Genomic DNA, 144,179 nt, shown 5'->3' with positions numbered 1-144,179 from the left:
ATTTAAAAACTAACATCATGGCCATTTGGTCCCACGATTTCATGGAAACTTGAAGGGGAAAGAGTGGAAGCAGTGACAGATTTTATTTTCTTGGGCTCCAAAATCGCTGCAGACAGTGACTGCAGCCATGAATTTAAAAGACGCTTGTTCCCTTGCTCTTGCTGCCCTCTAAATGATGCAGTGCCCTTGGGCTCAGCTCCCAGCTCTCTTTACTTCTCTACATTTAATGTAGTCCCTTGCTTTTTTAGGGAGGGAGAGGGTTATTTGTTTTTGTTTGATCTTAAATAAGCCTCACAGCTTGAGGCACAACCTCAACCTGGGCCACAGTGGAGAAAGCACTGAATACTAACCACTAAGCCACCAGGGAACTTCCATGGTCCCTTGTTTATAAATATCAACTGTAGCAGATAACTTCCAAATGTCTCTGGACATTTATTAATATAAGTGCATATATATTTTTTTTTCTTGGACTCCGGATACATATATACATCTTGGCTGCCCTCATGGCTCAGATGGTAAAGAATCTGCCTATAATACAGGAAACCTGGGTTCGATGCCTGTGTCAGGAAGATTCCCTGGAGAATTGCCTGGAGAACTCCATGGAGGGCTACAGTCCATGGGGTCACAGAGTCAGACACAAATGAGCCACCAACACTTTCACCTGCATATATATAAATACACACACACATTTAATCTCCACCACCCTACTCAACATCTCCACTCAGATATACAAAAAAAATAGACAAACTTACCATGTTTAAGAATTCTACCCAAACCTGCCCCTGTTAAAGGCACCACTATACACCCTCTTTCAAAAGCCCCAAATATAGGACTCAATCTTAATTTTTTTTTCCTTTCTATTGCATTCCCATATCCAATTCTTCAGCAAGTCTTTTTCATTCCACCTCCAAAGTATAACTTGACAGATTACTTCCCCCACTTCTGCTACTACTGACCTAATCCAAATGACAAACATCCTTAGCTGGAATATGGCAGTACCCTCCTAACTTGTCTCCCTGAAGCCTGTCTTGGGGTTTGTTCTCCATGAAGCAACTAGAACTTCTTTTAAGTAAATTAGATATCATTCTTTTGCTTACATCCCTTCACGAACTTTATATCACATTCAGAGCAAAACCCTCCAATATTAGTTTGTCCACCCCAACCTCCCCAGCAGTATCAACCAGGCTCTCCTATGTTCACTTGATTTCAGCCATACCTTCTGCAGTTTCTCAAATAAGTCAAGTTCATTCCAGTCTCAAAGCAGTTCTACTTCCTATTCCCTCCCCCTGGAACCTTTTACCTTCTGTTTCCCAAAACTCAGTCCATTACATTATTTAGACTTCTGTTAACCATATAGGGTTGGTTTTCACTGATTGTCCTACATAAATAAACCACATAGCCTTGTGTCCTTTACCCTGTCACTATTTATCCCATAACCCTAATTTGTTTACCTTATAACACTTAATGTTTTCAGATTCTTTGATTATTTGATTTTTGTCTATCTTCCCAGTACAGTGTAAGTTCATGAGGCAGTGACCTTTTCTTGTTCAACATCATATCTTCACCTCAGATGTGCATCTAAGAGTACCTGACACTTAGTAGGTATTCAATAAATACCTGCTGAATGAATGAATGACGAAGGAAGGAAAATAGTCTAGCAGGAGCAACAGACACTAAGCAAACGTCCAACTGATTATACGGTAAAAATTGTAATAAGTACAAATTAATTTGGCGAAGAGTGGAGTGGAGTAGAGAAGAGGAAAGAGCAACAAATACCTGTTAATGGTTTTGCTGTGATTTTGAAGAACACACATATATCTCTCCAGCACCTCCCATAGCACCTGACATAAAATTAAACGCAGTTAAAATAATTTTGATTTTGGAATCTTGGATTTTTTTAATAAATAAGGATGGGTACTATAAAAACATACTTTCCATTGCTGTTAGAAATCACATTATGTTATTTTAACTCAAAGAATATTGAAAATTGAAACCACCTCATTTTGGTATCCATTGTTTTCTCTGTAAAATCTGGGCATGACCCACACAGTTAACAGGAACAATTTCTATTAACAATGCACACATTTATTCTGATCACCTCAACTTCAAGGAATATTAATTATTGACTAAAAGTAAAAAATAGAGACTTTGCAGAGTGAAGTGGTACACGCCAGACTTAAGCCCTTTCTAGTTCAGACGACAATACCTTTTTGGGATTGAACAACAATTATTTGCCCCTGGATAAAGTAGGAAGTCAAGAAACACCTGAAGTAACAGGCAAATTTGGCCTGAAATATGGAATGAAGCAGGGCAAAGGCTAATAGAGTTTTGCCAAGAGAATGCACTGGTCATAGCAAACACCCTCTTCCGACAACACAAAAGAAGACTCTACATATGGACATCACCAGATGGTCAACACCAAAATCAGATTGATTATATTCTTTGCAGCCAAAGATGGAGAAGCTCTATACAGTCAGCAAAAACAAGACTGGGAGCTGACTGTGGCTCAGATCATGAGCTCCTTATTGCCAAATTCAGACTGAAATTGAAGAAAGTAGGGAAAACCACTAGACCATTCAGGTATGACCTAAATCAAATCCCTTATGATTATACAGTAAAAGTGAGAAATAGATTTAAGGGACTAGATCTGATAGAAAGAGTGCCTGATGAACTATGGACTGAGGTTCGTGACATTATACAGGAGACAGGGATCAAGACCATTCCCATGGAAAAGAAATGCAAAAAAGCAAAATGGCTGTCTGGGGAGGCCTTAAAATAGCTGTGAAAAGAAGAGAAGCAAAAAGCAAAGGAGAAAAGGAAAGATATAAGCATCTGAATGCAGAGTTCCAAAGAATAGCAGGGAGAGATAAGAAAGCCTTCCTCAGTTATCAATGCAAAGAAATAGAGGATAACAACAGAATGGGAAAGACTAGAGATCTCTTCAAGAAAATTCGAGATACCAAGGGAACATTTCATGCAAAGATGGGCTCGATAAAGGACAGAAATGATATGGACCTAACAAAAGCAGACGATATTAAGAAGAGGTGGTAAGAATACACAGAAGAACTATACAAAAAAGATCTTCACGACCCAGATAATCACGATGGTGTGACCACTCACCTAGAGCCAGACATCCTGGAATGTGAAGTCAAGTGGGCCTTAGAAAGCATCGCTACGAACAAAGCTAGTGGAGGTGATGGAATTCCAGTTGAGCTATTTCAAATCCTGGAAGATGATGCTGTGAAAGTGCTGAACTCAATATGCCAGCAAATTTGGAAAACTCGGCAGTGGCCACAGGACTGCAAAAGGTCAGTTTTCATTCCAATCCCAAAGAAAGGCAATGCCGAAGAATGCTCAAACTACCACACAGTTGCACTCATCTCACATGCTAGTAAAGTAATGCTCAAAATTCTCCAAGCCAGGCTTCAGCAATACATGAACCAGGAACTTTTGGATGTTCAAGCTGGGTTTAGAAAAGGCAGAAGAACCAGAGATCAAATTGCCAACATCCGCTGGATCATCAAAAAAGCAAGAGAGTTCCAGAAAAACATCTATTTCTGCTTTATTGACTATGCCAAAGCCTTTGACTGTGTGGATCACAATAAACTGTGGAAAACTCTTCAAGAGATGGGAATACCAGACCACCTGACCTGCCTCTTGAGACACCTATATGCAGGTCAGGAAGCAACAGTTAGAACTAGACATGGAACAACAGACTGGTTCCAAATAGGAAAAACAGTATGTCAAGGCTGTATATTGTCACCCTGCTTATTTAACTTATATGCAGAGTACATCATGAGAAACGCTAGGCTGGAAGAAGCACAAGCTGGAATCAAGATTGCCAGGAGAAATACCAAGAACCTCAGATATGCAGATGACACCATCCTTATGGCAGAAAGTGAAGAGGAACTCAAAAGCCTCTTGATGAAAGTGAAAGAGGAGAGTGAAATAGCTGGCTTAAAGCTCAACATTCAGAAAACGAAGATATGGCATCCGGTCCCATCACTTCATGGGAAATAGATGGGGAAACAGTGGAAACAGTGTCAGACTTTATTTTTTGGGGCTCCAAAATCACTGCAGATGGTGACTGCAGCCATGAAATTAAAAGACGCTTACTCCTTGGAAGGAAAGTTATGACCAATCTAGATAGCATATTCAAAAGCAGAGACATTACCTTGCCAACAGAGGTCTGTCTAGTCAAGGCTATGGTTTTTCCAGTGGTCATGTATGGATGTGAGAGTTGGACTGTGAAGAAGGCTGAGCACCGAAGAATTGATGCTTTTGAATTGTGGTATTGGAGAAGACTCTTGAGAGTCTCTTAGACTGCAAGGAGATCCAACCAGTCCATTCTGAAGGAGATCAGCCCTGGGATTTCTTTGGAAGGAATGATGCTAAAGCTGAAACTCCAGTACTTTGGCCACCTCATGCAAAGAGTTGACTCATTGGAAAAGACTCTGATGCTGGGAGGGATTGGGGGCAGGAGGAGAAGGGGATGACAGAGGATGAGATGGCTGGATGGCATCACTGACTCGATGGACGTGAGTCTGAGTGAACTCCAGGAGTTGGTGATGGACAGGGAGGCCTGGCGTGCTGCGATTCATGGGTTTGCAAAGAGTCGGACACGACTGAGCGACTGAACTGAACTGAACTGTGGTGGTCTACTCCTTTTCAGCAGTATTCTGTGCTCAAATTTAATGTAGACCATAGTTCCTGAGACTGGTAGAGCCATACCTCCAAGCATATGAAATAATTAAAAATTCTCCAAAGAGGGAGCAATATTATAAAACTTTGGGCTTCAGTGTCTGGGATATCCGGGACAAGATCCCACTTCTACCTCTTACTAGCTGAATGGTCTTGGGTGGATTTAACTACTAAGCATTCAAATTCTATGTTTGTAAAATACGGAAATACTGCTTAAGCAGTGATTGGTACACAGATACTAAGTGTTCAGTGAGGTTGGCACTACTCTTATACTTAAAGATGAGGAAAAGGAGGCTTAAAACATTTAAGTAACTTTTCTCATGGGCATATAGAAACTAAGTATAGAACTGAAATTTCAATTAAAAACCTGTAGTTGAGAGAACCATAATTCAAAAGGATACATGCACCTCAATGTTCATTGCTGGAGGAGGAAATACCAACCCACTCCAGTATTCTTGCCTGAAAAATCCCATGGACAAGAGGAGCCTGGCAGGCTAGAGTCCATGGAGTCACAAAGAGTTACACACAACTGAGCATGCACACACCCAATATTCATTGTAGCATTATTTACAGTAGCAAAGACATGAAAGCGACCTAAATGTTGTGGTACAAACATACAATGGAATATTACTCAGCCATAAAAAGAATGAAATAACGCCATTTGCAGTGATATGGATGGACCTAGACATTATCATTATCAAGCTTCCCTGGTGGCTCAGAGGGTAAAGTGTCTGCCTGTAATACAGGAGACCCACGTTCAATCCCTGGGTTGGGAAGATCTCCTGGAGAAGGAAATGGCGACCCACTCCAGTATTCCTGCCTGGAGAATCCCAGGGATGGAGGAGCCTGGTAGGCTAGAGTCCATGGGGTTGCAAAGAGTCCGATATGACTGAGCGACTTCACTTCACCTCAGACATTATCGTACTAAGTGAAGTCAGAGAAAGACAAATATCATATCACTCACATGTGGACATGTGTTAGTCACTCAGTCGTGTCCAACTCTTTGTGACCCCATGGACTCTAGCTGACCAGGCTCTTCTGTCCATGGGATTCTCCAGGCAAGAATACTGGAGTGGGTTGCCATTTCCTTCTCCCTTCATATGTGGAATCTAATTTTAAAAATAAAGTTACAAATGAACTTATTTACAAAGCAGAAACAGAATTACAGATATGGAGAACAAATTTGTGGTTACCAAAAGAGAAACGTAGGGCACGGTGGAGGGAATAAATCAGGAACTTGGGATGAACACACACTACTATGTATGATAACCAACAAGGACCTATTATACTGCACAGGAAACTCTACTCAATATTCTGTAATAACTGGTAGGAGAAAAGAATCTACAAAAGAATTAATATCTCTATTAATATATGTGCAACTGAATCACTTTGCTGTACACCTGAAACACAACATTGTAAATCAATTATACTCCAATTAAATTAAAGCATTTAAAATATGCTTAATGAAGAATAGTCTCTAGAAATATTTGGTTGTTACACAGATAACATAGTCAGACACAACCACATTGGATTTCAGTCTCATTTATTTAAAATATTTAGAGCTGAGAATAATTTTTAACATGGAAAAAATATGAATCAACCAAATTGTATCTCTTAATATACCAATATTCACATTTAATTTTAAATTCATTTTCAATATTACTGTAAACAGAGTTTCAGGTCAGATTTTCATGGTGAAATCAGGACTAGTTCAACATAATGAAATAAAGTTCTATAATTAGAGAATTACATAGAAGCTAGGAATTTTTCAGAATACAACAGAGCTGAAGCCTTCATTTGTCTGTACAATAAAACTTACATACTTGTAACAGTTCTGTCTTCTACCTTATCTTCATTTAAATGTAGTTCCCAATATTGCACTTATTTTCTCCTTTAAGTTCAGTTGAGAAGGTGTTCAGTTCTAGGTTAAAAAAGAAATAGTGCCATGATTAAAAAGCCTTTGACGTTAGAAACTAGGAGGTTTCCAAAAGAGTAAAACTTTACTGTAACAAACAATATTACCATAAGATCTGAGTGTTAACATGTGCATGCTTCAATACTGCATTATCACATTCAAAGTGACTTCACAGTATCCATGCAAACGTCACACTAACACTCTCATGTTTCAGCACGAGTCTCCGCTACTTACTCAGCTCTCAAGAAGTTCAACCCTTTGAGGTGAACTTCTGGCCTAAGAGCTATTCTGGTGCAGCAGGCCTGTTTTTAGAACCAAGGGGGCTCCTCTAGACACCCAGGGCTCTTTTCTACTCTATCATCTACTTTATAAGAGAACAGACATTTCATGAGACCTTCTGTAAACAAACAAAAAAAACTAAACCAGTCATTTTGAAACAAATGATATAAAAATATAGTTTTGATATTTGTTTTTTTAGTTTCAAAAGCTCACAGAAGTATATAAGAAAGTATCCCACCTCATTTCCTATTCCCACTAACTGCAGCTGGCAATTGGGAGTACATCTTCTCTTTATTTTTCTCTGTAAGTATTAAGCTATATGACATATACAACATACATACTTTAAGTTAAAAAAAAAAATTGTGAGGAGGTAGCCAAGATTGTGGAGTAGGAAGACCCTGAACTCACCTCTTGCCAAGGACCCACAAGAATTGCAACTACCCTCTTCCAACAATACAAGAGAAGACTCTACACATGGACATCACCAGATGGTCAACTCCAAAATCAGATTGATTATATTCTTTGCAGCCAAAGATGGAGAAGCTCTATACAGTCAGCAAAAACAAGACCAGGAGCTGACTGTGGCTCAGATCATGAACTCCTTATTGCCAAATTCAGACTGAAATGGAAGAAAGTAGGGAAAACCACTAGACCATTCAGGTATGACCCTTATGATTATACAGTGGAAGTGAGAAATAGATTTAAGGGACTAGATCTGATAGAGTGCCTGATGAACTATGGACTGAGGTTTGTGACATTGTACAGGAGACAGGGATCAAGACCATCCCCATGAAAAAGAAATGCAAAAAAGCAAAATGGCTGTCTGGGGAGGCCTTACAAATAGCTGTGAAAAAGAAGAGAAGTGAAAAGCAAAGGAGAAAAGGAAAGATATAAGCATCTGAATGCAGAGTTCCAAAGAATAGCAAGAAGAGATAAGAAAGCCTTCTTCAGCAATCAATGCAAAGAAATAGAGGATAACAACAGAATGGGAAAGACTAGAGATCTCTTCAAAAACATCAGAGATACCAAAGGAACATTTCATGCAAAGATGGGCTTGATAAAGGACAGAAATAGTACGGACCTAACAGAAGCAGAAGATATTAAGAAGAGGTGGCAAGAATACACAGAAGAACTGTACAAAAAAGATCTTCACGACCCAGATAATCACGATGGTGTGATCACTGACCTAGAGCCAGACATCCTGGAATGTGAAGTCAAGTGGGCCTTAGAAAGCATCACTACGAACAAAGCTAGTGGAGGTGATGGAATTCCAGTTGAGCTATTCCAAATCCTGAAAGATGATGCTGTGAAAGTGCTGCACTCAATATGCCAGCACATTTGGAAAACTCAGCAGTGGCCACAGGACTGGAAAAGGGCAGTTTTCATTCCAATCCCAAAGAAAGGCAATGCCGAAGAATGCTCAAACTACCATACAATTGCACTCATCTCACACACTAGTAAAGTAATGCTCAAAATTCTCCAAGCCAGGCTTCAGCAATACGTGAACCGTGAACTTCCTGATGTTCAAGCTGGTTTTAGAAAAGGCAGAGGAACCAGAGATCAAATTGCCAACATCTTCTGGATCATGGAAAAAGCAAGAGAGTTCCAGAAAAACATCTATTTCTGCTTTATTGACTATGCCAAAGCCTTTGACTGTGTGGATCACAATAAACTGTGGAAAATTCTTCAAGAGATGGGAATAACAGACCACTTGATCTGCCTCTTGAGAAATTTGTATGCAGGTCAGGAAGCAACAGTTAGAACTGGACATGGAATAACAGACTGGTTCCAAATAGGAAAAGGAGTATGTCAAGGCTGTATATTGTCACCCTGTTTATTTAACTTCTATGCAGAGTACATCATGAGAAACGCTGGACTGGAAGAAACACAAGCTGGAATCAAGATTGCCAGGAGAAATAGCAATAACCTCAGATATGCAGATGACACCACCCTTATGGCAGAAAGTGAAGAGGAACTAAAAAGCTTCTTGATGAAAGTGAAAGTGGAGAGTGAAAAAGTTGGCTTAAAGCTCAACGTTCAGAAAACGAAGATCATGGCATCTGGTAACATTCATGGTAAATAGATGGGGAAACAGTGTCAGACTTTATTTTTTGGGGCTCCAAAATCACTGCAGTTGGTGACTGTAGCCATGAAATTAAAAGATGCTTACTCCTTGGAAGGAAAGTTATGACCAACCTAGATAGTATATGCAAAAGCTGAGACATTACTTTGCCAACAAAGGTTCGTCTAGTCAAGGCTACGGGTTTTCCTGTGGTCATGTATGGATGTGAGAGTTGGACTGTGAAGAAGGCTGAGCACCGAAGAATTGATGCTTTTGAATTGTGGTGTTGGAAAAGACTCTTGAGAGTCCCTTGGACTGCAAGGAGTTCCAACCAGTCCATTCAGAAGATCAGCCCTGGGATTTCTTTGGAAGGAATGATGCTAAAGCTGGAACTCCAGTACTTTGGCCACGCCATGCGAAGAGTTGACTCATTGGAAAAGACTCTGATGCTGGGAGGGATTGGGGGCAAGAGGAGAAGGGGACGACAGAGGATGAGATGGCTGGATGGCATCACTGACTCGATGGACGTGAGTCTGAGTGAACTCCGGGAGTTGGTGATGGACAGGGAGGCCTGGCGTGCTGCGATTCATGGGGTCGCAAAGAGTCGGACATGACTGAGCGACTGATCTGATCTGACACAGCAACTATCTATTTGAATGACCTGAATACTAGTAGAAAAGATTTTTTTTTTTTTTTTTTTTTACAACTGAAGACATCAAGAAGGACCCAGAATGAGACAGGTAGGAGGAATGGAGATGCAATATAGTCAGGACCCACACACCTGGGTGGGCAACTCACCAGAAATACCATAATCATAGAAGGCCTCTCCCAGAAGCACGAGGGCCCTAGCCCCGCTTTGGGCTCCGTAGCCCAAAGGCTGCACACCTCCTGCTCCAGGAAAATGAGCCTCCAGAACATCTGGCTTTAGAAAACAGCAGGGCTTATGTTTGGGAGGAGGTCGAGAGCTATAGGAAACAGACCCTGCTCTTCAGAGGGTGCACAGGGACTTCCCTTGTGGTCCAGTGGCTCCCAACGCAGGGGGCCAGGTTCAATCCCTGGTCAGAGAACTAGACCCCACATGCCTCAGCAGGAGTTTGCATGCCACAGCTAAAGATCCCACAGGCTGTAACGAAGATTAAAGTTCCCATGTGCCTCAACTAAGACCCAGTTCAGCTAAATAAATAAGTAATTTTTTTAAAGTGTGTACTAACTGTGGAAGGATCTTCACTGTGGACACTTTGCTCCAACCTGTATATCTATATACATGCACATGTCTAAAATAATGTTCCTTGAATATTAATACTTGTTACTTCTGAGTGGTAAGATCTGGAATCATTTTCTGCTTTTTTATGTTTGTTTGTTTGTTTGTAATGAGCATGTACAATTAAAAAACAAACAACAAGGTGATTAATTACTCCTTAAAAAAAAAAAAAAAAACAGAATTATGCACAAAAATCTCACAAACCCCAGCACAGAACAGTAGTTTGAAAAGAGCCTGGGTCAGACCCACTGGGGCTCTGGGAAAGGCAGGAGGCAACTGGAACACACCCTGGGAAAAGAGACATTGGTGCCAGTCATTTTGGGGAGCTCATTCTTCCACAATAACACGGGTGTGGCAAGTGCCATTTTGTAATCTTCCAGGCAGACCATTAGCACCAGGCACCTGGCCCCACCCTCAGCAGCAGAAGCTGCCCAGTAACTCTGAGCCAAACAGACAGCCTCAAGAATCGACTACCCCAGGCTCCAGAAAGCCCATATTCATTGCAGGAAGCACAACCTTGCAGCCAGTCAGGTTGGGGGTCAGCCCTACCTACCAGAGAACCCACAGGAGTCAAGCCCACCACAACAGGAGGGTGTGCCCAGCTCACATGGGGGCACCCCTAGGGTGTCCCTGGTGGCTCAGATGGTAAAGAATCCACCTGCAATACAGGAGACTCAAGTTCAATCCTTGGGAAGTTCCCCTGGAGAAGGAAATAGCAACCCACTCCAGTATTCTTGCCTGGAGAATTCCATGGGCAGAGGAGCTTGCTGGGCTACAGTCTGTGGAGTCACAAAGAGCCAGACACAACCGAGTGACTTACACTTTAACTAAGGCATACAGTTCTAATGACCAGAGGAACACACTGCTGAGCCCCATGGAGCTACCGGTGAAAGAATTATACTGGAATACTTTCTGATAACTCAAAATGGATTAAAGACTTAAATGTTAAGGCCTGAAAGTGAGAAAGGAGGGAAGGGGGCAGTGCACAACCATTAGCCATTAAGGAAACAACAGAAACTGGTTAAAACCTACTGAACCTGACACAGCAAGAAATTTAACTTCCAGTAGACCTTGAACCTCCTAATATACTCGATGTAATACATGTTGTTGTTGGTGTTTAGTCGCTGAGTCATGTCCAACTCTTTTGTGACCCCCATGTACTGTAGCCCTCCAGGTCCCTCTGTCCATGGGATTTCCCAGGCCAGAATACTGGAGTGAGTTGCCATTTCCTCCTCCAGGGGATCCTCCAGACCTAGGGACTGAACCCAGGTCTTCTCCACTGCAGGTTGATTCTTTACTGCTGAGCCACCAGCAGGTTCACGGATGTGGGAGTGAGGAATAAATGCAGTTTATCGTATAACAAAGTTTTACAGTTTAATGCAGCCAACAGGCGCCTAACCTCACCTTCTACCATTTCCTTTTCTGCCTGACTCCCCTTGCACTCCAGCATGCTGCTCTCTCTTCCTTCCTCAACAGTTCAGCCTGCAGCCTTTAGGCATGCTCCTTCCTCAGTTGCCTTCATACCTGGGTGCTTGGACAGCAGGGAAGGGGCTATTTATTTCTCCATTCCCTATCTTATTTAGAAGATTTTGAGGAGGCTTATTAAAATTCTCTTATTGCAAAACTAAAAAAAAAAAAAAAAAAAACAGAAGGGAGCTAGAGATAGGAAAATATGTTTAGATCCCCTATATCGATAATGTGAACATAGTTCACTAGCAATATCTATTTCACAGAGACATAACCAGCATTTCAATTTTTCAACACCCCCTGTAAACTGAGTAACAGGGGGTGGTATTCCTAAGACCCAATCATTCTTGAGTAAGAGATGACAATGATGTTGTTAGACTTACCAGATGAGCCCCCCAAAGCACAACAAATAGTAGCCAACTAATTGTACACTATCTTTAGCAGCTTGAAAACGAACAGAATGATCTCTGTTCGTTTCCAAGGCAAACCATTCAATAACACAGTAATCCAAGTCTATGCCCCAACCAGGAATGCTGAAGAAGCTGAAGTTGAACGGTTCTAATGAAGACCTACAAGACCTTTTAGAACTAACACCCAAAACAGACGTTCTTTTCATTATAGGGGACTGGAATGCAAAAGTAGGAAGTCAAGAAACACCTGGAGTAGCAGGCAAATTTGGCCCTGGAATACGGAATGAAGCAAGGCAAAGGCTAATAGAGTTTTGCCAAGAGAATGCACTGGTCATAGCAAACACCCTCTTCCAACAACACAAGAGAAGACTCTACATATGGATATCACCACATGGTCAACACCGAAATTAGACCGATTATATTCTTTGCAGCCAAAGATGGAGAAGCTCTATACAGTCAGCAAAAACAAGACCGGGAGCTGACTGTGGCTCAGATCATGAGCTCCTTATTGCCAAATTCAGGCTTAAATTGAAGTAGGGTAAACCACTAGACCATTCAGGTATGACCTAAGTCAAATCCCTTATGATTATACAGTGGAAGTGAGAAATAGATTTAAGGGCCTAGATGTGACAGATAGAGTGCCTGATGAACTATGGACTGAGGTTTGTGACATTGTACAGGAGACAGGGATCAAGACCATCCCCATGAAAAAGAAATGCAAAAAAGCAAAATGGCTGTCTGGGGAGGCCTTACAAATAGCTGTGAAAAGAGGAGAAGCGAAAAGCAAAGGAGAAATGGAAAGATGTAAGCATCTGAATGCAGAGTTCCAAAGAATAGCAAGAAGAGATAAGAAAGCCTTCCTCAGCGATCAATGCAAAGAAATAGAGGAAAACAACAGAATGGGAAAGACTAGGGATCTCTTCAAGAAAATTAGAGATACCAAGGGAACATTTCATGCAAAGATGGGCTCGATAAAGGACAGAAATAGTACGGACCTAACAGAAGCAGAAGATATTAAGAAGAGGTGGCAAGAATACACAGAACTGTACAAAAAAGATCTTCACGACCCAGATAATCAGAATGGTGTGATCACTGACCTAGAGCCAGACATCCTGGAATGTGAAGTCAAGTGGGCCTTAGAAAGCATCACTATGAACAAAGCTAGTGGAGGTGATGGAATTCCAGTTGAGCAACTTCAAATCCTAAAAGATGATGCTGTGAAAGTGCTGCACTCAATATGCCAGCAAATTTGGAAAACTCAGCAGTGGCCACAGGACTGGAAAAGGTCAGTTTTCATTGAATCCCAAAGAAAGGCAATGCCAAAGAATGCTCCAACTACCGCACAATTGCACTCATCTCACATGCTAGTAAAGTAATGCTCAAAATTCTCCAAGGCAGGCTTCAGCAATACATGAACCGGGAACTTCCAGATGTTCAAGCTGGGTTTAGAAAAGGCAGAGGAACCAGAGATCAAATTGCCAACATCCGCTGGATCACTGAAAAAGCAAGAGAGTTCCAGAAAAACATCTATTTCTGCTTTATTGACTATGCCAAAGCCTTTGACTGTGTGGATCACAATAAACTGTGGAAAATTCTTCAAGAGATGGGAATTGCCGGGAGCCAGCACAGGAGTCCCCACCCATGACAAGGTCAGGCGGGAGAACTCTGATGGGCAAGGCAAGTCAGAGCTCGAAGGGGGCTCCCCCGGACCTGCCTGAGTGTCTACCCCAAAACCAAAATCTGTTTTACTATTTTACGACTTTCACCAACTCTTCTGACATTAATGGGGGGCTATCCCCGACCACCTTTCTCTGTAAGAAAATCAACTTAAAACTCTAGTTAATAAATCTCCTGGGCATAATAGGAGTGTTTCAATTCAACCCCCTCTGATGACTTTCTAGCTTGCCTGACAGGTTTGTTCAGATTCACAGCCTCCCAACCATGAGAGGCACGGGAAGCTTAAGATATTCTAACAATTCAGAGCTTCTCAGACAGTTAAAATTGTTAAAAATAGAACTAGTAGAGGATTTCTTTGTTGAGCTAATGCTTGCTGCCAAATTTCCATGTCCCTTACCTACTGTGTCCCTGGGAGTGTATTGATTAATATAGTTGGTGTATAGAAATGTAAGTAGTAGCTTTAATGTTTGTAACCTTGGACCCTTGAGTTAATTCTTTTCTTGCTATAGCCCACTACACTTTTGCCCTATAGGAATGCAACTTTATCTAATACTTTTGGAGGGTGGCGCCTGACTTTAGAATAATCCCCTTTAGAGAAAAATAGGTTTTCTGAAGAAAGGGTCATAAAACATTAGCAGGCCTCCTGGCCAGAAGATGATGTAAATCACCTAAAATTTTGCATATGATAAGTTTGCAGAAAGAAAGCCTGGCTTCAATAAGGATCAAGGACTGCTGACCTTGCATGACTCTACCCCTTCCCCCATTATCCTCTATGCACAACTTAAGGTATAAAAACTACTTTGGAAAATAAAGTGTGGGCCTTGCTCATCAGGCTTGGTCTCCCCATGTCATTCTTTCTCTTTCCTTTTCCTTTTCAGGCTGATCCCTTGGAGCGCAGGGGCTCTCTGCGTTCACTTTCCTGCCTGGGATTCTAAGACCCACTCGAGAAGGTGCCTAAGGTGGGGCACCTTCCACAATTCAAAAGAGCGTCTGCAGCCCACATGAACAGAGCAAGTCCCGTGCTGGGGCTTTATTGGCTTTCTGCATAAACCAAGGAATATCAGCCTCTTTTCTCTCCTCTTTTTTCTTAACCGCAAAATTCTTTCCTTATCTCTTTATCTATCCTTTTAATTGCCGACGCCATCCTCCCGAGGGAATCCCTGGATCCAACTGGGGCAGGACCCCAGCAGGGAATACTAGACCACCTGACCTGCCTCTTGAGAAATCTATATGCAGGGCAGGAAGCAACAGTTAGAACTGGACATGGAACAACAGATTGGTTCCAAATAGGAAAAGCAGTACATCAAGGCTGTATGTTGTCACCCTGCTTATTTAACTTATATGCAGAGTACATCATGAGAAATGCTGGGCTGGAAGAAGCACAAGCTGGAATCAAGATTGCCAGGAGAAATATCAAGAACCTCAGATGTGCATATGACACCACCCTTATGGAAGAAAGTGAAGAGGAACTCAAAAGCCTCTTGATGAAAATGAAAGAGGAGAGTGAAAAAGTTGGCTTAAAGCTCAACGTTCAGAAAACGAAGATCATGGCATCTGGTAACATTCATGGTAAATAGATGGGGAAACAGTAGAAACAGTGTCAGACTTTATTTTTTGGGGCTCCAAAATCACTGCAGATGGTGACTGCAGCCATGAAATTAAAAGACGCTTACTCCTTGGAAGGAAAGTTATGACCAACCTAGATAGCATATTCAAAAGCAGAGACATTACTTTGCCAACAAAGATTTGTCTACTCAAGGCTATGGTTTTTTCCAGTGGTCATGTATGGACGTGAGAGTTGGACTGTGAAGAAAGCTGAGCGCTGAAGAATTGATGCTTTTGAACTGTGGTGTTGGAGAAGACTCTTGAGAGTCCCTTGGACTGCAAGGAGACCCAACCAGTCCATTCTAAAGGAGGTCAGCCCTGGGTGTTCTTTGGAAGGAATGATGCTAAAGCTGAAACTCCAGTACTTTGGCCACCCCATGCGAAGAGTTGACTCATTGGAAAAGACTCTGATGCTGGGAGGGATTGGGGGCAGGAGGAAAAGGGGACGATAGAGGATGAGACGGCTGGATGGCATCACTGACTCGATGGACTTGAGTTTGAGTGGACTCTGAGAGATGGTGATGGACAGGGAGGCCTGGTGTGCTGCGATTCATGGGACACGACTGAGTGACTGAACTGAACTTTAACAGCTTGCTTCTCCTCCGGCAGACAGTTAAAAAAAATTATTTGGGCCAGGTGAGACAAAAAAGTGTAGCTTCTTTCCAATTCTTGGTTTAATAAAGGAAAATCCTGTGAGTTATAACTTAAGAGAAAAGTAGAACCAACAGATGAGCTATATAGCTAAAAATATGTGACTGATTTTACTTTCCAACTGGAAGTTATTGCTCCCTGCCATTAACTTTTACATTTTTCCTCCTATAATAATGATCCATTCATTCATTTAATGACTACTAATTTAGAGGCTATTATACGTTTACCAGAACTATGCTGTTGTTTCGTTGTGTTCATGTCCAATCCTTTGAGATTCCATGGACTGCAGTACACCAGGCTTTCTTGTCCTCCACTAACTCCCTGAATTTGCCCAAGTTCATGTCCATTAAGTCGGTGATGCTATCTCACCATCTCATCCTCTGCCTCCCTCTTCTCCTTTTGCCTTCGATCTTTCCCAGCATTGGGGTCTTTTCCAGTGAATAGACAAACCTTTACGGTGCTTAAAGTATTGTTGGTATCAAATGGATCTTTGTGCTTTTGCAGACTTTAGAGAAGGCCCTTATCGCTTGAGTGTAGTGAAGAAGAGAGGCTGCAACCAGGTATGCTTCCTTAGGACACATGCACACACGCAGAAATAGTAGGAGTTCTATTGTTGATATTATAATTACTTCAAGGAACACACACTTATTTTCTGACAGTTTTATAGGTTAGAATCACAACCTGGGACTTACTGGACTAAAATCAAACTGTTCATTTTGGAGGCTCTAGGGAAGAGTTTGATTCCTTGCCTTTTTCAGGTTCCAGAGGCTACAGGAATTCTTTGGCTCATGGAATCCTTCCTCTTCCTACATCTTCAAAGCCAGCATCCCTGCATCTCTCTGACTGTTCTTCCACAGTCACATCTCTCTTTCTGACCAAAGCTGAGAAGTTCAGTTCAGTTCAGTCACTTAGTTGTGTCTGACTCTTTGCAACCCTAAGAACCGCAGCATGCCAGGCCTCCCTGTCCATCACCAACCCCGAGTTTACTCAAACTCATGTGCATTGAGTTGGTGATGCCATCCAACCATCTCAGCCTCTGTCATCCCCTTCTCATCCCACCTTCAATCTTTCCCAGGATCAGGGTCTTTTCCAATGAGTCAGTTCTTCCATCAGGTGGCCAAAGTATTGGAGTCTCAGCCCTGCATCAGTCCTTCCAATGATTATTCAGGACTGATTACCTTTAGGATGGACTGGTTGGATATCCTTATAGTCCAAGGGACTCTCAAGAGTCTTCCCCACAGTTCAAAAGCATCAATTCTTTGGTCCTCAGCTTTCTTTACAGTCCAACTCTCACATCCATACATGACTACTGGAAAAACCATAGCTTTTGACTAGATGAACCTTAGTTGGCAAAGTAATGTCTCTGCTTCTTAATATGCTATCTAGGTTGGTCATGGCTTTTCTTCCAAGGATCAAGCATCTTTTAATTTCATGGCTGCAGTCACCATCTGCAGTGATTTCGGAGCCCCAAAAAATAAAGTCTGCCACTGTTTCCACCGTTTCCCCATCTATTTGCCAAGAAGTGATGAGACCAGATACCATGACCTTCATTTTCGGAATGTTGAGCTTTAAGCCAACTTTTCCACTCTCCTCTTTCACTTTCATCAGGAGGCTCTTTAATCCTTCTTCGCTTTCTCCAAAGGGTGGTGTCATCTGCCTATCTGAGGTTATTGATATTTCCCCAGCAATCTTGATTCCAGCTTGTGCTTCTTCCAGCCCAGCATTTCTCATGATGTACTCTGCATAGAAGTTAAATAAGCAGGGTGACAATATATAGCCTTGACATACTCCTTTCCCAATTTGGAACCAGTCTGTTGTTCCATGTCCAGTTCTAACTGTTGCTTCTTGACTTGCATACACATTTCTCAAGAGGCAGGTCAGGTGGTCTGGTATTCCCATCTCTTAAAGAATTTTCCAGTTTGTTGTCGTCCACACAGTCAAAGGCTTTCGCATAGCCAATAAAGCAGATGTTTTTCTGGAACTCTCTTGCTTTTTTGATGTTCCAACGGATGTTGGCAATTTGATCTCTGGTTCCTCTGCCTTTTCTAAAACCAGCTTGAACATCTGGAAGTTCATCGTTCACATATTGCTGAAGCCTGGCTTGTAGAATTTTGAGCATTACTTTACTAGCATGTGAGATGAGTGCAACTGTGTGGCAGTTTGAGCATTCTTTGGCATTGCCTTTCTTTGGGATTGGAATGAAAACTGACCTCTTCCAGTCCTGTGGCCACTGCTGAGTTTTCCAAATTTGCTGGCATATCAGTGTAGCACTTTCACAGCATCATCTTCCAGGATTTGAAATAGCTCAACTGGAATTCTATCACCTCCACTAGCTTTGTTCGCAGTGATGCTTCCTAAGGACCACTTGACTTCGCATTCCAGGATATCTGGCTCTAGGTGAGTGATCACACCATAGTGATTACCTGGGTCATGAAGATCTTTTTTGTATAGTTCTTCTGTGTATTCTTGCCACCTCTTCTTAATATCTTCTGCTACTGTTAGGCCCATACCATTTCTATCCTTTATTGAGCCCACCTTTGCTTGAAATGTTCCCTTGGTATCTCTAATTTTCTTGAAGAGATCTCTAGTCTTTCCCATTCTGTTGTTTTCCTCTATTTCTTTGCAATGATCACTGAGGAAGGCTTTCTTATCTCTCCTTGCTATTCTTTGGATGTTTGCTTTCAAATGGGTATATCTTTCCTTTTCTCCTTTGCCTTTTGCTTCTCTTCTTTTCATAGCTTTTTGTCTTTTCCTCAGACAACCATTTTGCCTTTCTGCATTTCTTTTTCTTGGGGATGGTCTTGATCACTGACTCCTGTTTAACCCTAACCCTTATGTCACGAACCTCCATCTGTAGTTCTTCAGGCACTCTGTCTAGTAGATTCAATCCCATGCATCTATTTGTCATTTTCACTGTATAGCTGTAAGGGATTTGATTTAGGTAATACCTGAATGGTCTAGTGGTTTTCCATACTTTCTTCAATTTAAGTCTGAATTTGGCTGTAAAGAGTTCATCATCTGAGCCACAGTCAGCTCCTGGTCTTGTTTTTGCTGACTGTCTAGAGCTTCTCCATCTTTGGCTGCAAAGAAAATAATCAATCTGATTTTGGTATTGACCATCTGGTGATGTCCCTGTTTAGAGTGTTCTCTTGTGTTGTTGGAAGACAGTGTTTGCTATGACTAGTGCGTTCACTTGGCAAAATTCTGTTAAGAGTTTGCCCTGCTTCATTCTGTACTCCAAGACCAAATCTGCCTATTACTCCAGTTATTTCTTGACTTCCTACTTTTGCATTCCTGTCCCCAATAATGGACATCTTTTTTGGGTGTTAGTTCTAGAAAGTCTTGTAGGTTTTCACTGAACTGTCAAACTTCAGCTTCTTCAGCATTACTGGTCGGGGCATAGACTTGGATTACTGTGATACTGAATGGTTTGCCTTGGAAATGAACAGAGATCATTCTGTCGTTTTTCAGATTGCATCCAAGTACTGCATTTCAAACTCTTTTGTTGACTATGATGGCTACTCCATTTCTTCTAAGGGATTCTTGCCCACAGTAGTAGATATAATGGTCATCTGAGTTGAATTCACCCATTCCAGTCCATTTTAGTTCATTGATTCCTAAAATGTCAATGTTCACTCTTGCCATCTCCTGTTTGATCACCTCCAATTTGCCTTGACTCATGGACCTAAGATTCTAGGTTCCTATGCAATGTTGCTCTTTACACCATCAGACTTTACTTCCATCACCAGTCACATCCACAACTGGGTGGTGTTTTTGCTTTGGCTCTGTCTCTTCATTCTTTCTGGAGTTATTTCTCCACTTACCTCCAGTAACATATTGGGCAGCTACCATCCTGCAGAGTTCATCTTTCAGTGTTCTATCTTTTGGCCGTCTCATACTGTTCATGGGGTCCTCAAGACAAGAATACTGAAGTCGTCCCTTCTCCAGTGGACCACTTTGAAAGGTTCTGTAATTGTAAGGAACTGTGTGATTATATTAGGCCTTCTAATCTTCCTCCTCTCAAAATCCTTAATCCTTAAACTCATCACACAATCTGTGTTTCTGATAATTTCCTTTGCTGTGCTGAAGCATTTTTGTTTGATGTAGTCCCATTTGTTTATTTTTGCTTTGGTTTTCTTTGCCTGAGGTGACATATCCCCCCCCAAATACTAGTAAGAGCAATGTGAAAGAGTACACATGTCTATGTTTTCTTCTAGAAGTCTTATGGTTCTGTTGTAGGAAAACTGGGCACAAGAGGATGTTCACGTCCCAGGTCTCAGAGGAGTTCTGGGGTGGGCCACCAAAAGAGGATCTGTGGCTTCGTGCAGAAAAGATATCAAGAATGGGTCATAGTAAAATGAAAGCAAGTTTATTTAGTTCATTTCCAAATGTGTTTTCCAACACCAATGAGCAATTAACTCAGTCTTGACACTACTGGAAATAGCATCAGATACCACAAGCTTAGTCCCACAAGACTGTCCCCACTTCAGGCACCAAATGCAAATCCGGGTTGTAAGCGTACTTCTGACTGACTGGTTATAAAACTGAAGTTCCTGCTGAAACACGAGGATGATGGTAAGTTCAGGCTGAGCACAATGCTGGAGCACCACTCTGTTATCTTACCACCAGAAAATCAGAGGAAAGTTACACACACCCTGCAGCCACCAACTCCAATTTTGCCTGTAAGACTTCTCTCCAGAAAACATTAGGGAGTTCAGGTTTTTTGAGCAAAAGCACCCATCTTCCTTGTATGCCCCTTGAAATAAGCCTTTCTCTACTCCATATGTGTTTTCTCATTATTTAGGTATCCTTTAGTTTCTCTCAGCAATTTCAGAATACAGGTCTTGAACATACTTTGCTACATGTATCCTTCAATATTTCATGTTTACTGGTGCTACTGACATGGTTTTTGTTTCTTAACTTCAATTTACAATTATTGTTGCTATGATGAGCATTTTTAAGGTTCTTGGTAAACACTGTCCTTTACAAAGGTCATACCAGTTTGTATATCTAACAAAATATAAGAATGCTTGTCTGACCACACTTTTCTAAGTAGTTATCTCATTTAAACTTTTTTTCTCTCAGATACGATTTTCTCTTCTTGGGAAGATTTATCGTTGGATCTCAGCCACAGAAAGTTTGATCATATGCCTTGGTTTATAGCACATCATCATCACTGTTCTTTTAATTTAGTATCTTTTTACCTCATTTCCTGCTCCTGTTCTCTCTTTTTGCTCTATGGGCAACCTTCTTCTTGTCCTTAGGAAATCATCCTGTATTTGACATGTTTTTGAGTATTTTCTTTAAAACATTTTTGTGTCCATGTATCTTAAATGTATACAAATGGTATTATAGATTTCATTATTACTTTTACTAAACACTGCATTTTTTAAAATATGTGCATATGTGGTCGGTATATGTGGTCCTTTGCTTCTGTGTAAGGCACAGTACTATACATGTGTTTCCACTATATTTTACCTATTCCCCCACCTCCCCAAAGGGATTAAGAATCCTAGGTTCTGACTTTCCTGGTAGTGCAGTGGCTAAGACTCTGCTGCCAATGCAGCAGGGCCGGGTTCAATCCGTGGTCAGGGAAGTAGATCCCAAATGCCACACCAAGAGTTCACATGCCGCAACTATAGATCCCGTATGTTGCAACTAAGACTCTGCACAGCCAATAAATAAATTAAAAAAAAAAAAAAAAAAAGAATCCCAGATTCACTCTAAACTACTGCCAAAAAACAAACAAACAAACAAAAAAATGAGATCAATATCCTTGTTTTTGTTTCTTTGGAGACCTGTTTAAGACTTCTTGAGGACACATACCCAGAAACAATTTATTAATAATATTTATATTCATTTAACTAAATTCTGCCAGACTGCTCTCCAGAATGGTTCTACCACTTTATACTCTCAGCACCAGTGTATGTATCCCCTCATCTCCATTAATACCTGACATTACTCATCCTTCTGCTTATTAGTCTACTAAGTAGAGAGAGATTATACTGCTGCTTTCACATGAACCCCTCTGATTACTAATGAGTTTGAGCATATCTTTCTGTTTTGTGAGCATGATTATAACCTTCGTGCATTTTTCTATTGGTAACTTGTTTTTTTTTAATGATCTAAGTATTTATCGTACTGTAGGTACTAGTTCCTTGTTGGATTTAGACTTGAAAATATATTCTCCAATACTGCCATCTATTATAAATTAATGAATCTTTTTTCTCAGGACTTTTTTCCAGTGATCTGTTGTTGAATAATGAAGCACTCAAAACCTCACAAGCTGAAAACAAATCATTTTATTTTGCTCAATATTTGGGGGATCAAAAACTGGGAGAGGCACCACTGGGTGGTTCCCCTGATTTACATAGCCAAGGCAGCTGGGGCTAGAGAATCCATTTCCAAAATGGCTTCTTCACTTACACTTCACTTCTTCTGGTTCCTTGGTGCTCCTTGACCTCTCTACTTGCTGTCTCATCTTCCAGGGCCTCTTTTCATGATCTTGGGCTTCTTACAACATAGAGATTTCAGGGAATTGCATTTTTTATTTAGTGGCTGGCTTCCAAGAGGCAGGAAGCAGAAGCTGTCAGGCAAGTTAACAGCAACATCTGGAAATGTACATCATCACCGCTACCATGGGTTTCCCTGGTGCCTCAGACAGTAAAGAACCCACCTGCAATGAGGGAGACCTGGGTTTGATCCCCAGGTTGGGAAGTTCCATTGGAGAAGGGCATGGCAACCCACTCCAGTATTCTTGCCTGGAGAATCCCCATGGACAGAGGATCCTGGTGGGCTATAGTCCAAGGGGTCACACAGAGTCGGACACGACTGAGCGTCTAAGCACAGCACCTCTACCATAGTCTCTTGGTCTAAGAACTCAAAAGCCTTGCCCAAATTTAAGGAAGTGGAGAGATGCCACCTTCTGATGACACTCTAATAATATGCTGCAGAACACATGAGCTGGGAGATACTGTTGTGGCCGACTTTGGAAAAGAGAGTCTGCCACATTACTAACTGATTTTTTCCTTTTGTGAATTATCAAACCATGGCTTAGTCCTTCCATCTTTTCCAATTGATTTATAAAAACTTTTTATATTACATATCTCAAAATGTTTCATTTACAAAAATTATGTTTTTTACAAGTTTTTCTCTTCAGATAGAATATAAGACAGTTTCATTTACTTCACTGTTAAGTTTCCTTCTAAAAATCTTTTATTAGGATGAAAAAATTACTTAACACTATGTATCTCAAACAACTAATGATATATATTACAGGATCTTATCAAAGAATAAGCCATTTCATAGACATCTTTCAATTAACCCCATAATATTAAAAATTCAAATTATATGATACAATTATAATGAGTGGCACAAAAAGTTTAAAATTACTGATGTCTACATTTTTACTTTCTAATACACTGGGCCTTTTATTTCTCACCATGAACTGCACATACTTTACACCTTTGGTTAATACTAAAATAAAAAGGAAAAAGTTGGCCACTCTTTTAAAACAACTTCAATGACAATAGGGTCCTCACTCCCTCAAAAAGACTTCTTTAAAAACAATTTAAAACCCAGAAACATAAATTTATTAGAGACTTTAAAAGAACAAACTACAAGAGCAGTTTACAAATAATTTTTTTTTTTTGGTTAGTAAACACACACAGAACTGTTTTTTTCTATCATGTGAATTTAAGGACTTCTAATATTTTCCTAATAAAACTTTTCAAAAATATGTATTTCATGAGAGTGTCGGGCAAGAAGTAATACTGTCTTCAAGTGAAACCTGTCTGAAAATGACAAGTCATTCATCTCTTCATTAACTAAAGACTGCTAATAACAGAAAAGCAAACTAAGCTATATACCCTGGATTTTTTTAGATGACAAATTCTGGCACTTTGTGCTAAGGTTTAAGGTAATTATCAACTCATTTTTCCCTACTACATAGAAATATAATATTCCCTAGCACACAGAAATATAATATGCATAGCATTTTAACTATAAAACTATAACATGACAAGAATCCTTTATTAAGAAAATGTCCTTATCACAAATATTTCAGATTAAAAAAATGGTTTTAAAAGTTGAAGCACATTAACTTGGAAAAACAAATTCCAAACTAAACACAAATGTCATTTAAGCTCTAGAACCACAAGGGCACACTAAGAAAGTTAAACAAAAATAAGGAAGGGAGAGGACACAGCAAAATGATCTCTTAAGGGTCTTCTGAACCTTTAAGATACAGCTAGAATCCTTTGAGTGTCAGGATATATGCTAATGATTTTGCTTTCTTTCAGATGGAAATGAATTAATGTCTTTTACTTTAGACATAGTATTTTGAAATAACTGTTGGTTTGCTGTGTCTTGCCCATAAAAATCATATGACTAATACTCCAGCTTCAAAAAATGAGGCCCAGCAAGCAAAAATAACGTGTCATCCAACAAATGTATGTAGAAAAAAAATCAGAAAATAAAATTGACAAGCATGGAAAAAATTCAAATACTTTTCCTCATGCTCCCAGAAAGGCGGAGGTGAGGGGTGGCAGTACACTCTGTGCACTGGAGTACTGTGCTGTGCTGTCACTCAGTCATGTCTGACTCTTTGTGACCCCATGGACTGTAGCCCACCAGGCTCCTCTGTCCATGGGACATTTCAGGCAAGAATATTGGAGTGGGTTGCCATTTCTTCCTCCAGGGGATCTTCTCCACCCAGGGCTCAAACTTGCATCCCCTGAATCTCCTACACTAGCAGGCAGATTCTGTACCACTGAGCCACCTGGGACGCCCATGGTTAGGAGTATTGCAATCTAAAAACAAATGTATGAAACTGGAGAAGACAAAATACATGCGCAAGTGCACAAAGAACAATCAATAATTCCTCCTCCTCAAACAATGTAAACAAAAAACAAGGGCCAAATTCTGAACGCATCATTTGTTGTCTTGTACATGCAGTTTTACCACTCACCAATGTTCACAGATACAGAAACACATTAATAAGAGATGCTTACTTTCAGCAAAGTGAACAATTAAATAAAGCCTAAAATAGATATTCTACTCCTCCCCACAAAAGTGTTTCCAAATTCTGGCTACCATCTAAAATGAAAACAATTTTTTGTTATCTCCCAAATTCTATATTGCTGCATAGGTCAGAGATATTGTAGTTTCAGCTCCAGGACACCATGATAAAACAAATATCTCAATAAAGCAAGTGATGCAAATTTTGGGGTTTCTCAGGGCATATATAAGTAATATTTACACTATGGTGTAGTCTGTTAAGTGTGCAATAGCATTATGCCTTAAAAAAACAATGTACAGACCTATAACTGCTGCTGCGTCACTTCAGTCGTGTCCGACTCTGTGCGACCCCATAGACGGCATCCCACCAGGCTCCCCCGTCCCTGGGATTCTCCAGGCAAGAACACTGGAGTGGGTTGCCATTTCCTTCTCCAATGCATGAAAGTGAAAAGTGAAAGTGAAGTCGCTCAGTCGTGTCCAACTCTTCGTGACCCCACGGACTGCAGCATACCAGGTTCTTCCATCCATGGGATTTTCCAGACAAGAGTACTGGAGTGGGGTGCCATTGCTAACTAAAAAATGCTTAATTGGGACTTCCCTGGTGGGCCAGTGGTTAAGACTTCATGCTTCCACTGTAGCGGGTGCCGGTTCAATCCCTGGCCTGGGAATTAAGATGCTGCATGCCACAAGGTGTGGCCAAAAAAGAAAAAAAAATTTTTTTCAATTGCTAAAAAATGCTACCCCTCATGTGAAACTTCAGCAAGTCACAGCAGTAACATCAAAGATCACTGATCACTGATCATAACAAATATAATAATGAAAAAGTTTGAAATAGTGTGAGAATTACAAATATGAGACACAAAGACACAAAGTAAGCAAATGGTATTGGAAAAATGGTACTGATGCCACAAACCTTCATTTTGCAAAAACCAACAAATACCGTGCAAAAGCTGCAAAGTGCAACAAAGTAAAGCACAATAAAACAAAGTATGCCTGCACCTGAAACTAAGTTTGTGTCTCTTTTTTGAATGAACACCAGAAACAAAGGCTTTCACTTATAACGCCTAAGTCAAGAAAGTTACCCTTTGGCTTATGTCTCAAAGTTACCCTTTGGCTTATGTCTCATTAAAAGTTTCATCAAACCCATGCAAACCTAAATTTCAAAAAGACAGCTTTTGACACATCTACGTAATACAAAACCTTAGGGATTATCTTCCCCACTAGGCAGTGGATTTTGATACATTTTTTCCTGAAACTACTGTTGACTTTATGTATTACAAACACATTTTACACCAGCAGCAGAACTAGAGTAGTAGAGATGGAAATCAGGGTACAAAATAAAGAACTCAGAGGCCAAATGTTAGAATTCTTGGGTATAAACTCTCCCCATTTAGTGAAGAAATGTGTCTACTAGTTAAATGTCCCAAGAACGAGGGTTCTTTGCAAATGCATTAAGTTTATCTCTAAACTTACACACATCCATCCACTCTCAGAGCACCTTCTTATGAACTGTTTGTTCTGCTTAACTCAAGTCAGAGGTAACTTGGCAGTTTAAAACTTATGTATCTTTTTTCAAAGAAAATTGTGCTTGGTTTTGACTACTTCTGAATGATTCTACAAATCTATAACTTCCAGCTATCCAGTTTTCCTAAGATACAAAACTCACTCACTCATTATTCTATTAAATCACCAAAACATAACCAATATGGACAATACAGATCATTTAAAAATAAGTGTCTCAATCTTTTTGCAAATGGAAAGTTAGCGAATATTCTGAGACACACTGGGGTAAGGTCAGAGGAAAGGATAGGGCTTTATGGATTACAAAACACACATTACATCAGCAGCAGAACTGAAGTTACCTGATTAGCAAGCCAACAATATCAGTCTCCCAATTTAAACCTGAAATCATGCTTCAAAAGAAACACACATACAAACCCATCTAGCTTTGCTCCTCCTTTTTCTACCATTAGTATCTCTCAACCAGTCAAGCACTAAGCAAACTCAGACAAGAGCAAAATTATGAAAATCCACTTCATCACAAAACATCAAAGGGCTTTTCAATTATATAGGAAGTGGTTAATGCAATGACACAGAAACAGGTTTCAGATGCTTTCACTTATACCAAGAAAAAAATGGAACATACTTTTTTGACTTTCTCTATAAATAATTTCTGTAATGTGGCCTGCTCTTCCAATCTAAAAACTGATACCTGACTTCCAAAGCATCTACTGTACATTATTGGAAATACCCTACTTCACCAAACTTGAAAGAACTTCCTAGACACCAGAAATAGTGAGGTTCAAGTTTGCACAGTAGGTAAGGTAGATGAAGACCTGCTTAGCAATCTGGTGTTACCCCGGATAGGTGCGGTTAAACGGCAGTGCATAGTGTCTCCTTTTGCCCGGTACTGAGAAGTCAAACTGTCCCAACATGCAGAGGAATCTTATGAGCCAAGAGTAATATTAACAAAAGGAAAAGTATATTGGATTCCCACAAAACTTTCCAAACAACTTCAGGGCACCAGAGAAGCCACAGGGGCTTGCTTCCTAGAACTAAAGGAACTTGTGATACTGACATTTGCTTTATATCCATTTTTGCACACAATTCCTTACTACAAACAACTGCAAACACTCCTCTGAAGGTTTCAAAGATTTATCAACACATTCAAGCTAACAGAAAAGCATTTCACAAGCAGGAACGGCCGGCCACTGCCTCGCAGCGTTAGCAAACAAGGGCAAAGTTCACCAAAAGCAAGAGAAAGTGAATCACACACTCACCAACGACAGACTCACAACTCATGCAACTTCTTACACCTAAAACAAAAGAGACAACACCTAAGCTACTGCTGTCCACCCTTTCCAAAATTCCAGCTCGTGCATAAATCCCACCAGACCCACGAAAACGAGCCCAATCTAACCCCAAACAGGGTCGTAAGCATCAACGAGTACAAGGACAGAGTGGAACGCTGTAAGAGAGTGGGGAGGGGCGCAGGGCACAAACCACAACAAAATAAAGTAGACTCTAAAAACTCTCAGGCACTAGCCACAGCGAAATTTCAAAGTCAGAAGGCCAAACGGCCAGGGTCCTACAGATTGAGACCCCCCCCTCACAGAGCCGGTAGCCGCCAGAGGCCCCCCCTGGCCAATCTAACGACAGCAGGCCACCAAATTAACCGTCAGACCGCTCTCCCACCTCCCAAACACACAACTAACAGGCCTTTGGCAACCTGGGGGCTGCTGGGGGCCCTCTAACGATACAGAGAGCCCCCCAAGCCGTCCGGAACAGCAGAAACTCCAAACTCTTGCCTCAGCGGCGGCCATCACAGCGAAAAAGCGAACTTTTACGACAACTCCCACAATGCCTGCGGCCTACAACTCCCAGAGTGCACCGGGCGGCGCCATGGTTAACCCTGTCGTGGCGCCGGGACTGACGAATCCTGCTCTTCTGCCCATCCCAACTGCTAGTTGTTGCACTTACTTTTACCCTCACAATCTGAAACTAACTTTGGAAGTTTTGTCAAGCTGCTACAGTTATACTATCTCAGCGCCTTCTTTTATCACACAAACAACGCCAACTGCCCAGAAAATTATCCCTGACAGAGAACTTTTTGTTATCTCCAGAGCTCTCCTCACAGTGCCAAATGTTTTGTCAATCAAGGGGACACTTAACTTCAATTAATCTTCCCCTTCGCTCTAACTTTCTGGCATTTTTCTAAATTAAAATAGCCTAGAGGTTTTGGTACTCAACTTTATTAGTTTAAAACCTGCTTCCTAAGTTCTGGGAAGCAACAAGAAAGACTAGCCTATAACTGACCATGATATTCTACATCTCTCTATTTTATAAAGACGAATTTCCTCAAATATTTGACTAAGAAAATTCATGCGAATCTAAATAAGTCCTAATAAGGCAAATTAGTTATGGGCAATATATCTTTTACATTTCAAGGTAATTTTTTTAAGGGAAAACCTTATATGCCAACATACTTTGCTTTCCCTTTTCTATATGGATAATCAGATACAGCATAAACCGTTGCTTTATTTCTTTCTGAATTTAAAATATCAGCAAACAACAGGGAAAGAAACATTTTAATATAATTTGAAAAATGAACGAAGATTTCATTCTTTCAGAAAACTACAGCAAATCTTTTACTCACGAAAAAACTCCTTTAAAGTCTTTCCATTTTAATTAAAAATGAGGTTTAAAATACATTTCTTTTAAGTATATTGCCCATAATTTCAGAAAAAAATGACAATCACATCTAGAGATCACTGTATTATCAATATTAGTTAAATGCCTAAGCTGTAGTTAACACAAAGGAGCTTACTCAGACCTCTAACTGACTGACAGACAAAATAATTGCTTGGAATTTGATGCGTGCAGCAAAACAACACCTAGAATTCCCCTAAAGTATCTGCCATTTTTCTCGTACTCAAATATAAAATAAAATGTACACAATATCTGATTTTTTCATTGAAACATTTTGCCATTTGAAAGGGCATTCAAAATCTATCATGAATTTCGAATCCCAAAACTCAGAAATCCTAATACATAAACAAAAACACAAAGCCTTGCTGTTAAGATAGGTCCTCAGCAAAACTATTCTACCATATTCTATTTTAAACGTGTCTCTTCATGTTACATTTAGCTTATTAGTAAAGGTTTTGGTCTAGTAAACTGCAATGAGAAAATACTTCTCCATTTATTTTTTTCACTCATGTTACACTATGTCATTTCATTAACAACTGAGATAAATGCTACATACCAAGACATAAAAAATTATACATACATAGATATTTTGAAGTTTAGTTCATTATACTATTTTACCTTCTGTATTTTTCTAATTTTCACTTAACACTTTAGTTAGAATTTAGCTAGAAGAAGTTGCATTTTTTTCTCCTATTTTTAATAGCTGCCAGACCATAAGAATTTAATGCATATTTTATATATTACTCTCCTGATGTTAAAATATATAATTCATAAGAAAGACTCAAAATCAAGTCAGAAATGAAACTTATCTCTTCTTATATGTATTACATGCTTACAACTCTCTTCTCAGTTCTATGAGGTCATATTTTCCATTAGGAGATTAGTCATTTTTTCTTTTCTTTTATCCTTTAAAATATGAGATTTGAAAATTGGTACATTAGAAAGATGTATTTAAAGATTACAATAGAAGTAATTTTGGTTTTTTTCAGGTTACCATAATTCTTCTTTTAAAAATAACTTAGCAGTTTAGTATATCCTAATTAAGTAATTTAAGTAAGTCTTAACCTATAGACTTAATATTAACATGAGTTTCTTCCTAAGGAGGAAACAAATATATTCTAGAAATAAATTCTTCAAATTCATACCAAAAATTTACTATTTTTCTCCCGAAGTTTTTAGGTTCTGTTTTTTCACATGAATTTTTACGTGTATTTCTTAAAATTCTAAATCTCTATACTGTGATTTTTAAAATATTCACATGTAACTATATTAACCTATTTAAAATTAGGGGAAATCTTGTTTATTCTTGAGAATATATGTTAATAGACGTCAAACATTGCAATCTATTTCTTTTTCCAAATGTGGTATTGGTGACAAAGCTAGAATGTACAGATTGCAGATCTTACAACAAATTCTATATATAATTTCAGTAACTACTTCTTTAATTCTTTTAACCCGTAAAATACTTCGAAGCATCTCTAAATGTTTAGACGTTTTAATTGCATTTTTAGTTTATCTACCTTAAAACATCTGATTTTCATATATGTAATTTATACTGTTCATACAAGTAAACTGCACTAATAGAATTTCTCCCCAAAATAGAATGAGCTGCTAATATTCTATTATGCTCAAAAAGTTAGTCTGTCTTTTCTTCTCTGACACTATCAGTATTACACAAGCAAAAACTGAAAAGAGGTCACACACAAATGATGAGTTCTTGCCTGATTTAAAGTAATTGTTTATATTTATGTTATGACCCTACAAAGCAGTATTTTGAGTCTTTCCCAGAATTTAACCTTCTCTCTCAAACCTTAATTACCTTTAATTCATTGGCCTGCTTTTAAAACAGCGACCAGTCTTTCAAATTTATCAAAATAGTCTACTTTTTATTTCCATATACGTTTACATTTATGTTTAGGAATATTCTACCTGTCTGAAAAATCTCTAGTTTCTGATTGTTCTAAATAGAATTTTAACTTTATGTCTAAATACTTAGGAAAGCTGGAATGATGGCAATTCTATTATCATGTTAGTCTGTGAGAAAGTGCAAAAAAAGGGTCTCCTTTTTTTCCGGGAAATTGATCTTTCTAAATCAAAGTTTTCCAACTACTTTGTTTTATTTAATTTTAAAAAGCTTGCTTTCTCTCCTCTTCATAATGTTTGGCATCAGTTAGGATAAGCAAAGCTTACGTATGTGTTACTTCTTTTCTCTAATTGAAATGCTATCTCTCCAACAGATGGATAAACAATGGAAAAACGTTTCCTTACCTAAAGATGATATGTTTCACACTTGAAAAGAATCTTCATGGTTCATGAGGAGATAAAACTTTTTAGGTTTTCCTATGGAAATGAAAAAGATACAGGTTAATGAATATGATCACTTTCTACTCTGTAAAAAATCATAATAGGATGATGGCTATTTGAATCTTTTTAGTCATAATTTTAGACAGCAAGGCCTAAATATAATTTGATTAAATAGATGCTGTCAATTAAAAAGTCATCCTGTTTTACTGTTTAAGTTTTATCACAGAACCATCACAGGGTAGTAGTTTCCTATCCTTACTTGTTCTGTTATTCTGCCACTGATATATCTTGTTCTTATGCATATGGCTCAGTAGTTTTAATACCCTTTCAATATATTGAGGCCATTAACTATCTTTATGTATTTTAAGATTTTTCTAATACATAATAATGCCTCCTTTATATGTATTTTCTATAGTCTAAATATCAAATCAATATGTGAAAGAAAAAAATCCAAACTCTAAACTTTCTAACTTTCAAAAGGCTTTTTCTAACTACAAATCAATTTCCGCAAAAAGAGATATGTGAAACACTACATACTCTACGGTAAAAATACTAATACTTTAAGACAGAGTAAGATCTAGGCTGAATTTTTAAAAACAATTATCCTGCTCCTCCCTCTTCCTCTTTGTGCTGATAATTTTTTCTCCACTTTAATTCAGGATTACATTCATTAACTCACATCATGCCTTTTCTCCAAAGAAAAATTACCTTCTTCTTGGAAAATTTTCAGATTCCTTACATTTCCCTTTAATTTCACAGAAGGATCTACTATTAATACTTCAAATTAAGTATTAATTATGCTGTTTCTCCCTTGAAATTCTTTTCCTAGACCTGTTTTCTAAGTCTTCCTTCTGTAAGATTCTACCATACTCTAACTTAGCTCTTTTTTTTTCAAACACCAACACAATTTGTCTAATATTTATTTCCCCAACATTTGAGGGCATATTCTAATTTTCTCTGTTGCATTTTGATGCACGTTTCACAGTCTGGCTGATGGTACCTCTTCATACGCTAAATACAAATAAGTGCACTTCCCATTAGAGACATGTGGGCTTTCATTAGACAGGCAGAAATTTCTTGTTCTTCACCAGGATGTCCCACGTGGGATTCACATATGGATGAATCAAGTTGGAGAGCTCAGGTGAGTTAGATCCACAAGAAAGAATGCCAGCCACAGATATCACTATTCACATCACCGAAAGAATCTTGCTCAAACTACCTCGATACTGTACAGGTTTAAAAATTCACGTGCACAAGCACTAAAAAATTCCTTTCCTTAGGTGACCCTAGGCTATTTTTGATTTCTTAAGCCATTATTTTCAAAGGATGTGAACTTTGTGGTATAATTTGCATACACAAAGCAAAGGTTTCTTTTGAGGGTAGGATAGTTGGCCACCCATAGACTCAACCAGTTTCTAGGACGGAAGCCACATTGACCTCCAAGGTTTCCACCCAGACTAGACACTTGAGTTCTGCCTCTCAGTTTGCCTGTCATATGCTCCTGAGGGATTGAAAATAAGCATACAACTACACCGTGCCTCAGTTTCTTCATCTCCAGCTTCATTCTCTGACTCAGTATACCAAACCGATGCTGATGTGGGAGTAGCCAGTGAAGGCAGAATCAACAGGCCAAAAGCAGAGGGACTTAAACTAACCCGGCGTCTGTTCCTCAACTCCACCCATTTTTCTGAAGCATCCCAGCAATGGAGGTGGGCTGTGGCATTGGGTGAGCTTGAGGGAATGAAATGGACAGCCTCCAAAATCTCCAAACCCTACACCAGTGCAGGCAGTGATATGGCCAGAAATAACAGCAAAGGTTTTCTTTCTTTAATAATAATAACAATAAAAGCCGGACTAAAAGCCTCTTACTAAAATATTGACATGATCGGTAAATGCTTTTTATAAAAAAGAAAACACAAGTGGGTTCAGAGCCATAAAAATCTTTGCTCCAGCCTCAGTGCTGTTGGGCTTCCCTGGTGGCTCAGATGGTAAAGAATGATTCCTGGGTCTGGAAGATCCCCTGGAGGAGGGCATGGCAACCCACTCCAGTCTTCTTGCTTGGAGAATCCCATGGACAGAAGAGCCTGGTGGGCCACAGTCAAGGGGTTGCAAGGAGTCAGACATGACTGAGCGACTGAAACACAGTGCTGTTGGCTTTTTCTCCATGTAAACAGACAAACTAGTCCTCACTCACTAACCCTATGCTTTTGTAACTGGGAATGAGCACAGTGAGGAGCCTTTAAACCCCTCAGAGAAACTCCCTCCACCCAACACTGGCTCAGTGCCTTGCAAAGGAAACGCAGCAAAGCATTGTTAGTGTTTAGGAGGATTTCTGTCCCCTCCCCTGTTCAGAACTCCACGCCAAATTAATCTGACTCATTCAATCCTGTTGAGATTCTTCATTATTTAAAAGAAAGCACTAAGCTTAAACTTAGTTAAAAGTGATTAAAAAAAAAAAAAAAAAGCCAAGATATATTCATCCTAAACAGTAACAGATTAACTGCTTACCAGTTTCAACACCAGCTGCAGGTGGGGTTGATTCTTCATCTGCTGGAAGCATCGACACTGCCAGACTCTCCCCAAAACCTCCTTTTCATTTTAGAAGCCAAGTTCCTAAAAATAATTTTAAAAAAAAAGAATTTTCTTTATCATGGACTTTTATACATTAATCACAAATCCAATGGAACACCGTTTAGCATAAAATTAGAGTTCTCTCTCTTCCTCCTTCTCTCCCTCTTTTTTAAAATTAATTTGGGAAAATTCACTGTCTTCTCTACTCTGTTACCTGTGTATCACTTTAAAACTCAAGAAACTTCCTCTGTCTTTTCCTTCATCCTTACTTGAAATCTCTCTTAAACATACCACAAATTTCCCTGGCATCGCTGTAATGTAATCCCGGCCAAATTTCTCCAAACTCTGTTCTCATAGAAATGTAAAATGAGGGGGTTGTACAGGACAATCTCCAAGGTCCCATTTAGCTCTAACATTTCTATATGTGTCTGTGATGATCCAGAGAAACTGGACTCACTCCACATGAGCACCCAAACTGGGGCCTCATTTCTATGTTACTGCTGTCACTGTGTTTCTGTAGACTTTTTGCTCAATTACAATATAACACACATTTTTTCATGCCTTTCTAGGCTAACAGTCCCCTCTTCAATTTGCTTCTTCAAACTATTTATTTTCTTTCTCTAAGAAACCTTCTATATCACTGATGTTCTTAACTCCATCCTTCCCATCAAGACCATCACTGCCACCAGCTGCCTTTTTCTGACCTAACTGAGGATCTCTTAATAACTCTGTAACACATTCTTCTAAGTAAAACAAGTGTTTACTTACCCTACTGTTGACAGCGTCATCCTCCTCATACCCTCCTCATCTATACCATTTATGAGTTTCCTAGATGACAGATGACTAAACACTGCTCACTTAACCTATCAATCTTCTAATGCAGACCTATTATCATCCCCATATTACACATGAGGAAATTGAGGCAAACAAAGGTGAAGTCATTAAGCCAAGATGTATTCCTAATGAGTGAAGGATCCAAGTTTGAAAACCATGCGTTATGGGGACAGAGCTTGTACCCTTAACCACCAAGATGCACTGCCTCTCTGCTTAAATGATTTCCATGGGCCGTCTCACCTCTAAAATCCTCTCATTACCCAGCACTTGATTACCTCAGAATATGTAATCTCTTAATTGATGAATTAAGCATAATCAGAATATCTCTTTTAAGATTGTGAGAATTAAAGAAATTTAATGTAAAGCACTCTAAACAGTGCCCGGCACAGAGTAAACAGTTTGAGAAGACGTCAGCAGTTATTAATGGGCGAGCTCTCAATTTGCTAACAAACACACTAAGTTCAGAAGTCAGAGGAAAAGTCTAGGACTGGAAACCAGGGGTAACACACCCGCTTTTTCTCCTTCTTCTTTTTTTAAATACTATTTACTAATGCAAGACTAACTTAAAAGACACAAATTTTAAGACTTTAAAATATCCCATGTCTCGTGTTTCTTAGTCCAGGACTTTATCTATTGAACCATATTGCTCTTGCTAAGGAGCGAATTCCAGGGAATCAAGTCTAGATTTGCCTGTCTTCATCTCCTGATGCTCAGCTGAGCTTTGTTAACCTGCAAGTCGGCAGTGATTGTTTTGGGAAGAGCAAGATTACCAGACCCTTCACATCTATTAAAACTGGCCTCTGTGTTGAATACAGGTTTAAAGTGTTTTCAAATGGTGATACTGATTTGATGAAATGTATTTCTCACAGAACCCTATACTTGAAAATGAGCCCATTTTATATGTATTAACTGAAAAAAAAAGATAAAAGGTGTTCAAAAGGAAAGATCTCCCTACCTGTATAAACAAAACTGGGGCCATTTACATCTTTAAATCAATGTGACATATTAAATATGGTAATAGTAGTTTCTGTCATGCATTTGTGTACAGCAAAGAATCAAAGAGCTTGACATCAACACAGGTGAAGCTGAGCTGCGCACTCTAGAATTTTATGTAGAAACAGTCCCTGCACTACTGGAGGTATATTTTCTGTTTGTGTCCTCATGGCAATAAATAAACACACACATTTTGTGAGAAACAAATGCTATACTGATATACCATAAAAGTACTACATTACTTGGTTACAACATAGCTATTGTGGTCATTACTATTCAAAAGGTAAAAGAAACATTTTAAAGAATTACATAAAGCTGGCAATTCTAAAGACAATTAAAATAAAATATCTTGGTATAATTTGTAATTTCATAATTTATATCATCAACATCAGATTTGCAGTTAGCTTATACGGTGATATTGACTACCTTGATTTCCTCTCAAGTTCTTTTCTGAGAATCCAAGTTTTATTTCTGTGACCTTCTTCAAGCAACATTCCACCTTGCCCCAAGGTCAGAAACCTAACTTTTCATCAGTTAGCTCAAGTAAATAAAATGAAACACATCTTCATTTTTTAGTGTCTATTGTGCTTTTCTTGTAGTTTCAATTATAGGATTTTAAATGCATTTAAAAAACATTAAATAATATTTTTGTACAGGATTTTCTTTTTATGCCAATTTATGTCTTACTAATCATATTCTTACGGAGAAGGCAATGGCATCCCACTCCAGTACTCTTGCCTGGAAAATCCCATGGATGGAGGAGCCAGTCCATGGGGTCACCCGCTAAGAGTCAGACACGACTGAGCGATTTCACTTCCACTTTTCACTTTCCTGCATTGGAAAAGGAAATGGCAACCCACTCCAGTGTTCTTGCCTGGAGAATCCCAGGGATGGGGGAGCCTGGTGGGCTGCCGTCTATGGGGTCGCACAGAGTCGGACACGACGGAAGCGACTTAGCAGCAATCATATTCTTAAGAATTAAAACATCACCAAGAACTTTAAATTTTCCCTTAGACCAGAGAAATTCTAAGTGTATGATTCCCTCTTATATGTGCACAAAAATATTATCTCAATGAAATTTTATTTTATCAAATGTGTGGTATTTTTGGCATCAAAATAGTGAATCCCTAAAGGTTTTTTTTTGGGGGGGGTCTAATTATTTATTATGGAAAATTTCAAAGAAAAATAGAAATAGTATAATAAATATGCATGCATACATCATTTCTATTTAAATAGCTATTAACATTTAATCATTATTTGCTTCATCTCCCTTTTTTCTTTACTGAGGTACTCTAAAGGAAATTACAGACATCATGGCATTTAACTCCCAAATACTTCACCGTGTCCATCTAAAAAGTAAGGATATTTTCCCACATAATCAGAATGCCATTATCACTCCCACCAAAATAACAATAACTCCCTATTACCCAGGCCATATTCTCATTTCTCTACTTGGAATATAATTTTCTTGATAATATCTTTTAAGTCTTTATTCTGTCATCAGTGAAAGTGTATACGTTCTTAATTAAAAGCCCTCTCTAAAGAAGCTAATTCCAACCAGTTGTGCTGGGAAAGCAATGCCCACCCTGACTGCTCCACACCCGTTATCTGACTGACCATCACGCACCATCTAATCTCCCTTTGTCTGATGGCGATATCACGTTACATCAAACACTGATGAGAACTGGATAAAAGATTCTGTGAAATTTCAAATAGATATCTCCCCTCACTAATCAGTGGACACTGGTGAGCAAAGAGAGTGGGACAAGGGACCATAAACCCTGAATATAGTGACATAGCTTAAAATAGGGTTATTTTGCCTGATCATTCACTATAGGTCTGTATAGCCCCATCCACACAAGATGCTAAGGTGGTAATTTTCTATACAGTCAAATTCATTGAAATTCAGAGGAAAAAATTCACTTTTCCTTCAATTATTTGGTTAATTTGGTAAAAGTAAAATTATAATAATCCATGAGAGGGATGGAACAACTGGATTATCTGGATTTCTTGGAGTGAGGAATAAATAGGCTTTTCGAAGGATTCAGGGAGGAGGCTGGAAATTAACCTGACATAAATTTTGAGTTGTGCTTTGTCATAAAGACTAGGGCAAAAGACCTCTCTTTTACTTTTGAAGGACATAGAAGAATAAAGAAAATAAGTAACCTACCTAAGTTTATCTTTTCTCTACCATCAGCAAACTATTTGTTTTTCTAGAAATGATCACATCTTTTATCCATATCTATATATCTTTGTTTCTCAAGAACTCACACAAACAAAGGAAGATGGTCAGTGAGGGTTTTGCAAGTTCCGACACTTCAAGGCTATTCTTCCATGCTATTCTCGGCGAGAGCGTTTCTTGTAACAGCTAAATTGCATCTTTTCTCAACCTTTACTTTTTGCATCTTCCCCTTCTCCCTGAAGCCTCAAAGCCACCTTAAAAATGTTGTTCTCTTATTCTTTTTAAATTAGTTTTTTTTTTTCTTTTGGTTTACCTATGACCGAACTAGTTAAGGAAATACAAATTTTAGTGTGTTCTCAGAGGTAAAACTAGGTGAAAAGATAAAAATACCTTCCCCTTCCCTGTAACCAAAGGGTACCATATTATACTTTCTCTTTTTTCTTTTATAATAAGGGAACTACAGCAAAAATATGAAGTAGAAAAGATTTACTGACAGTATCAGAATTGAGTAAGGCATGCTCAGCAACACTCAGCCACGTGCCTTCCCCCCAAGAACCTCATTCGAAAAGACACGCCAAAAATAAAGTAGATAACCAACAAGGAAAAAAAAAAACACACCAATATGCCCATGTGTACATTTACAAAAATATATGTGTGGAAATGTTTACATTTGATATGATAATTTAGGTGGAGGAAATCAAAGTGAACTACTACCAAGAAGGGACCAACAGACAGTATGGGAAACCAGAATCCAAAGACAATCTTTTATTTTTTCCTTTAGTCATAAAAATCTTTCCAGAAAAATAAACCACTTAATAGTTGGCTACCTCCCCTTACCACTCTTCTGAATTTAAAGGCAAGAAACATGGAAACTGTGCAAGAAGTTAAAAAAAAATGCTGTAAAGGACCTAAGGAGATCTAAAAACGCAGACATCCATGCCTGACCTGTGACATTGTCTGCAGAGCCGGTCAGTGTACATGCAGATGGACAGACAGGCTGTGCATCTACCCTTACCCCTGTGGTCGGCACATTCGACACCTTCCTACCCTCATTCAATGGGATGTTACAAGAAACAACCTTAAAACACACATCAAAAAACATTAATGGCCTCACAAAAAAGGTAGTTTTTTCTCCTGAACAGAGTAACTAAGTGAAGTTTACAGTATAAGTGGTCTTATATTATGCCATCCTCTACAGCATGTCCAAGAAACAGGATGTTAGCATCGTTTACTCATCTAATAAGTGTTACTAATTCTCACTGCATCCCCGGTAATAAAACATTGGTCTTTGAAGTTGAAAGGGTCCTTAAAGATCATCTAATTCAATTTTTTCTCTCTACAGAGAAAGACGAGAGAGGTAAAATGACTTACCGAGGTCATACAGCTTTCTGAACTGCTTATCTTCTTCAGCAGGATGCAAAAAGCTCAAAATAAGGAACTGCCAGGGACATAATAGAGAACAGCTAGCAAAACTAAAAGATGAAGAAGAATTGTACCTTCGGACAACCTTTCAGAAGAAGGAAAAGCTCTGGTCGTTTTCTTCATCCCTTCTTTCTCACTTCCCAGCCCCTCACACACACACACCCAGCCAGCCCCAGCGCCATGCTGTGCAGTGACCAACCACTGCCTCCCGATCGCTCTCCAGCCCCCGGGATGGTGAGAGGGAGAGATGAGAGGGGAGCACAGGACGCTGGCTGTAGACAGAGAGGCTACCCAAGACGCAGTCCAAACCATGCCTCAGGAAAATGGCAGGATCCCTGCAGATTGAGCTCTCCATCACACATTGATAAGGTAGGTCATTTCTCTGAGAACCCATAGCTCATTGCAGGGTACCATAGAGCAGAGCAGCTCAGGGTTTAACAGAGAACAATTCTTACGATGAAAGAAAGGAATGGGGAAGAAGAGAGGGAAAAAAACTCATTTTTTTGTTTTTCATTCAGTCTCCTGATATGGAACCTTATTGTTTCGCAGTATTAATAGTCTCCTTTTACTGAATGGGTCGAAAGGAGCTCGGTTGGTACCTATTAGGACTAACCAGTCTCTGGACAAAGTAGAAACTGCCTTTAGGAATTTTGAGGGAAAATGTTTGGAAGATCTTCTTTTAAAAAAAAAATAGTGATGCTGTATCTGTTAACATGTAATTTTTAATTAACTTAGAAATTTTTTGTAGTATTAAAAATCTATATTCTGGTCTCTTAAAGTAGTTGTCAATAACAATGAAAGCTTAACAAGTAAGTTGTGTTTATTTCTAAAATATATTTTAGAACGTCCTCTTGATACAAGAGGACTTGGAGCTCTCTTATTAAATAGTTATAAAGAGACACTTGAGTTCCCTTACTTCCCACCCAATCTGTTCAAAAAAACTTTATTATTATTATTATTATTTTTTTACCCCTGGCCTAACCACCCACCATCTACTTGCTGCCCGCACCAAAACTCAAAACTCCTTTGTAGTCTCAGTCATGTGTCCAAGCAATCAACTTTAGAAAGGCAAAGGTACATTTTTTTTTTTAAGAAAAGAAAGCTATTAGATGATTAATATTTCATTTACAGGGCATTAAGTCCAATGCTGGGGAAACTTCAGTAGAGGTGATATATTAATTAAGGCAGTAAAACCTCAACCATCTTAAACCTTCATGCCTTTTACCCCTTCAGTTAGCTATCCAGTTAGGTTCTTACAAGGAGATGAAATTCACAGAAACACAGAAGTTGAGGCAGCCAAATAGCCAACCTTCCCCCACAGTCCACTCTGCTGCAAGATTCTTCAATACGCGACATTTAGACAAAAATGCTTCTGGCTGTCACAGATACCTTTGTGCTCAGGGGCTTCCCGTGATTTTTAATACCCTTCAGGACAGTATCCCCTAAAAAAAATGGAAGCATGAGAAGCAAATAGAAATGTAGTACATTAAGCTGAGAGCTGAAAAAAATTAAAAGCACTCTGGAAACCCCCACTTTGGGAGTAATTCGGACCCTTGCTATCTTGTCAATAGACACTTGCCCTAAGGTTCATTCATCACCCCCAAAGACAAGTTGTCAAAGTAACTAGAGGACTTAAACTCAACCAGCTCACTTTGCACATCTTATAAATAGACTGGGATCGGAGAGGACAGCACCCACAGTGACATGACCAGCAGGTTGAAAAATCCAGAACTTCCTCCTCCTCTCCGGTTCTCTTTTCTATGCCCTGGATTTCACCTTTCCAAAACGTTTAACTATCCATTACCTCAATTAATCCTGTAAGGAACCTCTGTGGCTGATAGAGTTATCCCCATTTTCCAGACAAAGAAATTACTGTAAAAGTTTACACCAAGAGTCACTGCCAGACTCAGAATTCAAGTCAGATCTCCCGGACACACTGGAGAAGGAAATGGCAACCCACTCCTGTATTCCTGCCTGGAGAATCCCATGGACAGAGAAGCCCATCACTGGGCTACAGCCCATGGGGTCTCAAAGAGTCGGACGCGACTGATGGACTAACACTCCTGGACACAGAATCAGATGCTCTCCTAACTGACAACTGAAAGCAATAGTTTCTGCTTGTTGTCTACATTTGAACTTCACATATTATGATTTTTCTTTGGTATTCCAATTTTTTTTTAAAAAAAGCTAACAATTAAAAACATCCTGTTTGAATTGGAGAGCAGACAAATACAAATATTCCCTCAAAAAAAAAAAAAAAAAAAAGAATTTCAACACTCCAACATCCCTACTTGGAGAAGGAAATGGCAACCCACTCCAGTATTGTTGCCTGGATAATCCCATGGACAGAGGAGCCTGGTGGGTTACAGTCCATGGGGTCGCAAAGAGTTGGACATGACTGAGTGACTAACACACAACATCCCTACTAAACAGTTATGGAGAATGTATTGATTTGTAAGTTTCCTCTGGGTCTCACAGCAGGTTTTGCCATGGCTGGGAAGCCCAACCCTATGGGCTTTCCTATTTTATAGTGATCCTTTAATACAGAAAAGAACATGCAGTCACAAGAAATTCACCAAGTAAACTGGTATAAAGCCTTTCAAGCCTGTGGGCGAGAGAGTATGTCCTTCCATGCTGAAAAAATGAAAGTGTTAGCCGCTCAGTCGTGTCCAACTCTTTGCGACCCCACAGATTGTAGCCCCTCTACCCCCCAACCCTGGCTCCTCTGTCTATGGGATTCTCCAAGCAAGAATACTGGAATGGGCTGCCATTTCCTTTTGCAGAGGATCTTCCTAACCCAGGGATCAAACCCAGGTCTCCTGCATTGCAGACAGATTCTTTTACAGATTCTTTTCTCAGAAGATGTAGAGAAAAGTGATAAGGAAGAGAGAAGAGGAAGAGAGAGGAGGAAACTGCACCAGGCACGCTCCACAAACTCCAAGAATGGGATTCCCAAAGGGTTTGGATCATCTGCCGGTCAACTCTTCTGAGGACAATATAATTTTATATCGGTTAGGGTGACCTAATAGATTTAAAAACGTAGAGAGAAAACTGTACAAATACGAAGGACAAATAAAAATATAATAGTAGCTTTTTCAAGGTACATTTAGAGATAATGAACTAGACTTACTCCTGTTACAAATAAACAAAAAAGACCACATAAGATCACAATTTGAATACCAAGATGTTACAGGACCCCATTAGAATCACTTGACACTGCTCATTCGCAAAACTATAATATTATAAAAATTACTATATTTTGTTGAGAAATCTAGGTCATTTGTTCGATGCAAAGAGATTGCAAATAGGCTTTGTCAGAATTGGCAGTTATTAGATCTTTCCAGGTTTGTAGATAGAGAGGAATAAAGACATTTCTTCCTTTCCCCTCCCTCCCATCCTCCACCCATTATCCATGTTTCTCCAGAAAAATAGTCCTGGGTAAATCAACTTCCAATTCTATCAACATTTAAAAAAAAAAAACAGTAGGGCTGGGATCATGTTTGGCCCAGTAACTACTTTATAACATTTGCAACAGTAAACCCAGACATCAGGTGAAATATTATGAGATTAATGGTATGGATTATCAGTAAAGATAAGTGACATTCTTAGATGCTCATTTAGATAGCTCGTAATACTTTTGATTAAGCCAGTTAAACGATGTTGCAAAAGTCAACAATACTTGTTTGAAAATTACTTAGATGAATCTTGGAGCTTTTTAGAAGAGCTTTGGGATAGTCTACAGACGGCATAACGTGGTATCACAGTTTAGTTACAACCATGAATACAATAAAATATACAAAACCAAAAGAATATACATGTATGCATCCATGTATTTATTCATTTGTTATTTCTTTGGTTATGGTTATAATACAGGTTTTTTTTAAAAAAGGAGGGGGGATTAGCAAGTTAACATTGCTCTGGAGACTAGTTCTAACCTAGCCAAATGTGTATTAGGACACGATGTTTTTAAGTCGAAGTCTGAAAAACTGCAAGACGGTGAAGTGGTCTTCTTGTCCATTTTTATTAACATTTATATTTGCACAATGTATTCTTTTTGTGTAGCCAATTTCTTTTTTATCTGTGAGTTATGAGCCAGTGCTCATCTGAATGCCTAACACATCTTGAGAATTAAAAATGCTTCTAAAATTCTAGTCAATCGTGATAATGAAGAGTGATCAAGACCAGAGGGTTTGCTTGTTGCTGGTTTTATTAACATGTGGATAGCAAAAGAAATGTAGTCAATAGTTTGCTAAGCTTGAACCAGTAATGTCACTGAGAATGCTCAAATCTATTTTATTCGGGGTAAGTTTCGAACAGAAAGTTCTTCAGTAAAATGGGATATCACTATAAAAACAAAACATGAGAACCTAATAAAAAAAGAAAATTAAAATGTTTTATTTAAAAAAGGAAAGAAAATTGTATTGAATGGGATCTAATTTCTCTAGTTATTAAAAAAAATCATTGCTTTGTAATATTTATGTGGTATGTTGCAGACATTTTAAACCATAATTTTATATTTCTTCTTTTTTAAAAGTAGATTTATAATATTGTTTTGATTTAAGTGTGCAGCAAAGTGCTTCTGTTATATATACGTATATTATTTTTTCAGATTATTTCCATTATAGGTTATTATAAAGTATTAAATATTGTTCACTGTGTTATACAGTAAATCTTTGATGTGGTATTTCTTCTTATGTGGTATTTGTAAAAAAAGTCATAAAGACAAAAACTTCTGGACTAACATTGAGAGTTTTAAAATATTATTATTACCTATATTGTAACTGGCAAAAAGAAAAATTTGCCACTGTTTTTTTTTGGCCACTGTTTTTCAATTCTTTCTAATAATACTTTGAAAATACAGATAAGATTTTTTTAACATTAGGCAAAATTAAAGCTTCTTAAAGATTTATTGACAGAAAACAAAATTCTGTAAAGCAATTATCCTTCAATTAAAAAATAAATTGATTAAAAAAAACTTCTTAAAGATTTATTTATCATGATCAAGAGTCTAAAGGTTAGAATTATGTCAGAATTGTTTGATCAAAATCTAGAGAGGAAAGTCATTTAGAATATCTGAAATTATGTTTCAGAAAGAGATGCAATTTACTTATTAAGCTTTCATTGATATTGGCAATTACTCTGAGACCAGAATACAGATTTTTTTAATACTATGAAATTTTTAAGCTAATTAAAAATTATATGCTAACACATATAGCATTACTATTTTTAAAACGTTTTTGGTATTTCATAAAGGCATAATAGTAAATAATAAAATAGTAAAATGACATTTTAGGGTTATTTTTTAATTGCCATTTTAGTTTTCTCTATGGTCCTTATTCTATATCATTATAAATACTTTGTTAAATCATGTTATTTTAACTCAAAAACATACCTAAATTATTTTTTCTTAAATACAGTTCATTGTAATTGAGTCAATTTTGTTTTCAAATTAAGGACTAATACTTAAACAGAAATTCAGGAGATAATAGGGATTATCCCTAAAATTTTTCTTAATGTTGGTATAACTTCATACAATTACTATAAAACCAGTTATTGTGTTTTTATAATGTCAGTATTTCTGTATGAAAACCAAAAATCTGCACAGGACTCTGTTGCCTGCATGAAGCCTCACAACCGGATGTTTGTAAGCGTCAGGTAGCTGAGAACCGAGTTGTTTAACCTTTGTGCATCTTCTAAAACCAAGCTATCCCTCCGTAACTTTCAAAATCGTGAGATTAATTCATTAAGAAAGTAAAGCAAAGTAAATGCAACTGGTTAGCCATAGATTTGAAGGTTCTAAAACTGTATTAAAATTTCCCTCCTTATGGATTCTTTCTGTGGCAGTTCCTACATTCTGTGTAATACCCATTTTACTATTATCTTCACCCCATAGAACATGTAATATTTATTTTTATAGCAATGCAAATACTTAGTTTAGTAAGATAAGATTATGAACCATGTTTTGAGTTACCCTTTGCATCAAAATTGTAATCTGCTGTATCTGTTTCATTTAAGCCTAAGAACTGGAAAAATAGAAAGTTGAAAAATAATGGTATTATTTTCCTTTGAAAATGTTACTTATTTTACTTTCAGATAAAATGAAAATAACCTTTTCTTCTGAAATTATTGTTTTAGCAAATTAAAAAAAATAAAATGCAAGAAATCTTCAATATGCCATATGGTTTCTGTTTCTTGCTACTAGTTCATTTATCTGTAAAAACAGAAATGCATTATTTTTACTTGCATTTTAAAAAACCAATAAATAAATATGTGATGAATTCTAGAATTTATACTTTATATTTAGAATTTATAAATAAACTGAAGTAAGTTGAAGGTTTATATTCCAACTAAAGTTTACAAAAATCTGAGCAATAAAATATCAACTTACTTAAATTAAATATTTGGCACTCAGAATAAAACTTTGTTATTCTGCTTTATAAATCTAAAAAGAGCTTGACTAAAACAATTAAAAATTTTATATATCTTGTTAAAACTGCTTTTGGTATTTAGTAAGTGTTTTAAATAGAATTTCTATTCAGAATGTATACTTTCCCTTTGTTTTATAAATAGATACAATGCAGAGTTTTTTTAATTTCAGTTTTTCAAAACTTGAAATTAAAAAATCTTAAGCAGTTAATACTTTCTTGGCAACTCCTTGCTTTTCATAGAAATAAAACTTTAATGAAGTTATCTCATCTTCCTTTCAAATATTAGTATTTCAAATATCAAGAATTTAAAATTTTAAAAAGCAGAGGAAGAGTTTTCAATATTTACAATAATGTTATTCCTAAACTAAAAGGTTTATGAATTAAAAATAATTTGTATTAACATTTAGAAATTACCAATGATTTCTTATGGAAGAAAATACAAAATCATATTGCTTTTTAACAGTATTATATGTTAACTATCAGTCCAAACTTGTTAATTTTGGTCTTTTAAAATATTTTTTGAATTATTAAAGACAGATTTCAGGACTATGTTGACAGTGAATTTCTATAGTTATCAATTATGATTTCATAAAAATGTTCCAACTTAGCAATAATTATAGCAATGTACTTTACAAGGATAACATCTTCTTTCTATAATTTGGTTCTTTCCTTTAAAATAAGGTTCACGTAAACATATGATAAAATGTCTTACATGCTTTCAACATATTTCTAAGCTATGATTCCCAACAAAACATATTTTAGTCCTATCTTCTTTTTTTCTAAATTATAAAACAATTGCCAAAATGATTCTTAATAAACAAAATTTAATATTTCAGATTATTTTAGAATTATCTATTTTTACTTTAATTCTGAAAATACATGAAATTAAAAAAAAATATGTACATCATTTTAACAGTTGCTATTAGTTTAACATTTAGGGATTAAGGCCAGCATTTGCCACAGGCTTTATAAAAGCTTTATAAAAAAAAGTTTAAAATATTTAATCATGCCATCTTGAAAAAAAAACTTCAAATATGACAAAACTGTAATGGAAGATCCTAAAAATTAAATTTGAGGAAGTTTTAATTTTTGGTTTTGCTTTCTTTTTATATGTTATCAGTCTAGCTTCATAAACTTTAGGCTTTTTGTGAATAGATAACAGCCATTTCATGTATGATTTGGAATCATTGTTTTGATAATGTTTTTGTTTGTAGAACTGTCTTTTAAATTTTGTGTGTGCCTGAACCTTCCTTAAAGCAGTATCGGAATTAATGTGATTCTGTTGAATGTATTCCATTAGTCTATATTTGAAAAAAGTAGGATAAATAATAAGCTTCCTTTTAACACTTATTTAACTATTCCTGGTTTAAAGATTATGCTTCTAATTTTCTAATAGGGTGTATGAAAGGCCTTTGCAGTAGTAATTTCTGGCATGAATGGGTTTCAAATTTCAAATAATTTAAATATCTGATATATTTCATGGACTATTAATCTACTCAATTTTTACTTTGAAATTTACAGCCCAGTTCAGTTTTATGTGAACATTTTATTTAAATTTTTAAAGTATACTTATAATGTGTTTAAAAAAATTTTTTTTTAATATTATCTACCTTTATCTGACTGGATCAATGCAATTGCTTTTGAACTTCTGAACCTTTACAATTTCATAGCTTGGCTGTTACTTTAGCATCTATCAATAAAAAATATTAATGTGTACTAAACACTGGTTATAATTCCTTCCTTTATTTAAAGTGTAATTCACAAGAATATACAAATACCATGTAAACATAACTATAGGGTATCAAATCCAGCTGAAGATAGCTTAATGAATGTCTTTTGTCTTCTGGTTAAATCTTGTCATCTCATCTGAAAAAGAAAGGTACTTAGAAGGTTAGACTTAAGAAAACTTTTTAGTAGGGAGAGGGGGGTCATTACAAATACAAGATTTTCTATCCCTCATTAAAATAGCTTCCAATTTTCTTGAAAGAGGATTCTCCGAGAGCTCCCTTTCTTTTCCTATAAATTATACACATTTTATTGAGTTTGAACGCACAGGAAAAAAAATGCTCATGAAATTTCTTACTGACTCAAATCTTAAGGCGCTTTTCAAATTCTCAGACTGAAGTACAATTATCTGGTGAATTGATCAGTGAGGACAAATAATTCAGATAGTTTAGGCTCCTCAAAATTTTTTTTCAGTGAGGGGATTTTTTTCCTTTGAATTATCTGAATAATTGCTTCAACTCTCCAGTTCAATTTGCAAGTCTAGACAGGAAACTAGATTGAATAAGGCTTGGAAGGATCGTGAATTTTTGAGACTGCATTTTGAGTTGTAATTCTTACTATCTTCCATGTGTAACCCCCCTGAATGCTTGCATTTGAGGCCTTCCAGAAAGCTTGTGAAGTTTTAAGTGTTCATCCTATATATATGGTTTTAAAACTTACCAGGGTCTCTTCTGCTTTTTCTCTTCTAAAAATTCGACTCAGATCTTCTTCATGAGGCACGTATAATGAAGGAAAATATAAATTATCTCTCCTCCCCCACCCAGTTTTCATGAACAAATGAAAGTGTTTTTACTCTTTTATATAAAAGGAAAAAGTCTGTATTTGTGGTTTTTTACAACATATTGCTGAAGGACTCTTGTTTTTTTGAGAAAGGAAACAATGTAGCAATGGTTTAATTTGTTAGACACAGATTTGTTCGATTATATGTTGCTGAAACCCTGTATTAGAAAACATTATGGATCATTTAATAAGATAAAAAATAAGCGACTTTAAAAAAATCATGTTTGAAGAATGTGCAAAAAAAATCTGAATCTTTAATCATCATTTTTTCAGATGGCTAATAGACTGGAAAAGAGTTTAAAATGTGAGTGAATGAAGATGGTCAATAGATACAACCTTTCAGTTATAAGATAAATAATTACTGGAGATGTAAGGAACAACATAATGACTACAGTTAACACTGCTGTATAATATATTTGAAAGTTGCTAAAGGAATAAATCCTAAAATTTCTCATCACAAGGAAAAAAAATTTTATAACTATAGTCATTGAACTTACTGTTAATAATTTTTCAGTGTATGTAGGTCAAGTTATTATGCTGTGCACCTTAAATTTATAGAGTGCTGTATGTCAGTTATATCTCAATAAAACTGAAAAAGAAAACTAGTAAAAAGAAATAAAAATTTTAAAAATATGATGGATTCAGAAGTTCTAATGAATGTCAGCTTACAACTCAAACAATTGCTATTGCTATGTTGATAAAACAAGACCTTGCATGGAATTCTTTATTTTCAGCCATTTAATATAAATTATACTCTCACTTCAGAATAAAACTTGGAAGGTAAAGATGTAGCCACAAGATCCAAAAACCATACAAGGCCTTGAATTTTGTTAATCAGTTGATCTTAAAACATGACTCTAGCAATATTATTTTCCTTACTGTTATTGTTGAAACCCACAAAGTACCTTTTTGACATCACAAATAGCATCTATTCACTATTAAACAAACTGAGCTAACCTAAAGGAAAAAAAAAATACTCAAAACAGAAAAGGATTTAATCACATACCCTGTAGAACTGTTTGATTTCCTCTTGATGTTAAAATTCATGAGACTGCCTTTTCCAAAATGGTCCTTTATTAAACCATTTTGGTTTGGGTGTACCTAGATAAATTTTTATAAGCCTTTCTCCTCCAAAAAATTTTTCTCAAGGGGATTCATGTCTTCATTTCTCATATGATGGTTCCTTATTCATGCCCTCTTTTCTTTTCAAAGTGCATGAACTAGTAAAATTCAGGTGAAAGGACACTAGGCTAGTAAGTCTGCAATAGCACCTTTTCAAAACATTGCAGATTCCATCAGTGAGTTGCAAATCTTCATTTATAAAATCTGGTCACCTCCTTCATCACATATCCTCTTCTATTTATCCTACAATGGATTTTCAGTATTCTCACTGATAGGATGAAAGTGAAGTTCCAACTTCAGATAATAAAAGTTTAGTTGGTGGCCAAGGGCTCTGAGAAGTTAACAGAGTTCACTAGGGATTAAAACAGTAAGAGTGTAAAATTCCCTGTCCCTCGAACACTGTACAGGGCATTCAGTTACTTCATCCTGTTTCTTCCTTCCTAGGATAACCCATCTCTGGTTTACCTTCTCCAAGGACAGAGCACGTACAACTTTACAAAACCACTCCAAATTGTTTAGGGTGCATACCCTTTCCTATTTTTGGACAAAAGGAGTACGATTGCAGCACCAGCTACATCACTGGTGCTGTGACTCAACTAAACCTTTGATTTTCAGAAGAGAAACCTTTATAACCCAGCAGATCAGCTAGGATAACCCATAAGGATGGAAAGCATTCAGTGTGGATTTTCTGGTATAGCTCCAATTTCATAAGTTGCTATTCTTTTCAATAAAAATGAATTATTAGACATGCACTAAATATGATGTAAATTTATAGCTCTGAAAGGTATTTTCTATCTATGGACTCATAATTTAGAAAAAAAAGACATCAGGTAAAATATCCCCAATTAAAAAGGTAGGGAATTACTGTTACCATCAAGCTTAAGAAGTTGGAAAAAATTCTATGTAAGGGATATAAAGATGAATTCTAAATTTTCAGTCCTTGGCTCCCCAAAGGGTGCAGTATCCGGTAACAGGGGTTTTCATTTTCATTTTGTGACATATGTGTGACCACAGTTCCTTTACTCTTGATCTACCTATTATTCTACATTCATATCTGTCTGCATAACCCTGAAATAACCAATCACTTTAATCAATCCCATCAGTACTATGGGAACTAGGAAAAGGCAAGCCAGTTGTTGGACTCTAAGAAGTGGTTCACACAAGAGACTCCATCTAGTTGGGCCATGTCGTAATGATGATCACTGTCCTACCGATGGCTGAAGGGTTCTTGACGAGTTCCTGACCCAGAGAAGGAACGGACAAGGGTCTGAGCCTTTTCTTACATCTCATACAACACCTGTCAACAGAGTTCTAACCACAGAAGACAGGCTGATGCAGCAAAAGCCGAGTTCTTTGTAGATCTGAGGAACCTACAGATCCCATGGAGGGGAAAGTATATTTTGGCTTTGGAGTCCAAACACTTGGCTTTTATATATTTCTGAGAAAGAGCATATGGAACGTGAATAAATCTTTTCAATATCCTTGGGGGTTTGTGTTGTTGTTTGGGTTGTTTTTAACTACAAGATGTCTACAAAACATCTTGATCACTGTGTTTCTAAATTTACTGCTTGTTGAGGTCCTTTTAAATTTCTATTTGAAAGTAAAAGAACTTGGGATTGTGGTGGTGATTTAAGGAACATTATGTCTTCGTCTCATAGACTCTGATCCTCTTTTGTCCTATAAGCAACAAATAATACTTTTTAGAATACTGGTAACCTATGTTATTATTCCTGGGTGTCTGAGCTGAATTTCTGTGCAAATGTGTTCATAACTTAAATAAAATAGCAAACCAGTGCAGCTTGACTCGGAGTTAGCAATGGATCAAAGTTGCTTCTCGTTGTCTTTCAGCTTGCCCAGCTTTCAAAAACAGATAAAATCTAAAGTGGAATGGTCTGTTGGCAGAAACCAACAATACTGTAAAGCAATTATCCTTCAATTAAAAAACAAATTTCAAATAAAAAACAAAACAAAAAATTAAGTGGAATGGTCATTCATTATACCTGATTTATGTAACATATCGTATTTCATATTTTGATGGGGTACTGTCAGGAAATTCTAAGCTGGTTTACAAGGAACAAGTAAGCTCTGGTTTATAGGCATTTGAAAGTATTTTTCCACAACCATGTCATATAACTGTTTCTTAGTTTTCCCTTTTCTTAAATGACCTCATTTTAACAATTTTAATACCTCCCATGTGTATATGAATTTGGTGCTTTTACAAACATTATCTCTTTTGATCCTCATACCGTCAATAACAGTGTTGTTATTAGACCTATTTCAGGGTGACTAAAAGCTCAGACTCTGAAATGAGACTGAGGAGAATTTGAATGTTGGTCTTCTTAGTTTTCTAGCTGTGTAACACTGAACAAGCTTCATAGACGTTCTGAGCCTCAGTTTACTTATCTGTAAAATGGGGGTGAAAATAATGCTTACGCCACAGGATTGTTGTGAGGTTTAAAGGACTAAAAGTGCTTAGTATATAGTAAGTGCTCGATAAATATTGGTATTTAACCAAAAGGTAAGTGAAGCTGAGAGTCACTGGGAGGTGTGCCCTTGATTGCAGCCAAGAACCCGGGTTTGGGACTTCAAAGCCTACGGTGGACCCTCTCACTTTGTTTGCAAATGCAGTTGTTTGGAGTGTGACTCAGCATTGTTTCCAATCGTCCTTTGCCTACACGCTGATCAAACACGAAAGCACTTTTTCCTCTAAACCAGTGGATTTCAAAACCTTCCATAGATGCCTTCATGAAAGACAATGGACAACCAGGTCTTGTCCTGGCACAGAAAAATGCAGCCAGGTTAAGTGCAGACAAATCACTGAGAAAAAAATATTCTACAAAGATGGGCTTCAGTAGTAGTGCATTGCCTTAGCAGGAAGCTGTTACAAGCAGTCAGCTGGCAAGAGGGATTGAAGACAATCTCAAGGTCTTTACATCAATGTATTTTAGTCTTTTTATTTTATCTATTTTCAAAATTTTATTTTTTATTTTTTTGCCACGCACGGCATGTGGGATCTCAGTACCTTCACCGGGGATGGGACCAGCGCCCCCTGCAGTGGAAGAGTGAGGTCTTAACCACTGGGCAGCCAGGAAAGTCCCTATTTTTTGAAACATTCTTAGAACACATGACTCAGGTATTCTGTTGGGTTAAAAGGAAAAGTGCATTGGCTTGAATGTCTGGTAAGTGCCCAGAACTTCCAAACATAATAATAGTCCCTTTAAGTCATCATATGTGTATATAGGAGTGGAGAAAGCTTATAAATGAAACTCATTTAAGTGCTATAATTCTTTGAGGCTCTGTTCCTTGAGTTCTGAGTAGGGTTGTTCTCAAGAACAAAGTCCCTTATTACAAATACACACTTGGGCTCCCTCAGTGCTTTCTGAGTCATTTCAGTTAATTTATTTACCCTTTGGCTGTCTTCGGTACACGTTTGAGCCCTACTGGTATTCATAGGGAGTATGTCATAATCACAGGCAATAAAAACGTGTTCCTCTATTTTTAACCTTGAAGCCAATACCATTCCAACTCAGACGTTAATGTTCTAGGCTCTCAAGTCCTAAATTATAAAGTTTCTGGTTGAGTTCTAGTCCCAGAATCCTCAGAAACTGATGGTGAGGTTTCATAATTTCAAGTTAGGTATTTTCTTACATGGAATTTTAAAAGTGGTTTGCTGGAAGAGGGATACTCTGTTTTGTTTCCAGGAGAACTTAAAGAGGGAGAAGATGGAGTATAAATGTAGAAACAGACCCAAAATTTTAATTCTTTTGACTTGGCTATTAATTACTATGGGTGACTTTCAAAATAATAGCTCTCAAATATTTAACCAAAAATGTATAGTGTGAGGTGGTTCAAATTCTTTACTTGGTGAAATGACACTTGGAAGATATCTTTAATAGACATAGTGTAAGACAGTATTTGTTGATTTTATAGGAGGTATCAGTTGTCAAGCACCATCTGAAATTCTTCATGAAATAAACAAAAATACAGCATCAGGGTTTGAGATTCATCTTCAACCAGCAAAAGTGAAATAAAAAATTCTAACCCAAGATCTCTGAAGATGATATATATTTCTCTTGTGGAAAAAAAAATGAATATAAATAAATAAAATCAAAGCTATCTTGATGTTATTAGTCTTAGAGGAAAATCCCCTGGAACTTAGGCATCTCTTTAGATTCTTTCTTCAGCAGGAGACTCCTTCCAAAAAGAAAAGAAAAATAACAATTATATAGAATAATTGCAGAATTCTAGTTGACAAGAGAAAAAGGACAGTAGTTTTCTGGTTTTCAAATGGGCCCAGGTAGATCTGTCCAAATTCAGGTCTTCCTAGTAAATAAGAGGTTATGTTTCCCAATACAAACTCCCTCTGTTTTGTTTCATAAACTATAATGTCTAATGCTGTTTCCTTAGACATTTCAAAATATGATCTCCCTGGTACCTGGCTCAATCCACGTTAAAAGATACTTAGGGAGATGATTCACTAATGAGGAACCTTGCAGACAGCAGAGAGAATAGACAGTGGTACCTCCTATCTGCGAGGACATGAGATTTTATGTCTGGAAAGATGTCTGTGGAATAGGCCCATGTAGGTCCACACTAACTGCAAGGTGTGGTTCCTGGCACTACTTCCAACCCGATTCATTGCTGTCTTCCTGCGGGGTGCTGGGTGACTCAGGGCCTTGGTTTTGGCACACACAGACTTTCTCCTCTAAATTTCAAAGGCAGTTGAGTTTGACAGACACTGAACAGAGTGGTTCAGTGACTCAGGGAACAACTGTTTGGTGGCCAAAGAGAAATGATCTTGCCGTAATAATAGCCTGCAATCTGCTATCCATTTCCTTCTTGAAATCTCAAAGATCACAGGAAGAACTCATCCCAGGGAGATAGCAACTGGCAGGTAGAGAAGTGGAAACAAAAATCCTAGCGTAATTCAGCTGCTAGTCTCGATCAGGATCCCGGCGTACCCTTCCTTGTCAGAAGCAGAAACAGTCAGTCTCCCGATATGAATTACGGATGATTTAGGGACATGATTTTTTTTTTCCCAACAACTTCCTATGACATCAAGAAAAATGGGTCATCACAACTGTCAGCTGGTCTCTCGAGCAGTCCAGATTAAGAAGATAGGCACCGAAAATCTCCTTGAGTCACTCATCAACTTTTGTCTGCACTTGAAGGTCACTTAAATACCAAAACAAATATTGGTTACTGAAACTGATGAAATAGAAGAAGTTAAGAAGTGAAAAATCTGGACCAACAGAATGCTGGGCTCTTCAATTGTCAAGCACCTCTCACCAGCACCAAATCCCAGTGAAGTTTTTAAACCTCACCAAAACGTAACGTGGAATTTTTTTTAAGTATAAAAGTGAGAGTTGCTCAGTTGTATCCAACTCTTTGCAAGCCCATGGACTATACAGTCCATGGAGTTTTCCAGGCCAGAATACTGGAGTGGGTAGTCTTTCCCTTCCCCAGGGGATCTTCCCAACCCAGGGATCGAACCCAGGTCTCCCGCATTGCAGGCAGATTCTTTTCCAGCTGAGCCGAAAGGGAAACCCTTTTAAAATATGGGGACAGAAAAATTAGGAAAGGGAAAGAAAGAGTAATAAGATCTTTCTCTGTTCTGAAGGCATGCACAGGTTAAAAAGGTAGAGTTTTGGATGTAGACCACCTGAGATCAAGCCCTAATTCCTATCTATTAACTTTGTAACCTTGAGCAAATAGATAGGGAAAAAATGGAAACAGTGACAGACTTTATTTTCTTGGGATCCAAAATCACTGAGGATGGTGATTGCAGCCATGAAATTAAAGACACTTGCTCCTTGGAAGAAAAGCTATGACAAACCTAGTCAGAGTATTAAAAAGCAGAAACTTCACCATGCTGATAAAGGGCCACATAGTCAAAGGTATGGTTTTTCCAGTAGTCATATACGGATGAGAGTTGGACCATAAAGAAGACTGAATGCCAAGGAATTGATGCTTTTGAACTATGGTGCTGGATAAGACTCCTGAGAATCTCTTGGACAGCATGGAGATCAAACCAGTCAATTCTAAAGGAAATTACTCTGAATATTTATCGGAAGGACTGATGCTGAAGCTGAAGCTCCAACACTTTGCCCACCTGATGCGAAGAGTTGACTCACTGGAAAAGACCCTGATGCTGGGAAAGATTGAGGGCAGAAGAAGGGAGTGACAGAGGATGAAATGGTTGGATGGCGTCATCGACTCAATGGGCATGAGTTTGAGCAAGCTCCGGGAAATGGTGAAAGACAGGGAAGCCTGGTGTGTTGCAGTTCATGGGGTTGCAAAGAGTTGGACATGACTGAGCGACTGAACAACAACAAACCCTGGGAAAGTTATGCCATGTCTCTGCTTCTCAGTTTTCCAGTCTGTAAAATGAGGCTAATACAAGCACCTACCACAAAGGGTTGTCGTGCAGATTAATTAAGTTAAAATATGAGAAGCACTTAGAACAAGGCAGTCAAAATTTTAGCTAATATGACAAGAGTTAAATTTGGTTTACGTTTTAAATCACTTTCATGCTAAGTATTGTTTTTCGACTGCACGGCCTCTAGGATCTTACCTCCCCAAGCAGGGATTGAACCCATGTCCCCTGCAGTGAAAGCTCAGGACTGTAACCACTGGACCACGAGGGAAATCCCAATGTTGAGTATCATTTTTTAAATATAAAGGTGTGGACCCTCCCAGTGTGTCCTCCCTACTTTTATATTTACTTGATCTCTCTTTACCCCTTCTAATACTCATCTTCTCTCACTCTTCCTTTCTCACACATGAATATACAAAATCACACAACCACACTTACAGGAAAAACATTATACCAGAGTTTGTAAACACCATCTTGAATTTCACACATCACTTTGGCCATGCTCTCTGTCTGTAAAATATATGTAGTTTCACATGCCTTTTCAGAGATATCCCATTTCTCAAAAGTACTAGAGCCATCTACAATAATCACTAATTATTAGACAAATGTAAATCAAAACTATAATGAAGTGCCACTTCACACAGGTCAGAATGGCCATTCCCCCAAAGTCTGGAAATAATAAATGCTAGAGTGGGTGTGGAGAAAAGAGACTCTCCTACTCTGTTGGTGGAATGTAAATTGGTGCAGCTACTATGGAGAACAGTATGGAGGTTCCTTAAAAAAAAAAAACTAAAAAAAAAAACAACTAAAAATAGAGCTACCATACAATCCAGCAATCCTACTCCTGGGCATATATCTGGAACAGACAAAAATTCTAATTTGACAAGACTACATGCACACCAGTAGTCATAACAGCACTATTGACAGTTGCCAAGACATGGAAGCAACCTGAGTATCCATCAACAGATGAATGGATAAAGAACATGTAGTATATTTATTCAATGCAATACTACTCAGTCATAAAAAAAGAATGGAATATTGCCATTTGCAGCAATATGAATGGACCTAGAGATTATCATACTGAGTGAAGTAAGTCAGAGAGAGAATAACAAATAGTATATGATATCACTTATGTATGGAATCTAAAAAATAATACAAATGAGTTTACTTACAAAACAGAAATAGACTCCAAACATAGAAGACAAACTTATAATTACCAAAGGGCAAAGGTGGGGGAGGGATAAGTTAAGAGTATGGGATTAACAGATACACACCACTATATATAAAATATATAAACAGCAAGGATTTACTATTTAGCAGGGAACTATATTTAATATTTTGTAATAACCTATAATATAAAGGAATCTGGAAAAAAAGTAACCAAATCACTGCTACATACCTGAAACCAACAAAATATTGTAAATCCATTATACCTCCACTAAACAAACAAATGAACAAAATTAGAGTCATGTAAGATGGAGGGGTATGAACAATTGAATGTGAACCACTCCATGGTACTAGAGACTTTCATTTTCAGTCATTATGGGTGAATTTGTACTAAACTAGTTCTGCTATAAAAAAAATATAAAACTGAAATAGAAGTGTTCACACTCTAGACAACAATCAGAGGACAAGTGTGATCACTGAGAAAAGGAAAACACATGATGTCAGTTGCATAATCACCTTCAGCTTCCTTCCGAGAAAGAACCTTCTGGATGTGGTGCAGGAAGGGTTAACTTAATCAAAGCACAATGATCTCACTGATCTGATGGGATAACTGAAGTTCAGGTTTGCTTAGGTGGCTGAAATTTGTGTGTTGCATACCAGAGAGAAAGGGGCTGTATATAGAGCAGTAACTCTGATAACTCTGCATAAAAGTCTCCTTGAATCTTTTACTGGAGACTAAATTATGTATGCATAGAAAAGACTCTGCAAGCCATGGCAGAGAATAATGATTAAGAAACTGTGAGCCCCAATGCAAAGATTCCAGATATTGCACAGGGCTTGGAGACCTTGGAGGTCTGACAAATCAGAATAGGATGACTTCGCTATACATACTGGGCATTCCTTTGAGATCTTAGAAGGGCAAAGAGGTAGGAGTAGGTCTATTCTAGCTACAGAATAAGAGTTACTCTATACCCAACATTAAAGCAAATCTCAAAAGGATCAAGCTAATCTGTGACTAAATTAGCTACCTGACAGAACAAAAGTCAACACTCTTCAAAAAAAGAAAAGCAAACCACTTGCAACATTGTAAAATCCACAATTTCCAATATACTATGAAAAAAAAATCACTAGCTAAGTAAAGAAACAGAAAACTGTGATCTAGAACTAAGGTGAAAAAATAGTCAAAAGAAACAGACCCAGAGATAACACAGATAATGGAATTAGTAGACAAGAATTTTAAAACATAGTAAGAACCTTAGGTGAAAACTAGACATAACAGGTGAACAGAAGAAATCTCCATATAGAAATACAAACTATAAAAAGGACCAAATGGAAATTCTATGTGTAAAAATTATTATATCTGAAATTAAAATTTTACCAAATGACCTAAACAGCAGATTGGATGTTGCCGAAGAAGAGATCAAAGAACTTGAAGCACAGAAAGTGAAAAGATTGAAAAAAATGAACAGATCCTAGGGATATGAGGGACAATATAAAATGGTCTAGTACAGGTGTAACTGGAGTCCTAGAAGGAAAGAAAATTGAGATTGAGTCATAGAAATTATCTGAAGACCCAATGACCAACTTCTCCCCCTTATTTGATGAAAAACATTAACCCATAGATCCTAGAAATGTAATTAATCTCAAGAAGAAAAAACAAGATCAAATCTATACCTAGACATATTATAGTTATATTGCTGAGACAAAAATAAATAGAAAAAAAGTTAAATAGCCAGGCAATCATATACAGAAAAATAAAATTTTTAAGTACTGACTTCTCATCAGAAACAATGAAAGCCGGAAGACAATGGAAGAATATGTTTAAAATGCTGAAAGAAAAATTTGCCAATTAGGAATCCTATCTCCTTTAAAATGTGAAGGCAAAAATAAAGCCTTTTTTTAAGATAAAAATTGAGATAAGTCACTGCTGATAGACATGCACTATAAAAAATATTAAAGGAAGTTCTTTGTGCTGAAGAATTGCATAGACAAAGGAGTGAAGAGCATCATTATATATGTGGGTAAATATAATTATTTTTATTTTCCTAACTGTATAATTGCCTAAAAAGTAATTGTGTAAAAGTACAGTTTATAATATATGTAGAAGTAAAATATATGAAAATACCACATTGCAAGATTCTTATATACAAAGTGGCAGCATATTAATTCATGGAAGGTTATGATAAGTTAAGAATGTAAATAATACTTCCTAGATCAACCAGAAAAAAAACAAATATAGTGAAAGGCTAATAGAGGAGATAAAACAGTGCTACATAATACTAAATTATTACAAAAGAAGGAGGAAAAAAAGGAACAAAGACAGGTGGGACAAATAGAAAATAAGATTGTAGACTTATGTGCCATGTGCTCAGCTGTGTCCGACTCTTTTTGACCCCATGGACTGTAGCCTGCCAGGCTCCTTAGTCTATGGAATTTTCCAAGCAAGAATGCTGGAGTGGGTTGCCATTTCCTCCTCCCAACCCAGGGATCAAACCCAAGTCTCCTGTGTCTCCTACATTGCTGGCAGACCCTTTACCCGCTGAGCCATAAATCCAACTATATTAACAATTGTGTTAAATGTAAATTTATTAAGTACTCTAATTAAAGGCACTTATCAAATTGCATAAGAAAACAAGATCTAATTTTATGCTAAAGAGATGTACTTTAAACATAAACAGATGAATTAAAAATTTAAAATGGCAAAAGATACAATGCATAAACACTAATCATAAGAAAGCAAAGCAGAACTAAGGGGAGAAATAAACAAATTCACAATTATTGCTGGATGTTAACTCTTCTGTCTCAGTAACTGATAAAACAAGCAGACAAAAATATTAGTGAGAATATAAGATTTGGAACAGTACTATCAACAACTTAATTTAATTAACACATTGAAAATTATACCCAACAATTGCAGAATACACTTTTTTTTTCAAGTACACAGGAAATGCTCACCAAGATAAAACATATATAGGGTCATAAAGGACTTCCCTGGTGGTTCAGACAGTGAAGAATTCTGCAATGTGGAGGACCTGGGTTTGATCCCTGGGTTGGAAAGATCCCCTGCAGAAGGGCATGGCAACCCACTCCAGTATTCTTGCCTGGAGAATCCCATGGACAGAGAAGCCTGGCTGGCTATAGTCCATGGGGTCGCAAGAGTTGGACACGACTGAGCAATTAAGCCCAGAGCAATGGCAGGGTCATAAAACCATTTTCAGTGACTTTCAAAGGATTGAAGCTATATGGCATGTTATTTGATCACAAAAGAATTGAATTATAAATCATTAACAGAAAGAGATGTAGGGCTTCCCTGGAGACTCAGCAGTAGGGAATCTATCTGCCAATGCAGGAGACATGGATTTGATCCCTGGGCCAGGAAGATCCCACACGTTGCAGAGCATCTAAGCCCTCGGCCACAACAACAGAACCTGTGCACCACAACTTCTGAAGCCACAGCTATCGAGCCTGTGCACCACAACTTCTGAAGCCTGAGCGCCCTAGAGTCCATGCTCCGTAACAAAAGAAAGCACTGCAGTGAGAAGAGGTCTCACTGCAACTAGAGTAGCCCCCACTTGCCGCAATTAGAAAAAAGCCCTCACAGCAAAGAACACCCAAGAGAACCAAAAGTAAATAAATACATAAAAATTTTTAAAAAGAGATGTAAACTATCCCCAAGTTGAATTTGAAATAAATAATACTTTTAAAAATCACATCAGAAAAATTGTAGGATGCAGCCAACATAGTACTCAGGGTATTACATACTTCAATTAGAAGAGGACAGATTTTACATAAACAATGCAAGAATCTAGAAAAAGAGGAAACAAAGCCAAAATATGTAGTAATAAAAAATAATAATAAAGAACATAAATCAATAAAATAGAAAAACAATCTCAATATCAAACACTGATTCTTTGAGAAAGATCAATAACGGTAACATATTTCTAGGTAGATTGATAAAGAAAAAGAGAGAAAATACAAATTAACAATATAAAGAATAGAAAGGGGTGTCACCACCAACCTTTCAAACTTTAAAAGGATAATAAAAGGTTATTATGAACACCTTTATGTCAATAAATTTGAGAATTTAGTTGAAACAGAATTTGTGTCCTACATACTGATATAAGAAGAAATAGAAAACCCAAATAATCCTATATCTTTACCTATGGGGAAGGAATTAAGAATCTTCTGTAAAGGAAATTCCAGTCTGTGATAGTTTCACTGGTAAATATCATCCAAATATGAGTAAGAAATATAATATCAATTTTGTATAAATTTTTTGAGAAAATATATCCAAATTTACTTTATGAGGCATTATAATGCCCCTATAATAATAGCCAAGGACATTATACAAAAAGAAAGTTATAATTAATATCTCTCGAGACCATAGGCAAAGTATTTAACAGAATATTAGCAAATCAGTGACTTCCCTGGTGGTCCGGTGGCTAAGACTCCACACTCCCACGTGGGGGCCTGGGTTCAATCCTTGATCGGGGAACTGGATCCCATACGCACAACTAAAGATTCCACATGCTGCAACTAAGACCCGTACAGCCAAATAAATTAATTAATTAAAAAAAAGAATATTAGCAAACCAAATCCGATAATACATAAAAATGGTAATGTATCATGATCAGGGAGAGTTTACTCCAGGAGTGCAATATTGGTTTAATATTAAAGTTCAATGTAATTTATCACATCTACAAAATAAAGAACAGGGACACAATCATGTTCACATATGTAGAAGAAGGACTTCAAATGACCATTCAGGAAAAAGAAAATTTAAAAAAACATCAATTTTAGTGAACCAGGAGTGAAGAGAACTTCTTTAACCCGATACAAGGCAACTATGAATAACCTACAACTAACCTCCCCCAGAGCATTAAGTCTGGAACAAGGCAAGACTGCCTGCTTTCACCGTTTCTCAACATTGTACTGAATGTCCTAGTCAGGGCAACAAAGAAAAATGAAAAAGAGACAAAATAGCGTTTAGGGGGAAAAAAAAAAGAAGAAGCAAAACTGTTTTTATTCGTGGGTGACATCTGTACTAGAAACAAGGATCAGGCCCAGTCATATTTTTGACAGTGTCACCAGTCAGCAAACCACATAACCATCTAGACAACTCACAGGAAATCCCCCTAATATTCTGGGCCCGACCTTTTAGGCTTTCTGTCAAAACAAAGGCAGCGAACGCTGCTATGGAGGAGTGGCTTTCTGCCAAGGAAAGAACTCTGGGAGAGAAGTGGCCTGTTGATGGATTTGCCAGTGAGAAACTGTGACTTTGACCAGTCACTACACCTCATCTTTGCCTCTATATCTTCATCTGTAAAATGGGAAAGGTAATCATTTCCAACTCTAAGATTCCAATTTTCGTCCTGAATAGGCAAAATGTGTTCATTAAGCTTCCAGCCCCAGAGGAAATGAAGGTACAGGGGTGTGTTACATTCCAGGTTCCTGGGAGCACCGAGAGCCTAAACCCCACGATGCATCCACTTCTCAGCATCTCCCATTGTTCTCTCTCACCTGCAGTAGCTTTTTTATTTTCTCTTTTGGCTGTGTGGCTTGTGGTTTCTTAGTTCCCTGACCAGGGATTGAACCCTAGGCCCTTCACAGTGAGAGCTCAGAGTCCTAAGCAATGAACTGTCAGGGAATTCCCCTGCAATAGCCTTTTAATTGGGCTTCCTGGATAGCTCAGCTGGTAAACAATCTACCTGCAATGCAGGAGACTCCAGTTCGATTCCTGGGTTGGGAAGATCCCCTGGAGACAGGATCGGCTACCCACTCCGGTATTCTTGCCTGGAGAATCCCCATGGACAGAGGAGCCTGGTGGGCTACAGTCCATGGGGTCACAAAGAGTAGGACATGTCTGAGCAACTAAGCACAGCACAGCCTTTTAACTGGTCTTCTGTTTACTTTTTGCCTTTCTTCAATCCATTTACCAGTAGCCAAATCATTCTTTTTAAACATTTTATTTTTTATTGGCGTATAGCTGATTAACAGTGTTGTAATAGTTTTAGGTGGACAGCAAAGGGACTCAGCCACACATATACAGGTACCCATTCTCCTTCAGACTCCCCTCCCATCCAAGCTACCACATAACATTGGGCAGAGTTTCCTGTGCTATACAATTGGTCCTTGCTGATTATTCATTTTAAATATAACAGTATGTACATGTAGATCCCAAACTCCCTAACTGTACTTCCCCTCATCCTTCCACCCGGCAACCATAAGTTCATTCTTTAAGCCTGTGAATATGTTACCAAAGAGATATTTTTAAGAATAAGTCAGAGCATGTCATTCTTCTGCTTCAGTCCCTCCAATGGCTCTCTCACTGATCTTGGAATTAAACCCCAATTCCTGAACTGGGGCTCATGAGGCCTAAGGGCTTCCCAGGTGGTACAGTGGGAAAGAATCCACCTGCCAATGCAGGAGATGCAAGAGAGGTGGGTTTGATCCCTGGGTCAGAAAGATCCCCTAGAGTAGGAAATGGCAACCCATTCCAATATTCTTGTCTGGAAAATTCCATGGACAGAGAAGCCTCTGTTCAGTTCAGTCGCTCAGTCATGTCCGACTCTTAGCGACCCCATGAATCGCAGCACACCAGGCCTCCCTGTCCATCACCAACTCCCAGGGTTCACTCAAACTCACATCCATCGAGTCGGTGATGCCGTCCAGCTGTCTCATCCTCTGTCGTCCCCTTCTCCTCCTGCCCTCAATCTTTCCCAGCATCAGGGTCTTTTCAAATGAGTCAGCTCTTCGCATCAGGTGGCCAAAGTATTGGAGTTTCAGCTTCAGGATCAGTCCTTCCAATGAACACCCAGGACTGATCTCCTTTAGGATGGACTGATTGGATCTCCTTGCAGTCCAAGAAACTCTCAAGAGAAGCCTAGCAGGCTACAATCCACGGGGTTGAAAAGAGTCAGACACGGCTGAGCGGCTGAGCACACACACAATACGACCTAACCAATGTGGCTCCTGACTACTTTTGGGACCTCACATTTCAGCCCTTGTCTCATCTTGTTCACCACACTCCAGCTACACTGGGCTTACTCTCCTGCAAGTATGCCAATGAGGTCTCCACCTTACAGCCTTGGCCTTTCCTGGGACCCTCTCCTCTAAGATCTGGACGTGCTCATCTATTCTCTTCATCCAGGTCTCAGCAAGGCCTCTTTCTACCACCCTATCTAAAGCAGATATATCTTCTGCCTTACTTTTAAAAAACTCTCTTTCACTTTAGTCATTTTTATTTTCTTCACTCCTTAGTGCAATGGGTAATTTTACTACTTATATGTTATCTGCTTCCTTTGCCTGACTTTCTCACCCTCGTTCACAGCTGTCCCTTTGTCTGGAGTGGTGTCTGGCATGGATTAGATGCTCAACATACCTTTTAGAATGAATGAATGAGCTCTACTCTGTCATATTGTATATCTTGCTTGAGTTGACACTAGATCAGCTTACCCCTCCATCAGCCTGGACCAAACCCAGACTTGTCCACAGATCCCAATCTACCTCTTCAGGCAAGTAAATGCAAACACATTATGCACGATATATTTATTAAGCCTCACATAACTAATTGTTCTGTGGACACAAAGAGTAAGACAAGATTTCTATGCAGCAGGACTTACAATCTAATAATGATGGAAGTAGATGAATAATAATAATTAAAATTTGAATATTATACTATTTTACTAATTGATAGAATTATAATTTTAACACCTAAAATTTCCAGTTTTCAAAGTACATTTCCTATGAATTATATCACCCAATACCAAGAAAATAGCCATCTTTTTCTGTCATTATTTTCAACCAGAAAGAAGTCAGACAAAGACAAGACAATAGAAGTACCCCAGCACAGTGGAAAGAACATGAGATTTGGAATTCTCTAGAAGACCTATGCTTATTCCTTTAAAATGTACTGATGATAATAATAACCACTATTTAGTACGAACCTACTATGAGCCCAAGCCGGACTCAGTGATGCCATACAATTAACTAAGAATCAGTATATACTATAGTATATATATATATACATATATATATATATATATATATATGACTTTTTTATAGTATATATAGGTGACTTTGAGGAAGTAACTCAGCCTCTTTAAATCTCAGTTTCTCATCCCTAAAATGTTGAAACTTCACTTCATGATTGTTGTCAGAATTTGAAAGTGTACAAGGAAAAGTTGGTATATGAGAGGAATTTCAAATATTAACTTATTTTTAACAGTCACCTCAAATAAAGTATTTTTTGATAGTTATATTTATCAAATATTTAGAAGGATCTGTTGGTAACAAAGACCAGTGATGACTGCAGCCCAGCTGTCACCTACTCCTGACCAGAGCTATTTTGATCACTGAGGAATTTATATCCTTCCCAGGCCAGAAGCAGTGAGGCTCCATAGCCAATGTGGGAGTCTGCAGTTCTGAAGGATTAAAACAAAACAAAATAAACCACTGATAACTCAAACGTAAGGGCTTCCCAAGTGGCGCAGTGGTAAAGAAGCAGCCTGCCAACGCAGGAGATGCAAGAGACAAGTATTTGATCCCTGGGTCAGGAAGATCACTTGGAGGAGGAAATGGCAACCCACTCCAGTATTCTTGCCTGGGAAATCCCATGGACAGAGGAGCCTGGCGGGTTACAGTCCATGGGGTCGCAAAGAGTCAGACATGACTGAGCATGCACACATCTCAAACATAAATTCTATATAATAAATTCTTAATTATAACATTTTATTCCCTTACTAAACAAATCAATGTCTCGGAGTTGCCATAAAACTGGCTCCAAACAAGAACTTATTGACCATTCTAGAGTTGGGGGAAGAAAAGTCTTTATTAAAGAAGTGTCATTTGAGCTGACTCTGGCAGGATAGGTAATATTTGCCACGGGGGTAATGAGATTTGCCGGTGGCTCAGCAGTGAAGAATCCGCCTGCAGTGCAGGAGACTCGGGTTCTATTTCTGGATTGGGAAGATCCCCTGGAGGAAGGCATGGCAACTCCAGTAATCTTGCCTGGGAAATCCCATGGACAGAGGAGCCTGGCGGGGTACAGTCCATGCGGTCGCAAAAGAGTCAGACACAACTTAGAGACTAAACAGAAACATTGAGATTTCCCCTATGGGATGAGTAATTCAGAAGCACAGAATAACACAAACTATTTGGAATCCCATCTACATATATTTTTAAACTAGATTACCTTTGTGGCACTGTTTTCTTTGTTGTTGCTCTTTTAAAAAATGATATTAAAACAACTATGTTCCTGGAGAGATTCAATTAAAGGTACAGCATCCAAGGTCTTTGTTAGAGTTATTTTGCATGTCAGGAAGAAGATAGGCTGGAATCATGGTCGGATAGACTACAGATCAAATAGGCAGTCAGCATGCAGATAATAGAAAATCAAATATACTGGGTTTGAGGAAGGAACAAATTTAAAACTCTTGGAACACTGGAGTTTCCTAATGAATTTCCAAGAAAATGTGCTCAATTGTCTGTCAAGTGGCTATCTCCTAAGTGCTAAAACTATGCCCACAGGAAGAAAAACATCCTGTTCCTCTAGAAGACCTTATATATTCTCCAGGTATCATTTTATCCATGAGAGACCAAGAGTGGGTGCACTCACCAGTGTGTTCATGCACACATTCCACTGGTGGATGTAGCAATGAGGAGAAAATACCATTTTTTTTGGTGGCATCAGTTAAAAGATGACCAAGAACAAAGTTTCCCAAAGATCTCCCTTGCTGCTCATGGCTTGCCCCAAAGTATCTTGTAACACTTCTTTCTTGAAGAGGACCTTTCCTGTAATGAGCCCTCACTATATCCCAGTGCTATGTATAACCATGATAGTGAGCCAACACTACCTCTATTTTATTTTTACATACGAGGAAACTGAGGTTCAGTGCACTCAGCTAGTGTCAGAGCCAGGATTTCAAACCCAACCTCTGTCTCCACTAGCTTCTTCCTAAGTTCCTTGAACCTTCTAAGTACTTCCTGGGACTCCTACTGTGAGTCTTCCCTGGTGGCCCAGTGGTTAAGAATCTGCCTGTCAATGCAGGGGACACAGGTTCGACCCCTGGCCAGGGAAGATCCCACATATCACGGGATAGCTAAGCCCGTGTACCACAACTAATGAGCCCACAAGCTCTAGAACCCGTACTCCAGAACAGGAGAAGCCGCTGCAGTGAGGAGTCCACACGAAGCCACAGAGACTCAGCACAGCCAAAAGAGTAAAAGAAATTTAAAAAAAAATTTAATGTTAAAAAAAGAAGACTCCTACTGAGCTAGTTGTCTAAGACCAAGAATTGACTATAAGACAGATACCTTATACACTGCCTGGACCCCTGTCTGCTCACTGTCCTACCTTTCATAACAATTATCATTAATCACCAATTATGTACCAAACATTATGTCAGATGCTGGGGATATGAAAATTTGTAAGATAATCCTGGTTTCAAAGATCTCATTATGTAGTAAGGAACTCAGTTTTATCCTGGGTCCCTGTGACATCAACTACGTTTTTTAAATCCTTTATACCTCAATCAACCTTGCCAAACAATAATGGAGCAATCCAAGAGGCTAAAAGAGAAAAAGACAATGAGAAAGGAATTCTTTAGGGAAAGGGGCTAGAAAAACTATATTCCAAATTTTTCTTAGTAACAACTGGGGAAAATCACCCATTTTATTCCTTGCTACAAGCCTTGCAGAAAGGAGCAGATGAAAATATAAACTATGCAACCATCGGTAACAGGTTTAATCTGTCTGGATCTTGTTTCCTTTACAGGACTAATAATTCCTGTTCTGAATCAGAGTCACTAATAAAGATCAGATCAAAATCTTGCTGGTCATATAATATAACCCCTTCATTTCACAAATAGGGAAATAGTTCCAGAAAGAGAAAGTGACTTGCTTAAACCATCAGGGCTATTTGGTGTCAGATCTAGGATTAGAACCCGTGCCTCCTTGTCAGGTTGGTGGGGGGTCTCCTTCCTTGATCAGAGGTGCAGGGTGTGTAGGACATTAAATATATCCTAAATCGCATCCATCATAGCTTGCATGCATAAAGGTTTTCACTGTTTTGAAAAGAGAATGAATGTACATCATCCCTATTTTGAGGTTTTTAAACCTCAGAAGGCCCCATGAGGCAGTAACGGGAGATACTCTTTTTTTATATTTATTTATTTGGCTGTGCCAGGTCTTGGTTGCAAAACATGGGATCTTTAGATGTGGCATGTGAACTCTTAGCTGTGGCATGTGGGACCTAGTTTCCTGGCCAAGGATTTCGCCCAGGCCCTGTACCCTGGGAACACAGAGCCCTAGCCACTGGACCATCAAGGAAGTCCACAGGTGGAATACTATCATCCCCATTTTACTGAGGAGGAAAGTGAAGCTCAGAGGACTCTTAATATTTTCCCAGTATCACACAGCATGCAGCAGAGACAGACAATTGAGCCAGGCTTTTAATTCTGGTCCACTAATAATTCCTACACGTTGAGTTTGGAGAAGGCAGAAAAAAAGAATACACCAAAAAAAAAAAAAAAATGTTCTTTGAAGCCTTAGGAAACAAGACCTCGGGTATATGATTTCATTTGGAAATGAGATACTCCTCAATAAAAGGACATTCCCGGTTAACTGGAGCAGACCCATCTATGCAGCTCCCTCTAGTCCCCTCTTTAACTCTCTTTTCAACTGCTCTTCATACAAGGCCTTCCAAAGTGCTTTACTATCTGGAACAACTTTTCTGAAAGGTAATTTGGCAATAATTTAGGCTAAGAACTAGTCAGGAACGTTCACAAAAATTTACCTGCAAATATATTCATTGCTACATTACCTACAATAGCCCCGCCCTGAAATTTTTAGGCTGAGAAATTGTCAACAATAAGGGATTGTTAATACATCATGATACATGCATGTATTGGAGTTCTACTCAGCCATTTAAAATTATGTTGTAGTGAGTACATATTCCCTGGGTCAGGAAGATCCCCTGGAGAAAGGCACAGCAACCCACTCCAGGATTCTTGCCTGGAGAATCCTGTGGACAGAGGAGCCTGGCAGGCTACAGTCCATAGCGTCGCAAAGCATTGACAACTGAAACGATTTAGTACACATGTGAGTAGATGTTACATGAAAATCTGTTCTCAATAGTTTAAGTGAAAAATCCATATACAGGCTTGTTTTTGTAAAATAAACCTATATACAGTTGTATACACTAAGATGCTATCTCTGAGTGTTAGATTTTATTAATAAGTTCTTTTTGATTAGGTGTACTTTCTAATATTTTTACAAAGAAAATAGTGGTCAGGACTGGGAAGAAACCTAAATGTCCATTGGCAGAGGAATGGATAAAGAACATGGATTCCTATACAATGGAATATTACTCAGTCATAAAAAAGAAATGAAATGGTGTGTTTTCAGAGACGTGGATGGACCTAGAGATTTCCATACAGAGTGAAGTAAATCAGAAAGAGAAAAATAAATACAGTATAATATTCCTTACATGTGGAATCTACAAAAATGAGACAGATGAACTTATTTGCAAAGCAGAAATAGAATGAGAGACAGACAGAGATAATCCAGTTATAAAAAGAAGGAAAGCTTGCTATCTGGGACAACACAGATGAACCTAAAGGGTGTTGTGCTGGCAAAATAAGCCAGACAAAGAAAGACAAATCATGTTTGGTCTCACTTACACGCGGGATCCAAACAACATCTAACTCATAGATACAGAGATGAGGAGGGGAGTAAAATGGGTAAATGTGGTTAAAAGACCGAAACTGCCAGTTATAACATACAACTGACCCTCAACAACAGGGGTTTGAACTGCTTATCCACTTATACATGGATTTTTTTTTCCAATACTTTAGGTCAGTTCAGTCACTCAGTTGTGTCCGACTCTTTGCGACTCCATGGACTGCAGCAAGCCAGGCCTCCCTGTCCATCACCAACTCCTGGAGCTTACTCAAACTCATGTCCATAGAATCGGTGATGCCATCCAAACATCTCATCCTCTGTCGTCCCCCTCTCCTGCCTTCTATCTTTCCCAGCATCAGGGTCTTTTCCAATGAGTCAGTTCTTCACATCAGATGGCCGAAGTATTGGAGTTTCAGCTTCAGCATGAGCCCTTCCAATGAATATTCAGGACTTATTTCCTTTAGGATGGACTGGTTGGAGCTCCTTGCAGTTTCCTTGGATCCAATACTGAACACTACATCACTAAACAATCCACAAGGGGCCCAGGTTGCTCAGTGATAAAGAATTCACCTGCCAACGTGGGAGATGTAAGAGATGCAGGTTTGATCCCCGGGTCAGGAAGACTCCCCTGGAGTAGGAAATGGAAATCCACTCCAGTATTCTTACGTGGAACATTCCATGGACAGAGGACCCTGGCAGGCTACAGTCCATGAGATTTCAAGGGTTGGACACGACTGAGCACACAGACGATCCACAGTTGCTTGAAACCATGGATGTCGACCTACGGATACAGAGGCCAGACTGTAAAATTACATGAATTTTTAACTACACAGAAGGTTGGCATCCCTAACTCCTGCATCGTTCAAGGGTCAACTGTAAATAAGTCCTGGGAATATAATGTACAGTTTGATGATTATAGTTAATAATATTGTATTGTAGGTTTGAAAGTTATTGAGAGAAAAAAAAAAAAAGAAAGTTGTTGAGAGAACAGATCTTAAAAGTTCTCATCATAAGAAAAAGTATTCTTCAGTATTGATGATGGACAGTAACTAGACTTCTTGAGGTGATCATTTCACAGTACACATATATCGAGTCATGCTGTATACCTGAAACTAATATAATGTTATAAGATAATTATAGCTCAATTTGAAAAAGACATGTTGACAAGCTAAAAATATATATATATAGTTCCTTCATTTTCAGAGGAACATCTTCCTGATGGCCTAGTCATCAGCGTGAACCTGTTGCTGGCCAGAGAGGAGCTATGCACTCAAGACGTACTGAAATGTGTAGGGCTTGTTTCCACTACATTAAACAGTCTTGAACCAGTGTGCTCTTTGAGTTCTCATGACTGCATTTTATAGTCTTTCTATTGGTTATCTCAAAATCAGCTTTTTTCATCCTGTCACTATCAATTATTATCTCAAAATCAGCTTTTCCATCTTATTGCCACCGATGCCACCCTTCCTCCAACTTCTAGCCCACAGCTTCTAATCTGAAGTGGGCTGGGAAATTGGATCACCAAAAATTAAGAATCACTAGGGACTTCGCTGAAGGTCCAGTGGTTAAGAATCTGCCTGCCAGTGCAAGGTTCACAGGTTCAATCCCTGCTCTGGGAAGACTCCACACGCTGCAGGCCAATGAAACCCAAGCACCACAAATGAGCCCACACACTTAGAGCCTGTGCAAGAGAAACCACTGCAGCGAGAAGCCTGCACACTGCAACGAGAGTAGCCCCCACCTGCCACGGCTAGAGAAGGTCCATGCCCAGCAATGAATACCTGGCCCAGCCAAAAATAAGGAAATAAATAAAATGTTTAAAAGGCTTTAAAAAACTTAAGAATCATTTGTAAAAGAAATGCACGTGAAAGCCATCAAGAAAGTATGTGCTGCTACTGCTGCTAAGTCACTTCAGTCGTGTCCGACTCTGTGCGACCCCATAGACGGCAGCCCACCAGGCTCCCCCATCCCTGGGATTCTCCAAGCAAGAACACTGGAGTGGGTTGCCATTTCCTTCTCCAATGCAGGAAAGTGAAAAGTGAGAGTGAAGTCGTGTCTGACTCTTAGCAACCCCATAGATTGCAGCCCACCAGGCTCCTCCGTCCATGGGATTTTCCAGGCAAGAGTACTGGTGTGGGGTGCCATTGCCTTCTCCGAAGAAAGTATGTAGTACTATGCAAATAAATAAACTTCAATTATTTTATGCTTTTTATATTATTTTATAGATGGATTTACATTTATATGATTGCACCTCAATTATCTCAGCTGGGAAGTGGGTATATTAATAGAACTACCTTCTATATTTCTCATGACAATCAAAGATGTTATTATTTGCAAGGCACTTAAACCAGGGTCTGGCACATGTTAAATAATGAGTAGTGAAGTGAAACACTCAGTCATGTCCGACTCTTTGCGACCCCATACAGTCTGTGCGATTCTCTAGGCCAGAATACTGGAGTGGGTAGCCTTTCCCTTCTCCAGGAGATCTTCCCAACCCATGGATCGAACCCAGGTCTCCTGCATTGCAGGTGGATTCTTTACAGCTGGGCCACAAGGAAAGCCCATAATGAGTAAGTGCTTGTTAAAATATATATATATTAGAGTTAAATAAAATCACATGGGCTCTGAATCAGAGCGTAAAGGGCTTTGACATGAATAAAATGCTTGACTATTAGAAAACGATCCGTGACATCTACCTTCTCGGAAATTTTTCTAGTTTAATTGGTGGCTCTCAGACCTATTGTACCAGGATATGCTACACAGGACTCACACATGTACACACACAAAGTATATAGGTGGCAGTACTCCCATCACTCTTCTCTCTATGATTCCCTGAACTCTCCTGGCCAAGGATTCACACAAGGAAGCAATATGACTTCCAGGACATTTTGAGAGTGAAACAAAATGTCTCAACACAATTATAACGAAGATAATACACACTACACACTGAACATATTCCCATCTGAGCCAAATGCTTTCCATACAGTAATTTATTTAATGTCCACACAATCATCTGATGTAGGGACTATTGCAATTCCCTGTCTATGGATACAGGACACCTTCTGGAGACATTAAATAATTTGCCCAAGCTCATGCAGCACTATCTGCATTGACTCCCAAGGCAGTGGCTGGAAAGCATTGTTTCCAAGACATTCTATTGTTATGTAGGTGTATGTAATTCCCTGAAGGGAGTTATCCCTATAAGAATGAGCACTAATTGCCTGGCCTCAATTTAGAAGTCATAGGTGATCCCAGTTTTACTCCCTCTCTTGCCTAGAGCACTGGTTATCCCAATTTGTTTACGGAATTACTGGGGACATGAGGAAATTCTCCAGAAATTACTGTTCTGCACTTGGAGGCAAAAGTCCCGTGTTTGAGTCCTGGCTTCTCATCCTTGTTACTGGATGAACACAGAAATTTTTTTCTTTTTTTTAAGATTTTATTGATTGATTTGGCTGCATCAAGTCTTAGTTTTGTCTCACAGGCTCCAGAGTGCTGGGGCTCATTGAGGGCTCAGTTGTTCCATGGCACGTGGGATCTTAGTTCCTTGACCAGGGATGGAACCCACATCCCTAAATTGCAAGGTGGATTCTTAACTACTCTACCACCAGGGAAGTCCGCAAACACACAGATCTGATTCAAACTCTTCAAGCATCAGTTTCTTTATATTCAAAGCAGACACAGTGACAGCTGAGTTTGTTGGGAGAGCCAAAGGCACTAATATTTGAGAGAGAGTTTTATAAACCCTAATGACCTATGATAGGAGGTAAGATTATTGTTTGTTGAAACACATGTCCTCCTGGTGAAACCCAGCCATAACTGCATGGTGATAACTGACTCCATGTCCATACATGGCAGCCTCAGCCAGCCATGCCACTCAGAGAACATCTGAGATGGGTGGCTTTGGAAGTGATGTGCCCAGAGTTAGATTCCATCAGGATGCAGATATATTGTCCTCTATACCTTCAAAGTACCTAGTCTACAGAAATGTGCTTGAGTTGTAACAATAATGGGTGTAGTCAGACATCAGGAAGAACTTCACTAAGATTAAGTTAGAGACTCTGAGAACTCCCTTTTGGGAATATTAAAGTGAAAGAGGAGAGTGAAAAGGTTGGCTTAAAGCTCAACATTCAGAAAACGAAGATCACGGCATCTGGTCCCATCACTTCATGGGAAATGATGGGGAAACAGTGGAAACAGTGTCAGACTTTATTTTTTGGGGCTCCAAAATCACTGCAGATGGTGACTGCAGCCATGAAATTAAAAGACGCTTACTCCTTGGAAGGAAAGTTATGACCAACCTAGATAGCATATTGAAAAGCAGAGACGTTACTTTGCCAACAAAGGTCCGTCTAGTCAAGGCTATGGTTTTTTTCCTGTGGTCATGTATGGATGTGAGAGTTGGACTGTGAAGAAAACTGAGCACCGAAGAATTGATGCTTTTGAACTATGGTGTTGGATAAGACTCTTGAGAGTCCCTTGGATTGCAAGGAGATCCAACCAGTCCATTCTAAAGGAGATCAGCCCCGGGATTTCTTTGGAAGGAATGATGTTAAAGCTGAAACTCCAGTACTTTGGCCACCTCTTGTGAAGAGTTGACTCATTGGAAAAGACTCTGATGCTGGGAGGGATTGGAGGCAGGAGGAAAAGGGGACGACAGAGGATGAGATGGCTGGATGGCATCACTGACTCGATGGACGTGAGTCTGAGTGAACTCCAGGAGTTGGTGATGGACAGGGAGGCCTGGCGTGCTGCGATTCATGGGGTTGCAAAGAGTCGGACACGACTGAGCAACTGAACTGAACTGAACTGAAAAATAAAATAGGTCTTTCTACCTTGAACGTTTCAAGAATTGACCTGACCAGAGCTAGAGGCTGGGATGAAATGACCTCCTCGGGTCTTTTCTACTTCTGTCCGGCTCTAATGTTCTAGCATTAGGCCCTTTTGCTAGATGTTCCCAGTCAAGTTCGATTAGATGTCCTGGGCTCCTTGTCCATTAGATCGGCTGCATCCACAATGCCACAGAAAACCCTTTACGACTGAATAATTTCTTTGGTGTACTTTGAAGTGGTCTACAAAGAACATATGTTAACTTTCATATAACTTAGACCACAAAGGACTATGGCACTCAATTTCTTCAGCAAGTCTGTAATTATTACTTATGATAATAATATCCTATATCTATATAGTGTTTTATTATTGTTGTTGTTATTTTTTAGTCTCTAAGTCATGTCCCACTCTTTTGTGACCCCATGGACTGTAGCCTGCCATGCTCGTCTGTCCACGGAATTTTCCAGACAAGAATACTAGAGTGGGTTGCCATTTCCTTCTCCAGGGGATCTACCCAACCCAGGGATCGGACTCACATCTCCTGCTTGGCAGGCACATTCTTCACCACTGAGCCACCTGGGAAGCCCTCATATAGTACTTTATACCCTTGAGTATATTCTAATTTTATTAGGTTTCAGAGCCACTCTTGTACTACAAATAAGCGATTACTATGCTCCATATTTTACAAAGGACAAAATGAATACAGAGGTTTGGTGAGCTGCCTAAGACAACACACTTAATAACTGAGTTGACTTTAGGAGACATACCATGCTCCAGCACGTGTAGAAAACAAATCCACTTTCATTCCATGGACTACCAAAGACAGAAGCAGCAAATGGGGTGAGGAATTCCAGGCCAGTGTTCACATAGCTATTTACCCATCCAGTCCAAAAGCTAGATTTACTTTTCTGGAATAAGACATTCTGCCCATTCTGACCACAGAAAACCTGGCCAAGTATTACTCTTGCCCTTTGTGGGAATCTCCCATACCCAGCAGCTCCCAACAGCAAATCTTGGAAGCTTCTTGCAAAGATCACCCCTAAATGGAGGATCTAAGTCTAGGAAGCCCAAGTTTCCATCTTGCCTTAACACAGAACTAACAGCCAGCTGACATGGAGGAAGGGCAGTTGCAATTTATCATTGTAGAGTACATCATAGCTTCTAAGATGTTATTTAAAAGTTCCCAACTTTAAGCAATTTTCAAATCACATTTAAGAGGTAGATGGAAGATCACATAACCACATTCCACATAGGAAGCTGAGATTCACCTTGTGGTGTGAGATGATACCCATCCCAGACCTAGGGGTCTGTGGAACCATGACAGGAGAACTAACCCATTAGGAGAATCCTGTATTTGGTGTGGATAATAGGTGGTGATGGAAATCTTAGCTTTAACTATTTTTCCTATTTTGAGTTTTCTTTTTTTTCAACATTTTAATAACAACAAATATCTATTTGTTAATCTTTTTAAATAGTAGCTGCCTTCAGATGACTTTTGTGGCACTTTAACATTAAAGCTCTTGGGAACACAAAGGGTCAGACATGACTTAGCGACTGAACAATAAACAATAAAACATTAAAGCACATTAAAAAAAAAATCACAAAACCAAGCGACAGTACACAATTTTCAGATAGTTCTACATTTACAAAATGGAAAACTTCCAACAATAGTAAATCTAAATAAAATGGGCCTTTATCCCTATAAGGGCCTTCCTAGTGGCTCAGAGGTAAAGAATCCGCCTACAATGCAAACATGCAAGAGACGTTGGTTCCATCCCTGGGTCTGGAAGATCCCCTGGAGAAGGAAATGGCAACCCACTCCAGTATTCTTGCTGGGAAAATCCCATGGATGGAGGAGCCTTGTGGGCTACTGTCCAAAGGGCTGCAAAGAGCTGGACACGACTGAACGACTAAACACACACACACACCCACGTAAACCCATTAATGCTCTTTTAACATTGCCCTTCCTTACAGACTAAAGGATCTCTAGTTTAATTGAAGATTTTTTGCCCAGGAACTCACATCACCAAATTGTATCAGTCTAGGTCAAAATAAATATCTATTTCCATATAAAAATTTTTAAATAATTTGGAAGAATAGAAATAAGTTATTCAATATTCAGAATTTTGGTTTATTTAAAAATCACACATTTTTTTCATGTATAGTCATATTATAAGGTAAGATATATGGGGGAACTAATGAGAATGAAACATATAGTTGAGATATTACAATTCAAACTAAGCCTATGTTATATAATAATGCTTTTTAAACACAAAAGCTCCATGGTATTTCATTTATTTCAAATATTATTCAAACAGAATCACAGTTTTTAAATGTTGGCTACAAAAATTATCAGGTTAGTACATCAGTTATATGTCTTACTCTGTATTAACAGATTATGTCTACATTTTCAGAGACAAATTTGGATTAAATTCTTATATAACTTTACCACTGAGCTAAAAATAAATATGGAAAAATATTGGTCTGATTCTTTGAAGGATTTTTTTAATTAGAAATAACACATTAAAATACAGTGTGTGTAAACAATATGGCATAATCAGGGCATAGATTTATGTGATCCCCAAAACAAAAACTCAATCACCAAAAACCAAAACAAACAAAAATAAAGCAAGCTTTTTAAAAAAGGCTTAAGCCATGGAACTTCAAATTCTAAATAATAATTATTCCAAATTCATTTCTATAACCTATCACTTACAAGTATCTTTTTTCAAACTGGCCAACGAAAATGTGCTTTATGAATCCCAACAGATTATGTCTCTTTCTGTATCCAATCTTCTACTCTGAATGATGTTTTTCCCCAAGTTAACATAATTTTTTTACATTTTTAAAAAGAGATAAAAAGATACAGTACCCTAACAGGACAAGAAACTTGGAAACCATACACACACAAAGTAAAATTACATTAAAGTTTTTTCCTTAGTAAAGTTAATAAAAATAAAAACAGATTTTATAACACTTTTTTTTCACTCAAAAAGATTTCAAAGTTCACCAAACCGAGATTCGTTTCACTCATTACTGATGTGTGTTCATCCTTGCAGAGGATGTATGGAATCTGATTAACAGCAAAAGTATACTTCCAATATTACTGTCCTTCTGGACCAAGAATCCAGAAAAGATTCTTTAAAAAGAGTCCTCAGAAGAAAATCGAGGATTCTTTTTGTGTGTGTGTGTGGAGTCAGTTGCAGTGGAACCTCCTTAAATGGACCAAACTAGTCTTCCGCCAGTCTTGATGCCTGGAGCTTTGCTGTGTCAGGTGGACAGCAAACCTCCCACAATCTCAGCCCCAGCCTCAGCGTGTCTGCCAAACAACTTTCTAGAGACTTGGATGATGAAGATATTGTCTTTGAAATAAAACAATCTGTCTAGGGTTCCTTTTTATCCTGACCATTTACAAGAGTATTGGAGAACCTCCTTGGTGATCCAGTCGTAAAGAATCCACCTAACAATGCAGGGGACATGGGTTTGATCCCTGGTCCGGGAAGATCCCGCATGCCACAGAGCAACTAAGCTGTGTGCCACAGCTACTGAAGCCTTTGTGCCCTAGAGCCTGTGCTTCACAGCAAGAGAAGCCGCCATAATAAGAAGCTCCAGAATTAGAGAGAAACTCCTGCTCGACGCAACTATAGAAAGCCTGTGCACAGCAGCGAAGACCCAGTGCTGCTGCTGCTGCTGTTAAGTCGCTTCAGTCGTGTCCGACTCTGTGCAACCCCAGAGATGGCAGCCCACCAGGCCCCGCCGTCCCTGGGATTCTCCCGGCAAGAACACTGGAGTGGGTTGCCATTTCCTCCTCCAAATGAATTTTTTTTTTTTTAAAAAAAGAGTATCTGAACACAATGAACCCTAAGGTTAGCTCAGAGAGGAAATAATTCCTTTTACTTAACAGGGAAAAACCCAGACCCAGACTCAACTCACTTTCAAAACCCACGTTCCGATGTTCCTTCCCATCCATCTTTTAGTGCAGAACCACAGTTAAAATAATCAGGATGATACAGCCGGATGACAGACCTTAATTCAAACAGCTTACAGCCAGTCATATTTTCCACTCCTTACCTACTACATTTGAGTGTAGTATCATGGGCTGAATGTCTGTGTTCTCCCAAAATTCATATGTTGAAGCCCTAACACTTAGTGTGATGAAATTAGGAGGCGGAGCCTTGGGGAGGTAATTCGATCTAAAGGAGGTCATGAGAGTGGAGTCCCATAATGGGATTAATGCCCTTATAAGAAGAGAAAGAGAGACCAGAATTTGCTCTCCCCACACACACGTGCTGACGTGCTAAGGAAAGGCAACGGGAATACACAGCAAGCAGCAGGTGGTCTACAAGCCAGGAAACGCTCTCACTCGGAACCCAAGCTACCAGGACCTTGATTTTGGACTTCTAGTCTCCAGGATCCTGAGAAATAAATGTATGCTATTTAAGCCACTCAGTCTGCGGTATTTTGTTACAGTAGCTTGAGCTGCCTAAGACAAATGGCATACGTGTCTTTCTAAACAAACACACCTGAGGACCGTTATTCAGTCATTTGCTTATTTATTGGATAAAAATGAAATGACTGCTACTTTGTGCCAGACGCTGCTGTAAGTATGGAGGGTCAGCAGTGTGTGTCAGCTGGTGGTGTTTTTATCTTTGTGACCCCATAGACTACAGCCCACCAAGCTCCTCTGTCTGTGGGATTTCCCAGGCGAGGATACTGGAGCTGGTTGCCATTTCCTTCTCCCGGGGATCTTCCTGACCCAGGGATCGAACCAAGTCTCCTGCACTGGCAGGCGATTCCTTACTGCTGAGCCACCAGGGAAGCCCAAATCCCTGCTCTCATGGAGGTTACATTTCTCAAGTTGCCTTCCAAGACCACATTGGGAATATCCCACCAAATTAGCTAATTTTACAAAAGGACCAAATTTGTGTGTGCATATTATTGGTACAATGAATTCGCACTACACCTTACCTCTAAAGGGTTCTTGTGTCTTTAAAGACATTACCTCCCACATCCAAGCTGTTATCTCACAGAAATGGAAACGGGGCACTTGCTGGGAGGAAAACACGAACTTAGTATTTATACATTTTTGTATTATTGAACTAGTTGAAATGAGCATGTATTACCTTTGTATATATAATTCCATAAAACTTCTTTTTAACTTTACAATCAGCCCCTCAATACTCCTGAGAGACGAGAGCAAGACAGATGGAAGTGAATGAGGTCCAGAGAATGACCCTGGTTATGAGGACAGAATTGCCTCACAGATATCCCTTCCCTAGAACCCAGTCAAGTGACCACAAAGTTCTCCAGTAGCAACAAGGAAAGGGGCATAGCCAGTGCTAGAAGTAAGACTCAAAAAGTGGCAGCTAAAAAGGAAATCAGGACTTCCCTGGTGGTCTAGTGGTTAAGAATCTGCCTGGCAATGCAGGGGACACAGGTTCAATCCCCGGTCCAGGAAGATTCCACATGCTGTGGGGCAGCTAAGCCTGAGCGCCACAACTTCTGAAGCCCATGCCCTCTAGATCCCATGCTGCACGAGAGAAGCCACGGCAAGGAGAAGCTCCCGCATGGCAACTGGGGAGTAGCCTCCACTCGCCGCAGCTAGAGAAAGCCCTCAAGAAGCAACAAAGACCCAGCGAAGCCAAAAACAAATAAATACATAATACATTAAAAAAATTTTTAAGGAAATCAGTTCTGATTTGGGATGGAGCTGGGCAGCAGAATGGAATGGCCACTAACTGCATACTGACTTCTCAAAAGCTCTCACAATAAGTCACACCAATCATGAGAATTCTCACTAAAACTCCAAACCTGGTAAGAAGAAAACTGGGAGTAGGGTAGCGTCTTCCTTCTTCACTGGGAAGTAGGGGAAACAATTGCAATGAGAGAAACAGGGGAAGTGGACAAGGAGGCTGCCTCTTGCAGAAGTGGAGGCTCCAGGCATGTCCTGAGTGGGGCAGGGATCTGAAGCCAGAAGTTATCTATCCAGCAAAAGGAGATCCACCTCCCACCTGGAGCCAGGTGCTGAGAACGCTGGTCCAGGACAACTAATGAACCTTCAAAGGGAGAGCAGAGCCCAAGCTGTCTAACAAAGCCTGCCCCAGGTGAATCCTCTCTGTTCCCTTGCTCTTTAGGAAAAACTGGAGAGCTCTTAAAGTGTAGACCTTAAGAAAAAAAAACAAATGATACTGTGAGATGATAGTTAAGACACTACTAACACTGTAAGAGTAAAGAGAGAAGACCCAATAGAGAGAGAACTGCTAAAGCACGATCAAGATAAAAAATCAATACGGGGACTTCCCTGGTGGATCCTGACGCAACAGAAGACCCTGCATGCCCCAACCAAGACCCGACACAGCCAAATAATAAACAAGTATTTTTAAAAAATGAAATGGCACTAAAACAAGTCTGTATATCACACACACACACACACATGCTGCTGCTGCTGCTAAGTCGCTTCAGTCGTGTCCGACTGTGGGACCCCATACACAGCATGCAAAAGACACATAAATAACCAGCCTAGAAAATATAACTCAAGAAAGAGGAGAGAAATTCTTTACAAGTGTGTTTAACTAAAGAATAACCGAATAAGAACATGAGGTCAAGAGATGATTTAAAAAAAAAACAGAATGAGATGAAAAAAGAAACAACAGGTTGGAGGAAACAAATGGACGCCAGAACAATATCATTTAAAAATTATAAATAAAAATACCAAAGGGACAGAATAGACAGAGCTGAAAAAAAATCACAGTTGTAGAATAAAGGTTGAAATAATTAAGTGTATGTGAAAGAGAGAAAGCAGATTAGGGAGAAGCCAATAAACATGGAAGATAAACATAATAATAATAGGTATCTTTAAAGTATCAAACTCAAAACATAAAGTGGGAAAAAGTACTGAAAGACCCAACAAAAGAAAATTTCCCTAAAAAAAATAGTAGCCTTTAAAATAGAGTTTATTATATGCCAGACACTATTCTATGCACTTGACACAAATTAACTAAAATCATCCCAACCAATTTTAGAGGCAGATGTAATTATTTACATTTACAGATAAGTTGTAAATGGACTGCAGGGAGACCAAACCAGTCAATCTTAAAGGAAATCAATCTTGAATATTCATTGGAAGGACTGATGATGAAACTGAATACTTTGGCCATTTGATGCAAAGAACGGACTCATTAGAAAAGACTGTGATTCTGGGAAAGATTGAAGGCAAGAGGAGAAGGGGATGACAGAGGATGAGATGGCTGGATGGCATCACTGACTCGATGGACGTGAGTCTGAGTGAACTCTGGGAGTTGGTGATGGACAGGGAGGCCTGGCGAGCTGCAGTCCATGGGGTCGCAAAGAGTCGGACACGACTGGGCGACTGAACAACGACTGAACAACCGATAAGCTGAGGCATAAAGAGATTAATAACTTGCTAAGATCTTACAGTTAATAATATTAAGTCAGGTAGAACTGAAACTGTCTATGGAAAAGCACACACTGGGTTCTAGAAATGTGGAATGTAACATTCACAAGGCCAAAACAACATCAAGGGTAAAGAAAACACTTTCCACACACTCAGTCAGACGAGGTAAATTACCGACAATGAGAAATAATCACCCAACGTCCTTCTCCGAAATAATATTCAACGCCAAAAAGACAATAGAGGAATAACTACATAGCTTTTTAGAAATAAAGGGTGACCCAAGAATAGTATGCTTATTCAAACATATAGGCAACATATATAAAAGAACTCAATGAAAGAGTACCAGTAAGTTGTTTTAGAAGGAAAAAAAAAGTGTTTACACTAAAACCCAGCCAATTATAAAATAAATCCAAATAAAGAACTTGAGGGTGGAGAAGCTGTTGTAAAAAGTCTAATAAAAAGTACACATACTAGACAGTAGCTATGATATGAATTATGGCTATAGAAATGATACGAATCCTGATAATGCACAAATAATAAAAACATAACCAAAACAATAGCAAAATAATGTGATACAACAATAAAAATCAAAGTGAGAGAGAAAGAGGTGGGGGAAAAAAAGTGTGCTTGCATGAGGGGAATAAATCAACACTGCCTAAAACCAAATCATTCAGGGTAAAAAATAAAGGCTATAACTTCTTAAGGTACTTCATAATCTCTTCTTAAAATTAGAAGGGATATTTTGAGAAATGATATTTCCTGTGATAAATAAATGTGTATTTGAAGTTTAGTAATTCCTTCAATTTCTTTTTTCTTCTTTCAATTTAAGTTAAACACAATCATTCTATTTCAAAATAGCAGTATGACCTCATTTTGTATCTCATCAATAATATATTGACTATCTCTCACCATCCATTCATTTATCCTTCCATTAGTTCTATTTTATGTTCTATTTTATGTGCCTAAAAAAGTATTTAAAAATCACAAATTTTTTGAAAAGAATAAAGTACCTTGAAAAGTAAAACAATAGTGATTTTTATTTAAAAAGAAAAACAAAGTTATAATAATGCATCTGGGGAGCTGGCTGGGGCTTTTTAAAATCTCCTCCTCTTTATAGGGTAAGAGAACAAACGTGAAATGGTACAGCCACTGTGAAAAACAGTATGGCACGTCCTCAAAAATTAAAAATAGAACTACCATACGATTCAGCAATTCGACTTCGGGGTATTTTTCCAAAGAAAACAAAAACACTAATTTGAAAAGATATGCACCCCTATGTTCATGGCAGCAATATTCAAAATAACCCAAGATATGGAACCAACCTCAGTGCCCATAAATAGATGAATGAATAAAGATGTGAGATATATATATATATATACACAATGGAATATTACTCAGCCTTTAAAAAATGAAATCTTGCCTTTTGTGACAACATGGACGGACCTAGAGGGTATTATTCTTAGTGAAATAAGTCAGACAGAGAAGGACAAAAAATGTACGATTTCTCTTATTTGTGGAATCTAAAAATCAAAACAAATGAACAAACATAACAAAACAGAAACAGAGTCATAGATACAGAAAACAAATAGGTGGTTGCCAGAGTGGGAGAGGGTGTTAAGAGAAGTAGGTGAGGGAGATTAAAAGGTGCAAATTTTCAGTTACAAATTAAATGAGTCACTGGTATGAAATGCAAAAAACAAAACCAAACCAGAATGAGATGAAGTACTAAGGGACACGTAGGCTGTTGTGATATAAGCCAATGTTCATTCCATTCCAGTATTCTGATTTCCTATTAGGAATTTAAGCAGTGCAAAAGAGCATCAAAAAGAAAGTGAAAAAAAAAAAAAGTGAAGAAACCCCACACCAAGGCCTACCATCTAGAAATAACCAACAATGCCATCAGGTGAACATCAGTCCAGATAATTTTTATCCAGATAAAAGAATCAGTGGATAGATGGTTGATTAGATAAATAGCATGATAAATATTATAAAAAATAAAATGAGATTAGATGCAGTATTTACTAACAAAAAAGATTCCACTTAATTCTTAAACCATGATATCGTGCAAATGATGTAAGAAATCCAGCCCAGATGTTTAAACATCCAGTGTATGGTATTCCCTCGAGTATAACTTCTCTGTTGGGTACACGCACCGCAGGACAGTCCCACTTATGCAGACACATACACACAGACACACACACACACACACAAACACACACACACACCAGGCCTACTCTCCTGTTGATCTACAGCACCCTGAGGTCTGACCGAGTCTTTTCTGCACCCACAGAAGGGATTTCCCTCGTCTGACTTATCACACCTCACTCGGACACAGAAGGCACAGGACAGGGACATTCGAGCAAAGATGTGAGATGCATGCATGAGAAACGATTCTGAAGGAAAAGCAACTCAAGCCAAAAGGACTAAGAGAGGAAGACGAACGGTGAGGTGGGCCCTTAGGAGCAGAAAGGGCAACCAGGCAGGCACAGAGGGCAGGAAAGTAAGAAGGGACAAGAGCTGCAGGGTGGAGTGACATAAAAGGAGGATCTGTTTCCCACTCTGCATCCCACGGATAGACACTTTCCTACTGGCAATGGACTGGCACAGACAGAAATGGGGATGCAAGGGAGGCAAGATCAAGTTTGGAGATCAAGTTTCACCGAGATAAAGTTTGGAGGGGGAAAGACCCCAAGTCAAGAATTGGATCCATGTACTTCCCTGGTAGAGCAGTGGATAAGATTCCTCCTGCCAATGCAGGGGACACAGGTTCAATCCCTTGTCTGGGAAGATCCCACAGGCCAGTGGAGCAACTAAGCCTGTGCACCACAACTGCAGAGCCCAAGCTCTAGAGCCTGGGAACCACAACTACGGAGCCCACATGCTGTAACTACTGAAGCTCATGCACCCACAGCCCTGAGCTCCGAAACAGGAGGGGCCGCCACAAGAAGTCCATGCACCGCCTTGAAGAAGAGTGCCCACTCGCCGCAACTAGAGAAAGCCCGGAAAGCACTGAACACCCAGTGCAGCCAAAAATAAATAAATTAAATTAAATTTAAAAACGGATTCACGAGTAAAAGGCTCAGCATCAGGAGTAGAAAACAGCTGTTATCAGAAAGGCCTACATCTAGTATCCTTGGAGCAAGACATATGCATGGACACCTGTAGGTTCGGCTTTCCCACCTGCCAGAGGAGGTACTACCTTATCTGTAGACACAGTTCAAAAGGAACATAAGTGACCCAGGAGACCAGCTATATAAGACACCATAATGGAACTCTGGGTGAAGGCACTGCATATTCAGAGGCCTTCCTTTCACCCACGTCATGGGCTTTTTCCACCCCGGGAAGGATACTTCATTCACAGCATACACAGCAGCATGATATCCAATCACTTGACTGCTCGTTGGAGGGCACTCACTGGCCCCAGGTACCCTGAGTTCTACAGGGAAGACAACTAAGACCCACATAGCTCCTCAGGTCATCAGGCTCTGTGATCACCTAAGTGGTATCACCCTGCTGCTGCTGCTACTGCTAAGTCGCTTCAGTCGTGTCCAACTCTGTACGACCCCATAGACGCAGCCCACCAGGCTCCGCCGTCCCTGGGATTCTCCAGGCAATACTCAAGTTTATATCAAGTACTGTCACAATATCTTGACCTCCCTTAAAGGGACACAAAAAACACGGGTCTTTCCTAATGACCAGAATGACATTGAGTCACTTATTTGCATTTTCCTTGCTCTTTGAACCACTCTCTAATATTATCATCAGAGATCAACTCTCCCATCTAAAGCCTTCAGTGATCCTGCAATGCCTTCAAAACTCAGTACAAAGTCATTGGCTCAACATTCAGCTTCCTCTATAACGTGGCCCCTGTCTTCATAGTTTCCTTTTCCTCCTCACCATACCAATCATCCAGTACTCCAATCACAGTATATTAGCCCAGAATCCACCTCGCATTCACTATTCCAGACCTTTATCATCAAGTTCCACCTCCAGGAATGCCTATATTCATCATCTTTGTATCAAAATTCTACTCAGTATACAAGGCTTAGCTCACATGTCCCTCACCCCCCAGAACCCCCATCAAAATTAGGCTTCCTTCCTTTCAGGGCCATGGCACTTTGTTCTGACCTCTAGTTAGACTTAATTCATTTTGCCCTCTATTAGTTGCTGTTTGAATCTGTCTTGATTTACATCTGTCCTTATGGGTCATAAGTGAATGAACGTTTATTGAACATCTACTAAGGTTGCCAGGTGCTTTCACAGACATCATCTAATTTATCCTTCTGTTGCTAACAGGTAGTGCTTATACATTTCGGGTGTTCATAAATGTGTGTTGTATTATTCTATTAAAGAGAAGGGTAATAGTTTGATTTCTGACCTTCACCAGGAGGTCACTTAAATACATCTCCTTTAGAAGACTTAACGAAAAAATTAGACTGTTCAACTCAGTTGGACGGCATAGAGAAGGGGTGCCAAATATTCAGTCTTTGGTAATTCTGTCTTAGAAAAATGCCCTAGCCAGAAAACAACACTGTCCTTTTTTCTGCTTCTTTTTCTTGGCCCCACCCAGGAAACTCAGCATCATATCTCTATCCTGCCCAGAGTCGGACCTCAACAAGCTAGACGGTTCTAACTCTGGACCAGCTACTAATTTTCTGTGAACTTTAGACAAGACAGAGCCCTGCACTGTGTGCTGTGCTGTGCCGCTCGGTCGCGTCCGACTCTCCATGACTCTAAGACCCATGGACTGTAGCCCACCAGGCCCCCATGTTCATGGGGATTCTCCAGGCAAGAATACTGGAGTGGGTTGCCATTCTCTTCTCCAGGGGATCTTCCCAACCCAGGGACTGAACCTAGGTCTCCCACAATGCAGGTGGATTCTCTACCATCTGAGCCACCAACGAAGCCTTATGTAAAATGGGGCATTTGGGCTGGATGACCTCAGAGGTACTGATCAGTTCCTAAGATTCTATGTTGAAAGAACATACACAAGATGACTTGGGAATTGGCCAACTCTTCAGGCCACCTGTGTACAACAAAATATGGAAGACTATGGAAACAGGGCAATAGATTTCTCTGTGAGTGTGTGTGTGTGTGTTCTGAGAATGTTTTGTGTCTATGCATTGAGTGGGGAGGTAAAAAGCTGTTAATCCATGGAAGTCTACTTTCAAGAAATTTACAATTTATGTGAATACCTAAACCGTAAAAACACTGCTTGGTTACTCTTTACTAAGGGTTACCATTTTTGTTGTTGTTCATAAGAAACTAGTGAAGATTATTTTTAAATCCACTAATCTTACAGTTGAGAATGGCTTTTAAAAAATACACAGACCTATAGAACTCAAAGATTACCATTAACAAATAAGTTCTCTTCATTTACATTTAGCATCTAACTGATCATGCAGAAGGATCTCTTCTGACCAAATGAATCAGTAAATCAACAGGGTTACATCAACTTCTGCAGGGAGTGAGAGAACATGTAACAATCAATTTTAGTCAGAGTGTCAATGAAGGCATATCCATTCACTGTTTAATAACCAGTTGATCTGGATTCAGCTATTTTCAAAACCATCAATTAGACTGGACTAAATCTCTCCTTAGACAGGTTTGGATGAAAAGACGCAGCTTGTATACCAAGGGTGTGCATATACAGATGAACCTGAGAACCCTCAGTTTGGTTTAGGAGGGGCCCACTACAGTTCTCTATATGCCTCCCCAAGGATATAAGGCGTCCTTTGTTCCCTCTGCTGTCAGAAAAAACCAAGAATAAACAGGGGCTTTGGTGCTGTTAGGGTCAAGGTCAGACTCACATCTTTGTTTCTATCAAATGTTTACTGTGTGCTGTGCCAATATTTCACCAGACTGTTTTAACCAAAGGCACATAATACTGGGCCTCAAATAGAAATGCCACCGTGGCACCAATAAAAATGCTCTAGTATATCAGGACTATGAGTTTGCTATAAGTAAAAGGTATTAGATCTGCAGGGGAAAATAAACTTATAAAATAAGAAAAAGAAAAAAAAAAAAGAAGACAAAAGAGGGTTTTGATTAGGTACTTTTTGGAGGGACTGTGGAGCAACAGCATGTAAAATTCTGGAGAAAAGAAAACATCAAAAAAAAAAGGGAAAAGAAAAGTGACTAATGTACTTCACAGGGTAAACATATTTTTAATGCAAACATAGGAGAAGCAGAAGGGCTCTTTTAAAACAGGGATCTTCAGTTAAGTACAGCCATTAGCTCTTAGAGGCCAAACTTAGCCAGTCTACAAGGAGGGGGACAGTTTTCAGATCAGTATTGCTCAATCAACACAATTTTTAAAAATTTTTTACAAAGGAAGAAAAGAAAATCAGTTAAAATTTTGAGCCAAAACTTCAAGAGACTATTTTTAAGACTCAGTTTCTTCATATATTTTAATATATATCCTTTTAAAAATATTTTTCTCACTGCAATGGCTTTCCTAAAATCAAATATGTATTTTTTTCCTTTGCTGAAGATTCCCCCAAAAGAACATTTCCCTCCAAATCTATAGTTTCAATATATTAATAAAATAGATTCAAACTTTTTGTTTGTTTTTGTAGAATTTGCTAGCCCCCCCTTTTTTTTTCTTCCTGAAAGAAAATCCTCCTCCAAATTTTTATTTTTTTATTCAGGATATTTAAAAGTAATTGCTACTTTTTGAAGAATTATGTCATTATGGAGTAATTAAGATTTTAAAAAGTTAACGATCTTTATGACTCAGAAAGCCCTTAATCCAATTATCAGGGTGAAGGATGAATTGACCTTTTCTCCTTTCAATCCTGTTTCTAGTTTGGAAAAAAAAAAAATCTCTTTCAGAAAACACTGATTTCTAAATTTACCAAATACGATGGCAAATTTAATAGCAGTGAAGTTTTTAAATAAGCTTGTACATATCAATTTAAAAACTGCTTCTTGCGTATCAATTTTGGGTTTACGTATGTGCATTCCTGAAGAAAGAAAGGGGAACAGAGAAGAGTTTTATTTGGTATTTATTCTGTGCTTAAACCTGCCTCAACTAGAGGCAGGTTTAAGCACATTTAATTTCCTATGCTCAGGTTTTCTCTTTCCTTCTTCATGTTTTACTTTTTCTTTTATTTTGCTATTCATACTATTTCCTTTTTTGTCCGTGAACAATATTTTTTAATAACAAAATTATCAGTAAATAATGATGGTTACAGCAACACTGAAGGTTATAATTCTATTATCTATTGTTTTCCTTCGAAGGATCTCAAGGTAGTTTACAAAGAGAAAATAAAACCAGCATTCCTTCTCCTGTCACAGGATTTAAAAATTTGACAGCTGTAATTTTGGGGGTTACATGATACCAATGCTAAATCATTCTAAAGAGTGCCTTTCCTACATCATTGCTGGAACTTCCCTATATTCCGGATTGGAGACTAAAATTTTATTTCTTTAAAGATGTTTTTATTTAGCATTGTCAGACACAGTTCCATCAGTCTTTTTAAGGAGACAAAAGACCTCTAAGGTTTAATTCAGAGTTGAGGGCCACTTACATTTGATGAAAAGACGACCTTATGGCAAAAATAATGTCAATATTTAGCTTATTCATGTGCAGGATCTACTTTAATTTTAAATGAAATTTAGAGGAATTCATATCTTCTAGTATATCAGTCAGTCTAAGCCAGCATGAGACTATGTTCTAACATTAGGTTACCTTAAGATACAAGCGGTTAAGTTCTACCTTCTGGGTAAGGAAGATGAGCTACCGTCTCTGCTGGTGAGACGATATATAGGTGTATGTGTGCGCATGCGCGTACACAACAGACAAAAAACTCCATAATGAAACTAACAACATGTAGACCGATGTCGAGCATACAGTTTCAGGGTTTTGATGGTGCCCCTGAACTAAGACACTGGGATAAGGTCCCTGTATCTCTCTTTACCCTGTCCTCTCCGAATCAGCTCCTAATCTAGTGACAGATTTTCACCTCATTCTTTGGGGATCTTTTTAAGATCACAGACTCCTTCCCCTACTTTCAGTAAATGTTAATTAACCTCCAAGAGTGCATGACATCAAAAACATAATTCTGACCCCCTTGAAAAGAAAGAATTAACAGGCATCACCTTCCTGACTATCAAAAAACCTCCATAAAAAAAAAAAAAGATAGCTCTATAAGCTGTATTTTCCCCTGTAGGACTGCATATTAACAGACAACAGGAAGAATGGAAAAAGATTTGTGTATATGGAAAAACTGTTTCTGAGGTTGGGCCTGTCAGCCCAAGAAAATGGCAGAGAGAAGAGGTCAGTGACTACTTGAGGCATTTTTTGTCATTCTAATCACCTCATGTCTCCTCTTCTCTATGGCAGATTTAGTACATTTGCAACAGGTTGATGATTGTGGTGCAAGGTATGAGAGACAATGAAAGATCTGTGAGATTTTTGAAAAAAAATTTTTTTAATTTGGAGCAATTCTATGACCTAGGTTTTTATACTTTGGGGGAGGATATTTGGCTTTTTAAATTGCAATCCTTTTGGGAAATTTCCATAAATTTCATTTAATTCTATAATATGATTCCTCAAGCAACTTCTAGAATCTACTACTTTATTACAAAGCCTTATTACATTTTTTTAAAAAAAATAAAAAATATTTTTGCCAAAAACAGCAATAAATACATAGCCCCTATTTAGTGCCATATATAATCCTTCTAGAAGCATAAATATTAGAAATAAGACAACCTATTTTGATGTGTTATATTAAAATCTATACACTTTATAATCTGTGAGCATATCAGAAAAAAATTAAAGATGAAATCGACCTAGTGCTAAAACATAAACTCCTAAATATGTTAGTAAAAAAAAAAAAAGTGTGGTCAGTTTAAAATTATATCTGGGAAAATATTTTGACTAAAAATTCTATTTCTAACTAAAAAAGAGATTAACTAAAAAGACATCTTATTTTTATATTAAGGAATAAATTTATGAATAGTAGAAGAAAGTGCCACTCCTCCCTAAAATAAGCATATTAATGAATATCACACATCTCTCTGTGGAAATTATATTTGTTTTGTGCCACATGAAAAATTAATGTTTTATAATCATAAATAAAATATCTTCTTACATATTTGAGCTTTGGTTAAATACTGATCTTTACTGGGATAAACTATCTTTAATGTTATACAAATAAAATAAACAAAATTTCATGTTAAAATCTCAGAGAAGCTGAGAGGTAGCTCACTGAGAAGCAAGATTTTTAATCATAAGATTAAAAAAATTTTACAGTTTATCTTTAAAGTTTTCCCTTCTTTGAAAAAAAATATTTTTCTTTCTCTCAGAATTCTAAAGTATGACTTTGAAAAAAATTCTAAAGCTAATAGCTAATCCTCAAAAAGGTAATAAGCTTGTATTTTTAAAATACCATTTGTTTATTATTTGAAGAGACAGCAACTGTTTTCATGACTGTTTCATATTTAAATGCAAATAATTCTTATGTAAAACTACCTGAAACAGGTTTTTTTCTGGACAAGCTCCTGAAGGGCAAGTTTGAGGGGGAAATAGCTATGAACTGGAGGATTTCATAAGTCTGTAAATAAATGAAAATACTAAATTAGTGTTACAGCCTAAAATATTTTCTTAGTATTTTAATTTTAATTCTTTAAGATTTTAATGAGCAAATTTTAGTTCAGGAAGCTATCAATAAATTTTTTTTCTTTCTTTAAAAATTTTTATTATAAATGACTGCTTCTGTGCTCCATTACCTACATATAATTTAAAATTTAAAAAGAGAGGCATAAAGGAAAACTGCTGAGGGGAAACAATTTTCCTCTTTTACTTAAATATCATTTCATTAGATGTGATGTTGAGGTTCAGAGTGGTAGAAGTCGAGAGGATAAAGTTTGGAGGGCTATCTCTAATTCACCCTTCCTTTTCAAACTCAATGTATAGGCTGCCAATTTACTTACTGCCCCTTTATCCGCTAAGAATTACAGAACTTCTCAGACAATTTGATTTTGGTTCATACCACACCCACCTCTGGCAAGAGGGTTTTCTGCTCTTTTTCTTATCTCTGATTAAGTATTCTTGTCACAGACTCAAAGGGTAAAAGAGACCCCTTAATTAAAAAAAAAAAATCACTTAACTCCACTTTGAAACAGTGAAACTATTTTTTTAGTTGATTTTTTTTTCTACCAATCTAAGATCTGGGCTTTAAAGAGGGGTCAACCCTGGGGGTCAAAATTTTTTACAAAGGCAGTCTGATTTGCCTGTGGAGATATTAAAAGGTCAGTGTGGTATAAATCATTGCAGTTTGAATGACAGCTGTCCTGAGAGGCTATTACTGTTTGTTCAGCTCCAGACCAGTTCCTCGCCCAATTCACAACATCTGGAAAATCTCAAGATGATCCCAGCACTCCTTGACTTTAGACTCATCGCCCACCTCATGACTCCTGGTGGTGTTACCTGCTTCCTATTCCTATTTCAACTCTTTCAACCAGTACAGGACTCTATTTAGACCCTGGGTCTGCAGGCACCTGTCTTAACACTGCTGCTGCTAAGTCATGTCAGTCGTGTCCGACTCTGTGCAACCCCATAGACAGGAGCCCACCAGGCTCCTCTGTCCCTGGGATTCTCCAGGCTAGCAGTGCGTATTGGTTGAATACATACTACACACCTGAAGTATCAGATTGTGTGTTAACTGATATCTCATTTCATCTTCCCAACAACTTTATGAAATAGGCACTTGAATATCCCCATTTTACAGATGAAGAAACTGACTCAGAGAGATAACTTGGTCTAGTGCACGCAGCTGAAAAGAACAGAACTGACAAGTAAACCGAGATCTCACTGGCCTAAAAGCCCGTGGCCTTAGACCAAGCAGTTGTACTGCTTCCTCAAATTATGCTGCTTTTAGCCGCCCCTTGAAAGGCTGCAAAGAAGGGATGGCGAGGACTACTGTGCAGTTTGCGTTTGACACGTCCCTGGAGTTTTTAGTATGGTTTTTTAAAAAGAGAAGAAAAGTCTTCGAGTAGAGTTGATGGTAGGCTGTGGGGGAAATGCAGAAAGGCCTGTGGAGAAGGCACCTGTTTCTAAGAAAATTAAATAAAATACATAAAAAGCAAACAAAGGCAAAAAACATCTTTTGGAATGGCCTCAGATGTGCTTTATAGGTTCCGGAGTACAAAGAGTAGCCCTTTTCTTCTAGTATTCCCCAGAAAACATGAAGACCTCATCAGATGCTTCCTATCGTCACCCTGCAACTTTCCGCTAAGACTTGAAAGAAATGCCGGATAGAACAAGTTAAGTGAATCAAAGAGAAGAGAGCAAAGATTTTTTTGAGGTGGGGAGGGGTGATAAGAGAAGACAAAAAGATTTATAAGACAGTGAAAAGTGAAGCTGGAGGAAGGAAGGAACGAAGAGAAAATATATGTGAAAAGGAAAGAGAAAGCATCCTTGATGATAGCAAATAGTGTTATCTGTTCTTGCCCTTTTATTGTTCCTTTACTCTTTCCTCGGTGGGAATCACCTAAACGGAAAATTTAGGACTGGATATAAGCCAAACATAAAAGGTGAATGGTAAGTATTCTCAGTGAGTCATTTTTCCCCCTCTGATCAAAAAAAAATTTTTTAAGTAAAAAAGGGAATGATTTGCAAAAACAATTGTGATTAAATTCAATAGATTTTTAAAAAGAACTTGAAAGCAAGGAATTAAAGGGGAATGAAACAACAAAGAGATAATCTTTGGGTAGGGATACATCAAGTAGAGAAAAAGATTTTTCTATCAGCCCTCCTGATTTACTCCCAGTCGGGTAATCCTGGGCACTGGCAGGCTATGGAGCAAATGGACAGATGCTTTCAGAAAAGATTATCTTTTATCTGTTACTCAGGGAATAGCTCTGGTCCTATGACTGCAGATTCCATGATATAAGCCTTGTATGCCATTGCTATATGTGTCAGGCAGGGGGGAAAAACATAATAATAACAACAATTAACATTTATTGAGAACTGAGTGAAGCTCTTTATATGCATAATCTGATTGAATTCTCACCAGAATCTTAGGGTTGTTATTGTTATTCCCATTTTACAGATAAGGTAATTGGGAAAATGAGAAGGACTGATTTGCCTTTAGGTGGATCTTTCTATTCTTGAGCCTCAGCAGAAGCAATCTGTTACTTTCTTGCTTAAGTAGAAACTCACACACTTCACCGGATCCTCCCACAGTCTACCAGAAGTCTTTACAAATTCAGATCCTAATCCAGACCTTCCACTTCCAAGGTCATCTCCCTGCAGTGCTTTCCACTGGCTATTTACCCTGGGAGCGCTGAGTAAGAGCATCCAGCTCACCCTGAACGTAAAGCTTGCATCAGTAGCTGATCACACTAAAGTCTATAAACATCCTTCACCCTAAATGAAAAAAGCCAGGCCTTCCTCATTGCAGGAAAGAATTTTGGGGAGCTACCAGCAGGCGAGAAAGAGACTTTGGAAGACTTGGAGTGGGGCAAAACCTTTGCATGCTGACCTCTCCATGTCCACTTTGAGTCTTAAAGACTTCCAATTTCTCCTTTACTGAAGACCTCAGCAGCACTGCCTGCCATAAAGCCCCCAGCTATGCCATAAAAGGCAACCTACCAACCCAACAGGATCATCCCAACAGGGCCAGTCTTACCAACATAATAATCCAACCAATGGACTGTTCCTTTCCTTCTCAGGGAATCCCTCTCCTGTCTATCTCTGATTTTCCCTGGTGGTCAAAAGCACCAGAGAAAATCCATCTTTGCTATGAGCCCTTATGTTGAGACATTACACTGTCCAGCTTCAACACCAACCTCTGTTCCCTCCGCCAAATCACCAGACTTTGCCAAGAACATTTAGCCTGAAAGATGGATTGTCACTTCAAAATTCTGCAGGACTGGGCTAGATTTGGCCATTAAAACTTCTCATCTGCTTCTGTCCCTCACCTCCATGCCTGCTTTGCCTTTCAGTTACTGATTTTCTGTTCAGCATTTACTCTAGCCTTTTGCAGTATTAACTAAATTCCAAATATTTATTCTACAAAAAAAGAGAGGCCAAAAACACAACACAGAGCTGCTAGGTAAGAAAAAAAAAAAGAACAGCTACAAATCAAGATTTGATGATTCAACCTAAGCTGCAAACCTTAATTTTGTAAAATATAGGACTTTGAGACTAACTAGATGAAAAATGTTTAATTAGGGCCTAGTGAAGCCTAGGGAAGTCATGAGCGCCTTGAAATTTTATGTAAAATATCTGTGTTTTTCTTTTTTCTCTTTCCTTTTGTTGTTTTGTTTTTCCAGGAAGATGCTCCATACCTTCATTAGGTTATCAAAGGGAGAATAATTTATTTATATCTCCAATGCCTAGAATAAGGCCTGATATATAGTAAGGACTCAATAAACATTCAACATGTGTTGAATGAATGAATGAAAAGAGGGATCTGAGCTCTAGGACCCAACTTTAGAGATGGAGGAGTAGAAGCCTGGGAAGGATATAATAGCTTTTTCAGGGTCATGAACCCAAGTAGTCAGGACCAGATAGAACTAGCTCTTTTAATGCATTCCACTGTTTGCCAGTCTCTTTGATTTGTTTTTTAACCTAACTGTATCTTTCACTCCATTTCATTTTTCTTCCTTCCAATCTGTTTCTTTTAAGCTGAGAAATGCATCTTATTTCCTAGTTAGAAGTTGCCAGTAAGAGCACACCCGGAAAGAGAAGTGAGGAAACAGTCAGCACAGAGAGTCTATGAAAAAAAAGGCCGCCACGATAATTTATTGGTCACAGCACACACAGCATGGCTACTCTTCCTACGTGCTGAAGGCATGATTAATAATGGCATCAAAATGGCTGTCACTGATGGAAATATGCAAAGCTGAGTTAGATCCAGGCATTGGCAGTAAATCTTAAAACTGACCAGACTAAGCCAGTGTCCTAGAACAGGTGACCTGCAGCACTCTAAAAGATATCCGAGGGACAAGGATCAAATGAATCCCTGCTTGGTCTGAAAGCTGCTTGTGTGGACCTTCCTTGCTTGTCGAGTAATTAAGAAATCCTGGGAGAATTCATCTGGACCTTACTACCCTCCTAACAACTCCCAGTCAAGCCCAGTAGGCAAGAAGGATAAGATTCAAGCTGCCACCCAGAGGAAAGAAATAAGGGAGAGAGGCCTAGGCCTCGTGGAACTGCTTCAGGCTAAGAGAGACTCTGGAAGAGACCAGTATTCGGATTCTGTGACACAGCAAATTTCTTGTGCTGATGACTTCCTTAGCGGATCAAGGCCCACATGGAGGCACTGAGGTCTAGGCTATGTCAGAAGCAAGAGAGGAGAGCCTTGCCTAACCCAGTGATGCCCCCAGAATGCTAACTGCTAGCAGAAGAACCTTTAGATAAACTTTTCTTTGAACCCTGGCATCCTAAATGCAAGCCATTTGGAAGGGAATCTGTTACAATTTGTGTTTATGGACTGTCTATATTATTTAGTAGTGCTAAGAATTACTGAGTGAAGACAGAAGAATCCAGAGTAGAGTAGACAATAAACAACCTGGGTTGGAGCCCCAGCTGTGGGACCTTGGTAAAATCACTTAATCTCTCTGAACCCCTGTTGCATGATTTATAAAATAAAGGTATTGGTCTGTATATCTGTAGCTCTTTCTAGCTTTCACATGCTACGTATATATTTAAGCTTGAGATTTAACCCATCAACAGATGCTTTTAGAAGAGGTTACCCTTCAGGCAAGAAAATCTTACCCCCTATATTATTTTCTTAGATGTTTTCTTACAAGGCAACCGAAATATCAGTTAAAGGGGGAAAAGGGGGATATGCTAAGCCCTTGGAATGAACTACAGCCCTATTGCTCTAAGACAGATGCTGAAAACTTATATTCAAAAGGGGAATTTAAGAGAAGTTAGGTTCAGCCAGTGATTTGAAGATCTTGCTCTCACTTTACAGGGTGGGATTACAGGGGTTTCTAGTCAATCAGCTTATCGTTAAAGTTCCATTCTCAAAAGTAAACATTTCACAAAATATATGTAGCAGTCATTTAATTAATTCAGTAAATAGGTCTGTTGTATAATGATCTGAAGGTCTTCTATGAACTGTGCTTCTGTTCTACCATGAGCCTCAAGTTTCCTATAGAATTTCTAGCAGCTTCCTACATTTTGCTCACAAAACAGCCAAGGATAAGATAGGGAGCTCGGTTTCTCCCTACCTCACAAATCTAACAGCCCTGGAGTTTCAAAATTTTCTGCCTAGCTTTGAACTGAATTCCCCAATGCAAATCACAGTATGACTCTGAAGCTCAGCAAAGCAGCTAAACAAAAGCTCTGTAGCAAAGGATTTTGCTGGTTAATAGTAAAAGTAAATGTGTTTAGAGTTTGATGCCTTACCCCTCAAAAAAAATCAATAACCTAAAAATCGTCTTATCTTTCCTGTGATGAACCCCAGTTAAGTAGACATAACTCAATGTACTGGCTTCCTCAGAAAAACTAAGCTCAGCAGCAAATTACCCTTCAACTCCACACCTCTCCTGGGCCCCTAAGAGGCCTGACATAGCCCAGGACATGGGGGCAGAGGGGCAACTCTGGGCCCCACTAAAGAAGCCCTGCACCTCTGAATCCTTAAGGCTTGGGAGCTTCCAAACACCCAGGTCCAGGTCCTGCTAGGGGATGAGACAGGAAAGGGGCCTGCTTCATGGGGTACTGTGCCTCCCCCCTCACCTGTATGATGGATGCTTCTCTTTGCCAAATGCTAAGCCATTGAGGACCATCCCCAAGCACTGGATCCCTGGCTGCCTTGTGTCTCATCACCAAGTGGGGAGTGTACACACACTGCCCAGGCCAAGGGGCCGCGGGCTGGGGTATCTTTGCACTTACCTGGGACTCCAGAGCTCATCTGCACAGACTCTTTAGCTCCTATGGCCTCTGACAACTCCTCCTTCAGTGACCACCCCTCATGCAGACGTCCAGGTGTCAGGGCAGGTTTGACTACCTGAAAGGGCCAAAGATGGGCAAGGTTACTTTGCTGGCTCTGGAGGAGAATGGGAAAGTTTGGGGGCTGGGACATTTTATAGGAAATCATCGGGTAGGAAGACTACAAGGAAGGAAAAGGGCAGAAGGGTGCATCTGGGCCAAGAGTTACAAGGCAGGGGAGCTGAAGCAAGGGGAGAGCTTTCCAGAGATGCCCACACAGCCCCTAGCCTGAGAGTCCTGACGCAGAGGAGAGGGTCCTGGTCTGAGGCTGCAGCAAGTGTGCTCAGCGCCTTTGACTCAGTCCCTCCCTCTGCCTCCAGCCTAAGGCAGGTAAGGAAGCGATTCAAAGCAACCACCGGTCTTGGGAAAGAGGCCAGAAGGGGCAAAAGAGCCCGGCAAGGGGAGGAAACTTGGCTCCAGCCACGGATAGAGCAGGAGAGGCAGGGGGGAGCCACAGGAACAGAGCAACCAAAACTGGGCCTGAGGGTGAGAGCACGTGGAACCCCCAGCCTGACCCAACCACCAGGGGGCAGGTCATAGAGAGGGGGCTCCGTGATGTCTTCACCCCTTCCTCAGCTCGAGAGACCAGTCTGGTCTGGATTTTCTGACATAGGCAAAAACTAAGCTAGCTGATGGGCTCCGGGCACCAAGTGTCCCCAGGGACTCCCTGGACACTTCCCACCCCCATGGAGAAGCACACTGGGGTGAGGAAGGGTCTCTAACCACTACCCCTTCTCCCTAATATAAAGGCTCGAGAGTTTGCGTCAGATGCAAGTGCCTGGAAGTTTCCATCAGGCCCCTGGCTTACTGGGTGACGTGGCTTTTTTTTTTCTTCCCCAAAAGGTGTGTGCGTTAGCAGTTTGAGGGTTCAAAGAGGTCCTCCCCCCACTTTGCCCTCCTTTCTCAGCAAAGGCAAAGTGGGGAGAAAGCGGAGAGACAGCTCTCACTGGCCTCAGGTTGAAGCAGCCGCCCTTAGGAGGGAAGGAAAGATGTACAAGAAGCCACCAATTTTTCCTCCTGGTGAAGGGAGAAGGGAGGGGGGTGCTTTCCGCTGATCCCACCTGGAATGAGACCCCCCACACTCCGCAAGCCCCCCGCCCCAGATCAGGAGTGAGCACCCCCAGCCCCGGTGTGCGGCCGGGCGCCCCAGCAGCTGTGCTGCAGCCGCAGTAGCTCTTCAAAGCAGCAACAGTTGTCTGGCTGAGGCGAGGCGAGGCGAGGACTCGCTCGGGCGCGCACGACGCCGGCTTCGGCCGGGTGCTCGTGGGCTCCCGCGCCCCGGCCCCACACCTCGCCTCGTGGGAGGAGTGAGGGGGCCAGGGGCGCGGGAGCCTCGAGCCGCCCTCCCTCAGGCGGCTCTTACTGGTTTTGTGCGAGTTCACTTCGCTCAGGTCACCTCTCTCCAAAACCTGGTGGAGGTTCCGGTTTTTGGAGAGAGGAGGGCTTTCTGGCTGGGGAGAGAAGGGGAAGGTAAGAAGCAAAAAAAAAAAAAAGAAAAACAAAAGAGATGCTGAAGGGACACGGGGTGAGGCTATTTTTAATCTAGCCTGGCTTTTGCGCCTCTTCCCTCCGCGAAGCTATCGCTCCACAGACGGCCCCAGGTGAGAGGCAGGCAGGAAATCCCCCAGAGCTTTTGCTTTGGCTCCATCTCCTTTGCAGATCTTAGGGACCCTTTTACTCTTTCAGAAAACGCAACCGGAGAGAGAAAATCTCTTTTATCTGTGGAGAGGGGCTCTGATTTATCCCTGGAGTTTGGAGTCCTCGCCTTCCGTGCCTCCTCGCAGGCTGAGCTAGAAAAGATTGACTCTGTCCAGCACTCTCGGACTTTGGAGCCCTTTTTCCTCCTGCGGGAGAGGGTAAACTCTGGATGCTTGGCTCAGGGAGAAGGGAATGATGGTGGGCGTTTAGTTTGCTGGGAGAATGGTGATTGGGGTGCAGGGGGGAAATTCAGGCCCTCCCCGAAAATGCGAAGCTTCGCAGCCCTCGGGTCTCGGACTCTTATATCCCTAGACTCATCCTCTAGCCGTGTCCATCCCTCTGGGCCTCCGTGTGTCTGTGTGTCCTTCTGGTTCAGTCCCTAAGGGCGTCTAGCAGTGTTTCTAGCTGACGAAGAACGTGGGGGGCGCAGAGCATGGTGAAGGCCTGATCTTTGCCACTTGTAACCGAAGCGGTCACGACTGCAAGCAGTGGAAGGGGAGGTGAGGAGGGGGGTACCCAGAGCTGATCCCCAACCCTGCAGCTCTGCTTCGTTTCCCAGGACGGGGCACCTCTTTAGAGGCCAGGACTGCGCTGCTGTTGCCACTGCTGAGCTGCTGACTCGGGTGCAACCACATCTCTCAAATGCTCCTTCTCTGCGGGGTTTTTCCCAGTTTTCACATGTTTTATCCCTTTCTGTGTTACTTAGTTTTGAGCAAGGCGAGATGGGGGGGACCTGAGGCTGCAAAACGCTTCAAATTAGGTTGGAAGCAGGTGTGGGGGGAAGAAGGGACTCCGGGGAGCGGGCGGTGCCTGGGTATTTTCCCTCTTTTTCGGAGCTGCCCAGTTCACCGCGGCTCACCTCACCTCGGGGTCCCCCACTAGGAAAGGGGATGCTGAGGGCTTCCCGCCTCTCCCTCAAGGGCTTCCCCACCCCTATATTGCAGAGTTGGATCATATGGGTCAAAAACAACCAGAAAATGTCCTCAACTGATTCATATTCCAGGTACCGATTTGGCCCTAAGACCAGATTCCTTTTTTTTTTTTTTGCAGTGGGTGAATGGGCTTATTCGGGGTGTGGGCGGAGGTTGTTGGTGGGGGGGGGGGGGAGACACAACTTGTGTAAACTTTTATTGTATTTCAGCTTCTTCCCACTTCTCAGAAAACATTACGCACACTGCCTGCTCCGATTCCCCCTGTGATACAAAGTGGATTAAAAAGTTGGGGGTGGGGGACCTGCGCGGAGGACAGGCGGGTAACCAAAGCCTCAGGGAGCGCGGGAAGGACGCGAGGTAAAGGACTGATTCTTCCGTGGAAAACGGGGAGAGGGCTGGGAAAGGCTCGGACTAAGCCGTTTCGGGAAGGTGCGGACTTCGGCGATCGCTGGTGGCTGCCGTCTTCTCGACGAGTGCGCCCTCCGCGAATGCTTTTTGGGGTAAGGGCTTCCGGCTATTGAGTTATGTACAGCAAGCCCAGACCGCAAAAAGATTCGCGAAGGGCAGAGTCTGCCGGCTTCTTCAGTCCTCCGCCGCCGCCTTCAGCCCAGGATGTCTCCGAACCCCGGAGCCGAGCAGGCTGGGTCTCCCCAGCGCGCTCCAACGCGGCTCAGCCTTCCCACCCCGCGCGCCGCCCGCCCGACTCTCGTCCCTCCTCGAACCCCTCGCCCAACCCCTCCATTTCTCCACACCGTCCGCGATCCCCCAACACAGCCCGCAACAGCCTCGAGCGAGGTGTGTGTAGGGCGAGAGGAGGAGCACAGAGGGGACCAGGGATCCCGGAGCCCAGCCTCCACCCCCTCTCCGGTACCCCAGCACCCTGAGCCTCTCCGCCTATCTGTCCTGTCACCCTCTTTCCCCTTTCAGGGTTCCGCCAGCCCTGGCTGCAAGGTCGCGGATCTCTGAACAGGTACAGTTCGGATTCCCCCTGAACCCCCTCTTGTCCCTCCTAGTCCCCCAGCAGAGGTTCCAGCCGTGACTACAGGCGCTGCGTAAAGAGAAAAACTCCCCCAGAGCACTAAATAAATACAGACGAGGCCGCCAGCTCATTGGTGCGGACTAAAATCGTCACCCACCAATCAGGAGAGAGCTCACATTTCCTTTTTTTTTTTTTTTCCAGAAGGGGGAGGGAGGAAAAAAATATTTCCATTTCTAATTATTTAACAAAACCCAGACTGGAACACGTTAAAATATTGTTGTTGCAAAAAATCTGGCCAAGCCCCCCTGCCCCATTCCAGCCCAGGCGAGGGCGTGAGATATTGGGCCAGGGTTCAAGAGAGCGACCTCTCCCAACAGGACCTAAGCCAGGAGATTCAGACGTAAAATGACAGGCCAAGATAAACAGAAAATATACCCAAACTGCACAGTAGTCAGCCTATTTCTTTAAAAAAAAAAAAAAAAAAAGGAGGATGGCTTGAACCCCACTCCCCGTAAAGTTCTGGAGGCTCGATAGGCAGGGTGAAGTCCCTCCTTCCGTACCCTAGCCGCCCCCCCCCCCCAAACCCGTCTAGATGTTCCGTGTCTAATGTCCCACTTGCCTCGGGTGCCCTTTCATTGCTGCAGCCCACCCTCCAGCCCCCGCCCCGCACTCCCTACCCATTCTGCAGAATGTTGAGGGGAACAACAAGAGGCGAGCCCCTCTCCGACCGCCGGCTCCCACAACGTCGGGAGATTCCACCCTCTGCTGGAGGAAGGAGAGGGGAGGGGAAGGGAGACCAGGGTGGAAGGAGGAGGGAGATCTCTTTCCTACGTTATCCCTCCTTCCCTCTTCCCTCTCTCCCTTTAGGCCCCCTCCACCATCCAACGTAGTCAAACTTTGAGGGGTGGCCCTCCTTCTCCCCAGGGCAGCGCCACTCTTCCCCAGTCTGGTCTTCCTCCCCTCCCCCCACCCACCCCGCCCCATCACAGTCCAAGAAGGATTTGGGCAAAGGAACGTTTGGACCACCTCCCTCCCCGAGGGTAGTCCCCCTGGGGGAGGAAAGATTCAGCTTAAGTGGGGTGTTGCAAAACATCGCCAGAACTTGGGGCGAAAAGTTGCCATATTTGTTCTTTGCCACCCTGGAATCGACGTGCCGGCGGGCGCGGGCGCACACGCAAGCTCTGGCTTAAGCTTGCCCAGAGAAAATCCAGCTAGACCTTCTCCAAGTCTGTGTTGGCCCACCCCCTCCGCCCATCCATCACACTCCGGCAGCTCCGCGACCCTCCCACCCTCCCACGGCGTCCCCTCGGCTCGGCGACCGGCAGACGCACGCACACACCCTCCGAGCGTCGGCGCGTCCGCCGCGCCAGAGGGGGCTCCACAGTCCACGGCCGCTGCAGCGGCGGCACGGCCCCCTGGGGGGTGGGAAATAAAAGAAAAAAGTTCTACTCAGACGACCATTGAGCCGACCGACCGCCGGCCGACCTGTGCACCGTCACCCCTTCTCCTTACCTGGGTCCCCAGGTCCCTGGAGCGCGCCGGTCCGGTCCGCACTGCAGCCAGCGTTGGAGGAGCCCCTCTCCAACCGGCCCGCTCCCCTCCCGCCCTTCCCCGCCCCCCACGGGTGTTGGCCCGGCGGTAGAGCGGGCTCTTCCAGGTAAGTATATAAGTTACTGTACTGTGTGGGAGGGTCACGATCTTGGTAATTGCGGCTCTCCGAGCTTAACCCCTGCGTTCCTGCCTTCCTCCAACTTGTTGAGGACTCGTCGGGTCGCGGGAGAGCGAGCCAGCGAGCGCGCTGGCAAGCGCGCCGGCCAGGAGGGTGCGAGGGGGAGGGTGGAGAGAGGTGCACCGGGCCGAGAGGGGAGAGCCAGACAGCGAGCGGCGGAGTTCAAAAGTCCCCCTGGCAGCGGTTTTCATTGGATAGGTCTTCCCCCCCACCTCCATTCCCTTACCCCCCCACACCGGCTTGTCCCCCCCCACCCCCCGCTCCCCGTCTCCCTTGTAGGGGACGTCTCCAGGCGAAGTCACGATTCCTTCTCAGTTCGGAATGAACTGTGACTAGAGCCATGACGCAGCCAGCGCGCATTACTCACTTTTTGCAGTCACGACTTGGGAATCCGTGCTGGTTCCAACCAAAATTACACAGCTACCATTGAATTATTTAATAGGATCTAGTTCGGGGGTAAACTTGTGCATTGTGCAAAGCGATGAGGAGAGGGGTCCGGGGGGGGGGGGAATGAGGATATGGGGCGTCCTCTCTTTCCCCTTAATGACCCCCCTTGCCACCGCTCCACGTGTTGCATATGTTTTTTTGCGCTGCCATCCCTCCTAGCGCCGCCCCCCCACCCAAGCTCTTGCCTTTGCAAATGTGGTAGAATTTGTAAACATAACCACGCAACTTGTGGGGCTGAGAGGAGCGAGGCTTGGGAAAGGGAACGAGTGGGTCCGGGTGAGTGACGAGGAGGCCGAGGGGTGGGCCGGGAGGCTGCGAGCGGCTTTGGTTTGAGCTGAATTGTCAAGACGAAATGTGGGTTGAAGTTATTTGCGTTATTCTCCACAACATCAGTAACAGCCCTTGTTACTATTATGAGTTGACGAATACTGTCTCAGCAAGGGAATCTTCCCAGAGAGACTACTTCTAAAGTAAAAATAACTCGACCCCCAGCCCGCACCCCAGGGCTGCGCCTCTGGTGCCCTGAGTTGGGGGGTGGGGGGGGGGAGGTCACTGAAGCCATAGGCTGTTAGTGCGTTAGGATGGAGTACCTGGGCTCTCCTCTTTCAGTTGAAGGCCAGACCTCACAGATACTTACCTCACTGTCCTTCCCCCCCCCCCTTTATTATTATTACAGGTATAGAAAATATCCCTGCATGCACACAAGCTTACTGCAGATTTACAAGATAGCTTCACCACCACCACCCCCCCACCCCAGCCACTGTCTACAGCCCACCCTTGTGGGCCAATTTGAGGATGCATTTTTATTATTTCTCCCCGAGGAGTTAATCAGCAAGGATGTCTTTGTGTGCCCCAGTGATGTTTATTCCTACCCGCCCCCCCCCCCCCCAACTCTGGCCTCTGATAACCTTCCTCCCTCTTCACCTGTCTGGCTCCAGGTTTAACTAAAGTCACTGGAGTTGACTGCAGTGCATATCACGTTGTGTCAACCCCATAACCCCAGGGAGTTGATGGTCTCCCCAATAACATTTGGGAACTTGGAGAAGAACCCCCTCCCTCCCTAGTTTCCTTCAGACCCGGTTTTTCAGAAACCCTTTGGCATTTTTGGCTTGAAGGCGCTGGGCGATGTTCCCAAGCCTGGATTTTCTGCGCATCGCACCAGCAACTCCTGTGCTTTGGTTTGGCTTCTAATTCATTCATTCCACCAACTCATTTGGGGCTCCCATGACTAGGACGCGAAGGAAAGGGAATAGTAAGAAAAATGCCATAACGCACAGACACATCTTTACACATCTCCCAAGAACTGCAGAATGTGGGAACGTGGGGGATATGAAGTGGGAGCGACGAGAGTCCGAATAGAGTAACCCTATAGCCTCTTATTTGAAAGGGACCATCACTGGAGAGAAATCTTTCAAACCCACTGGCGGGAAGGTGCGGGCGCCTGGGAATGGAGACCCAGATAGTGCCTGGCCTCTGCAGAGAAAGCCGGTAAACCACCGGCTTGCGGTTCCTGGAGCGCTGGGCCTTGGCTCATCCTCGAATCTAACACTTTGCACCCCCTCCTTTACATTTTTTTCCCTTGCCTTCCCACTCACCCCTCCTTTTCCCCAAAGCTCTCACCGAAGTCACGACTATCCTCTTTGAACATCCTTAACCCTCTCCTCTCCGTATCCCTCTTCTGCATTCAGGGCGGGGCTATCGGCAACTGGCGCCAACCCCGCCCCCTGGCGCTCGGAGCTGAACTCGCCAAGGACCAAGGAATTTTCAGCACCTGCCTTCCATGGACAGCTACCGCGCCCTGGGCCAGCCGGGATCCGCCAGGGTCGCGGTCCTCCAGCTCCCGGACCGGAGCGAGCAGGGAAGTTTGTCAAAGGAACGTGGATTTTTCCTTCATTTACCTCCCAGCCCCACCATGCAATTTTAATCTATATCGCATCGTCTCCATTAATCTCGCGGAGAGATGGCCCATTAAGTCGTATCTGGACACCCTTTAAGACAGAGAAAATGGGGAAGGGAGGGGGGCAGTCGAGAGAACCGGGCTCAACAGCGCCGACCCATAGAGAGAGAGAGAGTTGCAGCTATTGATTCAGAGATTGGTCAGGGTGATTCCCGGCTCTGCAAGAATTCCCCCTTTCGGTTCCTTTTCATGCAGCCCCAAATTCATTATGCACACACACAGCTATACCCCTCACCCCCTACTCAGTCCCACCCTTCTCTTTAGAAAAGGGGTGAAAAGGCAGCCAAAAAAGAACCCCAGGGCATGCACAAAGTAAGCCTCAGTTCATACTCACAGTCTGCGGCATGCACATGACATAATATTACTTACCCAAACGGGAACTCCTTAAGAGAGAGAAAGAGAAACACAGGGGTGGGAAGAGAAAGTGGAGAGAGAGAGGGAGACAGAAGAGAGGAGAGGAAAAATCCAACAATTAATTTCCAGACATAGTTGGGGGCGGGGGGAGGAATGCGGTGATGTCCAGGTTTTCTTCCACCCGCGCTGGCTTTTTATCCCAGTGCAGCCCTCGGTCTATTTCTGGAACACGATCAAACCCTGATGCTATTTTTAGCAAGTACTGAAAAAACCTCCACACACAAAGGCATTTCGCTGGAACGTTACGTCCAAAACATTAGATGTGAATTAAGCGCCCCCTCCCCACTTTTCCCTGCACCACCACACTCCCTTACATTACTGCAGATGATTTTTTCAAAACAGAAAAACACCCAAATATTGCTTGTGTTCTCCCTCCCTCCCGTTAACTCCCGTCTGCCTCCGCCTGTTGCAAGCTCCTCACTGTCTCCCCGACCAGAAGGCTTTGGAGTGGTTGTATTCTTTTAGAGCTGCAGGTCTCCATTGACCAGAACTGCTTGGGAAATGGGGGTGGGGTGGGGTGCTTAGACCCCATCCCCAGAGGAGCTTCCAAAAAAAGCTCTAGAGTCTAATGCGGTCCACGCTGGAGATTCCCAAATGAGGAAAGGAAAAAAAAAAAAAAAAAAACACCCTCCATACCCTTCCCACGTTTCCCACCCATGCTTTGCAAAATCTCGCTGTGTTTGCAACACACCGCCTTTCGAAATGTATACTTTGAAGGCGCTGTGTGTGTGTGTGTGTGTGTGTGTTTTGCGTTCTAGTAATTCACTACGAAGGGGTTGGAGAAAATAGACTCATGAAGGCAGCGCGGAGCAGCCGCCTTGAGTCTTCTTTGCCAGCCTGCGTCAGTCATCAGCTACTGACGTCACGTGCAGATTCTCCTCTTTGGTGGGTCTGGTTCAGCCGAGAAGAGGCTTCTGCTCAGAGACAACGCTTTGTGTTCGGTGCAGCCACTGAACAAGCAAGGCGACCGAGGCGGGCGCCACCCCAGGCTTGGGCTGGGCAGCTGCAGAGAAGGCTGCAACCTGGTGTGCACCGGGCGTGCGGGGCCCCGAGGGCTTGCCCAGCAGGACAGCCCCCCGCCCCAAACGCCCTGCGCCGCCGAGGGCAAGCTCGGCTCTGCACAGACGCGGAGCGAGCGTCCTTTCCCCTCCCTTTCGCAGCTGACCGCTGTAGCGGAGACAGCTCTGGCTATAACTCGGATTAATTCTGTGTGTTTGTCGGGCAGATAGCCTCGGCTCCTCGAGTGACGCAAATAACAGATTCTAAGGCTCCCGCTCTCTCTCGCGTTCTCTTTCTCTCCCTCCCGCTTTCTTTTCCCTCTTCTGTTTCCTGCGCCCACGCATCCTGCTCGGTCGCCCACGGAATCAGCCAGCTACAGCTTCCCAGAGAGCAGTCATCCAAGTTACAGACAGACAGACTTCCCAGAGCAGGAACAAATAAACCTGCAATTAAACACACATACACACAGCCTTTTGCAAATGGCCAGCAGCGTTTAGGGGCTCCCCTGTGTAGGGGAGGAGAAAGCTGATTCACAAATCCACCGGCCTCCAGTCACTGCAGGGGGGCGGGGGGAGCGGAGAGCCGACGGAGAGGCCAGGGACAGGGAAGGGCTTGCTGCTGTAGCTTTGCCCTGGCACCACCACCTGAAAAGGAAACCCACCTCTATAAATACCCAGATGGCAGGGTATTAGCCGATAAACAACTTTGGTTGAATGGGAGGAGGAGAAAATGGAACAAAGACTGCAAAGGCTTAGTCTCTAGCAACATTATCAGGACTTTTTAAGACTAGGCGAGGCTTTAGCCTTTCTCGCTCTCAAAGACCAGGGGATCTTCTATTTTTCATCTTAAAATAATGCTCCTGAAAAATGAGCTGAATGGATTAGTGCTATTTTTAAACCAGTTTGAAAGGAGCTTGTTTCATGAGGGTGATAAAGAATGCGTGTGCGCACACGCGAGCGTGTGTCTCAGTGTGTGTTGTGTCTGAATCTGAGGTTTTTGGCAGAAGACATGCCACACCTCAGCGTGACAGAGGGTTTATTGATTGGGGATGTGATGGAGGTGGCAAGAATTCTTGCAGATTGGAAGATCGGAATACAATTACATACACAAATCACCCTCCCCAAATCTACACAGGATCCCAGATCCAGCTCATATAACTTATGCCCCGAGGAGGGGAGGAGAGGAGGCGGGGGACCAGAAAGCTATTTACATCATGCTGATGCCTGGTCCGTCTCCTTTATCAACTTTAATTATCAACATCCCCTGTCAGTGATTTCCCCTATGCCAATAAACAATTTTCCAGAGGTTACCACTAGGATTGGGGGCACAAGGCCCGAGAGACAGCGAGCGGTCATGGGACTGACCTTTAATCAGTGTGATCTTTAATACCCTCTCTTCTCCCTCTTCAGGCCCTCTGAGCCTTTGTAACTTGCCTCAGAGATTTTGGTTTAAGCTTAAGCCTGTCCTGGACCCTCAACTCCTGTCTGTGGCTTAAGCCTTGCCTACTATAGGAAGGCAGAGGGCGCCTGCTCAGCACGGAGGACACCCTCTGGCAGCCCATCAACAGCTGTTTATTTTTAGCTCCATGAATGCATGTATGTATGCATGTGAGGATGCCGCTGCAGTGGGGGAGGCAGGCAGCCAGAAGAAGTATCAATGAGACAGAGTCCGCCTGGGTTCTTGCACTGAAAATGGCTTATCACATGGGATCATTGGATGTGGCCCATTGGACAGAGAAAGCGTCCCCATCGTGTGTTTCAAGGAAGTCTTACTGGATTCATGGGAGTGTTAGGCTGATTATATTTTTAAAGGCACAGAGTAGGTCTATGTTTTTAGAGCTATGAGATGAGCTATGTGTAAGCATAAACTCATGTGACCACACTATTTCTAAGACTACACGAACTACATAGAGAAGAGACACTTTGGAACTGCGTGAGCTGCTTTCTGTTTCTAGGCTTTCTGTGGTAGTTGGCTGCTATTGTATCTGATGTTGAAGCCAAAGCAGCTTCATTCAAGATCACTTTGGGCACCCCTAACAGCTTTCAGCAAACCCCGTATGTAACCCAAACAAATAAGGCAGAGTTGGAAATAGAAGAAGTGTGCTCAGAACTTTTGAGAGTAGCAACCATAATTACACGACCTGTGGCAGTCTGATGGACTCAGTATCTTTGCTTCTCCTCACAACCCCCACCCCCCACAAGAGAATGCCTCTCTTCTCTGTCTTGCTATTCTAATCAAGCTGAGTGGTTACACCAGGGGCTGGGGGTACCTAGGAAACTCAGCAGAAACATTTGCAGAAGGTTAGTCCTTCACAGATAGCATCTCTGGTTGCCCTATGCGTCAACAGTCAGATCCTTTGGTGCACGCCTGGACTGGAACTGGTGACCTTGGCTTTCCAGGCTGTCCTGCCATCCTTTGCTAAGGGCTGTGGTGCCCAATTCCTGTCTGAGCAGTCAAGCTAAGGACCCAGAGAATTAATAGACCGACATGGAATCTGTCCAAGATGAAAACCGCCTTCTGCACTGCCAACCCATCCCTGGGCATCCCAAGCATGAAGAGGACTCATTTCCCCTAATGCTGCTCCAGAGGGCCTGTGGGGTAGGCTGCTGTCACAAAGCCCTTGAAAGAACTGAGTCTTCTCTCTTTCAGGGTCGCTGAAGCCCAGAAATGTCCCACCCGTGTCTCTTGTCTGCTCTCCAAGCACCAAGAAAAATGCCAGTAGGTAAAGTACTGGGTTTGGAAGAAGGGAAAAAAAAAAAAATCCAGCTCTTAGGAAATCAACCAAGGGGAGTCTATCAGGGAAGAAATCCAGGAAAGAGATTCCTCTTGGCCTAAAGACATCTCCATCAGGGAGCAGAACTATTTTGGCCTAAATAAGGGCCAGGGTAGGGGGAGAATAAACCAACAGTTTTTGAGAACCTATTATGTGCCAGACACTGTGCTGGGTGCTATTACATAAATGATCTTATGCTTATGGCTGTTTTATGGGTATCACTATAATGATGTTGCCCACCCCATTAGGTTGTACCTAAATCAATCCCAAAATATTACTTATTTTTTCTATTTTCAAGGGTTTCCCTGGTAGCTCAGCTGGTAAAGCAACCATCTGCAATGTAGGAGACCCCGGTTCTTCAGGGAAGATCCCCTGGAGAAGGGAACGGCTACTCACTCCAGTATTCTGGCCTGGAGAAGTCCATGGACTAAAGAGTTGGACTAAATTCTGTGGACTAGAGTTTAAAGCTAAGAAAATGGAGAGAAGGCAGTTTAAGTGACTTGTGCAAAAGTCTTGGAGCTTGAAGTTGTAAAACTAAGGATCTGATCATATTTATATTTGTGCGGTTCCCATACTCATGCTCACATCTATCATATTGCTTCGATTCCAATATCCAGTTTTCTGTGTTCTAGTTCTAGCTCCATCATTAGGAATTAGAGATATCTGGGACTTTTTCAGCAGTAACCTGAACAATGAAATTGATTTATTTCTCCTAAGAGTCCCTTGAGCCAATATAGCACACCACCACTCCCTCCCTCTCCCTACCTCGCCACAAGGCTATCTGCCTATGAGAAGAGACCTCCCTCTCCAAATCTCTCTACCGGAAAGTTCCAGCTGGTTCAGCTTCATCCAAAACTCAAGGGATCTGTCTGAAGCCAGCCAGTGTGAAGTGAAGATGCAGGGAACTTTCTGTCCATTCAGGCTGCTACAGCCAACCATGTTGCCCCCTCCATTAAGGAAGTCCTGTGGATGGTACCAGGGAGGAGTTAGGAACTCCCCAGTCCAGTTTACCTAGAAGGCTCTTTGAAGGTGAGAACAGTAGCAAATCTGCATTTGGGTTGACTAGTCCTCCTTTACACTTTTAGAAACTGGCATCCCTGATCCTTTTCCTGATTATCAAAACTTCAGAGGCCAAGCCATTAGCACAGTGGGGGAGATGAGCCACAGCATGCATAATACAAGCTATTCCACCATCCCCTTCCTCTGTTAAGTACAAGTTTCATCACTTACCCTGATCAAGAGGTACATTCAGTCTTGGAAAACACTTCTTAGAAGCCAGCATATTTGGAGGTTTAAGGGAGATGTTTTGAAGGACCACTTGCATGCTGAAGAAAAGTAACTAGAATTCCACCCCCTCCCTTTCCTTTTGTCGGCATCAGCACTCAAAAAAGTCTCAACTCTCTATCCACCTGAAAGCGATGACAGTGTTCAATATCAGAACAGTTAAGACAATATCTGCTCTTTGCACACCTCCATCATTGAGAAGCAAGCTCTTTCAAATGCCTTCTTCCCCACCCTATGCCACTTGAACTGCATGGAGAACCAGATGATAGGCTTTCCGATGCATTGCCAGATGAAAGGCACATTTGGGAGAATTGGGACCTAGAGGGTCACCCGGGAGTGTCTCGAGTGGGCTCCATGGTAAGGATCTAAGCAAAGACAAGGAAGCCAGAGCAAGCACATGTTAGGGGCTGAGGCTGAAGCAGTAGGGTGGGGTGGGACTAAGGACACCAGCGTGCTTTAGTTTAGCAGAAGCTACATAGAAAAGAATCGGAACTTTGGATCATGGGGAGAAAATAAATAATAATAAGAGGAGTGCTTCAAGATAGCTGTGTGAGTTTGGCCTTGATCTTGTTGTTGATGGACAGTTGTCTACCTCTGAGGGCAGAGAGACCTCAATCACAAATTCATTGGGAGGGGATGATCTAATGGAATTCAAATTAGCTGAACTTTTTATCATTATTAAAGCAGTCTTGAAATTAGCTGCTGCTCTGTGAGACTTGGATTGCTATATCTGATAGCCCAACAGTAAAAAATTGGCTTTGCATCTCTTTAAGTCCTAGTCTAATAAATACAGGCCATGGAGCAGTGGAAGAAAGGCCTAACATATCCGCTGGATTGGCTGTTTTTTTTTTTTTTTTTTTTTTACTTATTGGCAAGGCTATGAGTTAATGAGCTGAGTCTGAATCTTTTCATGAGAGGAGATAGTTCAGCTCACATGTGAAAATCTGGCATCTGCCAATGGTTTTTAACTTACCCCTAGAAGTGGAAATAAAACTGGGGGAGAGAAAATATATTTTCTAAGTACAGCGGGTTTATTGAGAACCACAGTTTTTGTAGTGATTGGGAGAGAGCACTCTGACCTCAACAAATTCTGATTTGGTTAATCCTGGTGGTCGTGGTGGCAGGGTGGAGGGGGTCTGTTTTATGTGGAGTCTAGATTAACATTGTGAGGCTGGACCAATGTCTGTGTCAGGGCTGGGGAGTCCCCAAGGGGTATTCAGGTCAAAAGAAACCAATAAATGACAAAATCTTACAGCCTAACCAGGCAGACCTGTCTCATGAGCCCTGGGTTTCCGAGATCATTACCAATCATCCTAGACAGTGCTGGCAAATGTCACTTACCTCACCATCCAGGAACCTGTGGCTCAAAACCCATGAAGAAAAGCCTTGGATCTTAAATGAAAATGTCTAGAGTGAAGCCATCACAATATGGTAGAATGAAATGTAAATTTAATTGAAGAAAAAAAATCGAGATGATTTCATCCTGTATTTAGGGGCAGTCCAATTCTGGGGCTCTTTCTTTCTTACCCCCCATATTCTCAATCAGTCCTAAGTAAGCTCTTTCACTCTATATGACCAGGATTAACGGATTGATGGTGCCTCCATCTGGTTTCAATTACATCACTCTCAGATACCTGGGGTACCTTCATTGAGTGAGACTGCTCTGCCAGAGAGTCTTGAAACTTCATTTTGGAAGAGGTAGGATTTGCTGTGGTTTCCCTGACCTGGGGGGCTGAGTACTGGGCTGATTCTGGCACGAGGCAGGAGGAGGAGACAGGGAAACTATTATCAGCCATCTGGATATAACTCAGAGGGGAACTTGCCAAAGAAAGAGCAAAGCCACTGCCCCAGGAGGGGCACCTCAGAGAAAGAGCTGGGTAGACAGTGAATGGAGGAAGGATGGTGATCAAGAAGGGGTGATGATGGCGAGGGTTAAGAGGAAGATGAATGTGAGCAGCAACATTGCGGAAAGCACGAGGCAAAGGATGAGGTGTGTCCTGGGTGTCTGAGGACTGCTTTGAAAACTCATCTGGTCTCCTCTTGGTCGCTGGCGCTCCTATAATAGCAAGAATGAAAGGGAAAGGGTGTCAGCAATCTACATTCCATCACTCAGAGCTCCTTGTGAGCGCTCAGTTCCAAGTTCTCCCATCCTCTCCTTCAGTGGTATCATTTTGGTTTCTCTGGACATAGCAGAGGCACGAGGGCCAGATGTTCACGGCTACAGTTAGGTAAAGGGATGCTCAGCCTTACCAGCAGGTGGCCAAATATGAGTTCACTCCAAATTGGTAGATCTAGACCAACTGTTCATCAAGAAGTCACATTTCTGGCAAAGCAGAGCTTGTGATATCAACCAGGTCAAACCAGAAAGAGTTGCTTCCACTGGTAGCTGAGGGCCAGGAGGTTACATCATAGACAAATATGTTTAACCCAACCACTCTGTTTAAGACAATGACAGCCCAATTGTTCAGGAGGTGCTGCAGTAAGCCTACTCTTGCATCTGCTGTGTTATTATCAGCAGGTACCATTCTGACCCCATTATGACATCACTCTGCCTACTGGGAAAGGGGCAGCTAGAAGGAGGTCTTGAGACAGGGGTAGGGCAAGTAGGTAATATCTGGTGTGACTGCTGTCCCACTGTGTAGGTTTAGAGACACAGAAGTGAAACTGGAAAGCATCACTCAATCCAAAGAGGAATGGGGATCCTATGACTTGTGTGCATGCCCCGTAATGTCCAACTCTTTGCAATCCTTTGGACTATAGCCTGCATATAGTCTGTCCATGGGATTTTTCAGGCAAGAATTCTGAAGTAGGTTGTTTCCTCCTCCAGGGGATCTTCCCAACCCAGGGACTGAACCCACATCTCCTGCATCTCCTGCACTGCAGGTGGATTCTTTACCTGTTGAGCCACTGGGGAAGTCCCATCCTATGACTTACCCGTATCTCAAATGTCCAGGAAGAATCAATGTGGAAAAATGCTTTAAGGTTCTGCGTGAAGTGAAAAGGATTACACCTTTGCATGGTACAGGAAAGTTGAAATAATATGTGGGATTCTCCCAGGGACCTAGATACTTTGAAAATGTGGGCTGGTGAGTGACCAACTTTAAAAAGGTAAGTGGCTTGTGTAATTCCAAATTCCCAAATGACTCTGTATCGAGGGAGCTCAATCATGAACCAACCTGAAACAGGGAAAGGAGTGACTCAGGACAGGATCTGTGTGTAAATCAAGGAGGTGGTTTCACGATCTTTATTACCTGCAGTTAAAAAGCCAGATCAAGAACCTTGATTTCAACTAGCATCAACCAGAAAGTCAGAACTTGAGCTGCGAGTGAAGATTCTGGTCTTGACTGTGCCATTTGCTCCCAATTGAAATCTAGAACACGGCACTCGGTACCTGAAATTCCCAAATTAGAAAATGTGCGTACTGCTACCTGCCCTACCTCACAGGATTTTATTTTTAAAAACACAGGTGTGAACATGCGCCACAATTTTAAAAGGCCTCACCTCTGTCATGGAAATTCTTCTTAGTCATTGTGGCAGTTCTTCTTTTTTCTATCTGAGCTTCAGAGAGCACAGATTGGACAAGCATTGCTATGTAAGTAATTGCCTTATGGATTGAATCTTTTTTCAGAAAAACAGGCTCAGAATGCTCTAGCTCCAGGAAGTTTATGGAACAATCTTGGAACCAGGTATGACCTATTCATATCAGGTAATAAGAACAAGCTTCACTTCCAGTTTCACATTGTCCCTTGCTCCTCGCTTCTCTTGAGTTCTCTCGCTCTGTCTCAGGGAAATTCTAAGAACCATGAATGTCACGGAGGGGCGGGGTCTGCTAGTCTCTGGTGATGCCAGCAAGTTATTTACATCTCCCCAGGTCTTGGCTGCCTCAAGCAATTGTGGTATTTAATGAGAGCATGCAAGTAAGATGCTTAGCACTGAGTTGGCACCCAGTAAATGTTAAATGAAATTATGAAGGAGGCAGAAGAAACCAGCCTCTGGAATTTCATCCCCCTTGGTGGCTCAGGATATCTTATTTTCTCCTTGGTTCAAGGCACCAAGAAGCTCTGATGCCTCAAATTGCTACCCACAGGGCAGGGCAAAATGACTGCTATGGAATTTCTACCAAAGAGCCAGTAGAGGGAGCTCCCAAGTAAAACTTCCCCGGTCTACCTCATTTCTCTATAAAACAAATCTCTGCTCAGAGGCCGGGAACTTTTTCTCTACCAGAAATCTTTTATTTAGAGAAAATTGGAGCCCTCATCAAAAGACCTGGACCCAGTCCTGTTTTCAGAGTAGGCAGGGAGGGGTTATTGTACTTCAGAGACAGCTTGAGTCCCATGCCAAGTTTGGGCTCTGGGCTACCCAGAATAGAAAGTTCCTATTAGGGCTGATCCCAGAAGATGTGGGGTGAGACTTTTGAAGCTAACACTTTTCCAGCCCGTGGAATTTTGAATGTTCTCTAGTTTTCTAATCATCCTCTCCCTACAAAGATCGAGATTCACAGTGCCTTGTTATTGTTCCGTCACTCACTCGTGTCCAACTTTTTGCGACCCCATGGACTGCAGCACACCAGGCTTCCCTGTCCTTCACCATCTCCCAGAGCTTGCTCAAATTCATGTCCATTGAGTTGGTGATGCCATCCAACCATTTCATCATCTCCTTCTGGCTTCAATCTTTCCCAGCATCAGGGTCTTTTCCAATGAGTCGGCTCTTCCCATCAGGTGGCCAAAGTACTGGAGCTTCGGCTTTATCATCAGTCCTTCCAATGAGTATTTAGGACTGATTTCCTTTAGGATTGACTGGTTTGATCTCCTTGCAATCCAAGGGACTCTCAAGAGTTTTCTCCAAAACCACAGTTTAAAAGCATCAATTCTTCAGTGCTCAGCCTTCTTTATGGTTCAACTCTCATATCCATTCATAACTACTGGAAAAACCACAGCTTTGACTATGCAGGCCTTTGTCAGCAAAGTAATGTCTCTGGTTTTTAATATGCTGTCTAGGTTTGTCATAGCTTTTCTTCCAAGGAGCAAGTGTCTTAATTTCATGGCTGCAGTCACCATCTGTAGTGATTTTGGAGCCCAAGAAAATAAAGTCTTTCACTGATTTCATTGTTTCCCCATCTATTTGCCATGAAGTGATGGGACCTGATGCCTTTTTTGAATGTTGAATTTTAAACCAGCTTTTTCACTCTCCTCTTTCACTTTCATCAAGAGGCTCTTCAGTTCCTCTTTGCTTTCTGCCATAAGGGTGGTATTATTTGCATATCTGAGGTTATTAATATTTCTCCCGGCAATCTTGATTCCAGCTTGTGCTTCATCCAGCCCAGCATTTTGCATGATGTAATATAAGTTAAATAAGCAGGGTGATAATATACGGCCTTAGCATACTCCTTTCCCAATTTGGAACCAGTCCGTTGTTCCATGTCTGGTTCTGTTGCTTCTTGACCTGCATACAGATTTCTCAGGAGGCAAGTCAGGTGGTCTGGTATTCTCATCTCTTAAAGAAGTTTCCACAGTTTGTTGTGATCCACACCGTCAAAGGTTTCATCATAGTTAATGAAGCAGGAGTAGATGTTTCTCTGGAATTCTTTTGGTTTTTCTATAATCCAATGGATGTTGGCAATTTGATCTCTGGTTCCTCTGCCTTTTCTAAATCAAGCTTGAACATCTGGAAGTTCTCGGTTTATGTACTGTTGAAGCCTACCTTGGAGAATTTTGAGCATTACTTTGCTAGCATGTGAGATGAGTGCAATTGTGCGATAGTTTGAACATTCTATGCCATTGCCCTTCTTTGGGATTGGAGTGAAAACTGATCTTTTCCAGTCCTGTGGCTGCTACTGAGTTTTCCAAATTTGCTGGCATATTGAGTGCAGCACTTTCACAGCTAAGTGCTAAATCATCTTTTAGGATTTGGAATAGCTCAACTGGAATTCCTTCACCTCCACTAGCTTTGTTCATAGTGATGCTTCCTAAGGCCCACTTGACTTCGCACTCTAGGATGTCTGGCTCTAGGTGAGTGATCACAGCATCGTCATTATCTGGGTCATGAAGATCTTTTTTGTACAGTTCTTCTGCTTATTCTTGCCACGTCTTCTTAATATCTTCTGCTTCTGTTAGGTCCATACTGTTTCTGTTCTTTAATGTGCCCACCTTTGCATGAAATGTTCCCTTGGTATCTCTAATTTTCTTGAAGAGATCTCTAGTCTTTCTCATTCTATTGTTTTCCTGTATTTCTTTTCATTGTTCACTTAGGAAGCCTTTCTTAAACTGTCCTTGCTATTCTTTGCAACTGTGTATTCAGATGGATGTATCTTTCCCTTTCTCCTTTACCTTTTGTTTGTCTTCTTTTCTCAGCTATTTGTAAGGCCTCATCAGGCAACCATTTTGCCTTTTTTCATTTCTTTTTCTTGGGGATGGTTTTGATCATTGCCTCCTGTACAGTGTTATGACCCTCCATCCATAGTTCTTCAGGCACTTTGTCTATCAAATCTAAAAGATCACAGTCCCTAAAAGACCTTATTGCTCATGCCCTAAGTCATGTCCGACTCTGCAACCTCATGGGCTGTGTAGCCCACCATGCTTCTCTGTCTATGGGATTCCTTAGGCAAAGATACTGGAGCAGGGTGCCATTACCTCCTCCATGGGATCTTCCCAACTCAGGGACAGAATCTGTGTCTCCAGCATCTGCAGGCCAATTCTCTACCACTGGGCCACCTGGGAAGCCCCAGAAGTCCTCATTACAAGCCTGTTATAAGGCAATCATGGAACCTGGATGCTCTGAAGCAGCAGGCTGAAGGAAACAGTCCTTGCCTATGCTGAAGAGCCTTTAAATGCAGGCACCTGAGAACTCAGTGATGGGCATGAACACCTTCTCAGATAAAAGACCTAAAATGCTGCCAAGAGGTGCAAGATGAACTCTGCTGAGCCTCTGAGACAAGATTTTCCACAGTTCCTTCTCTGCTCAGACCCCTCAGGTCAACCAGAAGGCCCACTATCAAGGGAAAAAACTTCTTTATTCCCCACACTTACTTTCTGGCTCATAGTTAATCAATGTAATAGTAGGAGCCCCAAGAGATGGCGGGAGATCTTGCCAGTCTTTCTTTCAATTAACATTTGCTCAGTGTGGTTTTGATCAGCAGTGGCCTCCTTTGTTAAAGGGTACCCAAGGGGGCTCTGTGCCTCACCTACTTACAGAATGATGCAGAGCTCAGGAGGAACCCAGAATAAGATGAAGACTTGCCATTCAGGAAGCTTAAGAACATCTGAGTGCTCCTCTCCCTCCTCCTGCTGGTTCACTATCAAGAATAACAACAGCTGGTATTTACTGAATATTGACAAGCCTCAGGTGCTGTGCTAAGAGGTATGCCTACATTATCCCATTCTTAGTGAAACAGTACCTTTACAGTGTCCATTTTGAAGTTGTAAAGCTGGGGCTTGGAGAGGGGAAATCACCTGCCCTGAGCCAAAGAGCTGTTTCAGTGTGTTTGCTATATTCTGAAATACAGAGTGACCCCCTCTTTGAGCCCTAGCTGGATTCTCCAGAACAGACAACAGTTCCCTTCAGCATCAGGGACTTTCCCAAGGGTAAGGGCAGCCTGGGCTGTGGTACACACCTTGTCAAGTTCCCCTCAGGCCCCACGAAAGTATCTGATGTTCCTTTTCGTTGCATTGCCTCATTTCCATGGGGTAAGTGTGCCCTGTCTTGGGAGGAAACAATTACACCAGGATGAAGCTCTTGCCTTCCTCTTCTCTCTCTAAGATAATCCGTCTGACACCTGACCAAACTGCAGAGAACAAATGGGACTCATTACATCTTTGGAAATTTCATTCGATTTTTAGAATTGGGGATGAGCTGGAAGACTGACAGCTGGAGACCTAGTTCAAGAGTAGAATTATTTAAGCCTTATGCCAGAAAAGAAAAGACTGTTTGGGACCTGCCATTAAGAATAATCTATAGCGGGGGTAGAAGTAGGTAATGGTTTATATCAGCAGCTCTCAAGCCATGACTCCATCTACCCTGAGTTGTAACTTTGCTGGGCTCTGTTTGCCCAGCAAAGGGTTAAGGGTTCAGTGTTGGCTCTTTTGACACAGAGGTTTGGACCAGGTAGGGAAAACAGAGGCTGTATAGCTAACATCAAAGGAGGCACTTCTCTTCAATCCGAGATGACAAAGGCCCTGCTTTCAATTACCCCATGAGCTTGACTGTTACTACTACCCTCCTCTCCTGAAGTCAACAGAGGGAAGCCGTCCAGTGAGAAGGTGGGTTTCTGATGATAAGAGAAAAAAAAAATGATACTGTCTTGAAGAGCCCGAGAACCACTGGCAGGCAGGAGGCTCAGGTCTGTCTCAAGTCCCTCCTACCTTGTCTTCTCATGTTCTCGTCTCTAACGTTTTGACTCATGGAATAACTTGCTGTTCTGGGCCACCAGTATAAGCAAATTTGTTCCAACTGGTTTGAAATATGTTCAGTTACAAATCAAAAGAAAACTTTGGTCTGGATTATAAATAACAGGAGAATTACTAATGTTTTGATTATATCTGGAGCTCACGCACAGGACAAGTTCATTCTGATTAGGGATTTGGGGCCCAGTTCACTTAAACAAGAGGCACCAACTCCTCAGCAGGAGCCAGCCTTCATTGGGCTGCAACTTGCTTCATCTGCATCCTGCTTGGAGCCTTCCAGGGCCAAATTGGTTACAGAATATTTGTTTCCCCTGAAATTGCCTTCAAATGCCTGGAAGTCTTCCAAGGGACCTAAAGGGATGGGGTATTAGGGACACAGATGCCTTAAGAATGGGGGAAACACTAATAATACCAGTAAGAATTAACCAAGCACCTGTTATACACCAGTGACGTCACTCAGTCATGTCCGATCCTTTGTGACCCCTGGGACTGTAACCTACCAGGCTCCTCTCTCCATGGGATTATCCAGGCAAGAGTACTGGAGTGGGTTGCCATTGCCTTCTCCAGGGGATCTTCCTGACTCAGGGATCGAACCCAGGTCTCCTGCATTGCAGGCAGACGCTTTACCCTCTGAGCCACCAGGGAAACCACTATATACACCAGGCAGTGTCCTAAGCACTTCACATAGCTCCATTTACTCACAGTAACCCTGGGAGGCAGCTACCAGTATTATTCCTATCTTACAGATGAGAAAAGAGGGAGGTGACTGAACTTGTTCAAGGTCTCAGGGCTATTTAAGTAGGTGGGGTTCTCATCCAGGCTGTCTGGCTTATGCTCTGAGCCCCGTGCTAGATTTTCTCCTTCTCATGGAAGGATCTCCAGTAGGGTCAGTGGGGGAGGGTCTGAGCATGCATAGGTCTCAAATGAAAAGGGATCCATATTCAGTCTGGTGTTGCATTTGCTGTGGACAGTGTGCGGAAGACCAGATATCACAGGGACTAATGGGCCCATAGAAACCTGTTGTCTGAGGCCTGGGGACCCCCTGACCACTCGATCCAGCACCATAGAAGAAGACTGTGATAACAGTAGCTTTAACACACCTTAGGAACTCCTGCGCTATGCTAAGTTGCTTCAGTCGTGGCCAATTCTTTGCAACCCCATGAACCGTAGCCTGCCAAGCTCCTCTGTCCATGGGATTCTCCAGGCAAGAATACTGGAGTGACTCCAAAAGGGCAAGAATTATTTAACTTTCTCTGAGCAACAGTCATGAGATTGCATAAATTATAGGGTGCGCGGACCCTGACCCTTCATTTTAGAGATGAGGTCAAAAGAGGCTAAGTGAATCATGAAGTCCACGAGGTTAGGGCAGCAGAGACTGGATGGGAACCCAACTGCCTCCTGGTTTAGTCAGGCTGTCTGATCATGGGGTGTCTGAAGGCTGGGGGGTCAGATAAGAGAATACAGTGCTTACTGCTGAGGGAGGCTACTAGTACTCAAGACCCCGCATTCTAGAAAAGAAATGGAGATGTTTTTCTAACTTGTGTCAGGAACTAGAGCCTGGAGGGAGAGTCAGTTTACGCCAGCTCACAGGCCAGGTTGACTTCCCTGGTGGCTCAGATGGTATTAGCCTCTGTCTACAATGCGGGAGACCCAGGTTCGATCCCTGGGTCTGGAAGATCCCCTGGAGAAGGAAATGGCAACCCACTCCAGTATTCCTGCCTGGTAAATCCCATGGACGGAGGAGCCTGGTAGGCTACAGTTCACGGGGTTGCAAAGAGTCGGACACGACTGAGCGACTTCACTTCACAGGCCAAGTTAGGGAATGAACTCATTGATTTCTGTCCCCAAATATCCAGATCACCAGATACACAGGTGGTGGGGGTGGTTAGCTTATAAGAGTCTGAGAGCTCAGACATCCGTAGGCTAACATAGAGCAAGAGAACTTCTCTTGCATTGGTGGAAGTGGTCAAAGAAATGTTTTCAGGGAGGGATAGTGGCTAATTTGCTCTTTCCTTTTCTCTTACCTCACCTCCCTGAACCATTTTTGTTTCCTAAATCTAAGTGAATTCAAAACAGAAAACTAAGTAGAAGCAAATCACCCTCATAGTGAATTGGGATCCTAACTGCTGCCCCAGAGTGAGGGTAGGTGAAGCCACTCCCTGCAAAGCCACTCCCTTCTCAGACTTGGTTGTTCCTAATACCGAAGGTATGGTGGTCTGGATAAGGCCTATAATTCTCAAACCTGACAACTCAAACATAATCAGCCTGTAGGCTTCTAAGAGTATGAACTGCCCATAAAAACCTGGCCTTGTCCCCAAGCATTACCAAGTCCTTGGAACTAAAACCTGGATCTTAACAGATGCACTTTTTTCTTTTCAGCTGATACATCCACACCCACTGAAATGCTCATATAAACTCATCGATGAAAGGGTTCCTGATATAGTGGGACACACGACATAGAAGTCTGCAACAGGGAAAGGAAGCCTATGGTGGCTTGTTGGTCAGGCAAGGGCTATATAAGTTCATAAGAACTCAGGGTGGGCATAAGTCTTACTGAGAGGAGAATGTGGGCTGCTAAAGGCCTCTTTCACCTTTTGAACTGTGAGTGCCATGGTGGCAAGCAGGATCCAGATCTCTGAATCTGCTGAGCCTAGAATATGGTTTTTCCAGTAGTCATGTATGGATGTGAGAGTTGGACCATAAAGAAGGCTGAGTGCCGAAGAATTGATGCTTTTGAGCTGTGGTGTTGGAGAAGACTCTTGAGAGTCCCTTGGACAGCAAGGAGATACAACCAGTCAATCTTAAAGGAAATCAACCCTGAGTATTCATTGGAAGGACTGATGCTGAAGCTTCAATTCTTTGGCCATCTGATGTGAAGAGCCAACTCATTGGAAAAGACCCTGATGCTGGGAAAGATTGAAGGCAGGAGGAGAAGGGGACAGCAGAGGATGAGATGTTGGGATGGCATCACCAACTCAATGGACATGAATTTGAGCAAACTCCAGGTGATAGTGAAGGATGGGGAAGCCTGGAGTGCTGCATTCCATGGGATCCCAAAGAATCAGACATAACTGAGCAACTAAACAACAAAATATATGGCCTACCAGACCCTCCACGATGTTGATGAGGCCATGGGGACTGGGTAAGTTATAACTTTCTTCTGTTCTCTATTAGAGAATGAGGTCATTGAAAATCAAGACCTGGATGAGGAGTAGATGGTCATCCTTGCCCCCAAGGAATCACTGAGGGACTCTCACGATGTCCAAGGAGAACTCTGAACATCTGGCCCAGTGGAAAGGAGGAGACTTGAGTCTTGCCCCTCAGCTCCAGTGAGTCAAATGCAGATGATCTTCTTACACACAGACTCTTGAGGTCCAGACTTGTGCTAAGTATTGATGGGGACCCTTTCTCCTTACCTGGACACCTCCACTTTTAGGACTGGGAGCTGGGAGAAAAGGGTTTATGGGCTTTGAACTGAAGGAAAAGGTCCAGGGAAGATCCCAGGCCTGTCCCTTGCTTGGCAGGGTCAATGAGAATAGTTCCTTTGACTTTCAGTAGGGGAAGAAGAGGGAAGGTAGATTTTACCCAGCATCTCTCAAGAAGCATACCTGAGTATGTATGTGAAAAGGTCTAAGAACAACTACACTGGCTTCAGAACAGGAAGAATCTACCCAGGAAAGAAAGTCATATGGTGGAGATGCCATCCCACACTGGGCCACGAGAAGATGCTACCCAAGTCACTTTTCTGATGCTTCCGTGGGCCCGTCAGTGGCCATAGGTATAATAATAAAGATAACAATAAAAATAACAGTAATAGATCCTTTGCCATGTGCCAAAACCTTTGCAAATAACTCAATAAATTATAATAACTCTTTGTGGTGAATACTATTATTACTCTCATTCGGTCCCATCACTTCATGGCAAATAGATGGGGAAACAATGGAAACAGAGACTTTATTTTCTTGGGCTCCAAAATCACTGCAGATGGTGACTGCAGCCATGAAATTAAAAGATGCTTGCTCCTTGGAAGAAAAGCCGTGACCAACCTAGACAGCGTATTAAAAAGCAGAGACATTACTTTGCCAACAAAGGTCCGTCTAGTCAAGGCTATGGTTTTTCCAGTAGTCATGTATGGATGTGAGAGTTGGACTATAAAGAAAGCTGAGCACCGAAGAATTGATGCTTTTGAACTGTGGAGTTGGAGAAGACTCTTGGGAGTCCCTTGGACTGCAAGGAGATCCAATCAGTCCATCCTAAAGGAAATTGGTCCTGAATATTCATTGGAAGGACTGATGCTGAAGCTGAAACTCCAATACTTTGGCCACCTGATGCAAAGAACTGACTCATAGGAAAAGACCCTGATGCTGGGAAAGACTGAAGGCAGGAGGAGAAGGGGATGACAGAGGATGAGATGGTTGGATGGCATCACTGAATCAACGGACATGAGTTTGAGTGAGCTCCAGGAGTTGGTGATGGACAGGGAGGCCTGGTGTGCTGTGCAGTCCATGGGGTCACAAAGAGTCAGATACAAATGAACGACTGAACTAAAGTGTCAAGAAACCAAAACTTGGAAAGTTTAAATAACTTATGAAAAGTCATATAATCAATGAAATACAAGTGCCAAGATATGTTTGAACCCAGGTCTGTTTGGCTGCAAACCCTGAACTGTTTGCTGTTATACTCAGGACACTGTGAGAGTCTAGCCTACCAGAGCTCTATGTCTACCTCTACAGTTGAGTGAGGTGAGACAGAGGGGAAGGCACGGTTTAAAAAAAGATGTTAACATCTTCTGTGCACAATATGTGTAGATTCATGTATCATGTATGTAGAAGAGTGCGTTTAGATAAGCTACTTCTCCTTTCATTCTCCATACATTAGACACTATAATGTGAACACTCCCACTGTGGGGGGCTTCCCAGGTGGTGAAATGGTAAAGAATCCACCTGCCAAATGGAGGAGAAGCAGATTCTATCCCTGGGTCAGGAAGATCCCCTGGAAAAGGAAATGGCAACCCACTCCAGTATTCTTGCCTGGAAATTCCACGGACAGAGGAGCCTGGTGGGCTCCACAGCTATGCAGACATCTGGACGCGACTGAGCACGCACACAGTCCCACTTTTTAGGTGAAGTAAGCAGGTCACAAAGAAGCTAAATAATTTGTTCAAGATCATACATCCACTCGATTTCTTGAATCTGTGTGGTTTGATGCCAAATCCATGGCTCTTTCACTATAACATACTGTCACAATAATCAGATGCACTCAGAGTCAGTTCGCATTTATTACGCACCCACCACAGGTTAAGCACTGTGCCAGGCTCTTTCACAAACACCAAATTGTTATTCATTGATTGGTCTTCCAGTTCACTAAGTTGGGCTGCAGCTGCAGCAGCCTCCTAGTCAAGGTTATATAAAAGAATAAATCAGAGTAATTCCTTTTCTTCTTCTTTCTAGGTATTCTCAGTAGCTAAGTCCAAGCTAAATATTTCACAAAAGGGTGCTGTTGTCACCTGAAGGACCAGGGAAAAAAAAGAAAAACTAGATTAAGGTTGAAAAACTCAAGTCTCAAAGTCCCCGATCCAATGATGGAGGGTCAGTAGTGTCTTTGTTCTCTTTGCTGGATGAATTTCTAATGCCATCCTATTTCCATTCTAGTCCACCCTACATTTCTGAGGTGCCCTCTAGCTTTGCTCCTTCAAGGTAAAGAAGCAGGGAGGCAGTTGATGATGGAAGGAAGGAAAAATTGCCTTGCTTCTAGAGTCCATCAGGAATTTAGTCTGTCTTCCTCTTGACCCCTTGAGCCTTGAACTCTAATTCTCCCACGTCAACATCAATTGAATGTATTACCAAAGTCTTTGCTGAGAACCTGTCACACTAGCCCAAGAGATCCCTGAGAAGACTTTGGAGCAGTGGTGAGGTAAATAATGATTGATCAAGTAGTAAATAATAGCAAAATGTCTCATGAAGCAAAGCTAAGTATTTTTTCATTTGATTGTGGGTGGTGAAAACTAAGTACATATCAGGCAGAAGATCTGCTTGATGGAGCCAAGCTCAAAAGTGGTGGGTGGGACTTGGATAGATGCTTCATTTCTAAGGCCTGGGCTCTAACCCAAGGCTTCAGCAAAATTAGGGAGATATCAACAGATGAATTCTGTCTTCAAAGCTGTGACACCCTCACCAGCAAGTGGTGGGCTTTTCACAGAGTGAGACTTGGTTAGAGAAGGAGGAAACCCCAATGGAGGAAAGATGGAGGCTAGTGAAGTTTTGTTTTTGTTGTTGCTGTTTTTGCTGCAGATGGATTATTTGCTTGAGGAGGGAAAATGAGCAACAGTGCTCCCAGTCTAGGATCTGGGTGACTTCTTGCCTAGGCTGGCTTCACGGGTGTGCAACTTGTGTAGACACACATGGCCCTGTGCTCAGCAGGAGAATGCATGAGTAGGAAGACACGCACCATATATGTGTTCACCATTCCTCGCTGCCCCCATGAGGTTGGCAGTTCCCCCAAGAGCACAAAATTCCAGTGGGAGCCCAGTGAGATGCAAAGTAAGTCAAAGGTGAGTGTATGAGGAAGGGGGGAGGGGCATGGACAACATCAAGAGGTCCTGCTGTTGGAACTAGAACTTGCTTGAATGTAGAAATAAGGCATTGGGGTTCTATGAAACACTAATGACCAAGGACCCCTACTTTATCATTTCTTACTCGTGTTCCTTTCCTCTATTTGCCAACCACCTATGCTGAAAAGGATGGCATGGAAAGAAAGCGGACACTAGAGCAGTCCACAGTTGCTTCTCCTTCCACTCCTTCCTTCCTCATCATGAAGCTGAAGTCAGAGATGCTGGTAGAACATTCACATATTAGAAGTCAGATGAAAGCAGCTGAGTTCGTTTTGTTCAACGTGTCCAGTGAGCTGGTAATAAGTAAGCACATATGCAGGTATGACCTATGGGATACAAGTTGTGTGATTTCAGTGATTCTGCAAATGAATTAAATGCTCCTATATTTTCATTTAAAACTAGCATTGCACAGTATAAAGATGGATGGTAAAATTCATGCTAATGAAAATTTTATTTTTATTTAGCATGACATGAAACTAGCAAATAAAAAACATGACAAGAGAGAGACTTAAGGAAAAAAGCTTTATATTTTAGTACCTTTAATAACACTTTTTTCCTGCGTATTTGAACGAGGGGCCCTACATTTTTTTACTGGGCCCCTTGAGTTATGTCGCTGGCCCTGCTCCTACCCTTATTTTTCTTATGAGAAACAGAGGCAAAGCACCAGGGCTAATTCAAGGCAATGAACGGAAAACTTGGACTTGATTCTTCTCCTAAGCAGGTGGGCATCCGTTTGCAGTAACAGTGGTCTCCAACGTCGTGCGCAGGGAGAACTGACACTCCTGAATGAATATGAGGAAACCCCAGGCAAATTCCGGTTCACCACATATACTCAGGGACGTCAGATCCACCCCTAAACCAGAAGTGGTATTTCTCCGTTGGCGTCTTCACACAGCGACAGAGGTGAAGAGAGTCCATGCTGTCCGTGAGCTCACGGGTGGAGACAACTCTGCACGTGCACAAACACACGCATGCACACTTGGGTGCGTTGTGGTTGGTCTTGACACACGTTGTACACGTACACCACACGTAAGTGTTTGCGTGTGATGTGGGCTCGGGCACCTCTTAGAACCTGAGAGAGGTGGGTTTACATGGGTCTTGGCGGCGGGGTTGGGGTGGGGAGGACTCCTGACTGACAACACCTTTAAGGCTTGGGTGAATGTGCCTTCTGGGCCTTGGTCCTCAAGAGACCACCGCTGAGAGTGGAGAGCTATCCGGGTGGGTGTGGGGGCTGGTGGGGGGACACATGGCTCTATTTCCAGGACCAGTTTCTCCTGTAACCACTCTGCTCTCCCTTTATATCACAGGAAGACAAACACCTGTTGACTTCGAGAACAGAGGGTTTTCGACTTCTTCTGAAAGGAGTGACACGAGCAACCGGGGCTGTGAAAGACTCTCCCCTTCCACCCCTGGACCAAAAAACGAGGAGACAGTCTCACGAACGAGGCCCTTGAGTGACGTGGAGAGCGGATGTCAGGCCCGCTGACCTCTTTTTACTCGGCACCAGCGAGTCCGGAAGGACGGGGTCGCCATCTACTCGCTCCCTTTAGCTGCCTGGCGCTTCTTCCCCACAGCAGGCTTAGTGCCCAGTCTGTGTCCCCATCTCACCTCCCACCTCATCTCTACGCCTTTGGGTTATGCTAGCCAACAGGTGGCAAGGGGACTGCTGATTCTAACTTCCAAGCGCACCTTTCCCAGTCCCCCACCCCATCTGCTGAAAGAGATTCACTTCTCATGAGAATCTGGTAAGCCTGCCAGCACCCCCAGGAGGAAAAAGTCACTAACTCACTTCTTTAGAAGCACCTTCCCCACCCCCCACTGGGTGGTCTTGACCACCACCAGCCTACCAAAGAATCATTGCATTTTATTGTTTCCATATTTCCCAGTGCATTTTAACCAGACATTCAAATGGCACCCCGACGTCTATATTTAAAGATTGTAGTGGGGGGACTCCCCGCCCCCACCCCCCTCAGAAGAGACCTGTGTTCCACCTCCCAGAAGTGGCTGCTCATCAGAGAGGAGGTGATTCAGCTTTCCTAGAAGATCATTTGCAGGGGAAAATACAGTACTAGTGCTCAGAGTGCTGCCTGCTTCCAGAGATTAAAAAAAAAAAAAAACACACCACCAAAAAAACCCTGCTCTCAGACACATGGAATTCCCATTGACGAGGTCTGACCAACACCAGGCGCTGAATTTTCCCCATTAAACTTAAAGCTCAGGATGAAAGACGTGGGGGTGGCAGAAGGGGTCCCATTTGGCCTTTTCAGCCCTCTGGAGGACCTGAACTCTGCTCACCGCCCCCCAAGGTCAAACGACTGATGTGCAAAAAGTCCCCTCTGTCTGTCCCTCCACTTCCCCTGCCCAAGCTCTCCCTCCTCACAAAGAAGGACTCTCATTGCCACAACACAATGAAGCCCCGGTGGATTTACCCAGATTGGAGAACCCCTTGAAGTCTCTGTCAGAATCAATCTTCTCAAGAATAACACTTGTTGGTCACCACCTTGCTTTGTGCGGCCGCGGGGAAACCAGGGCTCCGCGGGGCACACCGGCCTCTGACCCCCCATCTCCGCAGGGCACCGGGCAGGGCGCGGCTCCTCACTTCACGGGACGCCCCCCAAAACACACCCCCCGCGGCACCACTGCCCACACCCTGCAAGCCCGCGCCCCGTTAATTTACCTTCTCCACTCCAAGCTGGGCCCATCCCAGCACCAGCCCCCCCAGAGCCCGGAGGCCAGCGCCGCGGCTTCCCAGGCGATGAGAGGCCCTGGCCGCGCGCCAGCCTCCGCCGCCGCCGCCGCCGCCCCCGCGGTTTAACCCTCCGCCCTGCGGAGTTCAGCCTCTCCGGGCTTCAGGCTGCAAAGTTTGCCAGGCGCTTTTTTCCGGCGGTTTTCCTCCACACAACCGGCCCTAAGAAATCCTGCACAGAGATTTCCCTCTACAGGTGGTTGTGAGCTGTAGCAGTTTTTGCTCTTGCAATAGAAACGTGGTGGTTTGGGGTGTTTTTCTGTCTTTAATTTCATTTTACCTGCTATTCAGGATTTTTTTAAAAAAATTATTTTGCCGGCCCCCACTAAAGACGCAGCTTTTCTCCAAATAATGGGATGATAGATTAAATTCTTTATGCAAGAAATGTAACTACTACTATCACCACCACCGTGCCCTCTCTCCATCTCCCCACCCTCCCCCACTTTGCTCTGACTTCATGAAGCCTTTTCTGAACTAAGATTGCATGTGCAAAATAATGACAAGAATGAAGACACTTAGTGAATGAGAATCAACCCCAAATATGACAAAGTGAACAAACTCCCACTACAGAATCCCTCTCCATGCCGCCCCCCCCACACACACAAAACATCAGGGTAGGGGGAGAGGAGACAGCATCCCTTCCCCACTTTGACACCACAGAACTGTCTTCCAACTGGCATGCCTCTGCAAAAACCACACACACACACACACACACACCCAACCCCAGGAAAACCTGCTCAAGAAGTCTAGTCGATTTGTAGGAACATAATTGTTCAATGAAACAGACAGTAATCATGTCCAGTCATACAGCTCTACTCCTCCAAACATCCACCAACTGACATCATAAACTTTGCAAAAGCCAAACACAGACAGTGCATGGTATAACCTACCTTGGCGAGCTCCTTCACTTTTTGTGCAAATGTTTTCCCCTCCGCACGCTTTATAGAGATTTCTAGGGAAATTTGGAAAGGCTGGTGAGGGGGTGGGAGAGGTGAGGGAATGAGGGTAATATAAATAAGGAAGCGTTTTAAATGCACCACGCAAAAAAAAAAAAAAAAAAAAAGCTCGGGATTTCACGTTCTGTGTCTGCACTCTTCCCGGAGCAAAGCAAAACAGTTCGCGTTCAGTGCCAGACTTGAAGGGAGAGGGAGAAGAGAGAGGGAGGGCGAGAGAAGGAGAGGAGAGAGGGAGGGGAGAGTAAGAAAGAGGGTGTGGGGGGGGGGGGGGGGGACGGGAGGAGAGAGGGAGAAGAGAAAGAAAGGAAATGAGGGAGAGATAGAGGGAGAGAGGCGAGGTAAGCGAGGAGGGAGGGGGAGAGAGAGAGAGAAGAAAGGAGGGGGAGCGGGAGGAGAGAGAGGAGGCAGCCCCCCTCCCACGCTCCCACCCCCACACATTCAGGCACCTCCTGAGTAACTGATCAGAGCAAGAACTCATCACCCACGTTTGAAAACCTCGTCTGGGGACTAAGTCCCGATGCACACACACTCGGGGGCTATATATAGACAGACCCTAATGATATGCATTGCATTTTGAGCGTAAATGTGTGTGTGCGGATTACATATGGTTCCTTTGACAGGTATGATTTTTAATTTTTTTTCTTTTTTTCTCTATTTTTTTTTTTTTTTGCACTGCAGTGCGTCTGATTATATGTTTGGATTTTCTCCCCCCCCCCCCTTTTTTTTTTTGCATCAGGAAAAGATGCATCGATTTTGAGGGTGTTCGGAAAGAGTGGTGGGGGGTCTCAACGCCTACCAAACCCTGGCTTGTTTCCCCTGCAAAGCTGGGATATTTGCAGAGTTGGGGCTGTTTGAAAAGGCTCCAGCTCTGGCTCGGTGTAGCACGCCCAGTTCCAGCAGTGTGTGCTATTGACCTGCATTGACGTCAGTGCGTCATTAGGTCTCCCTTAGAAACACTGACTTTCAAAAATAGTATCAAATTAATTCAGTTGGAGCCTGGTGAAGAAAGGCTACTAGCTGGAATCAGCCATAAAACTCCAGAATTTTCAGCCCCAGATCTCTTCTTCTTTTTCTAGGAGCCAAATAGAAATCAGATTGTATGGAAAATGCCATTGATGGGATTTTTTTTCCCCTTAAGAAAAGGGACCAAATTAGATTGCAAAAACCCAGAACTGCTTTTTTTTTCTTTCCTCTCTTTTTTTCTGATCTAAAAATAACCCCTTGCTTGAGCTGACTGCGGTATCTTTTGTGTTGCAGCTCTCTGCTTTTAGCAGTGTGGTCCTGGTGAAGGGTGGAACACAGTGCAGATATCGATCTATTGATATTTGCAAAGCCAGGAATTAATTTTAATAAAAACGGTTGCGACTCATCGTGGTGGTGGGTAATAGAGAAGAGGGGGCGCCCTGGGAAGATGTATGCCATTCACACTTTATCGTTTTTTTTTTTCCCAATTCATCTTTTAAAGATATAATTCCCACCCCACGTGTCTCACGTGGCCTGTGACCAGCACATGCAACCCCCATTCATACAAACACAAAGCACCAGGACATTCACACTTAGCAGACACAGTAAAGGCTCTGGGATCTTCCTTCCTCTCCTGGTTGCTTGGCAGAAAAGGCATAGCAGCCCACCAAAACAGGTTTCAGTTTAATTGGGGGGACTTAAATATTCAACCTGATAATTAGATTATGTTATTAAAGTCTGCATGTATTAAAAATCTGCTTTTGTGTGTGTGTGTCGGTGGGGAGCCACCACCCTCTTCACATAGTTCACAGTACATTTTTAACTGGACTATTTTACAACCGTACATTTTTCTACATACCTATGAATTATATACAGGAACATAGAGAGTGCCTCCCACATAGAAGCAAGTTGGGTGACAGGTGTCACTCTCAAAACTTTGGGGAGGGGGGATATTGGATTTCTCTATTTTCAGAGAAAGCAATTTATAGAGGCCATTGCCCACATTTCTTGCTTCCCAACTCTCTCCCTCTGACCCTCTGTCCTCGCACTTGTGCCTCTGACCCATTCAGTCTTTAGCCTCTGCTGAGACTGTTAATGAGGGGACTAATTAGGCCCATTGTGTACAGGGGCCCTCTTGGGAAGCATTTGGATGACAAGGGTTGTGGGGGGTCTTGGGTGGAGGACAAGCATCCATAATGTATTGAAATTAAGACTTAAAATTAAGAGGACCTTTAATTTTTTGGATACACCCACAAAGTCAGGCTTCCCATGCCTCATCACCTCATCATTTGTGCTTATCACTATTTCCTAAAAGAATGAGGCCCTTGCCTTCACTCCCTGAAATCTAGTTGAGAGAGGGAGAGAGAGACAGAGGTAAGATATTGTCACCCTCAAAATTTTCAGACCAGGACAGAAAATGCATAATTCTATTATGCCAGGCTAGTAGGTCAGGGGAGTGGAGTGCAGAGAAAACCAAACCCCATCTGGCCCTTGTCAGACCCAGGAGAAGCCCTGAGGGCTAGTAGGGCCAGAGTTTATCTAAGGACAGTTTCTGGGGTTTGGAGGAACCTTCAGCTGATGACAGACTGACCACGTGGTTTTCCTTGTCTTTCCCCCTCTTTCCTCTCTGACAGTTCATGGAGGGCAAGGCAAGTGCCTATGGCATGTGCTGCCACAGCAGCAGCAGCAACAGGGAGATGCTACGAGAAAATCCAGTGTTCCTCTCTGCCCCTAACCCAGCGCAGTCTGTAGACTGTGGTAAAGACACTGATCAGTGGATGCTTCCAGCCAACCAGGCACCTGCAAACCACTACCCCAGCTTGCAAGGCTCCCAGACACCCTTCATCACAAATGCATTCATTCACAGAAATCTACAGCCATTCATGCGCCTGCACACAGCGACATTCATTCATATTTTAGCCACAGCTGCAGCCACACATTTGCCTGCAAAGGCTGAGCAAGTGTGCACAGCAGAAACATGTTTTTAGAAGGCTGCATTCCACCCCTCCCTTCTTGCACAGACACACATCCTCACTGTTGGCCCTGCTTCCTTCCCCTTGAAGAGAACAGATTTCTGCCATAGAAATTGAAAGTGAAGCCACTCAGTTGTGTCTAAGTCTTTGTGACCCCGTGGACTGTAGCCCAACAGGCTCCTCCATCCATAGGATTCTTCAGAATCCTGAATACTGGAGTGGGTTGCCATTTCCTTCTCCAGGGGGTCTTCCTGAACCAGGGATCGAACCCAGGTCTCCCGCGTTGCAGGCAGATGCTTTACCCTCTGAGCCATCTGCCATACAAACAGTTGAATCCCCAGCCTAAATAAAGACCTACTGACCTCGCCCATGATTAGATCATGGACGAGATGCCAGAGTGCTGGCAGAGGTGCAGATGTCTTGGTGGATGAGGGGGGGCCAATTCTTTTCCTGGCCTGGTTTTCCTCCCTTGGCAGCCTGGTGGACAAAGAGAGGGCCAAGGGAGGGGCTTGCAGTGTGGCCCAAGCTTTCACAGTGCCCCACTTGGCCCATTCAGATCTTGTCCTTCGGGAAGAGGTGAGAGTTGTGGAGAGCTGTCAAGTCCTGCAGGAGCCAAGACTTGGCATTCCCAGGCCCTGGGAATCCATGTGGGTCTGGACACCGAGGTTGGGGAGCTGGGGATTCTCCATTTGCCCCTCCAGAGCCGCTTGGGACTTCCTTCATTCTCTTCTGTGCTTCTGGAGGCTGACCTCCATGAACTCTGGATGTCTGGTTCAACCAATGAGGGGACCCTGCCAGGGAAGTCTGAAGACAGGAGGGTAGCACCATCTTCCTCTGGGCCAAGCTATGGGTTGTCTGTGGCTGTGTTCCTCTTCTGCAGCACAAAAGTCCCTGGATCCACGTTCCTCATTGGTTCCTGTTGGCTACTGTAAAACATCTCCCATCAGAATGCTGGGTAAATAGTGTTTGTTTTATGCACACAGAACAAGGTGAGCTTTTCCAGTTAAGTTCATTAAAGGACAGATGTTGCAGGAGATATTGCAGCACAGCAGTTAAGGAGGGTTCTGGAAGTGGACCATTAGCTTAGCTGTTTAGCTGCCTTGTGATCATGGGCAAGTTACTTAATTCCTCTAAGCCTCAGTTTCCTCCCCTGTAAAATGGGAATAGTAATGATAACAGTACCCTGCTCTTAGAATTGTTTAAGGACTGTTAAAGGTAATATATGTGAAAATGTATAACCCACTGCCTGGCACAGAGTTAACCCATAATAAGTCTTTGGTTGTTGCTGTCCTTCAGTCACTAACTTGTGTCCAACTATTTGCAACCCCATGGGCTGCAGCACTCCAGGCTTCCTTGCCCTTCACTATCTATTTGATACTATTTGAGCACCAGAGTTTGCTCAAACTCGTGTCCATTGAGTTAGTGATATCATCCAACCATCCCATCCTCTGTCACTCCCTTCTCTTCCTGCCCTCAATTTTCCCCAGCATCAGGATCTTTTCCAGTGAGTCGGCCCTTTGCATTAGGTGGCCAAAGTAGTGGAGCTTCAGCTTCAGCATCAGTCCTTTCAATGAATACTCAGGGCTGATTTCCTTTAGGATTGGCTGGTCTGATCTTCTTGCAGTCCAAGGGACTCCCAAGAGTCTTCTCCAGCACCACAATTCAAAAGTATCAATTCTTTGGCGCTCAGCCTTCTTTATGGCCCAACTCTCACATCTGTACATGACTACTGAAAAAACCATAGCTTTGACTATATGGACTTTTGTCAGTAAAACACTGTCTAGGTTTGTCATAACTTAGATATACCAAACTGAATGGAGAGTTCCAGAGAACAGGAAGGTAGGATAAGAAGGCCTTCTTAAATGAACAATGTAAAGAAATAAAGGAAAACAATAGAATGGCAAAGACTAGATATCTCTACAGGGCTTCCCCAGTGGCTCAGCGGTAAAGAATCCTCTTATTTTCTCAGACATTTGCAAGGCCTCCTCAGACAACCCAGTTTGGCTTCTTACATTTCTTTTTCTTGGGGGTGGTTTGGCCACCATCTCCTGTACAGTGGTACGAACCTCCATCCATAGCTCTTCAAACACTCTATCAGATCTAATTGCTTGACGACAGAGGATGAGATGGCTGGATGGCATCACTGACTTGATGGATGTGAGTCTGAGTGAACTCCGGGAGTTGGTGTTGGACAGGGAGGCCTGGCGTGCTGCGATTCATGGGGTCGCAAAGAGTCGGACACGACTGAGCGACTGAACTGAACTGAACTGAATAGTCTAGTGGTTTTCCATACTTTCTTCCAGTTAAGCCTGAATTTTTCAATAAAGAGCTGATGATCTGAGCCACAGTCAGCTTCAGGTCTTGTTTTTGCTGACTGTACAGAGCTTTTCCATCTTTGGCTGCAAAGAATATAATCAATCTGATTTTGGTATTGACCATCTGGTGGTGTCCAATGTGTAGAGTCATCTCTTGTGTTGTTGGAAGAGGGTGTTTGCTATGACCAGTGCATTCTCTTGGAAACTGTTAGCCTTTGCCCTGCTTCATTTTGTACTCCAAGGCCAAGCTTGCCAATTACTCCAGGTATCTCCTGTCTTCCTACTTTTGTGTTCCAATCCCTATTATGGAAAGGAGTTGTTTTTTTTTCTTTTGGTGTTAGTTCTAGAAAGTCTTGTAGGTCTTCATAGAATCATTCAACTTCATCTTCTTCAGCAGCTGTGGTTGGGGCACAGACTTGGATTACTGTGTTGTTGAATGGTTTGCCTGGGAAATGAACCGAGATCATTCTGTTGTTTTTGAGACTGCACCCAAGTATTGCATTTTGAACTCTTTTGTTGACTGTGAGGCCTACTCCATTTCTTCTAAGGGATTCTTGCCCACAGTAGTAGATATAATGGTCATCTGAATTAAATTCACCCATTCCTGTCATTTTAGTTCACTGATTCCTAAAATGTTGATATTCACTCTGGCCATCTCCTGTTTGACCACATCCAATTTACCTTGATTCATGGACCTAACATTCCAGCTTCTTTTGCAATACTTCTCTTTACAACATCAGACTTTACTTTCACCACCAGACACATCCACAACTGAGTGTAATTTCTGCTTTGGCCCAGTCCCTTCATTCTTTCTGGAGCTATTTCCCCACTCTTCCCCAGTAGCACATTTGACATCTACATCAAACCAGTCCGTCCTAAAGGAAATCAGTCCTGAATATTCATTGGAAGGACTGATGCTGAAGCAGAAACTCCAATACTTTGGCCACCTGATGAAAAGAGCTGACTCACTGGAAAAGACCCTGATGCTGGGAAAGATTGAAGGCAGGAGGAGAAGGGAACAACAGAGGATGAGATGTGGGATGGCATCACTAACTCAATGGACATAAGTTTGAGCAAGCTCTTGGAGTTGGAGATGGACAGGGAAGCCTGGTGTGCTGCAGTCCATGGGGTTGCAAAGAGTTGGACATGACTGTGACTGAACTGATCCGGGGGACTCATCTTCCATTGTCATACCTTTTTTCCTTCTCATACTGTCCTGGGGTTCTCAAGGCAAGCATACTGGAGTAGTTTGCCATTACCTTCTCCAGTGGACCACATTTTGTCAGAACTTTCTACCATGACCCATATGTCTTGGGTGGCCCTGCATGGTGTGTCTCATAGCTTCACTGAGTTACACAAGGCTGTGATCCATGTGATCATTTTTGTGAGCTTTCAGGGATTGTGGTTTTCATTCTGGAGGCTGTGGGATTGTAGCTCTTGCTTCTTCTGTCTGCTCTCTGATGGATGAGGATAAGAGGCTTGTGCAAGCTTCCTGATGGGAGGGACTGGCTGTGCGGAAAACTGGGTCTTGCTCCCCTGGCAGGACCACGCTCAGTAAATCTTTAATCCAATCAGCTGCTGATGGGTGGGCTTTACTCCTTCCCTGTTAGTTGTTTGGCCTGAGGTGACCCAGTCCTGGAGTCTAAAGGCTCAATGGTAGGGCTAATGGTGACCACCAAGAGGACTTATGCCAACAGTCATGGCCTAGGTATTAACTATTCAGACTATAAGCATGCATTCTACAGATGACCATCTATGGAGCATCTAGTACTTTCAAAGTTTTGGGTCCCTGGACAACAGTAAGATTTCCATTTTATATCATGACCTGAAGATAACACACACTAAGGTAAAAGATAATGCCTAGCGTTACAACTTTTGACGCACTCTGATATTCCTTCTTTTGTTCTATTTCATCACACACACACACACACACACACACACACACACACACACACACAATGTAGGTCCCAACTCATCAATGGAGAGACATTGATTGGGTTTATCTTCCAGGGATGAATGTTCCTTGAAGGTGACGGACTAGGTAGAGACCATATCTTCATGTTTTCTAAATAGGTGAAGTCACATTAATACAGAAAAAGTCAGTTAAAGATATTCTATAGAATCTGAAATTCCCACAACAGGTATCTGAATGGACCTACATGTACAGAAACCAGGTGTTGGGGAAAGGGAGCCAAGTGTATAAAACATGGCGCTTCCCTTTAAGGAGCTGATAGCGGAGTAACAAGATTCACCCACTCATTTATTCATGTAACAAATCGAGCGCCTACCATGTGCTAGGTAGCACTATTCTGCATCAGTGAACAAGTTCCTGACCTCACCAAGCTTATCTTCTCATGACAGCAGCACACAATAAATGAATAAATAACCAAAGCAGCAGAATATAGTGCTGACAGTGCTAATGGCTCTTAAGAAAAGGTGAGGGGGCTTCCCTGGAGGCCCAGTGGTTAAGAATCTGCCTGCCAATGCAGGGGACATGGGTTCGATCCTTAGTCTGGGAAGATTCCACATGCCTGCAGGGCAACTAAGCCTAGGACCCCCACCTACTGAAGCCGGCGTGTCCTAGAGCCGGTGCTCCACGACAGGAGAAGCCACCACCACGAGACGTCTGTGCACTGCACCTGGAGAGTAGCCCCCACTTGCCGCAACTAGAGAGAGCCTGTGCACAGCAATGAAGACCCAGCACAGCCAGAAGTAAGTAAACAAACAGAGAGAGAAAGAAAGAAAAAGTAAGGAAACGGAGAGTGACTGATAGGAAGGCCTGTTTCAGATAGGGTAGTCAGGGAAAACCTCTAAGAAGAAGGTATTTGACCACAGACATGAAATTTGAGCACAAACCCTGTACATTCCGAAAGAAATGCACTTCATTAAGAGGGACCAAAGAGGAAAGGTGCAGTTCGGGAGGGACGCTCAAGAGGGAGTGGATATTTATAGCTGATTCACATTGTTGTATACCAGAAACTAACACAACATTGTAAAGCAATTATCTACCAATTAAAAAAAAATTCTATGATAAACCATAATGAAACAGAATATTAAAGAAGGAAGTGTATCACTGAAGCACTTTGCTGGAAAACAGGAATTAACAACAGTGTAACTCAACTATACTTCAATAAAAATAAATAAGAAAAAAAAAAAGAGGGGTCAACCAGAACCTTCAGAAAGGTTCTGAAGCAGAAATGGAATATTCCAGAAATAGGAAGACCAAGGTAGCTAGAGATCATGAGCCTGTGAAAGACAGATGGGTCCAGATGACATAGGGTCCTGAAGGCCATGTTAATTTTGAGTTACATCTGAATGTGATGGGAGGCCATTGCAGGGTTTGAGGCAGAAGAGTAACACGAACCAGTTTACATTTTAAAAAATCACACTCGCTGCTGTGTAGAAAGCTGACTGAAGAAGGCAAGGGGAAAGCCATGGGACTGGTCAGGAGGCTATCATGGTACTGAAACAAGAGATGACCGTGGCTTGGATGAGACTTGACATTCACAGAGTGGCAAGAAGCGATTGGACCAGCAGTACCTCATTTGAAAGTTGCTGCCTCTCCATATGCATAATACGCCGCAGAACGGGAGGTGCCAAGATAGAGTACACTGTGTTGTGGGAACTCAGATGAAAATTACATCTGGCTGTGGGATGAGCTGGCACTTGAGCTGTGTCTTCAAGGATGAGTGGGTAGAAATGGCGAGGGAGGAGAGGACATTCCAAAGAAGGGGAAAAGCAGATGAGTAAAGGCACAAAAGAGAGAAAGCAGAAGGCATGCTTGGGGCCCAGCAGCAGTTCTGTGGATTATGTGCGTGAGTGTGAGTGATCGTTGCTCAGTCGTGTCTGACTATGTGAGCCTGTGAATTGTAGCCCGCCAGGATCCTCCGTCCATGGAATTCCCCAGGCAAGAATACTGGAGTAGGTTGTCATTTCCTTCTCCAAGCTGTGGATTACAATGCTCCGCAAATAGGGGAATAGGATGTTAAGATTGAACAGGTATGTTTGGGATAAATCACAGAGAGCCTGCAGTGCCAAGAGAGAGTTTGAGCAATGGAGAGTCACAGCATGTTCCTAAGGAGGGTTTTATGGGATCAGAGCTGAGCTTTAGAGCCTATTGGGTAATTAGCGGCTGCAGGGGAACCTGGAAGTTTCTGCTTTGGGCCTCTGTAGATTCATTCATTGAGGCCATCTTCAACTTTCTTTAATCCTAAATCTTTTGTTCCAGCCAGACCAGCCTTCTACCTGACCAGTGGGCTGCCCACAATCATGCCTTCCTCCCTGCCTTTATTTAGGTAGTTCTCAGCACCAAGGACACTTTGCCTAGCTCCTGAACATTTATTCAAAACCTCCCCCATTCTTCTCTGGTTCCTTGGCCTCTATTGTTCCCTCCCTTCTATCAAAGCACTTGTCTACAGCACTCATGTTGGTTCTTAACTCCATATAGGCACATTCCTTACGTATGTATCTCAAGAAGGACTTTCCCTATGAGATGTAAACTTCTTTCGATCAAGGACATTAGCTGGCATCCCCTTTGTTTTGTCCACACTGCGTGGCACTCAGTAGCCATTCAATTCTATAGACCACCCTCATACCTAATACAGTGAGTGCTGAGAGCCAATGGGCCTTCTCAAGAGCCATGAGTAGAAAGGCAGTAGTCCAGATACACTGACACCTAAAGACATAGCCCAAGGGGACCCCTCTTCTTGTCTCCAAATGTCTTCCATTCCCTGGGCATTCAGAAACGAAACCACTACGAACTGGACACACCTAGGTTTTGCCTTCTATAAAAGAACCATCCTGGGGAATTACCCTTGCTCTAGACAATATCCACATTCAAGAGAACAAACCAAACCACGGTTTTCTACGGGGAAACGGAAGTAGACCCGAGTCAGATGTAGGGCCCTCTCCCACTCTGGCGCTTGAGGGCTTCCTGCATCTTGCTCCCAAGCTCTGGACCACATCATCCACTGCTTTTCCCTGAGATTGTGTACTTATTTGAGGGGCTTCCACTCGGAGCCACTCTCCCACCCCGTTTCACCGGCCCTTGGAACCAGCAAGCAGCAAGACAAAGGTTTCAAGACGGCAACAAGGCTGCGCGGACTCTCTCAACACCTGACACCCGGCAGGAACATGGGTCACTTAAGGACACAGGAAAGGCACGGATGATGGGCCTCCTTCTCCGTTGCTGTGGACACTCGAGTCGGTGCTTAGCCTGTCCTTGGCCTCCACTGCTCCCTGGTTCTCTCTAGATGCTTCCCCTGCCACTTCTGGGAGGGGCATGGGGCCCCGGGGAGTCAGCAAGGTCACCGACCCAGGAAGGAAGAAGATACCAGACTCTTGTCCTGTGGACTGAGCTCGATGCTAGGCACTGTATCCAGCATGCCAAGGCACCTGACGCAACCGAGCCGGGAGTCTGGTGGTCGAGACCAACCCATGCGCTGATGCCTCGGCGTCGGCGGTGATGGAGGTCTAACAGGGCAGTGCACGCCCGCTCATTTCAAAACCTCATCTCCCTGCCCCTCCCAAGGCAAGCTTAGGTTTAAATCAGGGAACCATCTCTTCACTAAGAACCACCCTACTCTGCCCTCTCTTACTCCTGAAACTGAGGGGTTTGGAGAGTAGGGATGGGAGATCTCCTTTCACAGAGTTCCACCCTCCTCCCCCAGATCCAGGCTAGCTGGCAGGTCAGCAACCCTGGCCTCCAGCTTCAGGACGGAGAGGGGCGCGCGGGTGCGGGGGCCGGGGGCAGGGGTGCGGCTGCAGGAGGCGACTTTCTCGCCGCCCGACCGCCCCCGCCGCCGCCGCCGCGGCCTCCCTCCCACGCGTGGGCGCGGAGCTGCGGCGGGGGCGGCCGGGCGGAGCCAGCCGGTCACGCGGGCCGCATGCGGCGCTGCGCCGCGGGCACGTGAGGGGGCGGGGCCTGGGCCCAGGATCCCCTCTCGCGGCTGCTTGCGTAGGAGCGCGGCGCCCGCCCCTCCCGGCGCCGCCACCCCCGCGCCGCTGCGCGCGCCGCCTCCGCCCCGAGAGCTCCCGCGCGGGGGCGGGCGGCGGAGCCGGGGGAGCGGGCGCCAGGCGACGAGGAGCCGGGGGCGGGGGAGGCAGGGGGATGGGCCAGGAAGGAGGTGCGGGGGGAGGGCTGGCGCCCGGGGCTGAACGACGGCCTCCCTCTGGGCAAGCCCCGTCCTCCAGTACCCCCAGAGTCTGTCCCGGACACTCTAGGGTTCCCCCCCAGGGTTGGGGCGAGGAGAAGCTGGGATGCGGAATTACAGCGGCGGGCGGGCTGGTGGCGGCGAGGGAGGCAGTCGGATGCGAGGACCCCCCCCCCCCCCCACCACCACTTCCCAGCCCTTTCCCCCATCCACCCACGCGCGCGTGCTCTCCCGGCGCTGATGATGTCCTGCCCGCTCCGCTGCTCTGGCTCAGCTCGTGACTCTGCTTCGTGCTGGCAAAATTCCGCAGCGTGCACTTGGGGGCGGGGGCGGGAAGGTTGGCTCCCAGCTTTAACCCCTTGAGCTGGCCACCCTCGGGCCTCCCCGACTGCCAGGCACCCCACTTACCTGCCCCCTCCTACCCTAGGTCATTCCCACGCCCAGCACCCGCCGTGTCCCCAGCCATCCTACAGGACACTCCGCCCTGCACCTGCTTGCCCTCAATAGCATTGAAATCTCCCATCTCTTCCTGTGGGAGCCCCCTCTCCCGACCCCCACCTATAGAGTCTGTATGGGTGCGGGCAACGGACGCGAGCAGGGTGACAGGCTGTACACAGGGCGCCTTCGGTGTACACCCCGCTTCGAACAGGGCAGTGGAAAAACAAACAGGAGCTTCGCAGGAGGAGATGGAGCCTAAACACCAGCTCGTTTCACCCAAGCACGTGTCCGCCCCCGGGGTAGATATTGTGGTTTGCTTCCATTCAGCCCCCAAGAAGACGCATTCTCTGCCCCTGGTAACTGGGCAGCAAGGCCTGGCCCAGGTCTGTCTCCTCTGGGTTACTGTGCGTCTGACGCAGGAGCTGAGATAAGATGGTGTGTGTTGGATACACAAGTAGGGTGAGAAATAAATATTATGAAAAGCAAGAGATACTCAGAAATCAGACCCTGTGCTCTCCCAGTTGGGAATGCCCTGTACTGGAAGGCGTGGGCTTACTCAGAGGGCGGGACTGTGTGGGAGGTGTTTTTGCCCCTCCCCTCGCCAGAGGTTGTTCTGGATGCTGCCCTAAAAGACTTTCGCGGGGCTCTCTCTTCCAGGTCGCAGTTGCCTGAGGCTGAAGTTTCCTAGGAGAGGCAGCAAGCCTGGGGTTGAGATTCCAGGTCCCAGCCATAGCTGCTAAGAACTTGACCTGGATAGTTTTTTGAAAACTGCCTTGCCGACAAGCTCTATCAGCCCCCAAAGAGACGTCTGAGTGGAAGGCTCAGTATCCACTGCGCCCTCCTCTGCTCCAGCCTGATGGGGTTGTTGAATCTGGTTGCCTTGGACATCAAAAACTTGAGAACGCCCTTCAGAAGGCCCTCTGTCCTCCCGGTCATGCTCCTCCGAATTCCTGTTACTCGGGATGGTAGTTTCGTACAGTTCAGCTGCAGCTTGTTCTTTGATTTAATTTTGTTACCTGCTATCACCTTGAAAACGGGGATTTATGTGCAAACATGCAAAAGGCCTCAGGAGAGGGCTTCATTCCTGGAAGAGGAAAGGGCAGTACGGAGCTTTAGGATCCTTTGACCATTTATTTACTCATGTTTCTTGGTGGCTTACTGTGTTCCACGCCTTGTGCAAGGCACTGGGGAAACCTAGTTAAAATGACACCGCCTCTGTCAGGAGTTTTGTGTCCATTGAGAAGACAGTAAATGATTTTATTACAGTGAAATAATTGATATAACTGGATTGCTTATGAGATGCAATGATAACATAGGGGATGCGGTTGCTGAAATCTGCCCTGGGAAGTGTATCTGTCAGCTTGGGCTACATTGAGCTGCAGTAACAAATGACTCCAGTGACTCAAGTAGCTTAAAACAAACAAGGTATTATTTATTTGCATGGCTGTCCATCAGAGGTCGCCTGTGGTTCTGCTTCATGTTCCCTTCATTCTGGAGCCAAAGGTAAAAGTGCTGTCCCTGCGTGGGTCTGGCTGGTCTTAATGGCAGAGAGAAAAGAGAGATGGCAGAACCATGCAATGGCTTCTGCTCTCAGTTCAGTCGCTCAGTCGTGTCTGACTCTTTGCAGCCCCATGGACTGCAGCATGCCAGGCTTCCCTGTCCATCACCAACTCCCAGAGCTTGCTCAAACTCATTCCATTGAATCCATGATGCCATCCAACCATCTCATCCTCTGTCGTCCCCTTCTCCTACCCCCTTCAATCTTGCCCAGGATCAGGGTCTTTTCCAATGAGTCAGTTCTTCCCATCAAGTGGCCAAAGTATTGGAGCTTCAACTTCATTATCAGTCCTTCCAATGAATATTCAGGACTGATTTCCTTTAGGATGGACTGGATGGATCTCTTTGCAGTCCAAGGGACTCTCAAGAGTCTTCTCCACCACCACAGTTCAAAAGCATCAATTCTTCAGTGCTCAGCTTTCTTTATAGTTTAACTCTCACATCCATACATAACTACTGGAAAAACCATAGCTCTAACTAGGTGGACCTTTGTCAGTAATGTCTCTGCTTTTTAATATGCTGTCTAGGTTTGTCATAGCTTTTCTTCCAAGGAGCTGCTGCTGCTAAGTCGCTTCAGTCGTGTCTGACTCTGTGCAACCCCACAGACAGTAGCCCACCAGGCTCCCCCGTCCCTGGGATTCTCCAGGCAAGAGCACTGGAGTGGGTTGCCATTCCCTTCTCCAATGCGTGAAAGTGAAGTCGCTCAGTTGTGCCTGACTCTTAGCAACCCTGTGGACTGCAGCCCACCAGGCTCCTCCATCC

At 42.0% G+C, this 144,179-nt stretch overlaps 3 long non-coding RNA genes across 4 annotated transcripts; 1 reads left to right on the top strand and 2 right to left on the bottom strand.

The window, feature by feature from the left end:
* Positions 1–53,546: 53,546 nt before the first annotated feature.
* On the bottom strand, positions 53,547–103,317 carry LOC109569665 (uncharacterized). The gene is made up of 3 exons (XR_011570919.1): positions 103,218–103,317; positions 98,001–98,115; positions 53,547–53,870 (listed from the first exon to the last, which is right to left on the bottom strand). It is a non-coding gene; the product is annotated as an uncharacterized lncRNA (long non-coding RNA).
* Positions 103,318–112,934: 9,617 nt separating this feature from the next.
* Positions 112,935–128,378, top strand: LOC109569666 (uncharacterized). Of its 2 annotated transcripts, XR_011570921.1 has the most exons (7): positions 112,935–113,006; positions 114,136–118,664; positions 122,087–122,849; positions 125,998–126,257; positions 126,446–126,636; positions 127,039–127,300; positions 127,625–128,378. It is a non-coding gene; the product is annotated as an uncharacterized lncRNA (long non-coding RNA). The 2 variants fall into 2 exon arrangements; XR_002182355.2 differs by having other exon boundaries at positions 114,136–122,849.
* Positions 112,997–130,443, bottom strand: LOC139187363 (uncharacterized). Its single transcript, XR_011570920.1, has 3 exons — positions 129,954–130,443; positions 113,559–126,643; positions 112,997–113,364 (listed from the first exon to the last, which is right to left on the bottom strand). It is a non-coding gene; the product is annotated as an uncharacterized lncRNA (long non-coding RNA).
* Between the last annotated feature and the right edge of the window lie 13,736 nt (positions 130,444–144,179).

The sequence above is a fragment of the Bos indicus genome, chromosome 15 (genome assembly GCF_029378745.1).
Source record: "Bos indicus isolate NIAB-ARS_2022 breed Sahiwal x Tharparkar chromosome 15, NIAB-ARS_B.indTharparkar_mat_pri_1.0, whole genome shotgun sequence".
NCBI classification, from domain to species: Eukaryota; Metazoa; Chordata; class Mammalia; order Artiodactyla; family Bovidae; genus Bos; species Bos indicus.
The sequence above is the reverse complement of the archived record's forward strand: the minus strand, read 5'-3'. Positions and strand labels throughout refer to the sequence as shown.